Consider the following 144,179-nt stretch of genomic DNA (forward strand, 5'->3'; position numbering starts at 1 on the left):
TGCATTTCTGGGTGGCTGAAACGAGCAGCAGGTGTGGGCAGACAGATGGATCAGACTGCTCAGATGCACTGCAGGCCAACACCACCTTCTTTCCAAGCCAACCAGGGCTACCAGGGATTCATTACAGCTGAGCCTTGGCCAGTGGGTGTCACTAAAATTAAGCTGCAAGGGAAATTAGAAAAAAGAAAAAAAAAAAAAAAAAAGCCATGAGGGCAAGATAACCTGAATTTTAAAAGCATTCCAGACCTTACTTTTGGCCCCAAGCCTTGTTTTGAATCCTTCCTTTGGTCAAACAATGGCAATGAGATCAGAGCCAGGCATCCAGTGCCCGCTAATTACTGCGCGCGCTGACGCTCGCAGGGAATTGCTGGTAGGATGCCCGGATGGGATGGGAAATGGCTTTACTGAGGCATCCCTGGTGGTGGTGGCATGTTTCTTTATGGGTTTCCTACTGGCCTGTCCCTCCTGCAGTCAGCCAGGTGACTCACTGAGGTTCTGCCCCATGTTTACTGCAGCAAACCTCCCCACAGGGAGTTGCTCGCTGTGCGCAGCCTGATTTTCCCAAGAACACCTCAAAGGGCTAATTTTAAATGAACAAAAGCTTTGGAAGGCAGGGAGAAGGGAAGGGGGAGGAGGGTTTCTTGAGGGAGGAAAGAGATGGCAGAAATAGCCTCCTTCCTTTTTCCTCTCTCTTGTCCAAGATAAGGAAACATCACACGCCAGGGGCAATTTAAAAACAACTTAAAAGGCAGATAAATTTAGTCACAAGTATTTCACTGGGTGGACGGTCAAGATACAGAACAACTCTTCAGCCAGAAAGTTTTTAGGGAAAATTACCAGTGGTTAAGGCAAAGGGGCAAAAATCAAGGAAATGTGGTCAGCATTAAAACTATTGTAGGATGGGGTAATAAAACCCCAGTTCATCCACCCACAGAAAAGGGAAACTGGGCTGGGATGTTTCAGTATGATTTGATTAGAGGTGTCCTTCTGTAAAAAGGGTAGAATGGCCCATGATGAGCATAAATACCCAATTTTCACATTAAAGAGTTCGTGTTGCTGTTCTATCAGGATTCAGACTCTTTCAGAACTCTAAAAGGGTGAAAAAACTTATAATTTTAGGAGATAAAAAAGTGTTGAATGTACATCACAGGCACTACTGTGGTCTGATGATCCTTCCATGAAAAGCTGAAGGGACTTGCAGCTCTGAGGCAGAGAAATGCCACCAGAAAATGACACTGGCAACTGCTCAGCAGTTGGGGTTTTGCATGGAATCAAATGTGCTGGAGTCACGCTCCACAGATGAAACACAAGGATTATAATAAAGTCTCCTCCTTTTGTGTCTCCTTTCAACTCTTTGCTACTTTATTGACTGTCTTGTCAGTGGTCTTTGGTTTATGTGGAATCTGAGCCGACTTCTAAAGTTGGACAGGCCAGAAAAGATATTCTATTCATCATTGTGGTGAGCATGTCTCAACCGCAGGTCAGCACTACCTCAAGGACCTCTGCACAATGCTCCATTGCACTAGGCAAACATGACTTTAATCTCTTTGTACCATCTGGAAAAGAATATTTCTTTTATTTTTCCCTTTTGATATTCTTTTCTGTTGAGATTGCAAGTATTAAAAGGCAAGCCCTTTATCTGATTACAAAAGGATACACCAACACAAGCAGGACAAACAGTTCAGGACCTGTTCCTTGGCCCTGAAGGCAAGTGGTGTGATTCATCTTATGGACATATGGCTAAATTTTTGTCCATGTGAAAAAAAAAAAAGAGTGGCCTCACCCAGGCCTCTTCCTGGGAACAGGCTCTGACCCGTGGTAATATTTGAACCAACTCTGAGCATTTTCTGGGAAAGAGAAAAATGGCATGGAGTGAAAATATTTCGGGGAGTAGATCACTATGGAAGATTGCAAGCCCAGCCCTGGTCATTTTTACCAGCATAAACCCAGCTTAAGTGTGCAAAGCCCAAGACAAAAAGACACAAGGTTGCCTTGTCAAATCAGTAAGGTTGATTTGGAACTGTAGGTATTACTAGAAAAGAAAAAGAAAGAAAGAAAGAAAGAAAGAAAGAAAGAAAGAAAGAAAAAGAAAGAAAGAAAGAAAGAAAAAGAAAGAAAGAAAGAAAGAAAGAAAGAAAGAAAGAAAGAAAGAAAGAAAGAAAGAAAGAAAAAGAAAGAAAGAAAGAAAGAAAGAAAGAAAGAAAGAAAGAAAGAAAGAAAGAAAGAAAGAAAGAAAGAAAGAAAGAAAGAAAGAGAGAAACAGGATTTTTCCAATTCTGTTTTTGGTTTGGCTTCTGTTAACTCAAATCCCTGGTCATGAGCACCTCCCAGCAGGAAAATACCAACTCGAAGGCAGCAGGCAGCCCCTACAAAATCCAGCACATGCTCTGGTGCACTCCCAGCCATTCTTTACTTGGTTTTCCAGCCTTGGAAATATGTGTTTCCAGCAGAATATTTTACAGCAGTTCATGAGGTGGAAATGCCATTAAAGAGCGTGACTCTCTTGAGAGAGCAGTGCTGGTGTGCATTGCTTGGCTTGGCTGTGGTGCACTTCCAAACACACAGCAAGGAAAGAATCACCTCTCAGATAATCCTTCCCAAGTGCAGCGAGAAGGAACTGCTGGTGCCACAGAGCAGAAAAGATTTCCAAAGCCTGGATTCTAATTTCCTGATCTTTAAAAAGAAATTGCTCATCTGCAGCTAATCATGTTTGCGCCTTTCGCCGTCTCCAAGAGCAACATTTTCCAAGGTGCCTTTAATGAACTCAACAGCCTCCTAAAGACTCAGGAGAGACAGAGAGGCTGTCAGAGACAAATCCCTTTATTTGATTAGGCTTCACAGGATCTTGGTACATTCCTAACAGAAAAGAACACAACAAGGATTGATCCTCCTCCCACCCAAATCAGTTGGGCTTTCTCTCCGAGGCGGGACCAAATCCAGCACATATTAATTAGAAATGGGTTTTGATGAAATGTTGTTCTGTTGTGTGAGGAGTGGAACCAGGAAAGCAGATGGGGTTGCAGAAGAGACATAGCTGAAGGTGATTTCCAAAGGGAAAAGGACAAGGAGAGGCCAAGGTGGCAGGTTTGACCACGAAAGACAACAGGGAACAAGAAGGGGCAACCACACAACAAACCTCACTTCTTGTGGGACTTGGCCCCTTCTGTGGGACACAGTGGTGTAACCCCACCTACATTCCCAACTCTGGGCCAATAGATAAAGGCATTTCTTCCTAATGAACTGCTTCATGTGCCTTGGCAGAGAAGCACATAGCTGGGAGCAGTTGGGAAAGCGTTTTGTCAGAGGCTGTCTGGCTGAAGGTTTGCTTGTAGCACTCTTTGCTGCAGTTCTGAAATGTATCTGTTGGGATACATTTCTCATTTTCAATCTGTTCTGCTTTTGCTGCTTCGTTTTTCTTTAAGTATTATTTCTACTCTATCTAAAAGAGCATTTTCCCCCAAACCCAGATGGAATGCTCAGAATTGTTAATTTAGTCATTTTGTGAATTTAGTGGCAGATTCTTGCAATTACCTGCACATAACACGGTCTCATAAACACCTTTGACAGAAATCACAAGGCACATTCTGCACTTCTAGGCAGAGTCTGTGGTTTGTCTGTCAATTTATCTCCCACTTTTATGCTCTCTCTTTTTCTGGAAGCCAAATATTGCATAAAATTTGAGCACATAATTTGAGCCAGCTCAACATAAACTGAAATGTTGTCAAAGGTTTATTCACAAGTTATAGATTCAGCTCTAGAGAAAAACAGACTTTTCTTTCTGCTCTGTTCTTTTGATGATAATCTACTTTTGAACAAATGAAAACCCACTTCAGTTTTCATCTGCAGCTTTCCTGACATGTGAAAAATTGACTAATTCCGCGAAATAACATTTTCTTACATGTTTTCCTTCTTTGGTACAACTGAGATTTGGCCAGGACAGAACACCAACCTGCCAGGATTATGCGGAAGGCGTAGGATTCATGGTATTTCAGACCCAGTCAACACAATTAAGCCAGCTTTGTTCTATTTTAAATTCACAGAACACAGCAATCACCTCAAAAGTAACTTCCAGAAAGTTTTGATTTGTTTTGTTTTGTCCTTAAATGCAAGTTCTGGGCTGATTTCCAGGACATTTACGTTTCAAACTTGAATAATCAACTTCTGAGGGATCACCTGAGCTGAACCTGCAGGTCCTTGACAAGAAGTACCTGTTGGGAACAGACAGATCTTCTCTGCACACAGAGTTCTGTTCAGCTTCAGGCCTCCCTGTAATATCTTCTGTAACTGCCAAACCATATCTTTCCAGAAGTATCTAGTAAAATCTCTAGACCAAACCTGTTGGGTAAATGAAAAATGAAATAATCTATAAAGCCCTCCAGTGTTCCAACAGTGCTGGTCTATACAATGAAACAAACCTAAAAATCTCAGATGCCTACATAAAGAAATATGATCCATATTCTAATTTTGTTTTTCTATTTGATTGCAAACTGATTTAAATACCAGGTTAAATCTAGCTCAGTCTTTTCAGAGCTATGATAACCCCAAAGCAAATTGCATTCTCAGCTTGCTGACAGGAGTATTAAGGGTCAGAACTCTAAATTCCATCACATAGGTTGAGTGCCAAGTATTTTGGAAGGAGAAAAAAAAGAATCAAGTAATCTTCATATGCATCTTAACAGATGCAAATAATTTTAATAAAACTAAAGTGTTGCCTGGGACTCTGCACTCTGGAGCCTCATTCAAGTTTTATTCTGACATGTAAAATAAAACCTAATGAGAAGTTACCATTGATTTATGGGAAGAGAAAGGGAATTTTATTTTTTTTTTCATTTCCAAACTGTTGTGGAGCCAGTAATGGATAAGAATGATTTGTGTTGGATACCATGGTATAGTTTAGATTGTGGTTACTGAGTTTTGGTTATGACATAATATCAGCAGAGAGACATGGAAAATAATTAATTTTAAGGCTTCTTCTGGGCTTGCCGTACCCTTAGTTTCCACTACATTTTTTTGTATCTGGCATGAATTTCAACATTATTTACCAATTCCCATCTCAGTTGTTAGAAAAGAAAAATCTGGGAGATTGGGATTCAAAATATGGAAGCCAAACATTCAGCCCCTGCTATCTGTGAACAAGCTCTTGTTGTTTTTACATAATCACAGAAGAGTTTGGGTCAGAAGCAATCTGAAAGATGAACTTCTTTCAATCCCCCTTCCATGGGCAGGGACAACTTCCACTGTCCCAGGCTGCTCCAAGCTCCATCCAACCTGGCCTTGGACACTTCCAGGGATCCAGGGGCATCACAGCTGCTCTGGGTAATGTATTCCAGGGCCTCACCACCTTCACAGGGAAGAATTTATTCCTAATATCTAATTTAAACCTGCTCTCTGTCAGTTTGAAGCCATTTCCCCTTATCTTGTCACTCCAGGCTCTTTCCATCTTTCCTGTAGCTCCCTTCAGGCACTGCAAGGCCACAATGAGGTCACATTTTCTCTTTTTCAGGCTGGACAATCCCAATTTTCTCAACCTTTCCTCCCAGCAGAGCTGGTCCATCCCTCTGATCATCTTGGTGCCTCTTTCCAACACCTCCACATCCTCCCTGTGCTGGTCCCAGGACTGGAGCAGCTCTGCAGGTGGGGTCTCACCTGAGGGGACAAAAGGGGAGAATCATACCCAGGGTATGATTGGCTCAGCCTAATGATTCAGTCATTAGAGGGGAATGTGAATTCTGCATCATTTTTTGGAAATAACATAGCTCTGGACGTTATTGAAAGCTTAAGGCAGCTATAGCATAACTGAGATATCTCAAATAGAGGTTAAAATGGAAATGGGTTCAACCTGCTCTGCTGTTTCCAAGCACAAAGTCAGAAAGCAAAGGAGTTCTGCCATTATATCAACAGTCCCTAAAGCTCCCCTCACCTTGACAGCTCTGAAATTGTGAAAACCAATTAAAAATGGGATTAAGTTTTCAGAAATATCTTTTAAAAGCAGGAAGCTGGGATGTCTTGGAGGTTCCAGTATTGAAGTATTCCACATGCAATATGAATTCCTGCCTCTTCTCAGTCCTTTCTCTTACAGAATAAGCCTAAGGAGGGTGATTAAATACAGAGAAATTATTCTTTTGGCTCCTTGGCAAGAGAAGGCTCTGGGATCATCCACTCCACACCGCTTCCCTAAAAAGGAGATGAGGAGCATGCACTGTAAAAAGTGCTTCCCAGGAAATGTTGAGGGGGTGATTAGGCACTAATGATCCTCCTGGGGCAGGGAAAGGTCCCGTTTCCCCTGGCCCAGACTCGTTTTTCAGCTCATTTGCCTTGCTAGCAGCTCTGCTTTTTCTTATCCCACTTTTTGTTGAATCAGTGATTCGGTTGTTTCAGTTCCAAGTTTTCTTAATTTTTATTTTTTTTCCTGCTAACCTTGGTAAACAGTCCTTCAGTTGTCAGGTCCTGACTGATTATCTTCACCTGGCTAAAGACTCTGCATTTTTCCTTCTTTGGTAAAAACTTCATGGGTGTAGACATTTATTCCCTGATTAGGAATCCAAATTAACAGATAATAAACAAGATTTTGTGTAGCCAAATGGTTGTACTTTTTTTTTTTTTTTTTTATATTAAGTGAACAGAATATTTCTGTTTAAGTCAAGGCTACATTTTGTCTGGGAATAATTGCACACCCTGTTAATTAATCTGAAAAAGGCCATATGATTATTTTTGTGAGGAACCATCCATCACTGACTTAGCACTGAAAGTGCATCATGAGCATAAAACTCCAGCCCAATGGAATAACACACAGTCAGTTGGTTTAAGACTATTATATTTATTTATTTTGTGCTTTGGGAGCTACCAAATCAAGAACCTTTTCTCAATTATGGATTTTTATTTGATTCCAGATACCTCAAAGCCGATTTTTAGTGAAATTATCTTTGTTTTGAAATCAAATCATATCAATTTTAGTAGGAGTGGAGTTTCACTTTTAAATCCTTTTAATGGGATATATTATCTTTCACACTGAGTTTCCTTCAATCCAATGCTAAAACTTTTCTCCTCAAAGAAGTGATGAGTGGAGATCAGCCAGACTTATTAGGTGGGAATTAGGAATTAGGAGGGCAACAAGGCTGGAGAGGGGCTGGGAACACAAACCCTGTGAGGAACCCCTGAGGGAGCTGGGGGTGCTGAGCCTGGAGAAAAGGAGACTCAGGGCTGCCCCCATCACTCTCTGCAGCTCCTGAAAGGTGCCTGTGCTCAGCTGGGGCTGGGCTCTGTCTGCAGCAGCACTGACACACCCAGAGCACACAGCCTCGAGCGGCACCAAGGGAAATACAGGTTGGATAGCAGGAAAAAGTTTTTCACAGAAAGAGTGATAAAGTTCTGGAATGGCTGCCCGGGGAGGTGGTGGAGTCCCCATCCCTGGGTGTGTTTAACAAAGCCTGGATGTGGCACTGCGTGCCAGGGTTTGGTTGAGAGTTTGGGGCTGGGTTGGACTGGATGGCCTTGAAGATCTCTTCCAACCTGGTCATTCTGTGATTCTGTGAAATCTGTGAATGTCTAGGCCTGTAAGGGCCTGCTATGAATTACTCTAAACATCTTGTGCCAGTAGGGACAGAAGGCCCTTTAGACATGATACTGATGGATACTGAAATGTATCAAAGGCAAGACAGAAGTTCCCTGATTAATTCTGAGAGAATCCCAAAACGTTTTGGGTTGGAAGAGATCATGAAGATCATCCAGTTCCAATCCTCTACCATGGCAGGGACACCTTCCACTATCCCAGGTGTCTCCAAGCCCTGTCCAACCTGGCCTTGAACTGTTTCCCTTCTAATTTTACAGCATCCACTCAAAATCACAGGGAAATATTGCTTTTTATTTTGCAATGGGATCCTGCATGTTAGAGTACAAAGATGCCAGTTTTGTTCTCAAACTCTATGCTGTTAAGAAATAGAAATAATTGAAATAATTGAAATATTAAACTCAGTCAGTAAAGACTTCCCTGAATATCCTTAATCATATTAGGACAGAAGTTAACAAAAGACAACTGGATGAGGGCACTTGATTTGAATTTATTTGAAGTTTTGAAGTTAGTTTTTTTCTTCTCCCAGTTTCCCTTCTCCTTATTGCAACCATTATATTCTCATTATATTCTCATTATATTCTTTATTTAAATTTCAAATTAGAGAAGGGAAAACAGGACATTTTAAGTAGTCACTTTTACTTGAATAATAACTTGATGTCATTTACAACATGGGTGCTTTCAGAAGGATGTGCAGGCTAAATTGATGCTGCCAAATGCTGCTAATTTTGGATAAAGCAGCATTTTACACTCCAGCTCTGGAGGATGTTGGAGCATTCACCCTTCTCACTCCTAATTTACACAAAGGGCAACTTCACCATGGCTGAGTTTATTTGTTATAGCAGCAAACATCTTGGCACAGGCTGGCACTGGCACAAAAAGCAGAGAAATGTCACCAGAGGCCGTTTCCTACACACAGCACTGGGGTTGCTTAAAAATCCCCCCTGGAAAAGGGAGTGCTGAGTCCTGAGATCATAAAGGGCTCCTCGTGTGTAAATGACACCGACCCTGATGCTGAACCAAGCAGTTAAGGACTCTGCAAACTCAGAAAGAGCACACAGAAAATGCCTCTGAAGTTATGATTCATCATGTGTGCTGGGCTCTGCTTTTGTGTATTCCCAAGGCAACTCCAAAAGCTGGGTCAGGATGGGCCATCCGTTCATCTGGCCCTAAAAGTTGTGTCAGGTGATGAGCTCAAATAAACCTCTCAAGGATAAAACTAAAATGAACAGGTTTTACTCAAAAGGAAAGCAGCATTTCACAAAATTCTGATATTCAGGTACCAATCAGTGTCTGATATTCAGGTATCAATTCAGGTGCTCAGACTCCTGACACAGGTTGTCAGAGCAGCTCTTCAAACACATCCCCACAGCCCAAGAGAACTTTATGTTTGTCAGAGGGAATGGAAAGTAAAGCTCTTCCCCTCATTTTGCCCCATTTTTGGTGTAAAATGGAAAGCAGACCCATGCTGCAGTAAACAAAATGCAACTTTGCTTCAGCTGGAAGGGACACCTGGTTTTGAACATAGAAGTGATTACAAGAAATAGGTAAGCTATGATTTTGACTTAAACCCAGATAAAATCTCCTGGCTAATCATCACTTCCCTGAGCTGAATAGTTTTTTTCTCCAGTTCTCTGTTTTCACACTTAAAATTTGTGTAGGATTTGCAGACTTTAATAGGATAATAGGCAGAATTACCCCTGAGTTTTCCCAGGAAACCCTCATTGAGATAAGTTAATGATCTTGTTCATTAAAAAAAGTCCTTTATTTTTTTTAAATCCTTAGCAATAAACTGAAAAGCACAAACCACAGGTCATGCGTGAAGAGCAGGTAAGCACATCTAAGCATAAAATATTTCTGAAGATAAAGAACAGAAGAAGAGAGTGGATCTGATTTTCTGTAAGGCTCTGGCAGTGGTTTGCCTTTGGATTTTCATCACAGATCAAAGTTATCCATAATATAAATTCTCTTTGCTTCTGTCTAGATGTTGGATATTTTTTGATAATGAGAATATTTTTACACTAATTGCCATTAAAACTCACAGCAAAGCAGAAGCTGGTGTTAGAGTTTCAGTGGGATGCCATGGAGTTAAAAATCAGTAACAAAACTTGGTTCAGACACCTGGCATTTAATCTTGGATTTGTGATTGGATGTGATGTGATTGGGTTGGATGTGAGGCACAACACACTGGTTTGGCATTTCATAACTTTTCTCCTTTATAATGGAAAAGATGAGAGGAAATATTAAATCAGAAACCCACTGGCCATGGAATTACATAATCCCAGAACAGCTGGGTTGGAAGGGACCTTAAAGCCCATCCAGTTCCAACTTCTGCCATGGCAGGGACACTTTCCACCAGACCAGGTTGGTCCAAGCCCTGTCCAGCCTGGTCTGAAACACTTCCAGGTCTGTAGAAACATGGGAGAAAAAAAATCTGGATTGTTTGGCAAGCAAAAAGACAGAGATGATGTCAGGGAAGAGGAAATTTGAAGCTTCCCCCGACCAAGAGTGGTAGTGATGTGACTTTGATATGTGTCTGCAGTGGAATGAAGGAGAAAAGGAGATTTCCCTGAGTTGCTGAAGTCAGCACACAATGTCCTACAAGTCTTTTCAGGAAGAGAATCACAGAATCATGAGGTTGGAAGAGACCTCTAAGATCATCAAGTCCAACCTATGCCCTAACACCTCACCTAGACTATGGCACCCAGTGCCATGTCCAGTCTTTTCTTAAACACATCCAGAGATGGTGATTGTACCACCTTTCTGGGAAGAGCATTCTAGTACTTTATTATTTCATTTATTATTTATTTTTAATTTATTTTTGTTTATTTTATTTATTATTATATTTATTAGTGTTTGTTGATGGAGCAGCAAGTTCCCATCCCAGAGATTCAGAGCACAGGGAGTCCCCAGGGGATTGCAGCTGCCCATTAGTGCTGTTAAAACCTCACAAAAGCATTAACATGAAATTTATTTCCCTTTTTTAAAATAGTAAGCTTGAAATAGGTACCCAAAAGCTTGGTCTCTCCCTTGGGACTCACAGCATGACTGAAAGCCAATCACCACCTCTGACCCTTGGACCTGTCTGCGAGCAGAGGGTGTTGCTTCATTAAAAGGAGGTTACCTTCAGTCTTGGCACACCATTTTTTTCCAGTTGTTCAGTAACTGAGTATCTCAAAGCTTGCTTTCATTTCAGTCTCACTTATAGTTCCCATATTCTCAAAATCTTTTGCCAGACAATCATATTTTTAAGGCTTTCCTGTTTCATCTTCCCCAACAGTCAGGGAACACTCACAGCCTGCTCTCTCCAGTTCCTGGGCCACACCAGCCCTGTGAGCCACAGCCCCTTCTCCAGCTGCTGGCCCTGAGACCCCACACAAACCTGTGGGAGGCTCTTGACCAGGAAAACACCTGGAAATGGAGTTTAATATGGAGATAGAGCAGATTGAGCAAGAGCAGAGGGTGGCCAGCCCAGGTTTTTTGCATGTTCTTATCTGTTTTCCCACACTTGCTCCTCCCCAGGCCACATTGATTGGTCCTTCTCTAAATATCCTACAATAACTTTCACACACTCTCACAGCTCCTGTAAAATCATCTCACTGTGAGTTTTATGTAATCTTCAAATGCTCCTCCCTTGCATCCCTCCTTCCTGAGAGGGCAATAAACCCCACAGCTCTCAAACTAAGACGTTCTTTGGCCAAGCCAAGACACCTCAGTGGGGCTCAGCTGCTCACCAGCCCCAGTGTGACTGAGACAGAAAATCCCATTGGCACCAATCACATTATTGGGGTTTCCTCCGCCTAATTGTAGTTCCTCAGCTCCTTGATGAGCCTTTGGGTTTATGGTGATTAGCTGTTAATCACCAATGCTAATGGCTTAGGGAAACATTCTGCCTGGTTTATTGCTCTTTCTGGCCAGCCCTTCCATGGCACCAAGCATGACTTGCACAACTGCTAATAAAAAAAAAAAAAAAAAAATTAAAAATTCCCAAGGTCTGGGAAGCCCTGCCTCATGAACATCTTGTGCTTCAGCCACCCTGTATCAATCAGCAGCTTCTCCTTGACCACATCTGTGAAGATTTGAGATCCTATAAACCTCTTCCTGATAAACAGCTCCAGTGCCATTTGTTGGTGTGTGCCTTTCCCTGCAGCTCCCTCCCTCCAATTAAGCCACGAGTTTTATTTCTGAGTTTCCTTCTCATTCACCATGAGCCAAAGATGTGTGATGCTGACAGCTGTGCCCCATTCACATCCCTACTCAAAGCTGTGCGCCATTCACATCCCTACTCAAAGCTCCTTTTCCTGGGAAGACTCACCAAATCACAATTCATCTCAACTGGTGAAACGTTTTCTCCACCCCACTGTGAGATAGAAGGGCAGGAATGAGGAGATTGGTGAAAAACAGAAGCAACTGCTTTATCAGAGAAATATTCTAGATCTTTCATACAGGTTTTAAAGCAAATAAATCAATTTTGAAGCAGGGTCCACATGAAATATTTTTGCTTTTCCATAGCTAAGGGTATCCCTTCCAGACTCACCCCAGCAGCCACAGAACCACAGAAGGCAAAGAAGCTCCACCTGCCTGAGCTGCATATCAGAAAATTTAGCAGCACCCCAATATGCAGCCTTGAGAACCCCAATAAGAACAGATTTTCTATTTTCCTTTACTTCACCAGCCACTCCAGGACACATTTTTTCCATCCTCTTTGATGCTTTACTGGATCAGGGACTCTGCTCTGAAGGTGTGGCCATGGCACAAGTCAGAGGATTTACGCAGCCTCAAGACCTGGCCCTGCATTTTACCTTGGCCTTTCCATGGTTTAATTTAACCCAAGGCCAAGAATTGAAATATTAAAACAAACCAAAAAACAACAAAAAACCCCCAACAATTCATGCCTGGTTACATTTGTGCTTGTGACCTACGCCTGTCCGAACAGGAGTTGGACAGGACAAAGCACAATGTACTTCCTTGCTTTTATTGCTCTCATTCACTTCATGTCATGCCAAAGAAGGTTGATTTAGGAAGTTCTAGTAATTAACTGCTGATGTTTTTGACTGCTGTTCCCAAGGGACTCACAATGACTTGTAATTGTTGTTCTGTAGGAAATGCTTTCTGGAACGATTGTAGATAACATATATTCTCTCTATGGCTTTACTTTTACTTGATTATTTTTTTAAGCTAGGAGCATGATTTTTTTTTTTCCTTCAAGCAAAAGTCACCTGTTCCCTGCATCCTGGAAATCTCATAAATCAGCTTTCTCCTCGCAGGCCGTGCTTACATTTTGCTGTCCACAAAATCAAGAAGCTTTTTATTCCAATTACACATTAAACATAGAATATCTGACGTGGAAAGAAACAAGGACAGAGTAAAAATTAATGCTGTTTTTAAACTTCAAGTTACAAAGTGCCTTTCTTTGCTCTTGGCAGCTGAGAAAACTTGAAAGGAGGAGACACAGGAGCAATGTATATTTAGAGAGCACCAGTTGTTGCAATAATTTAAACCCAGGCTGGTGCTATTAGAGGTGGCTCTAACAGAATCATAGAATGGTTTGGATTTGAAAGGAACTTCAAAATTATTCCATTTCAACCCTCTGCCATGGGCAGGGACACCTTCCAGTATCCCAGGTGGCTCCAAGCCCTGTTCATCCTGGCCTTGGACCCTTCCAGGGATCCAGGGGCAGCCACAGCTGCTCTGGGCACCCTGTGCCAGGGCGTCCCCACCCTCACAGGGAACAATTTCTTCCTAATATCCTGTTGAAACCTGCCCTCTTTCAGGGTGAAGCCATTGTCCCTTGTCCTGTCACTCCACACCTTTGTAAATCCTCTCTCTCCATCTTTCTTGCAGGGTCCCTTCAGGTACTGGAAAGCTGCAATTAAGTCACTTCTCCAGGCTGAATAATCCCAATTCTTTTAGCCCTTCCTCATAGCTCTCAATACAGCCTCTCACTCATCATGACATTTCCCTATGTTTTCACTCGCTGTTCTGTTAAAAATAAGTTTGTGGGTGCCTTACTACTATTGCTTTATTGAATGTTTCTATAGATTCTACTCAAAATTAAAATAAATATAATAATTATAGTTCTAATTCCTCTTTCTGTGGCCCCTGCTACTCATGCACACAGACACATGGTGTGTTTTTTTGGAGTGTCCTATTCAGGGCCAGGAGCTGGACTTGATCCTTAAGAGTCCCTTTTAGCTCAGGATATTCTGTGACTCTGTGATTCTGTGATTTTATGCATTTCTCAAATGCATCTATTAAAAACCTGCTTTCTCTCTCAGATGCCTCAACAGTTGGGTATCCAGAGCTATATTTCATAGTGAAAAAAAACTTCCAAAACCCTAATTTTCAGATTTTCACTTATTATATTCCTCTTCTACCGACCAAGAACCAACCCCAACGAACCCAGAGCAGATTCTACTGCTCGTGCTTTGTTTGCCAGGTTTGCAAACTGGAATAACAATCTGAGAAATGCTGGATTGTTTCACAGGACTGACCTGAGCAAGGGAGACTCAGGAAGGATATGGTGATAGGAATTCAGCCCTGAGAAGGATGTCAGTCATAATAAAAGTGCTCTGCATTGAAGTGCTCGTAAAAGACCGACTTTCTTCACACGCCATGGCAGAGCACTCATTACTCATTTGTCAGCCTGCCTGGGAGTGACATTTACCAGCTGCAATCTGCCATTGTGATAGTTTTCCCCTTTTGCTTCCATTGACCAAATGTAAACAATTCTTGACAGCAGGTCTGAGATGGCATCAACAGCGTGCTGCAGCCACTTCAAAACAGGAATATGGCCATGTGTCACTGACAATAAAACATAAAGGCATGGACCATGGAGGTTTTCCTCAGCCAAGATGTTCCAGCATGCAAGGGAGTGATCTTCCATCAGACAGAGAAAAATGTGGAGCCCACTGAAGAGAGTATTTGGCTGATTTCAACAGAAATGGGTCAGATTGGAAGGGAGCACAGTGTGTCCAGCGTTCTGCTCCAGCAGAGGATTGTGTCCAGGCAGTTCTGGAATATCTCCAGATCTACACTTGGAATGAGCTTGGCCCTCAGCTGGTCTTTATCCTGACTTTAATGGTCAATAAGGCAAATGAAGCACAGGCCTAAAACTGCATCACAAATGAAAAACAATCTGAGTAACACAGAAGTTTGTGATTGGTGATGTCCTGTAGAGTAAAACAATTTGTTTCATCTTCCATGCTCAGTGCTTAAGGTGGATTTTTATTTCTTACTTGAGATACTAAAATTAATTTACTGTTGTACCTTCCACCCGCCACCCCATGATAATGCTTTTATAATGTTTGGGATTTAATACCAACCAAAACCCCACTAGTGTGACCCATGACACGTTCACAGCTCATCCACAACATGCTGCTCCCTGCCTGGGATCTTCAGCTTGGATTTGCACATCTCTGGGGAAACAGCCTTGCAGAAACCCATCCATCCTCAGGGGAACTGCCCCCACAGACCTGCACAGGTGGAGACCCTGCACTGCTCCCTTTCCCCAGCCACAAGGGACATTTTTCCACTCTCCCTGCAGCAATGATTCAGCTCAGGGTCTGGAGACCTTGGCTGCCATCCACACCACTCACCAAACCAAGTACAGCTCAGCAAAAGGTATGTTAGTGGAATGTAACTTTTAACCTCATATCCTTTGTGTATTTTACAGAGAGGAGCTGAACACTTTTATTCTTTTTTTGGTTACACATTCTTCACCAGTGTTCTGTCAATTAATAAATATTTGCTGAATTCCAGTGCACGGAGTATTTTTACAAATGCCCAGAATATTTCTTAGATTAATTCAGAAGGCCTTGCCAAAAGATAAGATGATGATAAGGAAGTAAGCAGAACACCCACACAAGGTACAGTTATCTTGGGTGTTTTATCAGGATTTAGGGTTGTGACACAGCCCCAGTGCTGTTCTACACGGAATCTGTGCTTACAAATTCTCACGTCCAGGACACCTTCCAGGTCCCACCTCTGACATGGCTCCTGGGTGCCCACATGGGTAACCTGATTTATCAGCAACTCCTTTTCCAAAAGCTGGCAAATTCCTGCTGCTCAGCCTGTGCTTTCTTCCACAGAGGTGATTCTCTCTCACAGGTGAAAGCTGTGAAGTGGAAGCCAGAGGTGCAGGAGGAGTCTCTGACCCATCACCTCCTTCACTTGTTCTGCCAAGCTCCATAAACACAACTTTCTTCTTTTTAAGCTTTATCATTCACACACAGTGGGATTCACTTGAATCAGTCATCCTGGACTCCTCCAATAATCAGTATAACCTGTAGAGATCCAGAGAGCAGCAGGCAGGGAAGAGAAAAATGCAATTCCTTCTGTAGCACCTAAACCTGACCAGGTGGCTGAACTCCACCAGTGCCTGTTTCTCACCAGTGGCTTTCAAGATATTCCTGGGTCACTGGTGTAGATGGAGATATCCACTCTGTAAACACCTGTGAGGAGATATTTTGATGATGATGATGATGATGATGATAATGATGATGATGACGACAACATTTCCAGGGTTGGGGCAGCCACAGCTCCTCTGGATAACCTGTGCCAGGGTCTCACCATCCTCACAGGGAAGAATTTCTTCCCAATGTCCCATCCATCCCTGCCCTCTGGCAGTGGGAAGCCATTCCCTGTGTCCTGCCATTCCATGCCCTTGTCCAAAATCCCTCCCCAGCTCTCTTGGAGCCCCTTTAGGCACTGGAAGGGGCTTTGAGGTCTCCCCTTCTCTTCTCCAGGCTGAACAACCCCAAATCTTTCAGCTTTTCCTCAAAGGAGAAGTGTTTTATTCCTCTAACCATCCTCATGGACCTGCTCTGGACTCGCTCCAGCTAAGCTGGAATTCGGTTTCAGAGCCATGTTAAAGTCACCTTGCAGATTTATCACCTCTGAGTATCTCTGCAGGACTCCATCTCAACTCAGGCTGTCCACAGCCAACCCTTTGTGCTCTTTTTTTTCACAAATTGCCCTTGAAAATCGAGGCACCCAGATCCAGGGGTTGCTATAGGACATTTTAATCCGTGTTGAATAAGGATGTAGAATGCATAGGATGTGCACAGTGCCATGGAAAACACAGAAACACCACCTGAAACTCACTGTGGGGCCAAGAGGCAGAGATCAGAGAAAGTGTTTTAATCTGAAGGTTTGGAAGAGTCTCAGGGCTATCATTGTATGGATATTTGAGTTGTGCCTTTAAACTGGAATTACCCATAATTCCTTCAGGAGAAAAAAAAAAAAAAAATTGAGGGAAAAAAACTCACAGCAGATGAAACAAAAAAATGTTGAATGATTTATCTTAGAAAAAACCCAACTTTCTCCTTGTAAAATCTGTGCTTGATTCCTTGCTGATATAGGCAGCAACTATTAGTGGGGGATGTCACAAAATCTAGTTGTTTTCCATTGTACCAACAATCCCTCCCCATCCTGTTTGAAATGACAAATAAAGTACCTGATTAAGCCCTTTTTCCTTTTCTAGTTTTATAAACAAGGCTGCTAAGGAGGAACTGCTTCCTTATTTCAGAGCTGGTGTTGAATTTATTATTTGATTGCCAATGAAAACAAATCAATGAAGAGTGTGAGTGTACACAGTGTCCTTCATAGAGTGACTTTTCCTTAGGAGGTGCAGCAGATGGGATCTTGCAGAGATGCAGGAGCAACCATTCCATTAAAAAAATCTGTTTCCAACATGATCTTTTTAATGGAAAAATAAAATAAAACTATGCACATTAAGGCTTTGATACTTGATTCTTAATTTTGCCATTTCTGAAAACACAAACTAAGCGGACAAATTATCACAGGACAAACTTTGGTGAGGGTTAGGTTTTTGTCATCTAAAACATAATTGTGCATACCCCACAAATTGACAATGTGAAATTCAGGGCAGTTCCCTTCATAGTAAAGGGACAGGAAAATAAAGCAGAGTTACCAAAAGAACTGAAATTCATATTTTTTAGTGAATTATGTTATTGCAATCATACCCCAAATAATTTAGGCCTTCTGAAAAATTACTATTTTACTGCTTCAAAAGATTGGTGCAAGTATTTTCAGGAAAAAAACAGTGGTCTGATGTCTTTGGTTTTTTTAATGCAGGTCCCATCCAGCACCAGAAAAAATCCTGTCTTCTCCTAGTACTTCATTTCAGCAACTGAATCCTCAGAGCCCCTAAATCACTTCTCCCTAATGGAAAACTTGGCTTATGGTGGTGTCATTCTTCCAAGTTCTTCAGCTTTCCTTGATTACTGAAGTGACCATTTCCTGCCATTTCAAATTAGCCCATTAGATACACTGCAGACACAAACAAATCAAAATCTGCCCCAGGAAAGTGAAAACTTGAGAGCAAGAGACTCAAATTGTAAATTTTAGTTTACCTGGGAGCCAAACCCACAGTGACTGCAGGGATTCATTCATGAGATCAGTCATCATATCTTAAACTTGTCCCAGATTTAACCAGAATAAGGATAGGCATGTAAAAAACAAACACTAGGTCTACAAAATTGTGATTTTTTTTTTTAACCTATAACCATTATTTTTTGCTCTTGCCATTATTTTCCCACTGAGCTGATGAGGCCCATGAAACATTCACAACTCAATCTCCCAGATTAATTTCCACTAGCAAATCAACTATTAAAAAATGAGGAGGAAACCTGGGTTTTTGCCTGACCATTGCTTTAAATGTTTGATTTGTATGAGACACTCTGTACAAGACAAAGCTAAATAAACATTTTGTAAAAACGTGGTAGATGTGACACCCTGCCAAAATAGTAACTCTGCTTCCATATTCATCACCATAATCCATGTTTGTTATTAGTTAAGGGGTCAATTTTCAGCACAGGGTGCACTTTTTTATTCCACAGAAGAAAAGGGAATGAAATGAAGACACCATGCAGACCTAAGTGCCAACATCAGTGGTGCCTTTTAAAGCTCAATTATCAAATGATCACTGCTTTGTTCAGCTCAGGAAGTCACATTATTTGGGAAATGAGAAAAAAAAAAAAAGAGAAACAAGGAAGAGAAAAATGTAATTTAAAAAATTGGATGCATGTTGTGCACAGGATGTGTTTTTATACGGATCTATGCAACATTTTGCATTGCCTCGTGTGATTGACACAAAAAGCCCTGTCATGTCTTAAGTCTGAAATAATTGCTGGTGCTTTACATTGAATAAAAACATGCAAACCTTGATGCAGGCAGCAACCAGGCAATGCTCTGGCATTACTTTTTGAGAGTATTTAGGTCTAAATGAGTGTTCTGGTTGCAGATTCCTTCCAAGGAACCATTCCTTCTTGCCTGGTAAGGACACTGAGGTGCCCTGCCCAGCTGGGGCTTGGGGAGGTGGTTCAGGTTCATTTTTTCCTACTTTGTAAGGGAGAGCCTGGGTGAATCTGGAGTTAATTCACTGTCAGGTGGGCAGTGGACTTTGCAAACAAATATACAAGGACACAATGACAGATAATAGGTAAGAAAAATCTGTTTTAACATAAAATATTCTCAATCAACCAGTGATGAATGAGCCTCAAAGTTCTTTGGAGTCTGTTTTAGAAAGAGAGTTCAGGGCCTCTCCTCATCTTTGTTTACCCTCCACAAGAACCCCAATACCATATTTTCCAAACACATTTTCTTTCTCATACCCTAAACATCTTTACATCTTCATGGGTGTGATGCACTGGAGACAATCCTCTTGGGATCCCTTTGTAGGAACAACTCTCATCCTAAAACAGAGCTCCTCCACACCCTGGAATCTCCCCTCCTCTGGACAGAGAACAGATGCCCTGAACACCTCAGCACTGCAGGCACCCAGATTTCAGTCAGATCAGATCTGCCTGTCCCACAGCAGCTCCTCCTGCCCCAGACCAGCCCTTATCTCTGCCTTATCTCCAACCTGACACAGTTTAAAGCTTTGAAATAAATGGTGTGGGTTTACTAGGCTGGAAAAAACAGTAAGGAATTTTTTTGGTTCCAAAAATCTTCCAACATTTGTCATCTCCACAGTATCTTCTGTGCAAATGCACCCCTCAAAATTTTATCTTATGGATGTCCTGTGAGGCAAGTGGGAAAGTCAAATTGTATTTTTTTCATGAAACAAAGTGTGCATTATAGAATAAAGAAATTTCCAAGAGGGGAAAAAAGGATTTACATCTGGGATCTGTGGCTGTTTAGGACTTGCCAGAAACACTGAAGCTCGAGCTGAGGTATCTTAAAGGCATTATTGAATCCACCTGCAGCTGACAGCACAAACACATCCCTAAGTACACAGGGATGGCAGGGGCAGCAGTCAGGAATGAGCATGGATCTGGTGCTGAATCTCTTTGGGAGATCTGGATCTCCTGAAGTTTTAAGTTCATCTGTCTGATCTAAACCAAACAGATTTTAGTACACTGAAATAAATAAAATTTAAATAACTTCAACCCTGAGATGCTTTACTGCATATAATGGCTTTAAACTGAAAGAGGGCAGGTTTAGGTTGGATATTAGGAAAAAATTTTTCCCTGGCACAGGTGCCCAGAGCAGCTGTGGCTGCCCCTGGATCCCTGGAAGTGTCCAAGGCCAGGCTGGACAGGGCAGGGCTTGGAACACCCTGGGATAATGGAAGGTGTCTCTGCCATGACAGGGGGGTGGAACAAGATGATTTCTAATTTCCCTTCCCACTCAAACCATTCTGTGACAGTTTGATGTGAATGGGAAGCAAAGGGAGAGGCAGATCTTCATCTAAAGGCCATCTCAACCTTTCCTTTTCCTTATGTTCATGTTGATTTTCAAATCTAACTCCAGTGCTAATTCCCTGAGATCTCCATTTGCACAGTCAGTTTGCACCTACACCCAGAGCAACAATGAATTTTTGCTGGAAATGGATTTTCCACCCATTTTTCAGGACCCAGAGGAGTTCCCACACTGACTAGGAAGAAGGTGCTACAATAAACATAAGGAAGTAAAAGTCCTTTATTGAACCTTCATGAAATATTCACTCTCAGGAGAGGAATACCTCCAGAAACACCATTTATCTGCCTTTTTCCCTGAGGCATTTTTTCCAACCTTCTGTACAGTAACTTGCCCCAATTTTGGTAAAGTGTTGCTAAAGCAGAATTAGTCAGATTACAAACTGTGGCTTCAGTACCTCAGTATCCATCTCCACAGCCCCTCATTCCAGCACATGCATTTTATTTAACCATGGAAACTGGTACTTATCACAGATAGGCACCATTTGAATTTCAAAACTAACAGATCTTCTGTTTTCTTGTAGTTATGAAGAAGCAAATCCCAGCTCTGATCTGCCACCTGGATGTGAATAAACCCTCATGTAGAAATAAGGGCATCAATGTAAAGATACTGATACAGCTGCCTCTTAGCAGAAAGAAAAATGAGCTATATCAGCATGAGGCACTGTTACACATCAGCTGCACCTAGGAACTATCAATGGGATTATTTTGGTAACACATGACGACAGTCCTTACTGCAAATTTGTGACACAACAAGAACTTGGTATAGGCCAGACTTTCCTCAAAAAAAGCCCAGATGGTCACCAGCCTATTTAGGCTTGCTAACACCAGGTAACTAGCTAAATATAAATTCCTTGGATGATGTTTTATAGTGGCACTGCAGCTTTTTCAAGGAAGAACAAGGCAGGACAGAGAAGGCTGTAAAGTGAGAGAAATCTGGGTTCAGCATCTCCCATCAGATGCTTCCAAACAATTGCAGGATACAGAGTGGATCCAGCAGGAGACCTCAGGGGGACGTTGATGACTTCAGAGCTTCATCTGTAACCTTGATTTGGTGGTGGGAACCCAGCCTGCCCTCAGGAGCTTTATGCTGAGGGCAGAGACAAGGAATTTACGTCAGTGTTGTTTATATTAACAGCAAAAATATCTGAAGCACGAGGTGACTGAGGTGAAACTCTGCCAGCCTGCAAACCTTGTCATTCTTCCTCATCTCCAACTGCCCTATTTCCTGCATTGGTGGGAATAGGAATGTGCTCATTCAGTCATTTCCTTTTGGTCTTCCCAAATAAAGTGCAGCTCAGATCAGTCACAAGATGGGTTCTGTGCCGTTCCAGTCGATGACAGCTCCTTGCCACCTAGAAATGAAATCATTTACATCCATCAGTTCATCGCCTGAAAAGCAAACCCACAGCCCTGAACCACCCAGGGAAGCTCAGACTGGGATGGGCTTGTTTGGGGTGACTGATCCTATCCCAAAGGGAACAGAGCAGAAATCAGGGAATTGTATCCTGGTTTTAGGTGCCAAGGTTGGAGGTCTCTGTCCTGACTCTTCCTCCAGCCTCTCTGGGCAACACAGCAGCTGATTCACAACAGAGACCTTCATGTTGGACACAATAATTAGGGAATGCCCAAGATGGCAACAAGAATTAACCCTAAATAAATATTAACCCAAAATTCTCACTCTCAGCTGTCAGTAGGCAATTTGCTTATTTTGTTATTTTTTGTTTAGCTCTAATTAGGAACTCTGTGCCTGAGATCCTGTGCCTGGATCCCTTCACTGAGCTCCTTTCTTTGCTCCTGAGCGTGGCTCCATGGCTCACTTTAATGGTGATGTTTTGCTTTTCCTGTGCTGAGGTTCTGCTTTTCTCTGCCCTTTTTCCTCCTTCAGCATGACCCTGAATATGAACACTGAGAACAGAATGATTCTGGAACCTTCCAGGTTTCTCATTCCTGGCTCTGCACTGGCTGCCCACCTCAGCAATGTGATGAATGCAAAGGAGACATCAATCCTGAATCTGCCACAAAATTTGTCTGCAAACCATGGCAAAAGACAGAGATCTGCTCCAAAACCTGGTGAAAGCAGGATGGTCACCTCCCTGAAGTGAGCCAGCTCACCCCTCATGGCACGGATTCACCCTTGGCCGTGGCTTTTCTCATCTGCAAGGTCATGCTCCACTTTTTCTAGGAAATAAACTGTTGCATTCTCAGTGCTGAGTATTTATATCAGTTCTGAAAATCTGTCTCAGCGTAGTAAGGCACTGGTGAGGGGGTGGAGGGAGCAGTGAGCTGCCAGTGCCACATTCCTTCTGTCACCGAGGACAGGATGTGTCAGCAAGGGTATGGCAGCTCAGTCCTTGAGCTGAGCAAGCCAATTAAGTGTAAAACAAAACCAAAAGCTGAATTCTTGCAGTCTTCAGGGCAATGTCTCAAAGGAAGTGACCATCTGAGGGCTGTTGTGAAATTTTTCCTTCTGCTTTTTTACTTTGCTGAGACAATTATAATTGAGAATTGCAGAATGATTGTCTCCATCCCAGGAAAACAGAGTAGGAATACACAGCAGATATGCCCCACATCCTAAATTAAAAGCAGAATTTTTTTCATTTGTTTATTCAACCTAAATCAAGCGTTTGCCAGAGGTGAGAGCTGTCCCTGTCAGACAGTTCAGAATGTCACCCTTAAACAACCAAATGGAAAAAACAACTGCCACCTTCTGTCCCCACTGGGTTTGTCAGGTTATGCCATCAAATCATCCCTTATCTTTGAGGACAATCTTCCCAAAGTGCAACTTTCTGTTTCACCAGGGTGATTAAAGCTTTGAGAGGGATCCACAGAGCCCAAAAAATGAGTCTGCACTGTGTCCTGTGGGATTGCTCACCTTGCGGACACCATTTCTGCTGTTGGTAAAGTTGTTAATCACAGTGCAGTGAGGAACTGGCTTTTATTAAAACTGGCTTTCCATAAAGAGCTTAAACAGAACATAATTTTTGAAGCAGGACTGAAGGTTATTTTCAGAACAAGCCTCATCTCCTGGGTTTATTTTCAAACAATTTTTTAGACCCAAAAAAAGCTTTTGGCTGTTTGCTTCTATGAGACAGTTCTAAAACATTTTTCCCCCTCTTGTATCTGCACAAGAAAAGGTGTTAAAGAGTGAGGAATCTCACTCACAGATGCTGAAATAGCATTTTATTTACAAACAGATACCAAACTTCCTGGACAATGCAGCTGATCACTTCCCCAAACTATCCTGCCACAGTGTAATTGCAATATGAGGCCTTTTCTAGCTGCTGATTCAATTATAATTTATCAGATCAGCAAAAGGAAAACTACATTTGACCCACCTGCCTCAAGTACAACCTCACCCAAGGTCATGCAGTTAACGGGAACTGAAGAGGAACAGGTCAGGCCCTGAACAATGCTCAGTCTGGAATAGCACTCAGTGAGCATCTCCTGTGCTGACAATTTGGTATTGTTTGGGAGCACATCAATAATTCAGGGTGAAATGCCCAGGATCTGCTCTTCTCTCATCCACCAAATCCCATTTGGGTGTTTACAGGTGAACTCATGGATCCCACAGCCCCACTACCACAGAGGGTTAACAAAAAATCCTCCTAAATTCAGGTTCTAAAAGCAGAGGAGAGTTTGGCCCCCCTCAGGCTGAGCTAACAGATGTTATTTCCTCCAGAGCTGAGGATCAGCACTGTGATATAAGAGTATTCCTCAGGGAACAGCAGGATGAGTTGTCTGCACGGCATCTCCAGAACAAGCCAGGGATGCACATTCCAGACATCCCTGGGCAGAATCCTCTGCTGCCACAGATGTCTGGGGCTCAGAGCCACAAGAAAAGCACTTTTACTTGTCCTTTTTCTGGGGACCTGCAGGTTACACTGGTACCTGGTGGTGACTGGTCATGCCAGAGCCAGCTGAAGGGTTCCCTGCTCTAAACTCAGAACTGAACTCTTCTGATGTTTCACACAACAGGGACTGAAAACAGGAGCCTCCTCCTCCTCCTGCAGAAGCAAAACAATCTTTCTTCTTCTTCTTCTTCTTCTTCTTCTTCTTCTTCTTCTTCTTCTTCTTCTTCTTCTTCTTCTTCTTCTTCTTCTTCTCCTTCTTCTTCTTCTGATTTACTATTATTATTATTATTATTATTATTATTATTATTATTATTATTATTATTATCTAAATGCAAAACCTGTCTATTACCAGTGCAGTTTTCCCTTTAGGAGAGGGTAAGAGAATGAAGAGCAGGCAGATGTGAGGCACAGAACTCAATGTGTTAAAGGATGGTGGTGCTCAGATATTGGGGTAAGCAACAGGCTTAATTAAATTAATTTAATTAATTAATTTAATTCATTGTCATGGACTAAACCAGAACTGAGGCATGTGAATAGAAGCAAAACTCTCAATTAACAATAAAACCAATTAATGATAGTTTATTGTCTCAGCTCTGCTTGTCCAGACCGTGGAATTCTCCACTCTGCCTGAGAAATGATCCTGCATTTTTTGAAGAGAGAAATCTTCATCATGAATTCTTCATCAAAAATAAATAACAGCTTTTTGCTTTATTAAAAATTAGTTTAGGGGAATTTTAAACATTTTTATCATAAAAAAACATTTTTTATGGCATAAATTGCTAAAAATTTGGTTATTTGGGTTGGTTCTTACTTTTCTTTATATGTTGTTCTGCAGTAGGAAGAAAAAGTTCTTTAAACAAAAAGGAAGAAATTTAACATGAAAAACCTCTTGCAGCAAGGCCACGCTTAAATAAATACCCTCAAAGCAAAGGGAAAACACTGAAAACAAGGAGCCAGCCTGCCCAGGGTAAATCAGACTGAGAATGCTACAAACAAAATAAATCGACACTGGAATTTGCTGGTAATTTACCTCTCAAGCAGATGAAAGCAGAGAACTTAAAATAAACAAACAGCAGCAGCACCACCACTGTATAACTCTGACACAATGCCAGGAATGGAAGATATCCTAAGACTTTAAGTAGTTGCATGCATTATTTTCCCTGTGGGGCTTTCTGAGGTTATGCATTATTTACTTTAGTTTGCAGTCCTGCTGATGTGTCACTGGAAATGAGGAATCAATAAAATCTGTATGTGCAGGAAGGCTGCACTGATGTCACTGCTGTCATCTTGCAGGATGCCTCTTCTACCTTTCAGTGATTTTCTGATCAACACACTGGCAGCCACTGTTCTTATTTATTTATTTTCTTCTGAGTTGTTTTTTTTTTGGGGTTTTTTTTTTGGGGGCGGTTTTTTTTTGTTTTTTTTTTTTTGCAGAGCAAATTGTAGCAAGGGCAGGAGGGAAACTGCAAGAGAAACCTGAAGCTGCCTGGCTGGCTGATTTAACAAATGTTATGGTCTCTGACAATGAGGCTTTCACTTCTTGCTCCAGAGATATTCAGATAGTAACTTCCAAAGCCTTGCTGGAATTGATATAAAGCTGAATTTTCTGCCCAGTTAAATTTCTCCATTTTGCTTCTTTCATGTCTCACCGAGCTGAAAATGTTCCCAATCACTTCAGTATGATTTGGATGAATTGCTTATATAGGCCTCAAAATGGCCATGAAAATCCCAACATGAGAGGAATTATCCTTGTCTGTAAGGAGAGAAAATGAGCTAAGGGCTGTCAGGAATGACTGCACAAAATTTGACACACTCTGTGCTCTCCACAGAAAACTGAGACTCTTCAATGGGCTTTCATGCATTGAAAATAACACCCAGGTCCTCCCTTTTGCTCTTCAGAAAAGACTGATGAAAATTGAATAAATTGTCTCCTTTTCTCACTATACCTCTGCAATCAAGCACTTTTGGGAATTAGATTTAGATTAGATTTAGATTTAGATTTAGATTAGATTTAGACTTAGACTCTTTAGATTTAGATTTAGATTTAGATTTAGATTTAGACTCTTTAGATTTAGATTTAGTTGCAACCTAGCTCTGCTCTCAGACTGAATTTGGCTCAGTCAGTTCTTGGTGATGGAAGTGAAGGTTCCTCTAAGAATGAACACTTTGGACAGTTCAGTGTTAATTACAATAGCACACAATTAAATGTGTAAAATATATTAATACAGCCTGGCCCATTCAGATCCTTTCTGATTTTTAAGCATTAATTTTTCAGCTTTACTTGCTGAAATTTTTTTTGAGATTCCTCACATATATTACTTGTGTCAACAACTGAATGTATCTGTATGAAAAACTGGAATTTCACTTACTTTGTCCTAATACAGTGCTCAAGTGGAGGAGTAAGATCATTTTCTTTATTTTCAGGGCACACCTGAGTTGTATCTGCAGAGACAAAACAGACATTGTTAGTGCCTGGAGAACATTTTCTTCCTACAGAACCCCACAGAAAAGACCTCTCAGATGGTTTGAGTCCAACCACCGCCCACTGTGCCTGATCCAGGTTAGATTGCTCATACAGAGATGGTTTCAAGGAAAACCACAGGTCATAAAATGAAATCATGTGCTGCAGGGCCATCATGAGGCCTTTATTTTGCAATTATTTTGTAATTACTGAGTAATTTTGTTACTCAAACGCTAAGGACAGTGGTGGTGCTACACTTGAACAGGAAACCCTGAGCTCAGTTTGAACTGGGGTAGGACCATTCCCCCCTGGAAAAAGAAGATTTTCCCTGAACTGCTAAGCAAGCAATGCACAGACAGGAGAAGATGCTGTGTGGAATACTGCTGGGGAAGATGAAACAGGAAAGCCTTATAAATATTATTGTCTGACAAAAGATTTTGAGAATATAGAAACTATAAGTGAGACTGAAATGAAAGGAAGCTTTGAGATACCTCAGTTACTGAACAACTGGAAAACAATGGTGTGGCCAGCTGAAGGTAATCCCCTTTTGATGAAACAACACCCTCTGCTTGCAGACAGGCCCAAGGGTCAGAGCAGACCCTGCCAGCTTGGCAGAAGGGGCCCAAAGAGGAGTTTTTAGGGTTTAAAATGTAACACAGAATGGTGATGTAATGATTCTTATAGGCTGTATGTAAATGCTATAGGATTTGTATCTTGTACTAGATTGGTTAGTGAGAATCAGAATATTCAACACAGAAGAAGATTTACGGTATTGTAACGGGAACCTCGCTCTCTTATCCTCTTATCCTCTTTTAGTCTCTCTCTCATCCTCTCTTTTACTCTCTCATCCCCTTTACCATGCTCTTGCCTTCTCTCTCTTTCCCACTCTACTTCTCTCAGGCCTGCTCTGAGCTGTGGCTGGCAGCTCCCTGCAGGGCCCTGTACTCAGGCCCTTGGAAATAAACCCCAAGTTCCATGACCAGAAGAAGATTTATTGTGTTGTAAAGGGAACCTCACCCTCTAATCCTCTTTACCCCTCTCTTTACCTCTCTCCCTCTTTCAGGCCTGCTCTGAGCTGTGGCTGGCAGCTCCCAGCAGGGCCCTGCACCCAGGCCCTTTGCAATAAACCCCAAATTCCAAGTCCTGGCTTCAGAGATCTCTCATCTCCATCCATCCCCACCATCCTAACCCCCAGTGGCTCCTACAGAACCCCAGGGAGCCTCCCCAGGCTGGGAGCATTCCCTGGGGATGGAGAGGCCATCACAGCACTCTGGGGAAAACAGAGAGGTCACTGTCTGAGCCACGGCATCTGTCAACAGTGAAAGTAGAGCTGAACTTCCCAGGGACAAAACATCCTGCCATCAGCTTGGATGTCAGTCTGCTCAGCTGTTTCCTGTTTTGGAATCAGACATTTAAACTGCAGCAGACCAAGGGATTTGTTTGTTTTTTTTTTTCTCTTTCTCCTTTTCTCTCTGTCGCCCAGCCAATGGAGCACGATGCCAAGGCAGGGTGCAGGACTTGGGTCTGCTTCAGTGAGACTGATGGAGACAGGATGGGAGGGGATTGTCCTGACCATTCACAGCTGCCAGTCTCAGATCTAGCTGGCTCTCTCATGTCACAGACAGGACCTGGCTCTCCCTTGTGTCTGATGGGTACAAACACATGCAGAAAACTCTGGAGGGAGACAGACAATATTTAAAAGTACATGAAGTACTGGTGGTTTTCCTTTAGATCTTCAGGAACTTAGAGGCACACAGGAATCTTTTAAGTTTAAAAGAGCCTTTTTTATCATAATTTTGAAGAGTTTGTAACACAGAATTTTAGAATAATAGAAGTTGAAGTCTCTAAGATCATCAAAACTAACCATACATCCAGCACCACCACCATGTTCACTATTAAACCATGTCCCCAAGTGCCACAACTACAGGTTTTTGAGCACTTCCAGGAATGGTGACTCCACCACTCCCCTGGGCAACCTGTTCCAGTGCTTGACAACCCCTTCTGTGAGGAAATTTTTCTCTAAACCTCTCCAGGTGCAACCTAAGCCACTGTCCTGACCATAGCCCTGATAGCAGGACAGGCACTTGGTGTGGCTGCTTTTCCCACTCATGGCCAACTCTGATGCAATTTTGTCATTTTTAGACTTGAACTCTTCCAATCAAACAGTTTGAATGGAGTGTTTCCATCCAAAGAAACAGGAAAAAAAGTATAAAGGTGTACCTAAGAGTCAAAGAAAAGGAATATATACATTCTACCCTTAATTAGTGAGAAACTGAGTACCAGCACTGTTACAGCTCTTCCTTGCCTATCCAAAATTTCTACTCCAATGGAAAGAATTTATATTATTATTGTTGTTATTATTATTATTATTATTATTATTACTATTACTATTACTATTGCTATTATTACTATTATTATTACTATTATTATTATTACTATTTTCCTCTCTTTATAATCGTATGTTGATGTCATTAACCTGATTTTATGAAGGAACTTTATGTTTCTTGTCTATATTTTGGCAAATGGTTAAATATGAGAAGCAGAGCAAATTCTCAATATAAAGTAGCAACTGCTGCTACTCCCAAAATATAATTCTACACTTCTTTTTTGCCTTTCTTGCCCAGTGCAATTTCTTTAGTATTTCCTGAAATGTGGCCTTGATGGTAATTTTACCTAATTATAATCAAGATTCCCACTTTAAGGAATTCAACTTTTTGCTCAAATAAATCAAAAATATCTCCTGCTGCTGGGAGATGTGCCTGGGGCAGCACCCAGCTCCTCATGCTGCATCTCCAGGTGATGCTGCCTAAACATCACCTCTTGCTGGGATTTCCACAAGGGAAATACCAACAATATTTAGCATTCTGCTATTTCCATCTGCTCCTGTGTGCTGGGTTTAGATGTTTGGCCAGTGTTACCTTTTTGGATGTAAAGTAATTACAGTTTTCCCCAGACCTTGCAAGGGATTACTGCATAGCCAGAACCAGGGCAGCGTTTTTGTGGAATGATGAAAGTATTTGCATTTTTACTGTCTTTTGCAGAATTTCACAGATAACAAAGGATTTACTGCACAGCTCTGGAAGGGGCTATGGCCACAACAAAGAGATATCTACAACTCCATCACATTTTGGCTTTGAGGAGAAACACAAAGGAATGCCATGACAGGTTGGACAGCAAAGGGAAAAATTTATATGAGCTCTGGGGAATTTCTCATCCAGGGATCTTTGGCAGCTCTTGATTTTGAGAACATTCAAATGAGAACATTTTGAGAAAGACACATTAGGGTACCTGTTTTGGACCAGATGTTATGTTGTACAACACAATAGAAAAAATGTGTCTCTAGTCCTGTGCTCAGCTGTGTCATCCATGTCACTTTTGTCTGGGATGTGGGAACCAGCTAGCAACCACAGTCCTGTGAAAATGGATCATATTTGGAGCTAATATATCATGTGACCCCTGCAGTAGAATGACAGGGATTTTCTTTAAAGTAAGAGGATAAATAACAGGCAGAAGGATGATTGAACTCACTACCAAATCTTGTGAGGGGCTCAAACCCCCAGCACTCCCAGCACAGAAACAACTTTGCCACATGGACTCAAGCAGAACATACAACACCCATGCTGTGCAAAAACCTGGATGTTGGTGCAAATAAGGAACAGAGACAACTTATTTCTAAAGAGCAGACTGCAGTAGAGTGGCTCCTTAAGATTGAGAAGGAATTTGGTTATCAAAGAATAACGGGCAAGATTGTATAAATGTACCAAAGGAAAGAAAGCAAAAGGTGAGTAGGATATTATTAGCAAACAGGGATTTAGTGGTGGGGAATGTATTGAAGTAGGTGCTTTCTAAGGATCAGAATACTCATCCAAATGCTTTCCAGTTGAAGAAGTATTTACTGTAAAAGCAGCTGTGTAATTTGGCATGGCTTCCTAGAAGAAGGAGTGTAACAAGTTGGAAAATCTTTTGCAGGCTTGCACTTCAAGGCAGGTAAGAGCTAAACTAAAAAAGCTAAACTTTTTTAGCAGAGTACTGGCATCTTCTTGCCTTGGAAGCAAGGATTTCATGTTTCCTCACCCTCTCTGCTCATTCTCTTACAAGCATTTAGGTTGAGGAACTGGACACCTGCACTTTCTGCTACAGTGAGATGATGTGAAGGAGAATGGGAGTAGAGAAATATATTTTGTAGTCCTGGGAGTATGAATAAGCCAGATATCACAACCTGTTCCTTGGGAATCAGTGCCACTGGAATTTTTGCCAGTGTGTATAAAGTAACACATGCTCAGTATTAACCCTTCCAAGAGCTTGTCCTCAAAACTTTCTTGCGAAATGCAATTAATCACAAAAACTAATGATGGAAATTAGGCAACAGCACACAAATTAACACACTGCCTGCACCCATTCACTATTTGTATTATTGGATCCTCCCTTCTGCCCCCCCAGAGGTGAAATGCAGATTCAGGGAGCTGATCATACCCACTGTCAGGCGAATCTCTTCGTCCTGGTTGGCCAAGCCATCGTAGTAATAGAGGTCAAACCTCCGTCCCGTTTTCCAGTCACTGAGCAAATCCTTCTCCAAACAGAAAAGCACACTGAAGTGGCTTTCACTGCAGACCAGCCAAATTGGGTACTTGGGGGTCTTCAAGTAACAGCCAACCTAGAAGGAAAATACAAAATAGCAGAACTTCACTGGGGTTGGGGGGAGAAACAATTCGTTGTGGAAAATATAAAATTTGGAAAATAATTTATTTATTCTAGGCTACAAACACTAATGAAGGCTCATTAGAGACTGTTGATGAAGCAGATCAGTACATCTCTGGTAAATCATGGAGCATATAAAGCAAATATTAGGCCTTGGGTTGTGGCAGGTAATGAAATGCAGTTGTAGTGCTCTTACAGCTCCAAGATCGGATCCCAGAAGAGCTGAACCAACAGGAAATATGTCATTTGCAACAGCTGTAAAACCACAGGAATACAACATGGGATCAATGGGAGGCTGTGCTGTCATTCAACACTGACTGGAAACCAGGTAAGACACTCACAGCATCTCAAGTGCCCTGAGACATCCCTGCCTGGGCAACTCAACTGAGCCCAAAATCTTGTGTTGAGCAAAGAAACCAATGTATTCCCTTCACTTTATCACCTCCTAGTTCATAGGAGGTAATACAAAATACAAAACACGTATTTTCAGCCCCAGAAGAAAGCAATAACAGAAACATTTGTTTTGCTTCATTATTCGTAAAAAATGAAATATGCTCATGGGAAAATAAAACTTGAACCACAGCCTTTTCTAAGCCTTTGTCCTTCTTTTGAAAATGTATTTATAAATAATCTGAATATTCTCTAAGAAAGTGCATAAAAACTTTCATATTCAGTCATAGATGTTTTTAACTAGAATACTCAAGAGATTTAATCTATAAGGGATGGAGGAGGGGGATACCAGCAGCACTGCAGCTGGGTTTTGTACCTTTGAGAAATTGCTTAGGGAAACTGAAATCTGAAATTAAACATTTTGCTTTCAGTGAAATCATTTTGTTTTCAGTCATTTTGCTTTTCACTGAAAAAGCCCTAGTGGAAACTGAGGAAATTTAACAGAAAAATTCTCATACATGATTTCTAGATATAGATTTGTGGATGCAGTTCCTGCAGTGCAGCCCTCAGTTCTTTACCCTGGGCACAGGGGCAAATGACAAAAGCCAAAAGGCAGAAGCCAACATTAATTCTGTTGTAATCAAAACTCTTACCAGCACCCCAAGTTTGTGTTTTCATCTTGATGGACATTTAGAATTTATATCTGAAGTGTTACGAGTGCAAATTCAGCTGCCTTCCACAATGAGAATTTCTTCTGATGTTAGATAACAAGTCTCCAGCTAATTAAGTAACTGTTCCCTGACTCATTACTTTGCTAATATCTATTTAAAACAGCCTTTTATACAACAGTTTTGCTTTTTATGTGAATTCTTGGCTTAGAAGTAAAGAATTTTTTGCAAGCTTCCAATAACACTCGTAACAGGAGTTATCAAGAAAGAAAATACGCAGTTTCAACAAAAGATGGCAAATTAGAGGGACACAGATGAAAAGATTCAGTCTCACAAACATGCATATTTTAATATGCAGATAAGTCAAAGCCAAAAAGAACAGCCAGTCTCCTCCTAAAAATGTGTTCTTCCTACATTTGTCTGCAAAAGCAACTTCCCAGCTTCATCAAACAACATTTGACAAAGATCAGAGAGATGCAGAACCTTCAAAGCCATGTCCACTCCAGCCCTTACTCACATGAACCATCCCCCTGAAGCCAGGACAAACTGTTCAGATGATTGAGGGCTGCAGGAACATTCTCCAAAAATGTGCAGTTTTCAATTACAATCTTTGCAGAAAGCAGCGAGGGCATGAACTTTGAGACAACTCAGAGAGTCTAAAAATATTGTAGCTCAAATCCTCCTCTCCCAGAAGAAGGGAGAAATCTTTGTTTTGGTCACATCAATTTAACCAGCTGAGGATTAGCTGCTGCCTTTGACACCGAGATGCAGAACATATTTTGTACAAAATACAATGTGGAACCATGCTGATGACAAGGTGAGGACAACCCTCACTGTGAGGATTCCTTTGGCTGCTTCTTCAATCATCAGCTGTCGTGTGGAGCAGAATCATTGAGATTTGGGTTGGAAAGGACCTCCAGGAGCATCAAGCCCAGCCTCTGACTGAACATCACCTCAACAACCACAGCAGAGCACTGAGTGCCACATCCATTGGGTTCTTCAATACTCCAAGGAATGAGGACTCCACCACCTCCCTGGGCAGCCCATCCCAACATCTGACCACACTTCCAGTGAAGGAATTCCTGATGATGTCCTGCCTGACCCTCCCCTGGTGCAGCCTGAGGCCGTTTCCTCTTGTCCTTGTCCCACTTGTTGCCTGGGAGAAGAGGCTGACCCTCACCTCCCCACACCTCCAATCCAAACCAAGGGGTTTGGATAGCAATAAGGTCATCCCTGAGCCTCCTTTTCTCCAGGCTCACCATCCCCAGCTTCCTCAGCAGCTCCTGACTCTCCAGACCCTTCCCATACACAGAATTATGGCCTCATTTCTCTGCTCCGGCTGGTGAGGTCTGAGCGCTTCCTCAGCTGCATGATCAGCCTGCTTGGTGGCATTAATACTGAATAAAACCTGGAATAAAACCTGGAAACAGGACAGGGAAGAACACTCAGGGTTCTGACTCCTCAAAAACCCCTCAAACTCAACAGTGTCTGTGCCATCCAACAAGAGCCTGGCAGAGAACAGAGCTGATTAAGATCCCTTCTTTCCAGTGTCTTCCCTACATATGTAGGGCCGAATTCCAAAGGCAAATAAGGCATATGTGACTTGTATCCTTTTAATGATATTTTTTTTTTAATAAGAGTTAAATGGCTGTATTTTTATCACTATTCAAGTATTGGTTTTCCAGCAGCCTCATTACTCATTTTCAGGCGAAAGGAAAATAAAAGGGGAATGCATGAGGTGTCCTTTCATGCTGCATTTCTTCAATTCTGGTCCCCTCTCTTACAAAGCCCTCAAGAATGATCATAAATTTCAGGAACACCCTTCTGATCTTTGGGAAACATCAACTTTTCAAAAGCAAGCACCTTCAAAGGGCTCACTCTCCATCTGATATCTCTGTGTATTCACACAATGGTGAAATTCAACCTACAGACAAGTATTTACTGCTGGAGAATTATCCAAACAGATCAGCCAGAGTGAGTGGATGTTACCTCAACATTCTGCCCTGATTTGTCCCTTGAACAAGGCCAACTTTTGCCATGTTTATTCCAAAAAAAATCCCAAAAAACCAACAAAACAAACAAGCAAATGTGATACTCAAACCAAGCAGGATAACTGGATATGGCCAATTTTTCTCCAGGAGTTTTATCACTTAATATAATTTCCCCACCTTGCTTGTGGGACTTTACTATTCATTTTCTAGTTATAATTAGTCATTCCTTGCTTTATGTTTCTTTCCCTGAATACAGCTGCTAGAGATGTTTATTTGAGAAGTAATCACAGCATGTCATGGTTCCACAGAGGGCTGGGTTCTGCCAGACTGAGGAATTTCTGGTAGGATTGACAGGCAAGAAGATAATTACACCAAGCTTTCAGAGTTACAGGCAACAGCCCATTGTTTGTTCTGTCAGGGTTTTATTCCCCACAGCTGCAGTGACCTTTTCTGAATGAATATTGAACAATGTTCCAGGGTGTTCAGAGTGAAGTGTCAGGGGTGTAAAATCTAAAATCAAACACCTTTTCAGCAGCCCTTGGGGGAGCAGTGACCCCATTGATGCAGGGCACCCCTGAAACACCAGCTCAGCCACAAAAATGCAGATAATTAAAGGACACTGTGAGGGTGAAGTTATTGCCATTGCCAAATACTTGATTTCAATCAGATTGAGAAAAATAAAATTATTGCTTATGAGATCTGATATTCAGAGTATGCAGTATGTGCCAGGTGAGACAGAAATTGAAGAGTTTATAGCCATATAAAATAATAGACATATAAAATACTAACAGCCATAAAAATAATTTTAGCCATATAAAATAATAGCAAATAGCAAACACTACTGCTACACTGGAGCCTTAGGTAATTTCTCTGCAGCTTTGGATCAATTTTCAATTTTTTTTTTTTTTTTTTTTTTTTTTTTTTTTTTGGTAGAAAAGGAAATCTTTCTGATAATGAACTGGGGGGAAAAAAAGGACATGACTGAAGAAGAATAGAAAGAGATGTGTGTTAAATCTTAGGATCGCCAAAGCAAAGAAGACACTCCTGGAAAGCACTGGCTTCTGATTAAAGTTCCCTTATAGTGCCATGGTCTAAAGCAGCAGATGTAGAAAGGAAAAGAGATATCAGAGGGCCAGGCAGACTCAAGATCTTTGCTTTATCCCTGTCCCACTCAGCTGCTCCTCTGCAATGCCTCAAAAAATGAAGAAATTTTGAGGGAGATTCAGACCCTCCCTCAGATTCCATCATTTTGCCATTTCCTCACTACACACAAAGTTTCTAGCCCACTTCAGGGAGTTACATCACTGCAATGACACAGGCAGGGCAGGATTCAGCCCACAGAACACTTCTGCATTTATTTCTAGGCCCTGTAATGCAAGTTAGCCCTTGGGCTTTGGCTGTAAAATCAAATAAATGAGACATGGGTATTGTCAGAAATTTAGACACTCCTATTTGATGCAGGCAATTGGATTAACTCCTACCTGAAGAATTTTCATCCTAAAAAGCACCTAAAATGTGATGGGATAAATCCAGATCCACATGCAGGTGTTTATAATCTAGAGACATGTGGGAAATGTCTGACTTCTCATTTTCTGCTTTACCTGTTTGCAAAGCACACAGAGCTCTTCTGAACATGTGGGCTTTGTTATCCTTATTGTCTTAAATAAAAACTCTGTGATTCTATTTCATTTGGAAGGATGTTGACAGGGAAGAAATGCCAATACCCCAGCAACAGTGATTGGCCTCTGGGAAAATAACTGGCCACAACTCAGAGGACAATAGGGCTTCATTAAAGAAAATTTCAGTTCCAGGCTAGAAAGGGAGATGTAAAAACAAGGAATGAAGAACAGATTTTCTCAAAGACTTTTTCAGCCTTGTTTCAGTCAAATTTGAATGTACTCCATGTTTCTGCTCACAAAAGTCTTACAGAAATAGCAGGTTGCTCTGCTGCACCTACAGGCACAACATTTACCCCTATTCCTGACAAATAACTGGAAAATTGGAGCCAACCATCAGTTTCCATTTTGCACTTGTGTGTTTTTGTGGTTGGTTTCTCAAAGGAGGTGGTTAAAACCCTCTTTCCAAACTTTCCCCTCCACAACCCCACCAATGGCCTGGCTTGAATCCAGCCCATCTGATGGGGAAAAAGGGATTTTTTAGGGGACACATTTCACTGGGAAGGAGGTTATAGGAGGGCAAAAACACAGGTGAGGTGCCAGGAGACAGAGCATGTGTGCTGAATTTCATCATTCAGGCCTTGTCATAGCACACAGTGGTTTCTTCAAAAGGACCAAAGATAATATTTCCCATCTGTGGAATTTTAATGAATAAATTCTGTTTCTTTCTGTTGCTTTGCTCTGTCTTTTTGAAAAGAAATAGGGAAAATGTGTGCAGCTTTTTTGTCTATGCCCTCCCCATTTTCAGAGAAGCAAAAACTAAAAAGCACCAGGTCCCTTGAAGTGCTGGGACAGCCAGGAATCAGAGTGGGTGAATTTGGGAGGTCAGACAACAGTTGGAGATTTAACTGACAGGGCAGGACAGCTCAAAACAGGACGGAATTGGTGAAAACAAATATAAATCAGAGAGAAGGCTCAAAAGTTATAAATAACTTTGAATATTTCAATTTCTTCACATACAACAGCACATAACTGAACCAGTTTCAAAAAGCATTTCAGAAGGATGGTGAAATTCATCAGCCAGCACCACACTGCCATTAAAATGAGAGATTCAGACCTGTACTCATCCCAGTTCAGCCAGGAGCTTACTTTGACTTTTATTCACCCATTACCCCTCTGTGTAAAGTGGAAATTACACTTGCCACTCTTGCAAAGCACAAATCTGCTAATAGGAAATGCCATGTAAATGTTATATACTATTGTTATTATTATCATTATTCATTTTAATTAGCACTGTGGTGTTTGTTAATTGGTTGTTAATATTATTAAAGACTTGGCAAGTTATTATTATTATTATTATTATTATTATTATTATTATTATTATTATGAAGAAGAAGAAGAAGAAGAAGAAGAAGAAGAAGAAGAAGATGAAGAAGAAGAAGCAGCAAAATTTATTACCTGAGAATGCACATTATTTTTCCATTTTCCCTGTTATTTAATGACCTGGTACCAACATGAGGAGGCTCTTCTTCCATCTCTTCCTACTTTTAACATCTCAAGACATTTTGAAAGAAAGAATTTCATCATTCTAAGTCTCTTCACCTGCAATTTTAATGTGGCATTAAGGCGAAAGGCTCTGACCCAAACACAGGGATTTTCACACCCAGGAGTGCTAAAATTGCTCCTGTGCCTCATCCCCTTCTCCAAGGTCTTGTCCCTGCTGAGAAACCACTCAGCTTCCCTGAGACTGAACTGCTGCAGCTCAGCAGACAGAGCAAACCCTCAGCAATTTTATGTGGAAATATTCCTATTGCTTGACATGCTCTAAATAAATCCCAGGAAACCTAAAAAAAAAATCTCAGTTTTTAAAGTTAAATGTGTAAGGCAACGTGGAGTTGATATTGCTTAGCACAAAGAAAAGAAACCCAAAGATCTTGGGTTTGGATGTAACTTGCCTACTGAAAAGTAGCAGAATTGCACTTTTAGCTTTTTTCCCCCCGTTAAAATCCAGAATCTCACTGTGAAACTAAACATTTGCACATGAAGCAGATGGAATGGATCCATCTGTCATTGTGAAACAATTTGCAGCAAGTAATTACACTGCAAAAACTCCACAGAGTTTGGTGATATGTCAGGACTGAGACTGATGACTGAACATGAACAATTGCAGACATATTACTCAGGGCACACGTTTTTCTCATCAGCAAAGATAACACAGGATCCACTGGAGGAGGTGAATGGATAGGCAACAGAGGGATTCTCCAGCTTGGAAAAAAGGGGATGGATCATTTTCTTTGGATTTGCCATTGTTGGAGTTTGAGGATTAATTCATTAATTGTGCCCTCACAATATCTGCAAGTCAGAAGTCACGCCAAGAGAGCTGTGGATTACACACAAATGCTCCAAATATTAGAAAAATTAGATAAAATAGTAGAAAAGTCTTCTTCCATGTGGATTCACTGCATCTAGCCTGGAATCTTGAATATCCTAAATGTGTTGGTAAGTTGGAACAAGTCTAGAGCAGGGAAATACAAACACGCCTTGGACAGGATGTGCTGATAAAAAAGGGAGACACTCTTACATCAGCTGCAAATGCCCAGCGGATGGGGATCAATTGTTCAGGGGGCAGCTTGGATTATGAGTGAAATTATAATTAGAGGAAACTAAGTAAATGAAGAGTCTGATTTATTAATAGTGTTTCCAAACACTCCAAACACTGAAAATCTCCAAATTCACAAGGACTTGCAAATCTTTATTTGCATTTATTCATGTTTTGGAGTAGAGATGGATGACAAAAACTGTAAGATCACAGTTATATGCACTAAAATTAATGAAAAAAAGCCCATCTGAACAAAAAGGCAGGAACTTTATGGATGAAGATTTTTAAACAAACCCTGCTATATAACAGGACACAAAAATATCCTGAGTTATCCCCTGAGAGATTGGCTGGATGTGACCTAAAGGGAGTTTTCTGACTCCAGCATCTATGATTCACCATATAGCACGCTCAGGATTTTCTTACTCCTGGAAACAAAAAACAAACCCAACCAAAACTGACGGTCCTTTTCCATGGCTGGCTTCAGTTACCAGCCCCAGAGCCACACTGTAATTGGATGCTGAGAGGAACAAGAGAGTCACTTTGAAAGACAAATTCTATTCTCAGTTCCACCCCTGCAAACTGCCACTGACATTTCTTTTTCCTGAACTGCTCTAAAGTTTATAACAGGAAGCAGAATCTGGCCCCTCACGCAGAAGCCACAGTGGAGACTCCCCAGTTTTGGGCCAAAATCCACCAGAATCTGACTTTTGTCCCAGTCCTAAGCAGACATTGCCTCTGAACTGAAATACAGAGAACACCCAGATGTTTTTAATAAAAACCAGGACAATTTGCAGCAGATGCCCAGCTAGTGTAGACTCTTAAAAATAAAAAAGGAAACTACGTCTACTGGAGTTTCTGTAACTGATTAAGTCACTGGCTTGGAAAAACAGATCCCTACTCATGAGTCCAGCTCCCATGTAAGAGCCCAGCAGTGGAAAGAGATCCCCTCTACCATATAATTTGCAGAATAAGTGGAAAATGGTGTTGGAATCTCTGGGTAACTTATTTTATTTTTAGAGGGCAGGTGGGTAAGAAATAGCTCTCACCTGCCCTGACCTCATTTACATTTTGCTCCTCCCCAGTCATTTTCCTCACTGGAGACTGGAAAAAATGCTGGAGTGGTGCATAACCATTTTTTGAGGGTTTAAATGTCACATTGTTTATAGAAAGAAAAAGAAGTGTGAACTAGACACAGAAGCTTATTTATTTTTAGTCCACTCTGTTCTGAATTATTCTGATTTGGGCACACTGATAAGATGCCTTGACTGAATTCAAGCCTTTTGTAGTCCTGTGAATAATGTAAATGATTATGTTAATTAAAAATAACAAAATTTCTAGTTTTCCAGTAGCAGGAGGATGCAGCTGACTTCAGCCACATGGGAAGAAGTTAAAATCAAGCTTTGTTTTGTCACACATTTATATCAGATCAGTAAAAACACATGCTTTGGTAATCACTTTCAAAATTTATAGGGGTGCTGCTGCTGCAAATGCAGGTGGGACTGCTACAAGTATCCAACAAACGCAAGAGAATTTCAAATAATATTCCTGGATCAAACACAAGATTGGCTGTTTGGGACAGAACATGTCTTAGGAAAGATGTCCATCCTGCCATGCTCCATCTCCTGCTGATGGAGAACTAGAGAAATCATTACACAAGCTTTTCCTGAGGTAAATTAATACCTATCACACCTTTGAAAGTTTTAATCAATCTTCTAATTTTCATGATGACTACAATTAAAATATGACTATGAAAAACAATTAAATGGAACAATCCCATTGCATTAACAGCTATTTTAATTGTCTTTAATTTTTTTACTGGTAATAGAACCACCACTACAGCACAGAAAAGACAAGCTGAACCAAGCTGGTAATTTCTTTGCTGGTTTACCTACTCCAAGCTGATTGTAAAAGAAACTGTTTTCTTTTTACTCACATTTTTAATGGAAAGCATACCTGACAAACATCATAGTGCTCAAACAGGGACAGCAAACCAATATCACTGCGACTCGTGATGCCTTTCAAAATGGTGATATTGCCATTCCCAGAGTCCAGCTCGATCACGTTGTTGAAAACATTGGACACAGCTTTGCCAGTCAAAAGCAAATTCACCAGTTCCTGTTTGGGACATGTTTGAAATAAAGAAAAAAAAAAAAACAAAAACCAAACAGTGTTTGATCAGCAGAAGACTGATTCAGGATTGATGTGAAGTTACATATGTACATGACCCAAATTTATGGATTTGCTTTAGGTTTATTGTTCAAAATTTATTATAAAAAGATTCCAGATATTTTGGTCAAAGTCCCCCAAAGTAAAATGAGGAAATTATAAAATCACGGAATATTCTGTGTTGGAAGAGACCCACAAGGATCATCCAGGCCAGATCCTGGCCCTGCACAGACACCCCAGCAATCCCACCCTGTTCCCGAGAGCTTTGTCTAAATCCTCCTGGAGCTCTGACAGCCTTGGGGCTGTGCCCATTCCCTGGGGAGCCTGGGCAGTGCCAGCACCCTCTGGGGAAAAAATCCTTTTCCAGCTTCCAGTCCAGTTGGACTTTTTTATCCAGAAAGATTGATAACTCAGGTTTAGCTTTTGTATTTTCAGGATTCTGTGCTGCTTTAGTGTGTGGATCTGGGCTTCACATCAGGGCATGGTGAGCTCTGTGCACAGGGCAGGGAGACAAAACAATTCCTGCTCCAGCTGGGCACCAAGGACAAATGATCCAAATCTCAGCCCAAGAGCACAAACACCGTGGGCTGGAGAGAGAAAAACAAGCAGGGTGGGACTGCCTGGGCTGAAGCTGGAATGGGACAATGAACTGCAAGGTGCAAATGGAGCAGAACTGATCCCAGGGAGAGACCCCGGGAGCGCTCGTGCATTTTGGGGCCATTTTGGTTCATCTTGGGTGCAGCCCTGGCTGGGCTCTTGTGCTGCCCAAGGTGCATCCATGGAGGCCTTTTAATAAATCCCTGCTTTATTCTTTAGCTCTGTCCAGCCTCTGTTCTAGGTCAGCCTGCACAAGGCATCAGGATGCTGTGAGAGACAGTATTGAAAGATTTGATGAAGTCCAAATATTAGAGGAGTTTTCAATTTTCATCCTTCTGGAGGCAAACTGCTGATAATTTATTTACTCTCACATCCAACTCTCAAACATCTCCTGCAAGTGTTCGGGTTTTTTTTTTTTTTTTTTTTTTTTTTAAATGAAAACATTTTGGTGTCCCCTCTTCTGTACAATGAAAAGTACAGCATGAATGGTATAAACTCAAAGCCTGTCAGTACTACATGACATTTCTGTATGTGCTTAGTGAGGTATTTTGTATGTTGGACAAGATTTGTTACATTATGATTCTTTCTCACTGATTATTTCTGGATGACATTAGATCTCCTTCAGTAAAACATTTACCCATATGGACTCTGATCACCAAGATATTGATATTTCCTAGAGATGATTGCTGATTATTTCTTCTCCAGTTGAAGCAGGGGAGTGTCAGAGGCTAAATACCTGTGAGAGGGTGGGTGGCATTTACACATGTGAGTGTGCCTGAAGTTCAAGAACAGGGATTTGGGATATTTTTCTCAGCTAACATCCCACCAGGGCCAGCTGGGGTGCACGGAAGCAGAGCTAACAGCAGACTGTGCTGCAGCAGTGAACCAGCTCACTACTAATAAATAACATATGGCTAAAACCAGGAGGGAAAATAACAAAGAGAAAGTTTCCAGAAAAAATACTGCAAATTACCATGCCCAAAGACATGAATAACTCTGGTATGGACAGTTTGGAACTGGTTTTAAAAATACTGCACACAATTACAGCTCTGTGTTTCTCCTGAAGGATTCCCCAGATTTTAGAGGCTTTTACTGATATTTTTAGCACTTTTATTCACCATCACTGGTGTTCTACCACCTTCTTGAGGAACCATTGTGTGGTCACAGTACAGAAGTCCTCTAGAAACAAGAGAGGAACATGAAGTTTGTCTGTGGCAGCCAGAAGGGCAATGGATGGGATCCTGGAATCACTGAGGAGCTGTAGGATCAGACGTGGAACCTCAGGCATGTTTCTGAGAGGGAATGGAGGGAACACAGCAATATCTCAGCACTGAAATAAACCAAGGAGTCCCAAAGAGGAAGATGAGAGGAGTGTGAGGACATGGACACATAGCTACAGGCACATTCAAGCCAAAAAAGCAGCCTGCAAAGCAGAACCTCTGAAAGCAAAGACAACAAAGTGCCAAAACGCGAGGAAAAACAATAAAGGCTGAAAGTGCTTGAGGATATGGGAATAAGGGGAAAAAAAAGAGAATTGGTGGAGATTTTATAGCATAAATCTCCACCAATTTATTTTCATAAATCATTTTTTCCCATGCCTGAAGGGGCTGCAAAAGACCTGGAGAGGGACTTTTCACAAGGGCATGGAGCAATGGGACAGGGGGGAATGGCCTTCAGCTGAAGGTTTAGCTGATATTAAGAAGAAATTCTTTACTGTGAGGGTGGTGAGGCCCTAGCACAGGTTGTCATGAGAGGATGTGGATTCCCAACCCTGGAGATATTTAAGAATGGGATGGATGGGGCTTGGAGCAAGCTGGGACAGTGGAAGGTTGGAAGAGTTGGAACAAGATGAGCTTTAAGGTCCCTTCCAACCCAAACCATTCTGTGATTCCATGACTTTATGTCTCAAAAATAAGAAATCCATCTCTTCCAGAGGTCAGTTCACAGCAGAGGCACAGGACATCCCCAGAACTGTAGTTTTTTTAGCTCACCTGGGTGCAGTAGCCGTGGCTGCCAATCAGGCGGTTTGTGAGCACGTCAAAGTCATTGCGCACCCTGCAGAGGAAAACACAAATTTAAAACCAATCAAATTTCAATACAATTGCTTCTTTTCATTCTTTTCATCTCTAAATCTTACTGAAAACTGTTTCTCAACCATAAATATAGCTCTGTATTTTCTGAGCCCTTTCAAGGTGATTTTTTACGTGGCAAAAAAAAGAAAATCTCAACTAAACCTGTGGGAAGCAGAAGTTTGGTAGAGCTTGGAGAAAACAACTGTAGAGGAGAAAAGAAGTCATTGTCACTAGTTAGAATTTTAGAAATTAGAATTACTGCACTGTCTGTGTGACAGAATCACAGAATGGGTGAGGTTGGAAGGGACCTCTGGAGGTCCCTTTGTCCACCCCACCTCTGGTACCTGAAGCAAATTTCCAAGGTCCATATCTGGATGGTTTCTGAATCTCTCTAAAGAGGCAGACTTCACAAAGTACCTGGGCAACACATTCCAGCAGTCAGATAAAATCTGTGAATTGCTATTCCTATCAGAACTACTTGTAATATATCCATGCAATCTATACACTACATTGTGCATGAAAAAAAGAAAGAAAAAAAAACCCAAAACCCTCTAGGTGTACACATTTATAATGGTGCTGTGTGGCCCATAGTTATATGTTGTGACACCAAAGAGAAAAATCTGTGAAACTGCATTGCCCATAATTAAGGAGTAATGTGTCCCCAACCTAAGTTCACTATCATAACTCCTGGAATTACTGAATTAGTGATTGGTTGATGGCCTAAACCATAGAGGTTGTAACTGTGATCATTTTTTATCCTGCAGATAAAATGGAATTGCAAACATTATTTTACACATGAATAAATGTTTAATCTAGGTTTGAGGAAGATCAATGTACTATGTTCTGGGAGAGTTGTGGCAATAAAACCCCCTGATTAATTCTATGGGTCATAAAAAAGCTATTTTCCTTCAGTATAAAATATGCTGATCTCAATTGTTTTGACTCCATCCTTATTTTGATATTGCTACTGAGGTAGAGAGAATACTTGAATAATGATCAATTAAAACTTAGTTATTCTATACACATCCTCATTCCCATTTGATTTGGCAAATCCATGCATACAAATATCCATGTTTCCTGACAACTGGCACAATTAATTTTGTTTTAAAATGAAAATATTTTGTTTCTGACAAAGCAGGAGCTAAATTGATGTGGTCAGGGTAAAGTTAGCTGGAAATTTACCCTTAACATTGATACATATGCTCCATTAAAAATGTATTTATTGAGTAAAAAGCCAGGATGAAGATGTTTCCTGTCTTCATCCCAAACTTTAGATAACTATTTTTCATAGGTCTTCTTTGGATGACAAAATCAGAATGTAACATATAATTTCGAGGTTTACAGCCCTAAAAGTATATAAAAAAAATTTTAAAAAGTCAGTCATGGAATCACAATTCCAAAACTTTAGATAATTATTTTCTCAGAGGATTTCTTTGGATGACAAAATCAGAATGTAACATAATTTCAAGGTTTACAGCCCTAAAAGTATTTAAAATAATTGAAAGAAAGTCACAGTCATGGAATCACAATTCCCAAAATTTAGATAATTATTTTCTCACAGGTTTTCTTTGGATGCCAAAATCAGAATGTAACATGATTTCGAGGTTTACAGCCCTGAAAGTATCTAAAGTAATTTAAAGAAAGTCAAAGCTGCGGAATCACAATTCTCAAACTTTAGGTAATTATCTTCTCATAGGACTTCTTTGAATGTAACATATAATTTCAGGGTTTACAGCCTTAAAATTATTTAAAATAATTATGAAAAATGTCATAGTCACGGAATCACAATTCCCAGTTTGAAAAATGCATTTTATCCCTTCTATAAAAACATATTTCACCCCTTTCAAAAACACTTATTTTAAAGACAATTCACAAGTCAGTGTCAGACATAACAAAGTGCCACTGACGTCTCTTGCCCGTGTGAAATCAAAGGAAAGGCTGGGGAAAGTGTGCCCGTGACACGGAAAACTCCCTCGTGCACCACTGCAAGGCATGGATGGGATGATAAAAATCTTTGGATTTTGGCCATTTTTCAGTTTTAGCAACGGTCTCATCTCGCCAGCGCCGCGGGCAGAGTGTCCAACATGCGTCAGTTGGGGACGAGGGGACGTACGGCACACACAATGGCAGGAAGCTCTAATTCCATCTGAAGGCACAAACAGTCTGGGAGTCTGGAGGTGGATCTCAGCTCCTGCAGGAGGAGGACAACATCTGCCTTTGCAATCAGCCCCGCTGCTGAGGAAACCGACGTCAGGCGCGCGGCCGCGGGATTTACACCTCGCTCAACGCGGGATTTACACCTCGCTCAACGCACTCGGGGCTCCTCTTCCCACCTGCCAAAGGCTCCCCAGCCTCTCTGCGGGTGTGTTTGGGGTGCTTCAGGTGCAAGTGCACCTCATGCTTTGTAAAAATATCAGATGGTCACAATCCTGTGGGTGCTTTTTGCTGGAGTGTGGAGATTTCATTTGGGACAGGCAAATCTGAAGAGTTTGTTCGTTCTGCTGTCCTGGCTATTAGATGTCAATGCAGACATAATCTATAAATCATTATCATCAATATGACTCCTCCAGCACGGAACTTTCCATTTATAATTTTTAAATCACTTTAGAACAGAAAGAAAACCCATTAATTTGAAGCCAGGAGCCTTTTAATAATCCCAATGATCATCACACAACGATTTAAGGCTTGACTCCCTGAATCCCTTTTTAATTTACAGCCCAACATGCTACGTGCTGCTGTAACAGGATAACAGATCAGTAAAAAGACACTAAAAATCAGCAGTGTTAATGTTAAATATTCCTTTCTTGTGCTGTATTATCACTATTTTCCAGTGTTGTGCTAGTTCATATCCCAGCTGAAGAGTGGGATAGGAGAATGCTGGCTGCTAGAGCAGAACAGTGGGGTTTGCCTCTCCTGGTAATACTATAAAATCTGTTAAAAAAAAAAAAATTATCCAGGCAGAAAGCAAGATAATGATTTTTAAAATCTCCTGAATAAAGATTTTAAATCAAGCATGTGATCCATGTGTAGTTTTCAGCAGCAGTCATTCCCTGTGCTGATACGAATCCAAAAGTTGACAATGAGACTTTGCTAAATTTCAGGTCACTTGTAAGATCTCCCAGCTTGGTTTTTAGTTTTAGTTGTAAGGTGTGTTATGTGCTTTATGCCTGCCTGAAACCAGAGAAGACAGAGTTTGGATTCTAAAATATGTACAGAATGCGGATGTGTTTTAACGTGCTCACAGAACTTAAATAACACGGCAAAACTCAGCTCCACATGGTTTATTCACTCTGAACTGTTCTTTTAAAAAATATTTGTATTAAAGCCTTTTTTTCTCCCCCCAAAAAGACTAATTGTGAGCCTTATCCTGAGGCTTAACTGTCCTTTCAGTCCTCATGCAAGCAAACATTTTTTCTCACAATATTATCACACAAAATTAACATCATTATTTGGTGAAACCAAATTATGTGTAAGGTGGCTTCAGAGTAAAATTTAATTCAGAGTAAAAACTTAATAGCAACTGGAGAAATCTCCTCATGACAGAAATCACCAAAATACAGCTGGTGTGAATTATACCTATATTTTCATGGTTTTTAATGCTGCTGGGTTTAAGGCAGGGATGACTGACAGTCTTTCCAGAAAATATCTTTATATATTAAAAATTAATTTCCTCTCCATGCTCCTGTTGGTGAATCTGTGTTTATCTTCAGCCTGGTTGTAACTGTTTATTTCAAGTTCTAATTATGTGTTTATAAAGGGTGATAAGTACTGAAGGTAGACAGATGTTCTGAGCCAAACCTTTAAATTCTCTGAATTGTCACAGCCCTACTGACATCATTTGTTGACTTCCAGGCAGTTAACAGGAATCTGCCTAGAAATCAATCCACCCTGGGATATAAAAACAGCAAAAAAATAAAGAATCTAAAAGCTAAAGACATATGGACAAAACCCACCATTTGATAGAAGAAACTGTAATGTCTTTAAAAACCTTAGCACTGATAGTGCATTGATAAAATACACTTTATTGATCTGCATGGACTCAATAAAGTTTTAAAAGTACATAAATACAAATCCAAAATATAAATTTTTTGAGCATTGGAATCTCCAATATAATGTAACCTGCAATCAGATGAACTTTTCCTTAGCAAAAACTAAGTGAAATAAATTTTTTCACATGCTTCACATACATTTATTCTCAATTTACTGCCCGGAAAATTCTTGACAAGTCTTCAATGGAGAATAATTAAATATTGAATACTAAAGTCCCATACAAACTGTAATAGGAATAATCCTAGGCTATCACAATGTGAGTCAGTTCATGCCACAGGTATGGCTTGGCTTGATAACAGAATAAAATAAAATAAAATAAAATAAAATAAAATAAAATAAAATAAATAGATATATAATAAATAAATAAAATATAAAATAACAAAATAATATAAAAGAAAAAAGAGTACATTTCAGTAAGTGCTGGCTGGTTTACAGTCCTGAACTCTGAGGCAAAGCTGCCACAGAAAATTGGTGACCTCACTTTGTTCATGGCAACAGACAGTCACATTAACAACCACACAATTACAAGTCTACTCCCAAAATAGATTTGGGGCTGGCAGGGAGAAAAAAACTCATCTTCAAGCATAAGGATTTCAAATAATTACAATGGGGATATGGAAAATGACAGGATGGGTGACTGCCTTATTGTGTAAATGTTCCAGAATATTTCTTTTTTTTTTTTTTTTTTTTAATACTGGCACATGGCAAAGGTTTCAAATTAATGTTCAAAGAAGAAGGAAAGAGCCTCTCTAACTCTCTAAAAAAATATAAAATATTGTTTGGGATTCAGACCAGGGGAAGTGGCTTCATTCTTTATTTATCACTTTTGCCACATACCTGCTAATTTCACAAAGTTCTTAAAATGGTCTGAGGTACTCAGGCAGGTTAATTCATCAGCTTTGCTGCTCCACAGTGTTGACAAATTATGGGAAGTATTTAATTTCACAGGGATAGAGCTGATGGGAAAAATTACTAATCTATTGGCATGTTCAACCCACTACTTAATTTTTTTTAAGAAATTATCTTTCTGACTGAATGCAATGTTCTCCTGAGTGCAACAGAACAAGCAAAGATATTAAATCTGTCCTTATCTCACCACATTGGCCCTTCAGCAAACAGTTGAATAATCTGAATGTGTGAAAGTAACTTGCTGAAATTTGGCCAAAATCTGACAATTTATTTGTTACTGCTACATTTTGCAGTAGAATCACACTTATTCTTCCACACCGCTGCAGTCTTTTAATCAATATCCTTCATTTCCCTAAAATCAAAATAATTAATTTCTGAAATGCCTTGATTTGCTAGAGGAAAGGAAAAAGGGAAAAAACAAGATTGGACAGATGAAAAAGCTGATTAATCACTGCAGGGCAGGGTTCATGTAACTGATTTTTATATCTAAAGATGAACATATAAACAGACAATCCCTCTGAATTCTTTAAATTTGTGTACATGGAGAGAAAATGATACATTCTGAAGGACATTTAGGTGACCTTGCTAAGGTAATTTGCAGAGTAGAGGAAGAAACTTCAGGAAAATTCCTTTTCTCCATCTGATGAACACACGTAAAAGCCACAACCTGGCCATGGCCATCAAATTTCTAAATACCAAGGACTGGAGGGATAAATCACAAATATTCCGGCACTGAAGACAGACTAAGTCTATATTTTTATTTTTATAGATTAAAAGCTGAGAAGTGAGAAATAAGGTTGATCCAGGAATAAAAACACCCTGTAGCCATTCTTTGAAGAAGACTCCTCAACTGGACAAACCAATTAAAAGTTCAATTTCTTTAAGTTAACTTACTACAGGTTTTAGCTCAACAGAATCTGAGCATTTAGATATTGCAGAGTCAGAGGAATTTCTGATGGTCAGAAGGAAGGAGAGTTAAAACCTGGAGCAGTTTTCCTGAGGGAAGAGGCTGCAGAGACCAGGATCATTTCACTACAGCAGGACACAACTGGTGGACTCCAAGGTGAGGAGATGATTAAGGAAAATTTCCTCACTAGTTTTCAAAACATGAATTCCACACCACTCCTTAAATGTCACTATAGGACACGAAATAAAACGATGAGCACACATTGTTCTTTTCCAGGTAAAAAGAGACTTTTTAATTTCTGACTCCAACATTTATAGATTTCCAAGAGTGACAGTGGATTGGAGGGTGACAGTGCCACCTCTTCAATGACACTGGACAAACCAACAGTCCATCAATTTTTTCTTCGTCCATAAAAGAATACAAAACAATAACTTACTTACATAAAGCATGTGAGAAAGTTCATTACAAGAATGTAAACATCAGAAAGTTTAGAAAATCTTAAAAAATTAGAACAACACTTAAACTTACTGAGCAATTCAAGGAAAAAAAAAAAAAAAAAAAAGGAAAAACTCTTTCACAAAACACATTTCTACAGTGGGGAGCTCGTTGCCACAAGGGTTGTGGAGGCCAAAAGGATTGAAGGGTTTAGAGAAATTGATGGAGGACAGGTTTCATCAAGGGCTAATAAACTCAGTGACCTGGGCAGCACTGGTGTCACTATAGGACACAAAAGAACACAAGCTCACACCGCTGTTCTGAAGGTGAAGAAAAAGGGAAGTTTATTTTTTGACTCCAACATTTATAGTTTTCTAAGAGTGACAGTGGAGTGGAGGGTGACAGTGCCACCTCTCCAATGACACTGGACAGACCGACAGTCCATCGAATTTTTCTTCTTCCATAAAAGAATGCAAAGCAATAAGTTATTTACAGAAAGTGTAAGAAAGTTCGTTACAAGAATATAAACATCAGAAAGTTTAGAAAATCTTAAAAAAATCAGAATGACACTTAAACTTACAGGGCAATTCAAGGGGAAAAAAAAAGGAAAAACTCTTTCACAAAACACATTTCTGCAGTGGGGAGCTCGTTTCCACAAGGGTTGTGGAGGCCAAAAGGATTGAAGGGTTTAGGGAAATTGATGGAGGACAGGTTTCATCAAGGGCTAATAAACTCAGTGACCTGGGCAGCACTGGCAGCTTGGGAAATCCTGAGATTGGAAACATGGAGAATATTCCAGCAGAATGATCCTTCACTGCATTTCTTAGTGAATTTCCTATCTTTTCCCTATCAAACACAGGCTGACAGGCTTGCAGAACCTTTCCTTGATCCTATAGGGGCAGTCCTATGGAAACAAGGGGCAGCTAAACCCACAAATCTCAGGTGTCACGGACATATTTTATGAAAAATACTTTTGCTAGGATTTTTCTCCTGAGAAGCTGGGAAACTTCTGCTTCTCCATGTTTTGCTGCTTTGGAATGTGATCTGGAGAACTGTTTACCCAGCATGTGAATTGTTTTTACTTGATGACAATGACAGCCACCTGTGTCGAGGCTGTGAGCAGTCACAGGATTTTCCTTTCCTTTCCTTTCCTTTCCTTTCCTTTCCTTTCCTTTCCTTTCCTTTCCTTTCCTTTCCTTTCCTTTCCTTTCCTTTCCTTTCCTGCCTTCTGATGAAATCCTTTATTCTATTATTTTAGTATAGTTTTAATATATCATTTTCTTGTAATACAATATATATAATAAAATAATAAATCAGCCTTCTGAAACATGGAGTCAAGATTCTCATCTCTTCCCTCCTCCTGGGATCCCTGTGAACACCACCACACTCAGGTTGTCCCCAGAAGAATATTCCATGTTTACATCAGCCCTGGTGTGGATTACAGCCACATCCACGCTGGGATAAAGCAGAATTGTGGAGAGGGAAAGAGAAGATGATGTTCTCTGCATCTGGCAGGTAAATCCCAGTCATCCCAGTTACTCTCTTTCACAGAAATTCACATTTCTTGGTTGTTTTCTCAGCTTTCCATACTTTTCTCAGAGGTAGCTCAGGAGCCTGGAATCTGCTCACACTCTGATGAGGTTCACTGATGAACTTTCTCTCTGAACTAACACTGATCTTTAAATTAAATCCCTTTCTCTGCCTTTTGTTTATTTACAACCACCACCATCCCAGTTTTTAGGAAACATTTATGTCCCACCTCAAAATTTGCTTTTTTTAAGGCCAGAAAACATAAAAATTTTCGTTCTTTTAGAATTCTTCTTTGACAAAACAGATTCCCTCTTCCCCTGCTCTGTGCTTTTCCAACACATCCCCCAGATTTAATGTGTGAGCCCAGCCTGCCATGGTGTTTCTCTAAGGACACATCAGTGCCTTGCACAATCCATTAACATTTCTTCACCTCCTAAAACCATTCTGATACACCCTCAGAGCAGATCCAAGGCTATTTTTTAATGCTGGCCCAGAGTCCCTGTGTGCTCTGCTGCTCCTCGTGCTGCCATTTACAGCTGATGAACCCCCAGCACAGGAGTGAGCAGGCTCTGTTTGCAAGACCTTGCACTTTCTGTAGTGAAAATAAATTCCTTTTTTATTGCCCTCATCAGGAGGCTGAGCCAACTCCTTTTTACAGCACAATTTGTTCTCTCTATTGACAGGGCCTTTCAGCTTTTCAGTCATCAGGTCACTCCATCAGCACACCACTCCCTTTTTCCATCTCAGTGTCCCACATGTTATTAAAAATAAAAAATAAAAAATTAGAGGGGAATATAGCTCCTCCAGAACTTTACATTAATATTTACACTAAAAATTTTGGTGTCAAATCAAATCAAATTTGGCCCCTTACCTTCCTGAAACACCCTTGGAACCCCAAGAATTAGAGCTCCTGGGTTCTGTGAAATTGGATTTTTTTTTAAATACACAGGAAGGAATCCGTCTAAAATTTTTAAGAATTTTCTTCCTATCACCCCTGTGTATAAGAATCAAACCTTTTGATGCAATTATACTTCTGGCAGCCTTTCTAAATCCAGTAATGCCTCCTTCCTGCATCTGCCATAAGGAATATTTTTAATTTATAAAGACCGAGCCTGAGCCTCTTAATGGCTGGAGTTTTTTAACTAAAAGATTCTTTCTAAGATAGGTATGTATGTGATAATTTTTGATAATAATTGTATTAATCATGATACCTTTCAATGTGGGCAGAAATTAATTAATAATTAAAAGAGTGGTTTTGGTGGAAAGGAAAAGGGGAAGATGTTGGGGTACACAAAGCAGAGAGTGCTTTGGACTTCATTAGCATGAGAGATTTGGTAACAGGATGCTTTGGCAAGAGCAATCAGAACTTTGAGAATTAAATCAAGATTGCAAGAAATCAAATCTGATGGATTTAGTGGGAAAAAAAGAAAATTACATCAGACTTCTGCAAGCAAGAGATGTTTAAAATGTATAAATTTGTTTATGTGATCTTTAACCCAATCATTGTATTAAATATCACCAGCCTTCCTAGAACAGTATATAAGCATTTGCAGTCCACAATAAAATCAGATTCTTTGACTATCACACCGAGTCCCCATCTCCCTCCTCATCACTGATATTATTGTAGGGAATAAAACATTTTTAATCCCAGACTGATCATTAACAAATTCCATCAGTCACCTTGCCCATGTTAACAACACTTTTTGAGTCCCTTCTCTTATCCCCTTTTGAATCCTTAAAAGATGTGTTATTTTCACATTAGTAAATGATTTTTCATTTGACATATCAAATAAAAATCTCTTATTAGATCCCCATTAACTAATTTTATCCTTTTTTTTTTTAGTTTAACTACCAATTCTCCATTTGCTCCTACAACTGCAAGTCAAGTTACTCAATATTTAAATAAGGCATGACAAAGGGAAGCTTTAGGATCAGGTCCATTCATAAAGTCTGGCAAAGCAAGAGAAAGCTTGAAAGTGCTAAATAAATTTAGCAATTAGTTGTAGGTACAAAGATCCCTGGTTTATTTTTTCCTTCCCTTTGTGTAGCCATCATCACTTTTTCAGGTTAAATTCCACCTGCCACAAACTTGATGCAGTTATTATGCATGAACCCCAACCAGCCATGCTGGCTTTGCACCGTGCTGCTCTCCTTACTGAAAAGCAGAATATTAATTTAGACTTGGAGCATTCTTTACATTATTCCTGATATCAGCCACCTCCACTCTACACAGAAACCTCACATCTTTTCCTGATATCTTGCTATCAATATGATAAGGAAATTACTTGTTGTTTCATTTCCTCACGTGTGACCTCATCTGAACCACATTTTTTCTCCAATTTCCAACACCAGGACTCAGGCCACTGATGACAAAGATTGTTGCTCACCACACTTTTTTCATTCCTTTGCACTATTTTAAGAAGTCAGAAAACTCCCCAGAGAATGAGATAATAACCTTCCCTTCCTTCAGCTCCTCAGCTTTTTGATTTATCCTGATCAGTTCCACAGGGAGCTGGATGTGTCAGGGGAAAATCTGCTTTTATTCCCACAAGTGACCTTCCTGCTGCACATCCACACCAAATCTGCTGCCACTCAGCCTCCAGTCCTCCACTTCTGTTCTGTGAACCCAGCTGGAATTCCTGAATTTCCTTACCAGGGGACAAGAGTCACATGTCTCAATTACCTGGGCAAACTCCACATTTTCACCAATTTATTATTTTTGGCACTGTTTCCCAGTTCCCCAGTCCTTCACCTATCAAGATAACAGAACCAGCATGAAAACATCTTTGTCTCCTTCATTCTGCCCTTTTTCTCTGAGTTGAGTCTCATTTACTCATTTTCTTTATTTGTTCCTTGTCCTCCAGAGCAGCAAACACCTCAAACCCAACACAACCTTTCCTCTTCTTTGCCTTTGTGGTCACATTTCCACTTGGGTCACATTCCTTATTTACAATGCTAAATAGCTTCCTTATATTCACATTTTATTTAGCAAATCCTACACATTTCTCTAGAGTGAGACCCTACTCTCCTTTCCTCTATTTTGTTTCCAATTCCCCTTTTCCCACCACCTTTTGTCCCCGGGTCCCCTCTCTCTCAAACATTAGAAACTGATATTTCACACATCAATCTATTCCTCTTTTGAAAGCACAAAGCTTCAAATCTTGGTCTCACATCCTCCCACAAATATTGCTAAGGCTGTCACTGATTATCTCTATATTCTTGCTTTTTTTTGAAAGAAAACCATTAAATTCTTTCAAGCAAACTCTCTTCTTTGTTACCCTTTAGCAGCTGCATTCATTATTCTGCATTTACTAAATTACTAATATTGCAAGCAGCTCTTGCCCAGTGAACATTTTGGCTACAAGGGCCTCTGCCCAATTCCCACAATGGCAGGGAAGATACTGAAAATTAGGAATTGCACACAACCCGTCGAGCAGGAGGCACAGAAGTTCACTCACCCTAACAAAAATAGGCTCAATTCTTCCCCACCAAGGTCTGGATCCCACAGAATCTCTTCTAATTGTTCCTCCCCTTGTTCCTGGTAAATCCAACCTGCTTTCCTCATGTTGCAAAATCACAAATGGCTCTTGGGGAGCTCTGAGATTCTCAAATATATATATATTTATTTTTCAGTTATGTCCAGCTCCTTGTTTTTTAGCACTGTAACATAATTGACAGCTGTTTCCCCTCAAACCCAGCAGCTCCCCTGTGTTTCCCAAACACCAAAAGCTGAAAAAAACCCACGATGACATCTATTTATATCACACAACTGCAAGCCCTGAGTGCAAAGTGCTCCCAGACACAACCTCCCCCTGCTGCTGCTCTCCCAGGCACTCTCAAGTTTACCTTTAAAAAGGTTTTCCCAGAAATTTGGCTCACGGGAAAATCCACTTCCACCAAGAGCTGAGAGTGCCCCACGTGACGGGAACCTCCATGAGAAGCTGGAATTGGAATTCTCCCCCTGGCCCAGCCAAAAGGATATTTCACAAAAAAACCCCCCTTTCTTCAGCATCAGGAGAGAAGGTGAATTTCAGGGGAACTCCAAATTAGAGATTGGCTCTGGCACAGGAAAAGGTGTCAGCAAAGGAAAGTGGATTGAGGGTGGGGGACCCTTTGTTCCACCCACGGCTCATGAGCCAGCAGAGCATCACTTTCCTTTTCAAATTCTGCACGACTGAGAGATTTAAAGTCCAGTAATGTGTCAGAATTGGGGTTATTTTACAGTAAATGATACAGAAAGGATATAGGAAAAAAAATGATTACTGCAGTAATGATCATTTCCTGCTACTAAAAATAATAAATAGGATAGAAATAAAATAGAATAAAAAACTTGTAGAATAAAACTTCTCTTGATGAGTAAAGGCAGAGAGAACTGTTAAAATTACAAAAAAAGAAAAAAGTAAAAATAGTTTGCCAATGGACCAGAATAGGAAGGATTGCTTGCAATAGATAAATGATTTCAGAAGAAAACACAAGATGATAAATAGATATATTTCACCATGGTAAAGGGCATAATAATGGGCAGCGTTTAACATGATTTGGTGCTTCTGCATGTTCTAATTTCAAAGATGGATTAGAAAGGCAAATTAAGGAGATTTAACTTCTCCAGTTAGGTAAAATAGTACCACAGGAATGAAGAGTAAGTGCACAGAATAACATAATTTTAATAATTTGATTCCCTCAAGTGAAAAACTGTTCATTAACAGATTTCAGAGAAAGAGGTGAATTGGTAATAACCAAGGACAGAATTATTAGGTGTGAGAAATTCTACACTGATAAGGAGCCATAATGTGATTTGATTTAATAACAACTGGCTTTTGAAATAAATAAATTAAATAAAGAAATGCACCTCCAAACAACCAAAATTCCAAAATAGCAAAATGGGAACAGCACAGATAACTTTGAAACAGGTCTGAACACCCTTTTCTGGAGCAGTAAGGGCTACAGAAATGCAGTTAATAGAGCTGTGGGATCACAGCAAGGAAGATGTTGACATGTATTTTCCAAGGTTTATGAGCAGCCAACCTTAATGAAGTCCACAGCCTCCTCCTGACTTGCAAAATCAGTCTCCTTTTTTATTTCTCCCACAGCTAAAGCCATTGTTTTACTTATTCTCACAGCAACACCTCAGAGAAAACAGGGGAAAGACACCCAGTGGCAAATCCTGACTGGAGAGTGACACATGACTGCTACCAGTAACTGATAAAATATCCCCAGGTCACAAAAGTGATGCAAACAGAGGAATTTTGATTTGTGAGCAGCACAATGAGCCTGTGTTTCAGATCAGGCTCTCTGCATTGTCACCATTGCCTGAAAATGGCAATACATTGGTTTCCCACCTGAGGAATTTTCGTGTTCCACGTGTTCTTTGCTCTCCTGGGTTCTAGCAATGATGATTTTATGCAGCAAGTTCTTGTGGAAGAGGTTTTATATCACAGACATCTTTTATGAAAAATCTTTTTTTTAAGATTTCTCCTCTTGAGAAGCTGAGAAGCTTCAAGAACAAAATGTAAACAATGGTTATCTGCTGCTGTGGAATGCAACAGGTGGATTTTTGATTGGCCCTGGATGTTTCTAATTAATGGCCAATCACAGCCCAGCTGGCTCGGACAGAGAGCTGAGCCACAAACCTTTGTTATCATTCTTTGCTATTCTATTCTATTCTATTCTATTCTATTCTATTCTATTCTATTCTATTCTATTCTATTCTATTCTTAGCCAGCCTTCTGATGAAATCCTTTCTTCTATTCTTTTAGTATAGTTTTAATACAATATATATAATAAAATAATAAATCAGCCTTCTGAAACATGGAGTCAGATCCTCATCTCTTCCCTCATCCAAGAACCCCTGTGAACACGGTCACAGTTTTAGAGTGACTTCAGTGAGCCAGAGACAAGCTGGATAAGAGGATCCATGTAAACCTCTGAAAGAATTTTCTACCAAGGTTGCTGACACAGAAACCAAGAAAGAAAGAAGGATAAATAAGAGAAACCTGCAACTGCCTATTCCATTGAGCACTTTGTCTTTCATGATCAAAGAATAAAGTATAAACTTATGAGTTTGGTAAGAATGTATAAAAAGCATGCATGCTAGAATAAGACCAGTTTGAAGCCTTCTGAAAATGGAGGGTGTTGCTTTGTATTGTCTTAACAATAAAAACAAGTTATTGCAGTGATTAGGAAATGTGAGGCTGTTCACAGGAGTTCTTGGATGAGGGAAGAGATGAGGATCTGACTCCATGTTTCAAAAAGCTTAATTTATTATTTTATGATATATATTACATTAAAACTATACTAAAAGAATAGAAGAAAAAGTTTCATCAAAAAGCTAGCTAAGAATAAAATAAGAAAAAAATTATAACAAAGGTTTGTGGCTCGGGCTCTCTGTCCGAGCCAGCTGGGCTGTGATTGGCCATTAATTACAAACATCCAACATGGGCCAATCACAGATGCACCTGTTGCATTCCACAGCAGCAGATAATCAATGTTTACATTTTGTTCCTGAGGCCTCTCAGCTTCTCAGAAGGAAAAATCCTAAGGAAAAGATTTTTCATGAAAGTTGTCCGCGACAAGGAAAAATCACAGAACGGGGTTGGTGAGGAGCTGGAATTTAATGAAAGCTGAGGATCCAGTGGGAGCATCCAAAGGAGCCTCATCCCACTGCAGGAATGGCTTTGCATGAGGGAGCACAGCAAGGAAGGGACCAAGGGCTGGGAGAGGATGAGGCAGCACCCAGCAGGGAAAGCTGGGTGGAAATTCAGTCATGGTGGAATCCTGGGTGCTGAGAATTTCAAACTTTCTGTGCTTAAAGACACAGACCCACAAGAGAACACTGCATTGACCTGAGGCTGTGGAGAAGGCGTCCAAAATGGATAACAGCACTAGGATTAAGGGTGTGTAGTTAGTTAGAAGTGTGTGATATCACAGAGTGGAAAACTTAAAATTTTGGGGTTTTAGAATATAGAAATAAATATGAAGCAAGATAGAATTTTTAAGGCAGAGGCAAATTGTTCTTCTTTACCTTCTTCTTCATAGGTTTCAGCAATGTTTTGTAATTGGACAGAAAAGTCCACTTTGCAGGCTATGAGGGATGATTTATTGAGTTAAAAAAGAAAATAATCTAAGTGTCATTTCTTAATTAGATAGTTTAGCCTTAAAAGACCTTATAGCAAAAGATAGTTAGCCATTTTGTGCTCAAAAACCCACACAGTCAGACTGTGGGGATCACTTGAGTTGTCACTAAAACCACTTCTGAATATTCATATTTACATAGAAAATAAATAAATCATTGAATCCTGGAATGTTTTGGGCCGGGAGGGACCTTAAAGCCCATCCAGTGCCACCCCTGCCATGGCAGGGACACCTTCCACAATCCCAGGGTGTTCCAGCCTGCCCTTGGACATTTCCAGGGATGGGGAATCCACAAATTTCCTGCACTCAGTGATGAGGCTCAGTGGGGGCTTGCAGCCCTAATTTTGAGCTCATTCTCTCTGCCACGCAAGGAAAATATCCTGTAGCTCTCATCAACGTGAAGATCCCAGCACACATCTTGCACACTCAGAAAGATTAATCCCTTGAGCTGCTATAATATGGCTTTTTTTTAGCATTTTTTTGCTGGTTGTTTAAAAAAAAAAAAAAACAAAATTAAAATATAAAAAAAACAGGTAACAATTGTTAGGAACCAGAATTCCTTCCTGTACCAGAAGCAACAACGCGTTCTCAGCAACTTCCTCAGGAATTCTCACTCCTCTCTGGCCATTTGTTATCAGCTCAGGCAGTGATGATCATTAGTGCCTGGAGCACGAAAAACTCATTACCCAAAATCTACAAAGCAGCACAAACTCCTGCATTTCCTGGCATGCGTCCCCCCTGAAATAAAAATGCTTCAGATTTGCCAGGGATCTCAGAAGAACTGCCCAGCAGACCTGGCCGAGAGCTGGAATTTCCATTTGCAGGGGAAGATCTGTAACAATGCAAAAATTATGGAGCTGGACCAAAAAAACAGCAAAAGCAGCAGGAAACAACACAAAAATGGGGGGACATGGGGGTAACATCAAGGCCAGGGGGTTTAGGGATGCTGGAGCTTGCACCTTCGATTAATTGCTCTAAATGTACTTAAATCTCTTGGCCTCCTCATCTCCCAGTACTGAAAGTTGTCTATGCTGTGGAAAAAATTAGAATTATGCTTGTTTTAACATCAAAGCCTGAGTGCTTCCCTGAGAGCACCCAAGATTTTGGACTTTGAGGGATGATGTATTCATCCTTTTCATGAGTGCCTGAATTTTTATTACTTCCAAGTTATTCCTTTTTGTTGGTGAAAAAAAAAAAAGATTTTTTTTTATCTGTTTAAATTAAAAGGAAACTTTGTTTTTGTTGTTTTTATCTTCCACTTTATTCCAGTACTAATGTGACTTTACTGGCCTGGGGAGACAGGACTACAAGCAAGATAAAATATGGAAGATCATGTATTTATATGAAGCCATTTAAGTGTTTTTATTCTGCTCTCAACTCTCAACACATGATTTATCTCTTGTCTATCACAGAAAATTGAACTGATATGTTCAGATAATTAAATTTCTAGTGGTAGTGCCAGAATTTCTCTCCTTTTTTTTATAACAGCCTATTTAAAGCCCATGACTAGGTGAGTACAGTTGTAAGAGTGTTTTTGTCATGTATAATGCTCTGCATTCTTAACATTTAATCTCCCATTTTGCACTGACCTGTCACTAAAAAGCAGATTTCATTCCATGACTTGATATTTACAGTGAAAAATTTCTTTATGAGTTGGTTATTTAGATTTTATCACTTTATAGGGGAGATAACCAAGCACTTCAGGAGATTATTTGTGTCATCCTAAGACAGATATTGAAAATAAGTCAAATTAATCATGGGGGTTTTTCTCTTTTTTTTGAGTTTAAAGGCCTAAATGCAAATATTTACACAGAAAGTAAATAAATCATAGAATCCTGGAATGGTTTGGGCTGGGAGGGACCTTAAAGCCCATCTAGTGCCACCCCTGCCATGGCAGGGACACCTTCCACTGTCCCAGGATGCTCCAACCTGGCCTTGGACACTTCCAGGGATGGGGAATCCACAACCTCTCTGGGTAATAAGGTTCATTAAGATAGATAATTACACTCAAAATAGGAACAATCTAACTGCTGTCAACTCCTCAACTAAAATTAAATAATCTTTTTTATTTTCAGTGCAATATGCACACAAAATTCCAGACAACTGAAACTTCCATGGAGTTTCCTGATGTAAAAATCTGCTGATTTTTCTGTAAAAAAAGAAAAAAACAAAACAAAAAACAAAAACCCAAAAGCTGGGGCAGAACAATCCCAGGGAGATCTATTACTGGCTGAAAATCCCATTATCTAAACCAACTCTTGTTTGTCTTCAGCTGTTCATCCAGAACTATGCCAGTTATGTAAATAATTGCTTACCATGCTGGTAACACTCTCTGAATGGTACATATTTCCTGAGGATATCAGCACTGAGTTATTTGTCTTGATATTTTTTAATATCCTGAGACGAGCAAGGTGACACAGGCAGCTAAATCGATTGCTGAAGATTACATCAACAAAATTCAGTTTGCATTTAAAAAAAATTGTGCAAAAGTCTAAACTGCAAAGGTCTAAACCCACTTTCCAATGTGTTAAAACCAGAAAAATTCCCATTTATTGTAAAAAAAAAAGGCACTAATGCGGCGTCTTACACAGTACAAGCTAGAGGAGAAACAGTACTTTAAAATGAAGTTTTGTGAAAAAATCATGGCAATTCCTCAAAACAGAACTGCACTTCATGAACTGCTCTGACACTCTGGATCAGATCTGTAAAAATGTTTAGATGGTTTAAAATGCAAACAGGCACCAAAAGGAATTGTCATGTTTACTTTAGACACAGCTCCCCCAAATAAAACCACAGATGATTGATTGGCCTTGTCATAATCCATCTGGTAGGAACTGGGAGGTGATGAGGGAGAATATATCCTTGCTCAAATGATTAAAGAATATTTATCACTTTATAGCAATCAAAGCAGTGCAGGCAGCAGCAATTATGAACCTAGAGATCATTACTTGTCCAAGTGACTTTACTCATCTGAACCTCTCTGTTGTAACCAGCTCACAAAAATGAGAATAAATGGCATGTGCCCTGAAATTATCAAATAATTTGTGTTAGAGCACAAAAGTGGAGTCGAGCCAAGGGCTGTAGTGTTACTATAAGCAAAAGAAAGGAAGAAATTACAATAAAACCAAAAAAACTCAATCTGCAAACCCTTGCTGGGATCCCAGCAGGTGAGCAACTGATTGTGGATCTCAAATTTGGACTAAGTTGCTGTTTTTTTGTCGAGACAATGCAGAGCTGTAAGAAATAAAAGCTTCCATAAATCAGCCTCCTGTAAGAAATAAAACTTCCATAAACCAGCCTCGTGCTGCTTTCAAGTGCAGCTGTCAATTGTTTATTGTAAACTGGCAGGGAGCAGCTTCCCCCTGCTGCTGGGGCTTTTCACAGCAGTGAAAATTTGATGTTATATTCTGACCCACTGACACTCACCGCACCACAGAAACACCTTCAGTCTGTTTAAAAACCCAGTTAAATGCTACTGTAGATAAAAATTAAATGCCACAGTGCCTGGGCAAGCCTCAGGGAGTTTTTAAAGAGGTTATGGTGACTTCCCGTGAGTTAGAGTCACAATATTCATGACAGCAATAAACAGATTTGTCATACATTCCTTACAGCTACCTAAAAATGAGCTGCCTCGCCCATTTTATTCTGGATTTTCCCTTTCATTATCAGTGACAGAGAGACTGGGAAGTCATGACAGGTTATTCCCCCTACCTAAGATACCTCAAGTGTGTGAAATAAATAACCTTTTAAACAAGACTTGCTTCAACTGTCAAGATAGAGAGAACAAAAAACAACGTCAGACATGACACCTAATGTTCAGATGGAGCAGATGTGGTGGAGTGACCACTACTATATATATATATATATATATATATATAATTTTTATATTTATTTATATACATATATACACATATACATCTACATATAGATATGTCTAATATATACTATATATAGAGATATATATAATTATATATTATATATCTATATATATAATATATAATAGATATATCCATATGTAGATATATAATTATGCATTATACATACAATTATACATATTAACATATTATATTACAATAAAATTATATATATTATATAATTATAATTATACACACACAAGTGTGTGTATACAACAAGAAAACCCAAGATTAGGTGAGCAAATCTGCACAACTCCCCCATATTTATCAGAGCAAACACCAGGACAGATTAAAAAGGCCAAAGATTGAAGCACACCATGGATTTTTCTCATTTTCCCTGCATTTGCAGTTTGTAAAACAAGGCTAGAGAGGCACTCACAGGTTGATGGATCTTGATAAGATGACAGACACAGTCAGGAGGATGCAGCCATAGGGACCAATTTCAAACTGAAAAAGAAAAGGTCTTATTTAGCTGGGGTTTTTTTTTGTTTGTTTGTTTCTCTAGGATTTTGGTGCTATTTTGTTTGTTGTGTATAAAATTATTTGTCCAATTCTCCAGAAATGCAAATGGAACTGAAGGAATTGCTGTGATTTATGCTAAAGCTGAATTTGTTGCCGTGTTTGTTAAAATGGAAAACATGTCCATAGAGTGGTAGAAACAATGTTCAGAGTGTGAAACTAAGACACAAAGGCTGGCAGCTGAACCATAATTTGATTAATTAATATATAATTAAACACAGTACCTGGTGAATATTCTGCTGTAGAAGTACAATCAGGTCCTCATATCTTGTGGCACTGTGAAGTATTAGCTGGGAAGAAATACAACAAGGAAAAAAGATGACTTAAAAAACAGCAGCTAATTTTTATAACCTGAAAGCTGAAATGAAGTAGCCAAAACTTTCAAACTGCCTGGAAAGATCTGAACTAACACAAAGAAATAAAGATCTAATGAAATTTACCTCTTACTGTTGTCATTTGGCATAGAATTACACCTCAAAACCTGATATATTCTGAATTTTTCAATTTCAAATTTCAACACATATTGAAGTTTCTCCATTTCAATTGATGATTTTTAAGTTTCTTGAACAGACATTTTGATTCCGTTGTAAGCATTGTCTATGCAATGAAAAACAACCCCTAGGACAGAGGAATTCTGCAGCTTTAGAAATCACAGGATGGGCAAGAGGCTCAGGGGTTTGTACCTATGTGGCGAGGCATTTACCACACTCAGAGAATATGAATATTCCTATTTGACATGAAATCTATGTTCAATTCCTATTTAAGATGAAATCCCCATGCTCAGGGGTTTGTACCTATGTGGTGAGGCATTTACCACACTCAAACAATATATGAGTATTCCTATTTAACACGAAATCCAGCAGATCCAGGCCCTCACTTCAATATTCTTTGCCTGTTTTTCCATCCCCAGATTTTTTGAGACATCCATTCCCTCATTTAGGAGGCCAAAAACATTTCCTGCAACCACTAAAGCCTGGCTGAAGGCAGCACTGCTTGCAAAGCCATCAGAGAGCCTCAGATGGAAACAAGGCATAACTGGAAAGTGTTCTGCCATTTGGAGCTTCTGGAGGGGGGGAAAAAGGCAAAGAATTCTGTGTAAGACAAGAAGAAAATAGAGCCTTTTCATGCTCATGGTCAATTGGAGGAGCCCGGGTTCATTTTTACTGTGTGTCATTAAAAGCAGGCAGAGTTTTTAGGTTTAGAAGGTAAATATATATATAAAAAAAAAGGATTTCAGAGAGCCCAACTGCTCACAGCCACTGAGACAACTCAGAGCCAGGCAGGCTGTGGGATTTCAGCTCTTATTGGATTTTGGATCATAACTAATCTGATTTTAAAACGTTAGGAGAGCAACAGAAATCAGATTCAGTGAACTGAAACAAGGAAAGCAAGAAAGAGGATCTGGAGCATGGGGGTCACACAGAGCCTTACAGTTTCCAGGATTCCATCTGCCTTGTATTTCCCTGTGGGAGTGAACTGCTGTCTTCCTGATGGCCTGAAAAGGGATATTCAGAAAAAACTCATGTTAAAAGGAAGAAAATGGCATTCAAGAGAAATCAGTATGTTATATGAGCTGAATGATGTGCCAAAGATTTGCATTATTATTATTTTTGCAAATAAGTTTATATTGCAAAGCAAACTTCTACCAGTGAAACAAACACTTTATCTGTGCTGTGCTCTCTCAGTCAAACATGAATTACAAGTTTCTCCATACAGAAAGAGAATAAATACAAGTTTAAGATGTTAGTGACAGTTTTTATTTGAAAAATATTTTTTGAAAGATATTTTTAGAGTAATGACATTCAAACAAGCAGAAGAACATATGTAAAATATCACAGAGGAAGCAGGCTTAAGATGTAAAATATGTGAAATATCATTTGAAATGTCTTTGAATTTGCTGCTTCTATTTCAGGTTTATGAAGGATTTCTGTGTCCCAAAGCCTCTCTGTTATTTTGTAGCTATTTTATGTCACATTCACATTTTATGAACAATCCCTTTGCCCAGGATTTTTCTCCTGGGAAGCTGAGAAGCCTCAGAGAAAAAGGAAAACAATTCTAATCTCATTTGCTTCTCCTGTGTTGTGCTCATGTAGAATGTGTTTGGAGATTGTTTACCCACAGGTGATTGTTCCATTGGATTCTGCTGTGAGTTGTTTTTACTCTTTGGCCAATCAGGGCCAAGCTGTGTCAGGACTCTGGAAAGAGTCAGGAGTTTTCATTATTATCTTCTTAGCCTTCTGTAAGTATCCTTTCTGTATTCTTTAGTATAGTTTAGTATAGCCTTCTGAGAACATGGAGTCAGATTCATCATTCCTTCCTGCCACAGAGGTCCCTGCAAATACAATCATTTTAGTTGATCTAATAAAGGAAATTAATTATGCCACAAAACCTGACTCACTTAAAAATGTCCTTTAGGTTCCAGAGCAGCCAAAGCTTGGGATATAAAAGTTGGATGTTTTGTGCATAAGCAGCCTCATTGCATTGCATAAATCAAGCAAAAGTAGCTGAATTCCTGCCATAATGGAATATCCTGCGATACAGGAGCACAATGCTGCATCTGGAAAAATAACTCTTAATAAGATGATTTCGGAGGATCCCTACAATCAATTAAATGCAATCCATCAATTAAATAAAAATCCAGGATCTTTCACAGCAACTTCAAAGTGTTTTGTCTATCCTGTCCCACCTACTGGGGCAGCAGAAATTACATTCTGCATTGCTCCTTAGGCTGCTTTAGGTGGCATAAATGCAGCTTACAAAGAATTTCTGTGGCATTTTTGGGGTCCCCTGGATGAAGGAGGAATTGAGAATCTGACTCCATGTTCTCAGAAAGATAATTTATTATTTTATGATATTATATTATATAAAAGAATGCTATACTAACTATACTAAAGAATACAGGAAGGATACAGACAGAAGGTTACCAAGAATGATAATAAAATCTCGTGACTGCTTCGAGTCCTGACACAGCTGGACAGTGATTGGTCATTAAGTTAAAACAATTCACATGAAGCCAATCAAACAACCACCTGCTGGATGAACAATCTCCAACCACATTCCAAAGCAGCAAAACACAGGAGAAGCAAATCAGACAATTATTGTTTTCATTTTTCTCTGAGTCTTCTCAGCTTCCCAGGAGAAGAAATCCTGGCAAAGGGATTTTTCAGAAAATATGACAGTGACACATTTCTATTGTAAATTATGTAGATTTGGGACAGATAGAGATACAAGGGCAGTGTACAGTGACTGAAAAGGCTTTTTCTACTCACAGTGCCACCAGGGCTTTCTCGTGGCCTCCCGCACGCCACAGAATGTCAGCGAGAGCCAGGGAGAGGCACTTGGTCCTGTGAGCTTCTGAGGGCTGGAGACAACTGCATTCAGGAAATAAAGGAGAGAGAAAGCAGCAAAATGTGAGGGAAAACAGATTCAGGGCAGGTTTGACCTTAAAAGAACAAAAGCATCTTTAGAGAGAGTTTTATAATGATTAATAACAAGGCTCTGGTCAGAAAATCATTATTTAGGTACTTCAGTTCTTATACAGCTGAGAAGGAGACAACCTGGATGGCCAAAAATGCTGTGAGCTGGAGAGGCAGCTGGTATTGTCACTGAGGAGATATTCCAGGGGTAAAGGTGGAGCTGAACCCCACTTTTCCCTGGGAATGAGAGACCACGAGAGCACCCACGGCACACCCTGTGCTGAGACTGCTCAGCACCTGCACGGGGAGAGGCCACTGATGTCACCATGGGCTTTTTGGAACCATTATCTGAGGAGGAACCTCATTTCAGGCATTTAAGAAGGTGCTTTGGACCTTGAAGATCATCAGACCCAGTGAAGGGAGCTCTAAGGAGAAAAATTCTCTTTAGATTGCTGCAGAACAAACTGGGCACACTGGGTGGGTTTCTTCTCAAGTCAGAAGGAAAACAGGCATTTATGGAGAGTTAAGAACATTAATTCAACAAATTCAAGTGTTAACAGCTCTGTGCTACTTTTTGGGGGATTTCTATGAGTTCAGGTTGCTCCTAATGAGGGTTATAAATAATTGTAAACTTGCCACGTCTCTGTGTTCTGTGACACTGCTCCTGTCACACAGGTGAATTTAAGTGATGAAATTCACAGTCTTCACTTCCAGGAGATCATTACTTAAGGTGGTGTCTGATTTATAAGGAATAATTAAAATAAAACTGGTTTTGTCATTAAAAGCAATGGATGAAAATCAGGAGAAGAGTAAATAAGGTATGATCAACAACAGGAACTGGTTAAGCACAGATCTGTTATCACACCCTGATCTTTTAAAAGAAAGAGTTCCTCTTCCACAGAACATATTTTTAATTGCTTGGACAAAAAAGCAGATAAATGCTTCAAGGAACAAAAATATATTGGCAAATAATGGACAAGAGAAGCTACTTCATCTTTAAATCTGTAATAAAGCTTTCAATATTCTCCAACAGGATTGTTTTATGTTTTAAATATGATTTTTAGTTTCTAAAGGCATTCATACTTAATTTTTTTCTGAAGATTTTATTCCTTAATCCTTTTAAAGAGATGTATACCACTATGTTTTTAACCACTACTAAACTTTCTCCAAAGTACAATCTGCAATAAATCCTACTTACTTTTTTTTTTTTAAATAAGGTGTGCCCCAAAATCAGGACCTAAAACATTTTAGGATCAGGAGGCTGAAAGTCCCAAAGTGGCAGATTTGAGAATAAACCCAATATCCATGAGACTGAAGAAGTGGCCAAAAATCCCATGCGCTTGGGAAGAACATAACTGGAGTTTTCTCCAGTGGCTCCAAGAATGGCAGGCTTTGAAATTCAGATTTTATCAGTTTTAGAGTGTTACCAGCATGGGAGATGAGGACAAAACCTGTTCCCACTGTTTGAGTAAAAGATCTAATAATTCAAAAGACTAAACAAGAAACACCAAACGTCAAAAGAATTAAACAGACTTTCAAGTTCAATGTCTGCCCTGAAAATAATGTTAATTTAGAGAATGTTTCCCTCTCTGAAGGATGTGAGATATGGGAAATAATTGGTGAGAGTTTTCAAGTGCAAAAAAATAATTCTAATCACAACTTTCTCTTATCTCTGCCTGTGTTCTAATACAGACACCCAGAAATTCATGGGAATCACAAGTAATTTCTGTGTCTCAGAGAGGCAGCAGAGGAAGAAGGAGACATGATAATTATTTCTTGGATGTTGAAGAAGCCTAAAATCAAACACTTCCTGTGAAGTGGTTGATAATTTGAAAATCCAGGTTAGAGTTAGAAAGGAATATTTATCCTCTCATTTGAAGCTCTGAGGCTTCCCTTTCCTTCTGCCTGCTGAAAGTTTCTGCCCATGGCAAAAACAGCGTAAGAAAAGTATGTTTATCTCGTAAATAAAAACTAAAAAATTTTAAAACCATGTGGATAATAAGAGGGGGAAAGCAGGAGAGGCAAATTCTGCCAAATAAACAGAATTTGTTGGAGAAGGCACGAGTTGGAACACACAGTTTAAAGAACTCGGCTTCCATCCACTTATTTGGGTGCCACATAATTTTATTTCATGTATGATCTCTGAACCATGCTGCAAGAGGGAAATTATCATCTCTGTTTTCACTAAGGATGACCTGACACACAAAGGGACCAAGGAGCAGCTGATCAAAGGCTGTCCTCAGAGCTGAAAGAAATTCTTGCTTTTCACAGCCAGAAATAATTCTTCTGTGGAGATTCCTGGTCATAAAACCTAAGTACGCGCTGAGTTTCCTGCAAGAAAGTTTCTGAGGTTTTTCTTTTATGTAAACAAGAACCTTGAAAAATCTGAATTAGAATCTTGAAGTTTTGCAGGATAATTTTTGTCACTTCCCATCCTGGATGCTGAAAACAAATAATGATGCTCTACAGGTACCTGTTTCTTTCAAAAATTGATGAAAAACAGCCCAAATAATGAATTTACATTAAGGGTAAGCCAGACAGCACTAAGGAATAGCAACACAGACCACAGCATTTTCCTACACAGTTCCAAGCAGAAAAATGGGTATTTAAGGCCAAAAAGTAATACCAGAGGAACATTTTTATATTGTAAGGTAATGAAGGATCTCAGCATGAAAGCTTCTCTTCAGACTAAATTGGAGTCAGGCTAATGAAGGTAACAAATAAAAGAAGGTGGTGGCAGCATATACCAGTAAAATAATTTTCCCTCTTAAACATTTTGTTCCTTTAAGGCACAGGGAGGCTTTGTAGAATTTGTCTTTTGTAAAGGACTGAAAGTCTTATTGAAAATAAGAGGCAAATACATGAAAACTGGTAACAAAGTCATTTTTGAGGCATTATTTTCCAGAATTTAATTCAGTAACTCATTTCCCTTTAGCAACGTGACAAGCACATCATTATTACAGCAGTCCAAGCAATTTCCTTGTCAGCAGCAACACCTAACAAAATTCCTTTCAAGCAAGTAGAAAATACGCAGAATATAAATTCAAATTCCATTAAGGAGTTTAAACAGGAATAATCAAAAGCAGTTACAGGAAAAAAAAAATCATTATAACTTTAATTTTTCAACCCTGCTGAGATTCTTAGTGTCGAACACTGGATGAACTCCATGGTCTTTCAAACCTTGATTACTTTTTTGTTTGAAATCCATTTTCCATGAGGACCTCGAGGCTAAATAATTTTCATTGGCCTCAATTCAAGCTGTTTGGTTTTTGTAGAGGTTCTTGGGTTAATCACAAGCAATTACACAAATAAGACACCAACTTGTACATTCCTACAGTTCCACGGGAAGCAAACACAACTAAATCAGAAGCTGCTTTCTTTCTCTCTCTCTCTCTCTCTCTGAAACAAAAATAAGTTCAGTAAGTTCAAACTCAAAAGGCTCCTGGGTGGCTGCAGCAGAGAAATAAAATTAATAATAAAAAATTATTATTATATATATGTATAAAAGTATTATTATATTATATATTATATATTATATATTATTATATATAATAGATTGTATATATATACATTTTATATACATATATGTGTGTATATATATATATATAAAAATATATGTAATTTTTTTTTTACTTCTGTAAGCAAAATTCCTGAAGTTTCAGTGCCTTACCGGGTATCTTTGTTCCTGTTGGTGTCTGCAAAGATCAGCTGCTGCAGGACACAGGCTTGGACAGCAGCCAGAACCCCACATGGGCCACCCTGGGGGAAAATGGGACATTCCATAAGCAAAAATATTGCTGGATGCTGGGGAAAACACCCCTGGGAGCTCCCACCCAGCCCAAAGCCATCCTTTCATCCCTCTCTCTCCAGCCATAACTTTACAGTGCTCTCTGTGGCTCTGGGGTTTTGTGCAAAACAAGAAAAATCAGGGTTTTTAAGTGTTTTTGTGGTTCCTGACTATTTTTCCTTAGAAGACCAAGACATCTATAATGGCAAAAGAAATGTGGGGTTTTATTGAAATCAGGGATATATGAAATAAAAGCCTCCTGATCCCCACTGAGCTGCAGTTTGATTTTCAGAGAGGAATCAAATCTGAGTGTTTTCCAAGGATTTAAAACAAGCCTTGTTCTTGTACCTCCCCTCAGCAACCTCAAGTTCCCACCTGCATCACCACACAAAAAATTCAGGGTTCAGTAAAGCCCTCTGCACCTCAGATCCTCCCTCTCTCCCTCTCACTGGGGAAGAGAAAGAAACCAAGAAAGTTCGAATCTTTTAAATTATCAGTTTCAGAGGAAATAAATCACAATACCAAGAAATGCCATATTAACTTTAAATTTTATGGATTTATAGCTGGTTTTGGGCCACATGCAGGACACAAGGCTGACATCACAGACACCACAATGCCACCCATCAAACTCCTCTCAAACCCTGCAGAAGAAAGGGAGAAAGGGGGAAGAAGGGAAAGGGCAGCCGGCCCTGCTGTTTACAAACAGCAATCTGATTAAAAGATCAGTTTAATTTTCTGATTGTCCCAAGTGCAGCACCCAGAGAAGGGGACCTGCATGTAAATGCAGTATGGAAATTAGAATAGTTTAAATATTGACACCTTCTCATATCTCATTTGTATGATACATACTCTGCCTCTCTAGGTTTATTTAAATAACTGATGAGTGAATAATCTGAAATATATCAAGGAAAACAGCAAGGCTTGTGTCAGTCTATCAGGGAGAACCTCCCAGTCAAAAAAGAAATTACAGGATTCATTCCAAATATCTTCTTAAAGCACCACAAAAGCTTAACATAAGAAAGAAGTGAACAGTTGTTCAGCTGAATTGAATTTTGAAGTGAGGAGGAAATATATTAATGAGCTGAAACTGGCACAATCTAAGCAAAACACCGTTCCTGCACTGGAATTCATGGTGGGGAATTTAATGGCTGGAAGTGATGAGATCCTTTCTGCAGGCTGGAAACGCCGAAGTAACATTTACTGTGGGCCAGTGACCACCACAGCCATGGCTCCTTTTGGAGCTTAAATGAAAATTTAATATCTTCTTTTTCCACTAGGCTTTGTGAGATAAAGCAGCTTTCTTCTGAGATCACCAGCCTAATGAAATGTTTAACTAGATGAGGTAAGTTAATTAAACATCTTAATGACATGTTTATTAGCCATTGTCCTTGCCTCAAAGCCTATCTTCCTCTCATTTCTGTAACATGGTTTATTGTGTTTGTGTTCCCCCCAGACAAAGGAAGGAATGATGAATCTGACTCCATGTTCTCAGAAGGCTGATTTATTACTTTATGATACTATATTATATTAAAGAATACCATACTATTCTAAAGAATACAGAAAGGATACTTACTGAATGCTAAAAAGATAATAATGAAAACTTGTGACTCTTTCCAGAGTCTTGACACAGCTTGGCCCTGACTGGCCAAAGAGTGAAAACAACTCACAGAAGAATCCAATGGAACAATCACCTGTGGGTAAACAATCTCCAAACACATTCCACATGTGAGCACAACACAGGAGAAGCAAATGAGATAAGAATTGTTTTCCTTTTTCTCTGAGGCTTTTCAGCTTCCCAGGAGAAAAATCCTGGGCAAAGGGATTTTTCAGAAAATGTGAATGTGACAATGGCCTAATTCTCTCAGGCCAGATAAAGATTTTCTGACTCATCACAGAGGCTTTAATGAGTGTTTTGGAAAGAGGAGCCTATAAGTGTTTACTGAATCCCTCAGATCCCTGCTCCTGAGGGGAGAGACCTTGTGTGGACACGCCAGGAGCAGTGCAGAGCCCCAGGGTTGGCACAAAGGCATCACAAAGCTGGGGAGGATCCGTTCCTCCAAGGGATCTGATGGATTTTTGTGGAGGAGGTTTTGCAGCAGCTTTTGTGAGCCAGAGAGAAGTTGGATGGGAGGATCCATGTTTACCACTGAAAGAGTTTCCTGCCAAAGTCATTGACATGGAAACCAGGAAAGAGAGAAGGATAAATAAGAGAAACCTGCATTCAGCACTTTGTTTGTCTCTTCTGACCAATGAGTAAAGTGTTAACTTACGAGTTTTTTGAGAATGTATAAGGAGCACACATGCAATAATAAAAAGGGTTTGAAGCCTTCTGAAAATGGAGTGCTGTGTTGTATTATCTCCATCTCAACCATGACCATCTCATCTAGGATAGATTTTGGGGCAGCTCCACGACCCTGTGGCACAAGGGTGGTCCCCGGGCTAAGCCTAATGAGGAACACAGAGCAGAGAGGAGTGACGCACTGTCTGGGAGCCTGGTGCTCAGGCAGGGCTGAAAGGGAGAGCTCAGAGGAGTCACTGGATCAGAGAGCACCAAAAATCTCTCTGGATTGGTGTAGTGGTTTTGGTTCACCAATTTGAGATTTCCTGGCCGATGCACCAATGAGTGTGGTGGGTTCAGTGCTGGCCAAGCACTCACTAGAATGTGCTAGAATGTACTTATATCCTGCTGTGAAGTAGGATTAGCAGAAAGGCAAAGCAGGCTCAAAACTTAAAAGAGTATAAAGAAAAATTTATGAACAATAACTAAAAGAAAGAGTAATAAGAATCAGAACAAAACTTTTAGGACACTTCTTCTCCACCTACAACTTCTTCTTACTGACTATGCAAAGAGACAAAACTTAAATTTTTCAGTCAGTTTACCACCTCTAAAATAGTCTTTCTTATGTTCACTTAGGGAGAGGAGTCTTTCTTGTTAATGTTCTGTGATGCAAAACAAGCACAACTGGGCACATGCTGGCCAGGCTGGCCCAAGTCAGGGCTGGGTGGTTTTACCAGCTGTGGTCACCATGGGGACCTGCTGGACATTCCAGATGTGTCCCCCTGCTGGATGCTGCTGCCAGGGAATTGATGAAAACCTCCTTGCAGGGATCCTGTGGCTGCAGGAGAGGGGAGCCCACCAGCAGTGCCAGTGTCCCAGGGTGCCTGCAAGGTGTTTGTTCCTTTTACTTCAGGAATGAACCTCATCACCTGACCCCAGTATCTTCAGGAAATAAAAATCTCCATGTGATTTTCCAGGTAACTCTTGCCACATCTCATTTTGAGCCAGATCAAGCTGCATCTTTAATTTGTTTGGCCCCACATATCCTTTTTCTCTTACACTCCACCATTGATTTTTTATTCTTTTACCACCACTAGCTTTCAGCTGCAGTGGTTCCTCCTCCTCCCTGTGAATAATTCCCCATCACACACACACAAACATTTGCACACTTTCTGCAGCTTTTTCACTTTTTCCTCCATCCATCTCAAGTCTCCCATCATGACTTGACAAGGCGACAGCATCCACTGGTAACCAGAGTTTAAATAAAGAGAAAAGTCTTTAGAAAACTAATTTTTTTCACTGCTGAAACACACAGCCTTTGTAAAGTCAGTGTAAAAATCCAAGATCACTGTTAGGAAGGAATTTACAGTACCTTTTTCTGCACAATGCCGTATTTTAGCTGTGGGATATTGCTAAATGTAAAACTCTGGATTTTCCATTCTTCACTGAAGCAACAAAGACTGGAGCCAAACAGAAGATTTTTTAATTCCTATAAAAGAAAGAAAAAAAAAAATTCTCATTTTAAAAACAAGCCCAAAACACTGTAATTTGTAGAAAAGAAAGGAGGAGTGTGGAAGGGTAATGACTAACTGTTCAACCATCCTCTCCTGGTTTATCCATACTGTAAATAGCAACGCCCCAATGAAAAGGAGCAGTATTTTCCTTTTCCTGCCATATTCCTTCCACTCATAATGCTGGGAGCTGCTCAGCACTGGAAAATATTTATGTCTAATGTCTGGGGCACAGTTTCCCATGAAAGCATCCCAGTACACTGCCTGAAATTCAACAGCTGGAAGAGCAACCAATGGTGACATGAGGGAGAAAAGGACCCTGTACAAGATAAATGTTAATTAAATAATTGATTTCTGTATTTCAGGTGGCACAAATCCAGAGCTTGGCCCTGAAAAACTGTAGACCAGGGCCAGCAATAGCCACAATGAATAAATGGCATTCATGCTAAAGCAGAGCTCAGGAATTAAAAAAAAATACTCAGGGCTGCTAGAGTTACTCCAAGCTCATTGATCTAGAAATTAAATTGGAAGTCACCCTCGTTTTTTGGTCTGTTTTTTTTTTTTCCTCTGTCTGAATGAAAAGTTAAAGTATTTAATAATTTCATCTCTGCTCAAAATAGGGGAGATAAGCAAGGCAGAAACAGTGAGAGGGGAATAATAAACCACTGTCAGTGAAAGGACTGCAGATTAAGCACATGAACAACTGACATGGGGCATTAAAGAAATAATACAAGCTTAATTAATTAAACCTACTATCTGTGCTTCTAGTGGGCTGATTGCATGATGGTATTTTTCGGAATTTAGGCATCCCTAAATTATTCTGTCACCTGGACAAGGAATATACTCAGGAATACAGCACATCTTAAAAAGTACAACACAGAGCAACCCACTGCAGCTTTGCCTAAGGAAACTCAAACAACAACCTCAAAAATCTGTTACAATTTACCATAATTACTCTTACTTTTGCAAGAGGAATATCAATTGCCTTTGATACTATTTGAAGCATATAGAGTGTTGAAAGATCTGGGGTCTTATTGACTTCTCCAGTTGTCTCTTCATCCTCAACATCAACTGAAAGAAAAAACCAAAAAAAATAAAGAGTTGGATGGAAAGAATTGTTTTCCCCAGCATACTCAGTGCTGGGGGCTCATCAACATGAAAATTAATATTTATTGTGTTTATAGAAAGAAAAATAGTTTTAGCCAAAATGGGCAGATAAAAAATCACGAGCCAGCCTTTGTCTGATCATTTCTTAATGATTTCTTTGTCTATTTAGAAGTTTATAGCAAATTAAATTGCTCTAAATCAATTAAGAGTTACAAAAGAAGCCACTCCTATGTATTTATTTGGCCACAGTTGCTCTGAACAATACAAAAGATGGCAAAAGCCAAACTGAAACTTGACATAACTTACCCAATTCTAGGGCTTCTTTCATCTGGTCTTCTTTACAGCCAGTGGATGTTGGAGACCTCCTACACGAAAATTAATCAAGAAATTAATGACAAAATGTTCATTTTAAATGAGAAAAGGTGTTTGAATAAACAATAAGAAATAGGGAGCATTCTCACACAAGGATATAACTTTTACATGTGTGTGTGCATATATATATATATATATATAAATCTCTCTCTCTCTCTCTCTCTCTCTCTATATATATATATATACACACACCATTCCATATATATATATATATATTTTTTATTTTCTATAAAAAATAAATATATGGTCTAACAAATAAATGGTCTTAGAGAAAAGCCTTTTTCAGTGGAAGAAAGCTGTGCTCCAGGAGTTTATCAGGAAAAGCAGCCAGCAAAGAGCAATACCCTGTGTTTGATTTGGGATTTCAGTCCTGTTCCAGCATCAATCTCATTTCATCTGTGTGATATGACAGATCAGATCATAAAATGAAATTTAAATCCCTGACAGGGATCAGGGTAAGATTCAAATTAGTCTTTAAACTACTTGAGATATGCAAATAATGAAAGTGGGAATAGGTCTTAGGCTGGCTCCTTTACCAGGGAATATTTTTAATCCATTAAAAGGGATCAATTGTTCGACTCCTCTTGTGATTTAATTGTATATTACACAATTAATAGCTTAAAATTCTTATGAATAACTTCTAAAAGGACTAAGTATTTAAATTTGGCTGGGAAGCCAGAGCTTAAATAAAACATTTGATTTTTGGAAACGAAATGAGTTTTATTCTTCCTGTTGAAATCACACCAAAATGAATACAGGATCAAGGAAAACTTTTAAATAACCATTTCTAAAACTGGCAAAAATTGATCTTTTTTCTCTTTTTTTTTTTCCCAAAAAGCAATACTGTATCACTGGCTTTTGCTTTGGAAAAAAAGGAATTGCACTGACAAACCTTTCAAAAATAGAATGGAATAGTTTCCTCAGCAACATTCTTTGTAGGCATGATATTACAGCAACAACTGCTGTCATGTCACATACTTTCCATGAGCTTAATTTCCTTTTCAGAGAATGAAATAATAAAACCAGAACACAGACATATCACACTCAGGATTTGCCCAGTTTAAAGGCATTTTGGCAGCTTTCTCACAGATAGTATTTAATACTATAAGAACAGAAACACTTCTCTTTTTTAGCTATAAATAAGTTAAAGGACAGAGGCAATGAAACGTGGGTGGCCCTGATTCAGGCCAGACAGAATGGAAATGAATCACCAACATTCTAGGAATTTCAGGTAAAAATAAATGGGATGCCCAGCAGCCCTGAGCCCCCACAGAGCATTACTGTATTTTTATGGGATACAGAATTGAATAGAGTTTATTGTGGTATATTTTACAACACAGTCAGGTCTCCTCTTGGTGTTTCCTGACATGAATTTCAGCTGAGATTCCCTTCCCCTAACTGCTTGCTACTACTTTCCTCTCTCCTGCTCAAGGAAAGGGTCTTAATGACAACAAATTCAGCAATGAAATACTTTTCAGCCAAGTCATGTCACTCAGGCATAACCAAAAGCCAGATTTTTGTTTTGCCCGAGATTGCAAACTATTCTTTCTTATTTTCTAGTGCTTCTTCCCAGTCAATCAATTTCTATCTAATTTTGCAAGAGTTTTTTAACACCTTCCAAGGCCAGGTTGGACAGGGCTTGCAGCAAGCTGGTCTAGTGGGAAGCGGATGGTCTTTAAGGTAGGAAGATCTTTAAGGTCCTTTCCAACAAAACCATTCTGTGATTCTGTGATTCTGTGATTTTGTGATTTTGTGATTCTGTGATTCTGTGATTTTGCTATTCTGTGATTCTGTGATTCTGCGATTCTCTGATTCTGAGATTCTGTGATTTTGCGATTCTGTGATTTTGTGATTCTGTGATTTTGTTATTCTGTGATTTTGTGATTCTGTGATTTTGTGATTCTCTGATTCTATGATTCTGTGATTCTGTGATTTTGTGATTCTCTGACTTTGTGATTCTCTGATTTTGCGATTCTGTGATTCTGTGATTCTCTGAATTTGTGATTCTCTGATTTTGTGATTCTGTGATTCCGTGATTTTGCGATTCTGACAATGCAGCACTAGAGTTTCCATTTATAAATGAAAATCCAGCCACCCATGGTACAATTCACATGTAGCTCACCTGGCACCAGTTTTTGCAGTGTTAATTCTCTCTGGAAAGTCTAAAAGATGTTGGTCCTACACCCATTCCAGGAAGAACCAAGCCTGGGATGCAAAGTGCTCGGAATTCTCAAGGCTGAGAATTCCCATCAAGCTGAGGAAAGCACTGACATCCAAGATTAATGCTGGGTGTTTTCTGCTTAAGTAGGGTATTTTTGCAGGTGGAGGTTCCCCTCCTTGAGGAGAACTTGTGTTTCTCAAAACAGCCAGGACATTTATTGCAATTTCCATTTCAGCACAGGGCTGCTGTTCCAGGAAAATTTATTGTAGGTGTAAAACCAATTGGTTGGAACACTTAGGGAAGGGGGAAGTCATCCATCATGGCAGGAAAATGGGACAGGAAGAAAATATGTTTCATTCTAAACATACTATACAGAACTTTCTCTAAATATTTGAACATTCCTCTCTGGCCTCCAAGCATTGTAGGAAAATGGATTTACAGAGAAAAGTGAACTCGCAGAGAGGGAGCTCCTTGGCACAATAATGGATGTGATTCCACCATTTCCTCTTTACACCAACACTCACAAGAGGTCAAATAAACAAAGAGGCTTAAAAATTACACATCAGTGGCTTTAAGGTGGTGGTAAAATCCATTTTCATTGCCAGATTACAACAGCTTTTCTACTGGATGTAGAATAGGCAGACATATCTGATCTTCTTGAAATAGTGAGTAAAATCTGCAGAGTAGAAAATAAAAAAATAGATTCTATTGCTGTTTGCAAAAGGGTAAAAAAGGCCATTCTATGTGGTGCAGCTTGTCACTGCTTTGGGAAACAATTATAAAATCAGAATTATTAAAAGAAATTGTAAAGATGCAAAGGACGTGATCACAATCAATGCCAGGCAATATTCTTCTACAGGAAAAAGGTCTTGTCATGAGAATTTCATATAAATTCTATCATGCTGGCAAAGCTGATTGACAAAGGTAACAGAGGCTCATGCACCTAATTTCCTCTAATTTCCTTTTCAGTGAAGACCTGCATCTGATTTGATTTGAACATTTGCAAAATGAAAAATTGACTGGTGAATAGATGACAGATAGATTTGTGAACACTGACAGATATAAAACAGGTGAATGAGAAACTTGGCATTGAAAGGGTAATTTCTAATACAAGTGGTCACTTCTGATAGAAATAGATTCCCTCACACATGAATTTGCATTTGTCCTGCTGAATTTTACTAGATGTGACAATGTGAAATCTTTGTTCGGAAAGATATAAAACATATATATAAAAAATATAAAAAAAGAGTTATTATAATCACAGGTTGAGCTACAAGATGGTTTTAAGTTGGGCTCACCTGAACACAAAGCTCGTCCATAGATTATGAATAAATATTTATCGCCAGCTACAAAATCAGAATTATAATAAAAATGGAGCTGCTTTGTTCCTACTGTTATCCACCAGAGATTTTGGAGTGTGAAATTCCCACTGGAATTTCCAAGGAGCTCAGTGTGAACTCACCGTTATGTTCAGCAGCTCTAAACTGCTGTCAGCAAAATTAACAAGAATCAGTAATTTTTTTAAAAAAAGGAGATAAAATTCCCCTAAATAAAAATACACAGCACCCACAAGACACTACATAAAGCACAGAAAATGGTTCCCAGGTTTTGGCACTCAACCAATTCACATCACTGGAGATGAATCCAACCTTCTGCTCTGTTCACCATCCACAAAGTACTCTCTGTTTGGTTTGGGCTTTCAACTCTTAGGTCATTTAATTTTTAATGATGTGGAATATTTGTGGTCTTCCATTTCCTGTCAGAAACCTCAGATTTTTAACAGTCCAAACCATTGTAACATTATAAATTATCTTCCTGAAAACTAATATCAACTGTTAAACTGGGAGATAAAAGCTTTCACTGAGGATGGGGTATTCTCTTATTTTATTATAAAAAAAAGGTGAATTCAAAAAACAGGTTATTGGTGAGCCCACAGAGATTTTACCTCCTGGTAAAGTAATCTGAGGGGTAAATAGGGGTAAAAAAAGTTCCTTGTACTACCTGCACACAAATGATTTTTTCAAGGAGCAAATAATTCCACAGAGTCATGGAATAATTTGAATTGGAACACACCTCCGTGATCCTCTAATGCAAATTCTCGACTGACTGACTGCATTTCAGAAATAGGCTGGACCTCTCCAGATTTACCTCCTTTCCAAAAATAAAGAAATGATACAGCAGCCATTTGTCATTTCCAGTAATTGCAAAGTGCCTCTTCCTATGGAGTGCTGGAAAAATACTAAAAGGGCAAATGGCAGACCCACAGATGTTACACCGTGGGTTTTGCTGCCATAAATCCATTGGCACCACACAAAAGTCACAATAGTTTATAAATTTATTTTAGGCCCTTTTTTCCGGTCCAAGCATTATGTTATAAAAGGCGTTACACAACTCCGGGCACTTGAAGGTTTTCACTCCTGATTTGGCAACCACAACCTCTCTTTTCATCCACGGTGAGTTAAATCCATATTCCCCATGGATGAGCCAGTTCTGTGTGACAGACATTCCTCTGCTGCCAGTTGGATGAGTCAAATCCAGGCTGACCCCTGGAGGAAGGGATCAGAGCCCCTCCAGGAGGGTTTGGTTCCTCTCTCCAGGAAGGTGTGGCTGCAGTGTTCTCACCATATTTCCTGCCTCCAAACCCACCTCAAAGCACTGGAGATGATGCAAAGTGGGGCTGAAGGACAATGCAGAGACCCCAGATAAAGGTGGAAGGAAATGTGGCACCCTAATTTACTCCTAGGCTGTTCTCACTGTGTATCCTGCCTCCAAAACCACTCCAGAGCATTGGAGATGATGCAAAGGTTTGAAGGACAACACAGAGACCCCCAAACAAAGGTGGAAGGAAACGCACCAACGTAATTTACTCCTGGGCTGCTCCAGCACTGCTCTCACCATGTTTTCTGCCTCCAAAACCACTCCAAAGCACTGGAGATGAGGCAAAGTGTGGCTTGAAGGACAATGCAGGGACCCCAGACAAAGGCAAAAGGAAATGCACCAATGTAATTTACTCCTGGGCTGCTCCAGCACTGTTCTCACCGTGTTTCCTGCCTCCAAACTCACCCCAGAGCACTGAAGATGATGCAGAGTGTGGCTGAAGAACAAAACAGAGACCCCAGACAGAGGTGGAAGGAAATGTGCCACCCTGATTTACTCCTGGGGTGCTCCAGCACTGTTCTCACCGTGTTTCCTGCCCCCAAACCCACCCCAGAGCACTGGAGATGATGCAAAGTGGGGCTGAAGAACAATGCAGAGACCCCAGACAAAGGTGGAAGGTAGTGTGACATCATAATTTACTCCTGGACTGCTCCACTACTGTTCTCACTGTTTCCTGCCTCCAAACCCACTCCAAAGCACTGGAGATGATGCTAAGTGTGGCTAAAGGATAACACAGAGACCCCAGACAAAGATGGAAGGAAATGCACCAACGTAATTTACACTTGGGCTGCTCCAGCAGTGTTCTCACCACGTTTTCTGCCTCTAAAACCATTCCAAAGCACTGGAGATGATGCAAAGTGTAGCTGAAGGACAATGCAGAGACCCCAGATAAAGGTGGAAGGAAATGTGACACCCCAATTTACTCCTGGGCTGTTCTCACTGTGTTTCCTGCCTCCAAACCCACTCTAAGCACTGGAGATGATGCAAAGTGTGGTTGAAGACCCCAGACAAAGGTGGAAGGAAATGTGCCACCCTAATTTACTCCTGTGTGGCATTCACATTCCCTGAAAAATCCCTTTGCCCAGGGTTTTTCTCCTGGGAAGCTGAAAAGCCTCAGAGAAAAGGAAAACAATTCTTATCTCATTTGCTTCTCCTGTGTTGTGCTCATGTGGAATGTGTTTGGAGATTGTTTACCCACAGGTGATTGTTCCATTGGATTCTTCTGTGAGTTGTTTTCACTCTTTGGCCAATCAGGGCCAAGCTGTGTCAGGACTCTGGAAAGTTTTCATTATTATCTTTTTAGCATTCAGTAAGTATCCTTTCTGTATTCTTTAGTATAGTTTAGTATAGCATTCTTTAATATAATCCAGTATCATAAAATAATGAATTAGCCTTTTGAGAGCATGGAGTCAGATTCATCATTTCTGCCATCATTGAGGCATTCCCAGCAAACACAATACTCCTGGGCTGCTCCAGCACTGTTCTCACCGTGTTTCCTCCCTCCAAAATCACTCCAAGCACTGGAGATGATGCAAAGTGTGGCTGAAGGACAACACAGGGTACCCCAGACAAAGGTGGAAGGAAATGCACCTACGTAATTTACTCCTGGGCTGCTCCAGCCAGACTCTGACTCAACTCCAATTTCTAGAAATGCCACCCCAGCCCATTGCATCCTCTTCCTCTGATAGTGGGAAAAACTGAATTGATTCCTCAGGCATTGCTCACACACACACACTGAGAATCCTGGAATAATCTGGGGCTTTCTGGCTGGTTTTAAATGAGATCACATCCAAAATGACCTGGCTGTGGGAGCTCATCATCATTCCACAGAATTGGTTATCCAGGTGGTGAGAACTTTTAGGAACTGCTCAACACCTCCCAGGATCAAAATTTCATTACTCACCAAATTGCCAGGTATTACTTTAGACAGTGCCAGCCCATCCCACACACTGATTTTGTGAGTAACAATGAAATATTGCAGCCCACCAGGCAAACCATAGAGAATATTCCTAGAAAACCTACTTTTACACCAAAATGCACAGTAGGAAAGACTGAAGCCAAGCAAATCTGCTGGGTAAATAATATACATTATATAAACAATATACATAACTCTTCTGGAACTATTTTTCCTTTCAGTTACGAATTCAATTTTATTTTAAAAAATAGCATTAAAACTGGAATGTAATTAGTATTCTTTATGAAATGAGACATTCACCTATTAACCTTCAACAGGCATTGAATTTTTCTGTTTTACTGAGTCAAGAAATTATCAGTGCAGTCCAGAAACCTCCTGGGTTGCCTATGCTCTGCTTTGTTGCTTACACTGACTGAGGGAACACCAAATCCTGCTCAGGACTTGCTCAAAAACTCACGGCCAATGTTCTCTGCCAATCTCCTAATGCAGATCAGCCCAGATTGTGGCTGGGGATGATGCAGGATAAAATGATAGCAGAGGATATTTACAGTTTTAGGCACTAAACCATCCATAATTGACAGGTATTGGCTCAGTCCTCACATGGAAAATAAGCTTTTTTATTCCTATTACTAACAGAGAGCATGAATATCAATCCTTTAAGGACCATAAGACTTTCAAAATAATATTTTGAAAGCATTATGGTCCTTATAATATTTATACAATAATATTTTGAAAGTGTCAGATATCTAAAAGAATAAAAAACCAAAACAGCTAAACAACCCTGAATATATTTTTAAAGGATTTAAGGAATTTGTTTAAAGATCTGTAATTTTTTTCCTCTAGGGATTTCTTATTTCTATAAATAAGTTTTCAGGGTCCTTTTTTGTGGAATATATGAAAGAGAAAAAGCAGAATTCTCACTAACACAATGGGTTCACCTGTACTGTGATTTTATAATGCTGAGGACCAGGCCAGGAGCAGAAGGTGGCAGTTCTTGCCCTGTTATCTGAGAGTCACAGAGTGACAATGCCAAAGACACCCCTAAATATGGGGGGGAAATATAAAACAAATCAGTAAAACTTAAGAAAAAAACAACAGCAAAAATTCAGAGCAGTAAAGGTAAAAATATTTAGCATACAGTACAAGCTTCAGACCAAAAATGCCTAAAGGAACATGAAAAATATTTAGAGTATTTTAACAGAGGTGAATATGTAGCAAGGAAAAGAAACAGCAGTCCAAAAAGTCAACTTCAGCTATGGACAACAGGGCAAAACACAACAAATGGAAGGTGAATGCAACAACAAAAAAAATCTTTATAAAAAGAACTGCTAGAAAGTGAATGAATGTATTATCAGGGGAGAGGTGTCACCTGAGTCACTAAAGACTGGAGCAGACAAAACCTGGAAAAAGTTTTTTTTCTCTCTCAGGAGAAGTACAAGGAGAAGAAAGAGGAGAGAATTTTTATTTTTATTTTCTGTTCCTGTTGGTTTTGTACATGTGGAATGTGTTAGGAAGACCATTTACCTGTAGGGATTTGGTAATTGGATTCTGGTGATGGTTGTTTATATTTAATTCACTCAAAGCTATGTCCTGACTGTCAGGAGACAGGCACGAGTTTTCTTTAGTATGTAATTTAGTATAGTATAGTGTGATATCTCTTTAATAGAGTATTAATGTAATATAATATAGTTTAATAAAGCTTCTGAATCAATGGAGGCAGATGCCAATCATTTCCTTTGTCTGGGGTCCTGATTTTACAATACAGCTTTAGCCCAGGCAGTCCCACCCTGCTTGTTTTTCTCTCTCCAGCCCACGGTGTTTGTGCTCTGGGGCTGAGATTTGGATCATTTGTCCTTGGTGCCCAGCTGGAGCAGGAATTGTTTTGTCTCCCTGCTCTGTGCACAGAGCTCACCATGCCCTGATATGGAGCTCAGACCCACACACTAAAGCAGCACAGAATCTGAAAACATAAAAGCTAAACCTGAGGCACCAGAAAAGGCACCTGAATCCAACTTGCACAGCCATAAAGCAGTGCCTGGAACACCCCTCTGCCCTGGCAGGATGCTGCAGCAGAGCAGCAGCACAGCCAGGCTGCAGCCAGCACTGGTGGCCAGGCACAATCAGGTAATTGAATCCAGGGGCTTGCTCACAATGGAAGGATGAGTGCAGAATCAATTATCCTCCCTGCTCCTGGAAATGCACACATCTCTGCCTCTGGACAATGGGATTCACTGCTGCATCCCTCTGCTCACTAATGGCAAAAGGAAATTTTCATTTTGACGTCACGATACTCCCAGTTCTTTGCGCCTTTCTGATTCTGAGCCATTCCCCTGGAGTTCCTAGGAAATATCCTTAACTTCAGGTCTTTTGTTGCCTTGCCCCAGTTTTACCCTTTTTTCTGATTTCAGTGCTCTGATTTTAATTTCATGCTGTTTTTCCTGGAACTGGGGAAGTTGGTTGGCTTTATGTGAAAACCAGAATTTCAAGCCATCACATGTTCTTCTTTGTAACTACCAGAAGAGAAATGGAGCTGTACTGACCAAACCTGCCCCTCTAACTCAGCAAAAGGTGGTTGCACCCCACTGCAGAACTGCCAGCTCAGATTTACTCATCCAAAAATTATTCAGCTGACAACTGGAGGGTTTCCACAGAACCACCCCACTTTGCACTGACAGACTTAATGGAAAATGAGGAAAACACTTCAGGGGCTGCAGGAGCAACAACTGCAGCATGCCTCTGTAGTCACCACAAAAGAAGTGTTTCTCAACAGTTCTGAAGTGGGCTTTTCTTGCCTTTCCCCAATTTTGTTTGCTCAAGCTGTGAAATGGGGAAATCTTGACCTTCTAACCCCATGTAACCTTCCCAAAAAAGTCATTATTCATCGTGGCTTTATTTCTGGAAAAGCAATAGAAAGTCTTTAACGCAAGGACAGTCATCAACTTCAACATCCATCTATATATTTACAATTTCTAAAGATCATGAATTCCATTCCACTCATTCTTTATTCTGTCTGCTGAGGTTAATGATAAATATTCCCCTCCAGTAGGGGATTCAGCACCAAGGAGAATCACAGGATGATTTAGAGGTCACCTCAAGGTATTAAAGGGAGCAGAGAACCTTTCCTTGCTGCCATTCCAGGCTCTACCCAGGATAAAAGACTCAGGAAAATCTTCATTAATTTGCTCCCTATGACCTGAGTTATGTTCCCTCAACATCACCTCTCCCACGTCCTTACAAATGTTAAGAAACCACAGACACAGCAATTTTTAGGTGGAATCTTGAACTGGGTACTTTTAAGTTTAGGTTTTTATTCCTTTCAAAATCTCTTAAAAAAAAAAAAAAGGTAGTGAATAACCCACATTTTATTTGGCCTTGCACACAAATAAGAGGAGCAGAGACTCAACAAAAAAGGGGGATACTCCTTTGAAGATGAACAATAAACAGCAGCATTAAAATAACCTGAAGAGGGTTTCAAATTCTCCACTGAAGTGGCACTGAGACATAAATGTCATTTTTAATTTGTTAAGTTAAATAAAACTGCTGAGAAGGAGCATGGAGGAATTACTGACATATTCCTGTATAAATGTGTGTGCACTGCTTGCACAACATCACCACATTAAAGCCTGGCTCCAAATAAGATGGAAACTCCCTTTTTTCCAAGGAATCACATGGAAAAGACAAGAGGCCATGGGTACAAATCACTCCTGGGGACATTCCAATTGGACACAAGAGGAAAATTTTTCAAGAGAACAATCAGCCATTGGAACCATCCCCCAGGGAAAAGTTTTGAATTCCCAAACCCTGGGCACTTTCAAGATTTGGCATAAAGGGTGTTGGGTCACCTTGTCTACACTGTGCCTTTGCCAAGGAAGGTTGGACCAGGGGATCCTTGAGGTCCCTTCCACCCTGGTGCTGTGGGATTCTGTGAATTGAGAAATTCAACTGGCTGCTGGCTGCTTACAGCTGAGGATAAATGAGGATTTGCTGCCACCTATATGTTGCTTTTCTCATAGATTAATGAAAAACAAAAATTCTAAAATAAAACCTACCTGTAGGATCTGGGTAGGTATGCAAACTGAACAGCATAATATATTTTTTTTATGAAATAACCCTTCATGACTTAGCAAAAAATACAATCATGGCAATAAAGAATCATCATTGACCCCTGTAATTTCTTTCATTAAAAAGTGTGAGTCAAAATTCTGTGCATCTGCATTTCCCTAGGATATTTTATGGCCAGGTATTCTTTTAAAGGTTGGCAGTAGTTTTACCTCCAATTTTTTCTCCTATGTTTGCACAGGATGCCTTCAGCCTGCATGCTGTTAAAGCACTTTTGGCATGGGAGAAAAGAGAATCAAAAAGTGAAGTAAATGGAAGGAAAAATAAGATTTATCTTTAGTTTTCTATGGCAAACAAAACCAGAATTGCAGATGCTGTGAAGGGACCAGCTGTGGTTAATCCTACAGAGGTTTTCAGCCGCTCATCTAAGTAGATTGGGATTTAGTAACAGAGAATGGAAGAGCATCCAGACAAATACCTGCAGTATTTACACTGCAATTTTTCACTGTATTACCACTGCAATCTAGTGGCAATTACCACTGTAATACACTGTATTACCACTGCAATTTTTCATTCTTTAAAATGCTCAATCACTTTCAACAAAACCTGCAGGATTTGGGTGAAGGGAAATAAAAGTTTTGCAAGAGCCAGGCCTTAATTGTGGGTGTTTATTTGCAGTGTCTATTCCTCCCTCTGACCTCCAGGAGTCCCAGCAGCCCTGCTGGGTTCTGTGGGTGCTTCCAGGAGCTCAGAGCTCAGCAGGGACCAAATGCTCTGCTGTGGTGTTGGGATGGTCCCCAGGATGAGGTGAGAAATGAGAATTTGACTCCAAGTTCTCAGAATAATATATTAATATAATATAATATAATATAATATAATATAATATATCATATCATAATATATAATATATAATGTAATATATTATATTATATATTATATAATGTACATAATACATATTATATATTATTATATCTATAATATATTATTATAATAAAATGTAATGTAATATAATTGTAGATATGATTTATTTTATATTATGTTATATTATATTATATTATATTATATTATATTATATTATATTATGAACTAAAACTATACTAAAGAAAGAGAAAGGATACAGCAGAAGGCTAAACAAGAATGATAATGTAAGCTCATGACTGACTCCTCAGAGTGAGACACAGCTGATGGTGATTGTTTATCCAAACATGTGAATTGTTTTTAATTAATGACCAATCTCCAGACCACATTCCAGAGGAACAAAACATGGAGAAGCTGAGGCTTCTCATCTTCCCAGGAGGAGAAATCCTGGCAAAGGGATTTTTCAGAAAATATCACAGTGACACTCTGCTGGCTGCGGATTTCACTGCCCGGTAGGAATGAAAAAGGAAAGGGCTCTGCTTAGGAAAGGGCTCCCTCTCCTGCTCCTGCTGAGACCAAAGCAGCTCTGTGAGGGAAGGAATTGCTCCCAATCCCTGCCTGCCTGCAGGGATGGAGCACAGACAGGATGGCAGCACATCCTGTGGGTCACCCGTCTTCCAGCCCAGCTTCTCCAAAGGTTGGGAAGTGTCAGTGACCAAACACATCAGAGCGAACCACAGAATTACAGAATTGTTTAGGCTGGAAAACATCTCTCAGATCATCGAGTCCAACCAGCATTGCCCTGCCCACCAGCAAACCCTGTCCCCAAGTGCCACATCCACACGACTTCCGAGCACTTCCAGGGGTGGTGACTCCATCACTGCCCTGGGCAGTCTGTTCCAATGCCTGACCATCATTTCAGTGTAGAAATCTTCCCTAATATCCAAACTAAATCTCCCCTGACACAACTTGAGGCCATTTCCTCTCCTCTCCCTGTTCCCTTGGAGCAGGGCCCGACCCTCCCTGGCTGCCCCCTCCTGTCAGGGTTGTGCAGATCCTAAAGGTCCCCTCTGATCCCCCTTTTCTCCAGGCTGAGCCCCTTTCCCAGCTCCCTCAGCCCCTCCTGGTGCTCCAGCCCCTTCCCCGGCTCTGTTCCCTTCTCTGGAGTCACTCCAGCCCCTCAAAGTCCTCCTTGTCATGAGGGGCCCAAAAGTGACTGCAGGATCTGAGCTGTGGCCTCAGCAGTGCTGAGCAGAGGGGACAATCCCTGCCCTGGCCCAGGCCAGGTGCCCTTGGCCTTCTTGGCCACCTGGGCACTCCTGGCTGAGTTCAGCCACTGTCACCAACACCCCCCAGGTCCCTTCCCACTTTTCCAACTTTTCCAGCCACTCTTTCCAAAGATGTGGTGCTGGCTGGGATTGCTGTGACCCCCTTGTAGGACCCAGCTGCCAACAAGGGAGGTTTGGATCAGACTTTTCACTGGTTTTTAGCAAAACTCTTTCCAGGGAATTCCACACAGGGAATGCCACCACACCTCTGAGGCTCATCCATAATGAACTGTTCATTCATTGATTAGCCAATATCAGCAATACACTCAATATTCTCAGCTTTGCTGGGGAGCTGCCAAAGGCCACTGAAACTCTGTTCTCTACCTCAATTAATGCTGAGTGTGAGGAAAAAATCATCCTGAGAGGGATGGGGTAGAACTACCTTATAGGACCAGCACTACCTTATAGGATCAGCACTACCTTATAGGATCAGCCAAGCTGTACGAAACCAGAGTTTTAAGACTTTAGACTGTGCTACTTTGGCCTGTTACACATTAATCTATTACAAATTAAATGAATGTGGAATGCTGGCCCTGTGGAATGCTCTTTTCAGCAAATTTTTGGTTCCAGATAAGAAGCAAGGGCCACTCCTCGCCCATCTGCAGCTCCAGCAGATGCCCAGTTTGATAATTACCACAGCCCCTAACTTATAAATGTACTTATACCTAATGTATAATTGCTTCCTTCTCAATAGGGTCTCCACATATGGTATCTCAATAAAAAATTAAACTAGAAAACAAAATAGCAATAATAATTTTAAGAAAACAATGTTAGTGTGTAAATTTAAAAAATGCTATGCCTCCCACTCTTACATTTTATCCAGAAAAAAAATTAAAAATATAAATTAAGAACATAAGATAGAGAAAAGCCAAAAAAAATATATTTGGAGTTCACTTCTAAAACTTTTATGTCATGAAATAGTGCAGAAAAACAATAAAAACTCTGTTTTAGCATAATATCCCCAGAAATACTCTCACCTGTGGCCTGACAACCAACTCTCAGCTTTCCTGAGGGATCTTTCCTTCTTTTCTCTCCCAGCCCCTGAATGCCTGTGAGGGACACTCACTTTAAGGCTTTTCTCACTGCTGTCTGCACCAGAGCGTGCAAGAGATTTCCTTTCCTTCTCTCTCTCAGACAGCAGCTTGGACAAAAAGTCCTCAGCATCTTTGGGGCTGTTCCTTGGTTTTTCAGAGGCAGAGCTGGTGTGTGAGCTTAGCACGGTCCTGGATGCAAATTCCAGGTGGGATTTTGTTGGAGATGCTTTGCTCTCCTGCAGATCAGGGCTTGGGACACTCAGGTCATGCTCTTCATGCTCCTCACCCCTGGGCTGGGCTGTGCTGCTGATGCTCGTGGGTCTTTTGGAAATCCTCCTTTTTTGGGGATCCTGGAAGAAAGTGCCATGAAAAGCACAGATTTCACCTTTATCTTTAAATTTCACCTTTATCTTTCAATAAACACAAAAAGCAAAGGAAAGCTCTAGCACTGATTTCTGAGCTGATCTATTCATTCATTTTTAGGAAGCAGGACCTATTAATCCATTTTTAGGAGCCAGCTTAGAGAGTAAATCAGATTTTTTTAAAAAATCAGTAAAAAAATAAGACAAATACTTTCACTTAAAATTTGACCAGTATTAAAGATGCTACCTACCATTAAAACATGTTTTCTGTGGTCTTCTCTGGAACAACAACAAATTACCTCCTGAGAGTTTAATTTTGGGGTTGTATCCAGCTCAGAAAATCAACACATAAAGGATATTTTACTGGTATCCACCCTATAGGTATCTAGTCTTTACTTCTAAATCAAAAATATTTACAAATATCCAACTAATTCATTAAATTTCCATATCCTCTTCAGTACTACCTAAATGTCATAGTTCAATACTTTAATTTCTCATTATCACAAGCTTAATTTTACATTGGAAAAGTCTCTGTAATTATAAAAAAGATGAATAAAGGAAAAAAAATAGGCAAGAAATTTTATGGTCTGATTTGATCAATTCAGAAACATATTTTCAACTGAAAGCAATTTTCAGTTCCAAACTGCTGCTGATTAAATGTGGGGTCTTGGAAACACCAGAGTAAAACAGATACTGTGAAGGAAACAAAGCAATTTTCATGGGAAAAATGGAAAACCAAATCTGTCAAGAAGTTTCAAGAACTGGAAAGAATTATAGACGAATTCAGTGACCTGAGACCACAGACATGCAGAGGGTGTAGTGGTTTTATCTGAAATTCTGAATGAAGCACAACAATTTCCCTAATTTACCCCTCTATTAAATCAGCCTGCAGATTTAATAATGCATTAACATGCAGAAGCCATTTGAACATTATTTGTAAGTGACTTTTTTAATCCCAGCAAGCTGGATATAAAACCCATGGGCAACTCAAACGTTTTGTAAATTGTTGGGAATCACCTCTGGTGGACTTGCCACTGGTCCAGCCATCATTCCTCTGGCAATGAGACCAGCCCTGGGCCTGGACTTCTCCTTCCCTGTGGATTTCAGCTCCTCAGAAATCACAGCTGCTTTTAAATCCTCTTGACTGTCTTTGAACTTCTTGTCCCAAGCACAGGGTAGGTTACTGCTGTGGGTTGTCCCTGTGTGGCATTTTTCACTTCTGTGCTGATGTTTTCTGGGCGCAGGGATTTTATCCAATGGGTTCTCAGCATCATGCCTAGAAGGAAACAGAGGAAAAGTTTAAAACAGCAAAGTTATGCACAAGTAAATTAATAAACCCAGCTAATTAGAGCATTGCTGTCAAATTAAGTTGCATTTTACCTTGAAATGATAATCAAATGCAGCCACTTTTCACCTAAACATCTGGATGTAGGATTCAGGGCATTATTTCATCATTATTATGCGTCACAATTGGTTATAATACGGGTAACACCATCCCATGATTACTTATTTTGATGTAAAAAGGGTTCAAACTGAGAGAGGGGAAATTTACATTTGGTATTGAGAAGAAATTCTTTCCTGTGAGGGTGGGGATGCTGTGGCACAGGGAGCCCAGAGAAGCTGTGGCTGCCCCTGGATCCCTGGCAGTGCCCGAGGCCAGGCTGGATGGGGTTTGGAGCAACCTGGGATATTGGAAGGTGTCCCTGCCCATCCAGGGGGTGGAATGAGATGAGTTTTTAGCTCCTTTCCAGCCCAATCCATTCTGTGATTGTATATCATAGCAGAAAGTACAATTTATTTGCTATATCAGACAGGTCCTAAGCTACACCCAGCATTTCCTGTTCCTTCTCCATCTGTTGAAAAATTTGTTAACACTTTTGCTCACATCCTCTGTTCTCCTACAACTTAGACTGACTCTACTGATTCCTCTCACTCTGTTCAGCTGTGGAACACTTATTTTAGTTAAAAAAAAAAAAAACACTTTTGCGATGGAAGTTATTTTACTGAGTAGGTCCCAGTTCCATGTCCATTAAAAAATTTATAAATTCTGTGTAACTCAAAACCACTCGCCTTTCTTAATACAAGGAAACAAGTCTCTGAATTTGTTATTCCCTCTGGGATGTTTTCCTCCATCCTAATTCACTGTAAAGCAAGTCCATAAGTTGAAACATCTTGTAGCACAAACATGTTCCTTTTAGTGTGTCTCATATGGTGAGGACATTCTGTGTGTGATGTGTGTGATGCCTTGTGAAAGATGACCTAGAACAAAGGCTGGACAGAGCTAAAGAATAAAGCAGGGATTTATTAAAAGGATCTCCTCCATGGATGCACCTTGGGCAGCACAAGAGCCCAGCCAGGGCTGCACCCAAGATGAACCAAAATGGCCCCAAAATGCACGAGCGCTCCCGGGGTCTCTCCCTTGGATCAGTTCTGCTCCATTTGCACCTTGCAGTTCATTGTCCCATTCCAGCTTTAGCCCAGGCAGTCCCACCCTGCTTGTTTTTCTCTCTCCAGCCCACGGTGTTTGTGCTCCTGGGCTGAGATTGGGATCGTTTGTCCTTGGTGCCCAGCTGGAGCAGGAATTGTTTTGTCTCCCTGCTCTGTGCACAGAGCTCACCATGCCCTGATATGGAGCTCAGACCCACACACTAAAGCAGCACAGAATCTGAAAATATAAAAGCTGAAACCTGAGGCATCATGTATGTAAACTGAAGGGTGTGACGGTGTTCACAGGGTCTTAGGAGGAGGGAAGAGATGAGGATCTGACTCCATGTTTCAGAAGGCTGATTTATTATTTTATTATATATATTGTATTAAAACTATACTAAAAGAATAGAAGAAAGGATTTCATCAGAAGGCTGGCTAAGAAAAGAAAAAGAAAGAATGATAACAAAGGTTTGTGGCTCGGCTCTCTGTCTAAGCCAGCTCACTGTGATTGGCCATTAATTAGAAACAACCACATGGGCCAATCACAGATGCACCTGCTGCATCCCACAGCAGCAGATAATCAATGTTTACATTTTGTTCCTGATGCCTTTTAGCTTCTCAGGAGGAAAAATCCTAAAGAAAAGATTTTTCATAAAAGATGTCTGTGACAGAAGGGAGCCTGATGTGCCCCTGGAATCATCAGGAAAAGCAAGGACTGCTACTCCCAACCCAGCTCCACACAACCCTCACTGCCAAGGGGTGCTGGCTCAGAGGCTGCTTTAAGTTACAGACACTCACAACAACCTCCCAGAGCAGAGTTAAAAGCAAATCAGACTCATTAATAATGAACCAATGCAGAGTCATGTCTGATTAAACTTTCCACCCTTGACTGCACTGTTAAAAGTTACACAGGTGGTTGAAATTAAAGCTGATTTCAGGCACTGCCTGGCTGACCTTGGCAATCCCTGGTTTTCCCTTGTCCAAAGGGAATGGCAAGGGTGGGAATGAGCCTCAGGGCAGAGGGCAGGGTTAGATGGGATATTGGGAAGAAATTCTTCATTGTGAGGATGGTGAGGCTGGCATAGGGGTCCCAGAGCAGCTGTGGCTGCCTCTGGATCCTTGAAGTGTCCAAGGCCAGGTTGGATGGGGCTTGGAGCAAGCTGGGATAGAGGAATAGGATGGAATGAGATTATCTTTAAAGTCCCCTCCAACATTAATACCACTTAGCACTGCTGTGTCCTCCCAGAGCAGTGTCAGGGACTCCCCTGTGGGAGACATCCATGAAAGGGAAAGAAAAAAGGACCAAAAAAAACAAAAAAAAGGAGAAAAAAAGGGAAAAAAGCCTTTGCTCTGCATCCTTTTCAAGTGTTACTTCTGAGTTCAACTTAAAACATCCTGGCTTTCTTCCCCTATAAGAAATGACTTCATGGGTTTTTTTCAGGCACTGATGCTCAGACTTGGCTGCTTTGAGCATGTTGCATTTAGGAGGAAGAACAAAACCTGATTAATTCCCTGAGGGTGGAGGCTGGGAGGCTGAATTACATTTCTGTGCCCATTTTAAAAGCTTTCTATGGAAGTACAGCACTGTTAATCCTCTTTGAGGCACCAATAAATGAAAAACTTGGTTACATGCTATTTTCAGGTATTCTGCAAGGTCTGAACCTGCACTATTTCAACAACACTGAATTTAAGACATTAAAACTTGCTTTTGCGTATGTAAGGCATGAATATATTAATAGTTTGAGCACAGGTGGTTTGTTTTACCTCCAAACCTGCTTCAATGTGAGTATTTCCAATGTAAAAGGCATGAAATCCCCTATTTCAATGTTCTTCAGTGACTGAGAGCTGCAATTGAGTTTATCAGTCTTCATAATTGGCAGGGAACATAAAATATCATTTTTGAAGGGTGGCTTGCACAGGAAATTTTAATAATTTAGAAAATTAAGTTTGTGTTATGAGGATAACTAACAAAACAAAGTTGAGCTCAAGATATAAACGATAAAAAATTTAAAACTCTTTCCCTTCATTAAGAAAAAACAAGTGAATACGCAGAGATAAGAGAAATAAATCAGTACCTGGAGGGCTGAGTTTTGCCCTCATCCAGAGCACTGGCGTTGCCATGGTCCTCATCCAGGGGGTCAGGGGGGTGGGATGCTGAGCTCTTACTCTGAGGAGCTGCCAGAGCAGAGCTGGATCCAGAGCTCCTGGAAGTGCCACGGTGCTCCAGGAAATAATTAGTAATAATTTCCAGCAGTGTCTTCAGTGGGTTCTCCTTTGCCTGGCCAAATAGAGAGATAAAATGTGGGAAATTAATTTGTAGGGAATTCTCCAAGCCTGACAGAAGGCTCACACAGTGTGTGCATCTGTGTGCAAACCTTGAGATGAGAAATGCTGGCTTAGAAATGCCATGGAATGGACAGACATTGCTGAAAGAGAAATGGAACCAGAAAGAAGTTTAAAAAATGGCCTTACAAATCAGACTGGATACTTTGGAGAAATAGAACAGGAAAGATGCATTGTAGTGAGACCCATGAGGGGTAATTTTAAATTATTGGCTTTGAGGCATTTTCAGCATGGTGTGGCAAAAGCTGATAGGCCAAGAAACAATTCATAATCTATTGTAATTAGGAAATAGTTGGGTTCTGATTGTGGTGGCATGAATTATAACATCTGTATTGTCTCACCCTTCACATGAGACTGAAAATGGAATAAAAGTTTTTAAAACATCTCTCAGTTGGCCCAGCTCTGGGTCAGAAAAGGGCTTAATCTGACAAGAAAGTTCTTGGTGGCTATTGAAATGCTGTGTTAGTCTGGCTGCAGGGCATGATTTTTACAATGTAAAGCTACTGAACATTTTAATTGTTTCCCAGAGTTACCTGAGGGTGCAACCCAGGAGTGACTGTACAAACAATCCAGGGAAATGGAAGATGGCACCTAGAGAATGTCAAGAGCTCAAAGGTGCTGCTGCGTTAAGTGAAGGAAGCAGGACACAAAAAAGCAACCTGTCACGGTGATTTCTGATTCCCATTTTAGCTAAATATTCCAAAGCGTGGAAACTGTGCTAGAATGCACCTTTTCTACACTGGGAGAGGGTTTTTTGAAGTGGCATTTATAGACTCTATATGAAGATACCAAAAGCGTTGTGGTGCCTCAGGTTATGAGTGAAGTATCCATATTGCATTTCCAAGGACAATAAATACTAGAAGTGTAATTTCCATCTGCTGTGCCATAAATAAATGGAAATGCAGATGCAAATGGGCATGCAAGGACACTTGCACGTGGTGCCAGGTGTTTCTCACCTTGTTCTGTTTGTACAGGGAGTGCAGGTGCAGCACATTCCTGAGCTCATTCCTGTTGTTGATGCTGAGTGCAGAGCGGGGAAGCTCCCGGTCCATGGTGCTGATGGTTTTCTTCAAACCCTGAGGAGGACAAGTGTCAGAGCCCAAAGCTTTTACTCTGGGTTTTTGGTGGGTGTGGCGTGAAACTTGTGGATGGCAGCAACCAGGAAATCCTCAGAACCTGTGCTGTAATGGTACAAAACTGAATTATAGCAGCCCATGGATGTGAAAATCATTGAGGTGGCTACGTGAGATGGAAATTGCTGAACAGAGAAAAACAAAAACCTCTATGCAGGTGACTTCAGCTGCTAAACAGCCTCCTAAGACTGATGGTCTGTATGAAATGCCCTGAGCTGAAGTTATTCCAGCCAGCCTGGAAATTATGGGAACCCAGAACATCCCTCTGGCTGTCCAGAATGGCCAAGACCCCTGCCAGGGGGCTCAGAGACCCTGGCACAGAGCCCAAAAACACCTGTGGGTTGGATTATGACCCATGGAGCAAATTACCAACCTTATATGAAGACCAGCAAGCCACAACAGTTAACGTAGAATGACAGTGAATTTTTCACAGGGTGGAAAAGTAGATTTTGGGGTTTTTAGAATGGGTGTTCAGGGGACAAGATGGAGGAATCACGGTGTGTCCAGCCTTTCTCCTTCTTCTTTTTGGCCTCCATCTTCTGCTGTGATGGTGGCACTTTTAGATTGGTTTAGAGTAGAAGCTCACTGTCTGACATAGGTGATAGGTATTGGAAAGTAATTGTAAACATTGTACACGGAGTTTTTAGTATAAAGACATAACACTGCCCAGGGCAGGCAGAGTGCCTGGAACTGTCCTGCTGGATGGACCTCGACTGGACAGGAGAAAATTTTTTATGGATAAGGAACAATAAACAACCTTGAGACTGAGACCTGAAGAGCTCTGACTCCTTCTTCAAGCACCAGGCTGGAAAAAAGAGACTTTTAACATTCTCAGGGTCACAGCGACCCAAAAGATCCCAAAAGGAAATCAGTCAGATCTCCATGGCATCAGCTGGTTTGGGGTCTTCAACTTTCACTCTGTGGTCAGCACCCATGGGAACATCAAAGATAAAACCCATGAGCATCTCACTTTCCGGGGAGAGACACTGATTTATTGTGAGTCAGATCCCAAAATAATTTAAGTGGTACAACACCAAGCTCCTATTTTGAGAGAGAAAGCCCTGCTTCCTTCTGTGGAGGGTTATTGTCACAACAAAGAATTTATTTTTCTGCTGACAGTGCATCTGGCTCGGATTTATGAAATTGAGGGCAAATTGTGGTATATAAAGGATCATCATCCCTGTAGGCTCTGATGTGCATGAAAGATCTGGGGGGAGCAGAAGCACAAAGGATTATCAGCGCCCCTTGTTTTGAAAATGTGAATTTGGAGACAGGATGCAAAACATGAGACTGAGGTTTGTGTAACACTTAATGGAACAGCAGCTGCTTAATTTCTGATATAATTCATAACTGACACAGGGGGTCCAACATCAGCAATATTTCCTAAGGATTGAACATAAATACAAAGTAATAGGTGCTGCTACATGGAAATGTGAAGGTGGTTTCCAGTCTGCTCAATCCCACACTCCCCACATGCCTGTGTAGTCCAAAATTTGCTTTATAGTATTACATTTGTGACAGGTACAATGGCTTCTTTCCTCCCCTTATCTCAATTCCTTTCCCAGCCACCAACAAATGGGGTTTCTGCTGAGTTTTTACTGAAAACTGGGGGGAATGCATGTTAGCAGTTTCTCTGAAACTGTGACCTTTTGCCTTTAAAAAAAATTAAAATACTATTAAGATTATATAAAATATAAATATATTTATATATTATTTACATCTATTTATATATTTATCTATAAATATATACATTTCTGTATAATAAATATGTATATTTCTATATAATAAATATATATATTTCTATATTATAAATATATATATTTATATTATGGCTATGATAGATATATATGATCTATTTATATATAGATATATTATATAAAATTATATAAAAATTATAATTAATATAATATGGTATAATATAATATAATATAATATAATATAATATAATATAATATAATATAAATATTCTATTTATTTATATATAAATATATTCTGTACTTATACCATATTATATTATAATATACTATATTATATTATATTATATTATATTAATAATTGTATTTCATATTTTATATTTTTAAATAAAATTATATAAAAATAATTTTAAATATTTTTTTTAAAATTAGGCTTTGTATGCCTCTTGCAAACAGAAGGACAACAGCAAAACAGTCAATTAACGAAGGAAAAAAAGAAAAGAAAATTTTTATTTTTTTTAAAACCCAAAAACCTGCAAACAACACGGAAAACCAAACTGAAAGTGCGTTTCTCGATTTAATTCCCAGTCTCGCAGGCGTGCGCGGGTAAGGATGGGTTTCCCCCGAGCAGGAGGAAGCAGCTCCACCGCCGGCAATGAAAGGGCACTGTGGGAGATGTAGTCCAGCCGCTCACCCCGGAGCCTCCCGCGTTCCCACCCGGCTGATTTCGGTCCGGATAAACCCCCGAGCATCCCTGAATTCCCCTTTTCCCCGAGCATCCCTGAATCCCCCGTTTTCCCGGAGCATCCCCGAATCCTCCTTCTCCCCTTTTCCGTCCCCAGCGGGGCTCACCCGGCAGGAAAAGCACACGAGTTTACCTTTCTACTGAGAAACTCTCTCACCAGTGATGCGGCCACTTCTTGCACCAAGGCGTTGTCCATGTTTTAAGGCGAAAAAGGCGGATTTTGGGTGCGGGACGGAGCCCGCGGGGAGGCGGCGCTGGGGACCGCGGCATGGGAAACGGGGAAACACGGAGCGCTCCTCCCACGGCACAGAGGGAGGGATGGAGGGAGGGAGGCGGAGGAATTGAGGATGGAGGGAAGTTGGGGAGAGCGGGGAAAAAAGAAAAAATCCTAAAAAAAACCCAAAAAAACCAAAAACCGAACCAATGAAATCAAAACCAAAACACAAACAACCCTCCCTCCCAAAAAACCCACGCATAAAAACCCGCAGAAAAACCACCAAAAAAAACCCCCACACCAAAAAAACCCGCAGAAAACAAGAACCCAACAAAAACCGACACCCCCAAAAAAATACAAAAAAGAAAAAAAAAAAAAAAACCCAAACAAAACACAAACAACCCTCCCTCCCTCCCTCCCAAAAAACCCACACATAAAAAACCACAAAAAAAACCCACAAAAAATCCAAACAAAAACCACAACAAAAAATCCAAAACCCCCCAAAAAGGCACACAGAAAAAAACAGAAACAACCCCCCCAAAACCACACCAAAAAACCACAAAAAACCTCAAAAACCCGAAAAAAACAAAAACAAAAAATACCACACCAAAGAACCACAACCCCCCCAAAAAACAAAAAAAAACCCAAAACCCCCTCAAAAAAATAACAAAAAAACCTCAAAAACCCAAGCCCCCTCCCAAAAAAAACCACCAAAAAACAAAACAAAAAAAAAAAAACCAAAAAACACACAAAAAAGACCAAAAAAGACAAAAAAAACCCAAAACACCCATGGAAAAACCCAAACACAAACAATAGCCTCCCAAAAAACACAGAAAAAAATTAAAAAAAAAAATCCCACACCAAAAAACTACAAAAAAAGAAAAAAAAATCCCCCAAAAAGCCAAAAATACAAAAAATACCCACACCCCAAAAAAAACACAAAAAACCCAAAAAAACCCACAAAAAACCAACAAAAACCCAAGCAAGACTTAAATCTGAAAAAAAATAATTAAATGATAAATTATGTTGTAAATGACAAATATATTTACTGGTTTTCGTATTTATGTGTTGAGTTTTGTTCTGCAAGTTATAATTGTGAAAAACAGAATTCACTGCTTAGGATTTTGAAATTATTTTTATTATTAAAAATAGTATTTTTAAATAATTATTATTAAGATATTATTTTAAATAATAATTAATAAAAATATTATTTTTTATATTAAATTATTTTATTATTATTATGAATACTTATACTACTAATAATAATAACATTAATAATAATAGCATTAATAATAACATTATTAATAACATTATTATTAACATTATTATTAGAGAATATTTTCAGTAATGGGGTGTTCCTGGCCAAGAGCCAAGGAACACACCTGGCTCTACAGACACTGTTATTTTAAGTTGTTACATCACTAACATCCTTACATATTCATGTGTTTCATGCATTATTCAAACATTCTTTGGAACTTTGTGATGTTTTGGGAACGCCTTTGTTCACTTCTTCGCACTCAGGTTTATCTGCATGACAACCTGGGTGTCAGGTCAATATATTTTATTTCTTGTGCCTCCATCCTGCTGTTTCACATCCTCTGATAAGATTTTAGTGTGTTCTTCTTAAATTTAACGTGGTATTCTCTAATTGTCCTCCGGTGCTCTGGTTTGTGTCAGGGTTATCACTTGGACAGGTTGGTCAGTGTTACACTGGTTTTAGTTGCACAAAAACCTTTTTTTATTTTTTATTCCTTATGTTTTGCTAAGGCCTATTACACAATAAATTCATAATTTCCACAATTCCATCATTTCCACAGATATTACATTTGTTACAGTACTGTTTCTATGAGCAATACAGTGCAGACTTAAGCTGATAGATTATATTATACTAACATCCATCTAAAAGGAATTATATTTGATACTATTTCTAAATACTTAAAATCACTAACAACATGCATAAGCTAATACATAAATGCAAAAACCAATATTATGTGGTCATTTTTCACAGAATTGATGACAAAAATCCTTATATAGTTAGGATTTTTTATTTGTATTTATTTATTATTTTATTTTTAATGATCAAAATAATAAAATATATATTATTTATTTTATGTATATATAAAATCATTGTTATTTGTATTATTTATTTATATAAAAAATAACTATTACAAATAATAATTTGTAATTGCTGCTTTTCATTATAGATACATATTATAATATTGGCTTTTTTGCAAATATTAAAACAGATTTTATGTGTCCCATTAAAGTAACTTTGTTATAATGATATAGTTTTTATTTTTGTTGATAATTAAGTTTAGATAGTAGTGAAATAGCTGATATGTGTTATAGACATATAATATTGTTTTTTCAAATATTATAATAAAATTATAATAATATAATTATAATAATTATTACAAATAATAATGTGTAATTACCGTTTTTCGTTATAGATACATATTATAATATTGACTTTTGGTAAATATTAAAATGGATTTTATTTGTGTAGTGTTAAAGTAACTTTGTTACAAACATATAGTTTTTATTTCTCTTACTTATTAAAGTTAGACAGTGAAATAGCTGATATAAGTATGTGTTATAGATATAATAATATTGGTTTTTTGCAAATATTATAATATAATTATAATAATTATTACAAATAATAATTTGTAATTACTGCTTTGCCTTATAGATACATATTATAATTTTGGCTTTTTTGCAAATATTAAAATGGATCTCATATGTGTTAAAGTAACTTTTTTATGAAGATATAGTTTTTATTTCTCTTGTTTATTAAAGTTGGACATAGTACTGAAGTAACTGATATAAGTATGCATTATAGATACATATTATAACATTGGCTTTTTGCAAATATTGTAATATAATTATAATAATATAAATATTATAATTATTACAAATAATAATGTGTAATTACTGCTTTTCGTTATAGATACATATTAAATTATTGGCTTTTTGTAAATATTAAAATGGATTTTATATGTGTAATGTTAAAGTAACTTTGTTACACAGTTTTCATTTCTGTTGTTTAACTTTTAACCATGTGTGTGCCTTTAGTAAAGTGGTGCTCTATGCGTAAAGCTGTATAAAACAAAAAAAAGAAAAGAAAAAAAATTGCAGCTGCTAAGTAAAGCTGAATTTCTCACACTGACAGTGTCTGGGGTGGGAGATTCATCAGCTGAGCCTTCCCTTTTAGGTTAAACCTGCATCAGGCAGTGATATAATGTGGTCAAGGCTGAGATTGTGGTGCCTCTTTTGGGCCAGGGGAGCTGATTAAAGTACCCTGTGCCCCTGGGGTTGAGATTCCACAGCCTGGCCACCCTCTTCCAAAATCTGGCCCCTCTTGTGTGGGTCATTTTCCCTGTCTGTTCCAAATTCCCCCTGCTGTGGCTCCTGGCTGTTCTGTCTCACCCCTTGAACTGAGCCCTCCAATGTCAGTGTTTTAGTCTGGGTTTTACTTCCCCCACATTCAATAGTTGCACACGGCCTGTAAAGCCTTCCCAAGTCTTTTATTTCACTTTTTTTTTCAATGAATCATGCACAGACGCCATCCAAATCCCTCTGGTGAACAGAGGATCAGGCAGAGTTTGAGGTTTTATAGTGGATGCTGCTCCAGCATCATGTCAGGCTCAGGTTCTCACTGCAGTGTACCTGACCTGGCTTGCTGTGTCCCTTCAGAGCTCCCCAAATAATTCCAGGTGTGTTGTTAAGCTCAATTCCTTTTCTTAGTTACATTTTGGAATATAGTAGGTGTTCCCAGTGTTGTTTCATTTATCTCAGGGCTGTAACCCACTTCCTACAGCCTCCAGCCCTGCAGGCTGCATCCCTGCCCTGGGAAGGACCTCCTGGAGGCCAAATTGTGCAGAGTTTCATCAGAACTGAGTCTGCTGCCAAGTTAAGCTGAGTCTGAGGTGTTCAGTTTTCTGCAGAGCTGCTGTGGTGGATTACAGGCTTGGTGTTAACCACCTTCATGACTTTTTGGAGATGAGATGAGGTTCTCTGAGATTCCCTTTCTCCAAGGCTTTCAGAATAATTTTTGGATGCATTGGATAGCAGCATCTGATGAGGTGTGATGCTCTTGAGGCACAGGGGTGCCTGCCCACCTCATCCCTGTGGTGCTAAGATTTGATTATTCTCCTCCATGTCAGTGACAGCAAGACAAATTTGGCAGCACGATGCTCTGTGTGATGCTGTTCACAGGGGGCTTAGGATGAGGGAAGAGATGAGGTACTGACTCCATGTTTCAGAAGGCTGATTTATTATTTTATGATATATATTATATTAAAACTATACTAAAAGAATAGAAGAAAGGATTTCATCAGAAGGCTAGCTAAGAATAGAATAAGAAAAAATGAATAACAAAGGCTTCTGTCTCAGACAGAGTCCGAGCCAGCTCACTGTGATTGGCCATTAATTAGAAACAACTCTATGAGACCAATCACAGATCCACCTGTTGCATTCCACAGCAGCAGATAATCATTGTTTACATTTTGTTCCTGAGGCCTCTCAGCTTCTCAGGAGAAAAAATCCTAAGGAGACGATTTTTTAGAAAATATCATGGCTACAGCTCTGTAATCCACAGACAATAAACCAGTTTACAATGGTTCCACTGAGCAAAAAATCACTTTTTTCCTAACTCACCAGCTGCATCCCACCTGCTCCACTTTCCCAGGTCCTGCAGAGGGATTCCTGAGGCATTTCCCACACATCCTTAATCTCTGTCTGTGCAGAGGGCTGAGCAGCCACACTCTGGGGATGTGGCACTGCTGTCTGTGCAGGTCTGATAATCAACAGGAACTGGGGCTGCCTTGTGAGTTTCTGGGTTTAACCAGTCCTGGAGCTCACAAATGTCCCTGTCTCTGCTCCAAGGTGGTGGCAGTCATTATTGGCCTGTGGCAGTCATTATGGCAGGCACATGGAGCTCACCTCCTGTCACTCACCTGCTGCAGGACAACCTGGTTGCTTCAGCATCACCAGCTGCTGATCATATGCAGTCGTGTCTTGGTTTGGAAAGACAGGAGTCTGCTAAGGAAGGCAGGAGCCTCCCCTGAAATGGAGAATGTAAACCCTCCCCACCCCTCCGAATTACTATAAATTTTAAATTAAGGGGCTCTCAGGCAAAAAATATGGGAGCAGGAAATAACAGTTCTTTAATAGGGAAAGAAAAATAAAAGGATAAAATAAACAATGCAGTACACTAGAACAACAGTGACAGAGTCAGAACCCAACCTGACACCCTGTGGGTCAGGGTGTTGGCGGCAGTCCCATTGGAATTGTGGCTGCAGCCCTCCTGCAGTGTCAGGGGTGGCTCTGTTGAGCAGGGATCCTGTAGAGAAGGATGTATTCTTCCTCTGAAGATCCAGTGGAAGGAGAGGCAGCTGCTGTTCCTCTGGGGAATCCAGTGGAGAAGCCGTGCTGGTGTCTCCAAACCTCTGGATTATATCTGGGTAGGAATGCTTGGCTCCTCCCTCTGGGCTCACATCTCCCAATGGGATGCTGTAGTTCTTATCAGCCATGCAGTGACATTCAGTAGCTGTTATCAGCAATGTCCCCTCCCAAGGGAGGAGTGATTGTGGTCACTCAAAGAGAGAGATAAGGCAAACTGCCCACTTGACGAAGATAATCTGCCATACAGATGGTAATAGAAAACATCTTGCATTGCAATCTGGAATAAGTCTAAAACATTCTTCTGGTTAGGGGCTAAGGGAGGTGCTTCCAGAAATTTGACAGTTCCAGCAATCCAGCAAATGGGAGGTCTGGAATGACTCCTTAAAGTTTTTTTTGAGCATTGTGGTATCTGTAAATACCATTATTTTCCAGAGTGGGTAACACTGAATGAGTGTAATGGCTCTGGCTTTTAAGATGCACCTGTAGTTGGCTGAAAACTTTTTGATAGAGAATTTAGAATACAATAAAGCCTGATACTAATGCAAAGTAATTAGAACAAAAGTAATTATGTATGGCTTGTGTAATTGTACACAGCTAGGTGCGTGCTGCAGTTTGTTCGCTCCTTTGTTCTCTGCTCTGTGCTTTGGAGAATATAATTGCACTTAAGCTTGATGTTTTATGCTCTGTTTAAGGTGATCTTTATTTGCCTAGTTAATGTTCCTGTGGGTTTTTGTTGAAATGCAGAACATTTCATTGTATGTAACAGCAGAAAGTGAAATGCATTAGAAGAAATTTAAATGTCAAATCCAGCAACTTTTTGTGAACAAAAGGCATTTTTGTAAACAGTGGGGTAGGAGAGAGGCTGATTTGTACAGGAAAGAAATTGGCTGGTATTTGTGGTGATGAACAAGAAAATTGGTTGATCATCCTGTGTTGGAACCCTGGCTGCTGACAATTTCAGATTTCTGTGCTGCCAGGCACTGACCCCCAAGAGAACACAGCATTGACCTGAGGCCGTGGAGAAGCTTCCAAAATGGAATGACAGAACTGGGATTGTGGGTGTGGAGTTTGGATAGAAGTGTGCGATATCACAGGGTGGGAAACTCAAAGTTTAAGGGGTTAGAATATAGTAAGATATATAAAGCAAGATGGAGGTTTTGGGGTGGAGGCTGGTCCTTCTTCATCACCTTCTTCGTGGGTTTGGGTGGTATTTTTGTGTAACCTTGTTGCCAAAACATTTTTATTTTGGTCCACACTTGTTTCTTTTTCTATTACCTGTCTCTTTTTTTCACCTCTTAGCTTGCTCAGAGGAGTTTGGGGGGAAATGAGTTAAAGGCATGAGAAAGAAGCAGATGGGTCAGACCTCTGAATATACCCAGGGGCACAGAATAGAGAGTAACTTACCTGGACAGTAGTTGGAAATAAAGCTTAATAAAGCACAGGACAGACTGCACTGACCTGGGGCACAAAGACAAACAGCCCTGGCTGCACACAGCCAGCCCCTTCTAACTCCTGACCTTTCTCTTTTCCTTGTGCTGGGGTACCAGAAATGTGACATTTCCCCATCACAGATCATGGGGATGTGACCTGATGTAATCTAAACCCCTCAGAGCCGAGGGGGTGAATAATTCCCCTCAGCATTTCTCCTCCATTCACAGGCCATGCTCCTTTTGGATGCTGCTAGGACTCATCACTTGCTGACTGCTTAGACTTCCACATCCTTTCCCACAGACTATTCCCAATCACCACCATTTCCTTCATGCAGAAATCTGTTCTGGCAGGACTCATTTCATCATTTCCCCACAAACTGAAGGGAAGATGATCACTTTGTGGGGCCCTGGGTAGAACCTTTGGCCTCTTTTTGAAGCAGCTGAAACATTTATCATTTATCAGTGGCTGAGGACCTCCTTGGATGCCCACAACTGTTCAAAGATCCTGGACATCAGACTTGCCTTGACCCCAGTCATGGGTGTGAGAGAAGCAGCACTTCTCTGAGCCCTTAAAATCTTCTACAAACATGGACTGTGTGTTCTCTGGCTTTTCTGACACCATCTCCATGAGCCTTGGCAGCATTTCTAAATTCCTCCGTTACACCCTGCAATCTATCATGGAGCTCTAGTCATTCAGGCCTCTTGTGTTGATGTTCTCATGGTGCACCTTGACTGATTGGACCAGAATCTGTGGTGAACCAGATTCTTTGCTTCTTAAAAAAAAATTTACTGTATGTAGCTATAATTTCACCCTCAATTTAAATTTCCTTCCTTTGTGTCACCTCCTATACAGGACTGATCTTTGAATGTCTGCATTTTATAGGTACAATTTTCTTTCCTCTATGATTCATGTTCTTTATTCACATGAAGAATTTTCTCCTGAGTTTTAAAGGTCCCTTCTAACCCAAACCATTCCATGATTCTATGATGCTCGTGTTCCCTGGAACTGGGAATGACCTTCCTCTGTCTAATTGTCACAGAAGTGGGTTCTCCTGTGGAACCTGGAAATGTTTGTGAGCTTTTGTGTGTTCTTTGTGTGTGTTCTTGGTCATTGAGGTCTTTGGAAGCAAGGATTGGGAGCTTTGATAGTCTTTGTGGGTCCCTTCCAACTCAGGGATTCTGTGATTCTCAGTGTATTGACAGTAAAGATGCTCCTGAGTGGATTTACAGAGGTTTTCTGGATGGCTTGGAAGCACCTTGACTGATTGGACCAGAATCTGTGGTGACCAGATTCTTTGCTGCTTAAAAAAAAAAAAAAATTACTATATGTAGCTATAATTTCACCCTCAATTTAAATTTCCTTCCTTTATATCACCTCATATACAGGATTGATCTTTGCATGTCTGCATTTTATAGATACAATTTTCGCTCCTCTGTGATTCATGTTCTTTATTCACATGAAGAATTTTCTCCTTGTTCTTTATTATTTAATGCAACAGCACCTGAAATGCTCCATTTCAAGCCTTAAATTAACCTTGGATGTGAGACATAGATTGGCAACATTGTACTAGTGAAGAATCTTTGTTAAATGATTGACAGAGTCTTTTAAAGTGATGCTTAAGCTCCTGGAGGCTGTGACACCCCCTCCAGTTTATAGAATTTGGGTTTGAGCAAAATGATGCATTTATCTTGAACTTGGCTCATTAGTGCTGGTATTGATTAGAAAAAAATTCCATTCCAGTTTTGCAATTGTACATTTTATTTAAAAACGTACAGTAGTTTGTGCTGACTGTGAACGGGGATACAGGAAATGCTGCTGATGCAGTGAAAAAAAAAAGAATTAAATGAGGGAAGGTGTTTTTGTGGTGAGTGACCTGCCCTTGGCAGCAGCTTGTCAGGTTCACATTGCAGAGAAGGAGAATCAGTTCTGGGGGTTTTTTGATACCTTTGGTTGGCTCCAATAGTTATAATTAATTTTAATTTAATTTTAATTTTTAATTTTTTCCCAATTTTTAAATTTAATTAAATTTCTTTTTAGTTAAAGTATGTCAGAGATGTGGGAATCTCCCTAGGTTCTGTGTGTCACAAGAGCCCAGTAAAGAAATTCACTGAGTGTTTTGGCTACATTTTCTTCATCAAGCATTCCTGGCGATTCCTTAGCTGGCCTCCTGCTTTAATGCTTTTCAAGAACTTCTCACCATGCAGTTGAGTCTCCACTTAAAATGCTGTTCAAATTGATTTCCATCTTCTTAATTTCTTGTTTAGCTTTGACCTGACATGTTTTATGCTTTTCTGCACTCTGCATGTGGGTAAGTTTTAAACTTCTTTAAATTCTGACCTTTTCCTTCAGCCTCCTGAACTCCCTGTTGAGCCAAGCAAAAATTTTCTTTCTTCTTTTTTTCCCCTTTGGTCCGTGTTTTATCTGGCCTTCTAACCCAGTATTCTGTGTAGTCTTTAGCATGTTTGTAGGTGTGACAGTTCCTGCTTCAGGAGCTGTTCTTCTCATTATTTTCCTGTCTAATAGGCTTATTTCTACACTGTTACATTTCTTCACATTTTTTTATCTTGTCCTTTTTTCCAGCTCTTTTCTACAGCAACCCAATTTTGTTGTGAGCACCACTAGAAAACTGCTTTTCCAGTGATTCCACTTGAACTGTGCAAGCACCACTTGAGTCTAAATCCAAAGCAGCATCTTTCCTGTGGATTCCTGTGTAGATTCTTTGAGAAGTTTTGGGTTTGCATCTCATCCTGAAGAGCTGCTGACCCAATTTGGGTTTAGGTGATTTAACTGCTCTCAGTCCAAAATTTGCCTTTTCTGTGCTCAGCATTTCCTGGTCACTGTCATTGACAGTGGGGATCCAGTTCCAGTGTTAAACTGAAATTAGATTATGGGATTCATTGCCTCAAGGGTTCTTCCACACTTTTCCTGTAACATTTTCATGCTGTTACACTGCAAACATATATAATTTTCTAGGAATTCAAGCAGAGCACAATTTGCCTGTTTGAGGCTGCTGCAGCCCCAACCCTGGGAGCCCGCTCTGCCTCTTCCCTCCAGAGAATTTGTCATTTCATTTCCAAAATTTTCCAAGTGTCATCTTGTTGCCTGTGTTTATCAGAGCTACCTTCATTTAAGCATTGGAAATCAAAGGTAGAAATGACTGGAGGAGTAAAACAACAATGGCAAGAAATTTCATAAAGCTTTTCAGGGATGAGATGCTTGAAAGCTGTTACACTGCTTTCCTGCTCAGGAGTGCTGCTGTGAATCAGTGCTGCAAAAATTAACCTGCCACAATGAGATGTGAAGAATGCACTCTTAAGGAAAAAAAAATAAAAAAATAAAAAACCTGCCACTCTCTAAACACTTCAATATCAAGGTAATTTGCTGCTGCTGTGCTGACTGAAACCAGCAGGATTTGAAATGTTTGACATGGATTTAGTTATCTTGTTGTGTATTGTTTAGTCAGTGTTGAATCAGAATGGATTGGGTAGAAGGGACCTTAAAGCCCATCCAGTGCCACCCCTGCCATGGGGACACCTTCCACTGTTCCAGGCTGCTCCGAGCCCTGTCCAGCCTGGCCTTGGGCACTGCCAGGGATCCAGGGGCATTCCCAACAAAACAGGACCCCTGATTAAGCCTCACTGTCTGGAGTGGCTGGAATTCCATTGCCCTGCTGACTGAAATCCCTCTCCAGACACTGAGCACCTTCTCTTGGATGTGATGGATTGAGGTTCCCTTCTCCCAGTCACTTTAGTTTCAAGCCATTATTATTATTTTTTTTTATTATTATTATTATTATTATTATTATTATTATTATTGTTAATGGCTCTGATATTTTAGACCCTATTATTAAAACAAATCAAAAGACCTGTTTTGATAACTGTCATGTTGGTTTGGATTCCTCCAATGTGCTTTGGTTAGTATTTCCTTAAGAACTTTTTGATGCTGGATTTAAAAGCTGTTTCATTCTGTAAAAAAAGAAAAGACATGGCATCAGGCTTTTTATTTTCCCCACCATTCTTCCCTCCCCATCAGTTAAGGAGGATTGGGAACAAAGGCCTTCAAAACCCTTCACTTTTACACTGCTAGCCTTGGCTGCATCTTTGTGCAGTTCTGAGTATTTCAAAATAACTAACAGCAAACAAGTAATCACAGAAGCGCCAGCCACAGTTTGAAATGCAGCATCCCCATCCTCTGTATAACTCAGAAACTGTGAGCTGTAGCACTGTTTCAATCTGAAACTTCATCCATCTTTTTGTCTCACTCCTCTGGTGAAGGAGGACTGGTTTAATGGAAATTTCAGCTTTCTATTACAGGAAAGTTATGAAACACAGCTAAAAATTAAATTTCCTAAAAGAAATGAAAGCCAACAATATGTACTTGCCCACCACTGAGTTTTATAATTGCATCCAAGGCCTTGAGAGGAAGCAGCTGTGCAATTTATAATATTGTTGTAGTATTCCAGGTAGGAATATGATGGATGCCTTGTTCTTCCTGAGCCCTGTTGTTGAGGAACTGCTGGAATCCTGAATCATTGTTAAATGTAGCATGTGTGTAATGACATGTGTGTCTTTTGGGTACAATGCTGTTATTAGTTTCCTAATTTCAGGTTGTCATATGTGAATATTGCATATTTAATAGTTAAAAGCTAATTTAGTCAAAATCTCTGGGATTTTGGATCTCAATTTGTGCTAATACAAGGTGTTAGAGAGCAGGAGGCAGAGATCATTGTCTCACCTTAACGCCTGGAAAATAGTTATGAACAAATGTTGGCCACGATTCTGTTGGAAGTGTGGAATCAATGCAGCTGCACAGTGGGGCTGTGCTTGGAGCATTCCCACAGCATCTGCTAGCAGCAGGATTTGCTGCTGTTTCTTTGTGCAGCCCTTCCATGGTAGCTGATAGCCTGATTTTCTTGTATTCTCCCTGTTTTTATTCCATCCTGTCTTATGGGTGACTGTCCTGATGTCTGCTGAGGGTCTCATGTGTGACAGTGTTCACAGGGGTCTCAGGCTGAGGGAAGAGACAAGGATTTGAATCAATGTTTTAGAAAGCTTAATTTATTATTTTATGATATATATTACATTAAAACTATTCTAAAAGAATAGAAGAAAATATTTCATCAGAAAGCTAGCTAAGAATAGAATAGTCAAGAATGATAACAAAGTCTCTGTGTCAGACTCTCTGTCTGAGCCAGCTGACTGTGATTGGCCATTAATTAAAAACAACTAACATGGGCCAATCACAGATGCACCTGTTGCATTCCACAGCAGCAGATAATCAATGTTTACATTTTGTCCTTGAAGCCTCTCAGCTTTTCAAGAAGAAAAATCCTAAAAAAAAGATTTTTCATCACAGATGTCTCTGATACTCATGGAAATCCAGCCATCCCTCACAGAGCTATTTATCCACTTTTCCACTGTTATTTTTATTCAGCAGTTTCTAATGTTGTGTCCAATAGTTTTTCATGGTCTGTTCATCTGGCTAAACCTCATCCCAGTGCCCCAACTTCTTACAGACCTCAGCAGAAGCACTCTGAGTTTGGTGGCTCTCATAATTTTCTTTTTTTATAACATTCTGCCCCACAAAGACCCACAGAAACTTTGTGGGAAGATTTCACTGCTACTGAATTATGTCCAGTGCCAGACAATGTGGCTGCAAAGAAAATCAAGAATGTATTTTGGTATTTAAATAGGAACTGGTGCTGTTGTCAGGAAAATAATTAACTGCAATCCAGCAGTGAACAATAACATCTTTTGGCACATAGACTGAGAAATAAACAAAATGCAGAATAAATTAGAGGGACAGAACACCCGCTCTGGCTGTCAAGTCAGATTTCAAATGTCCTTTTTCTCTTTTAAGGTTTTTTCCCTCAAGATACAAGATATGTTTAATACAAGAATGTGAATCAGAAGAATACAGGAGATGTTTTCTTTTTCTGTGCATATCATTGTCAGCAGAATAAGATGTTTCCTTGTCCCCATCATGCTTTTGTTGGTTTTGATGGGATCTCTCGAGTCCCCACTTTTGACTAGTCTTGCTCTTACATCTCCTCTGTAAATCTTTATTCTTCTTACAGGTCCAGTTGTTCTGACTGAGATAAAAATAAGAGATTTTGATCTGAGATTTAGATTCCTTTTTTTTTTTTTTTTTTTTTTTTGCCTTTCAAAGGAGTTTTTAAGAAGAAATTTAGATGAAACAACCACCTACCTTAGTCACAGGTCATGCATGAATTGAGACTTTCTTATAAATCTTTCAGACTTTTAGCTGTTACTTTTCTTCCCCTTCCTTTCTTCTCTCTCGTGTCTTAAGCTACAGAGTAAAATCCTCATTAACAATTTGCTAAAGATTGTCCATGATAAATGCTGCTGTTCTTGAAGCCTGCAAAATAAACAGTAATTTACTGATTTGATATTAATTAATTGACAACAAAATGTGCATCAAAAAACACTGTTAAGAATGAACCAAAAGCCTTTACTTCTCGAAATTATGCCCTCAAATTTCTGAGTCCATCTCAAGCTTTTCCTCCTCCTGTGGGTTTTGAATTCAGATATGAATTATTATCATTATGCCAAGTTGTTCAGTTTGGTTTATACACAGTAACACCGAGGCATTGGCACACTGAGTGTTTTTCTTCCTGGTACCCATCCTGTTGTCCCTTTTCTAAGGGAAAGAACAAATTTCCTGCATCTTTGGAGCAGTTTTGTCTCAGGTAAATGCCAGTGTTCCCCCACCATCCCTGCAGGGTGGCTGTTCAGTGCTCTGCATGCTGCAAGAATTCTTTTCTTCCCCTAAAATAGTCCAACCATTTTCTGGCTATTAAGGAATTCACCTGCTGTGGTGAATTGCCTTTTTTTTTCTCTCACCAATGAGCAAACTGCAGAATATTTTACATCTGCCCCTAAAAAGCTGTAGTTTTCAAGTTCTTGACCTTTCATCTTTTCCTTTTCTCTCCAAATTTGCAGCCCAGTGCACACTTCTGTTGGAATTGAAGTCTTTGCTGTCCCACTTCGCCTGGTACTTTCTGTCCTCTCCCTGAAGAAGGTCACTTTGCCAATTTACAGGGGACAGGCTGTGTAAAAACCATGGGTCTATTTTTTATTTTTATTTTTTTCCCTCCAGGCTGGTCTGTGTGATCATGGAGTCCCAGAATGACAGAATGGGCTGGGTTGGGATGAGTTAGTTTGGTTGGGTTGGATTGGGTAGGGTTGGGTTGGGTTTGATTGGGTTCGGTTGGGTTGAGTTGAGTTGGGTTGGGTCAGATTGGGCTGGGATGAGTTGGGTGGGGTTGGGATGAGTTGGGTTGATTGGGTTGGGATGAGTTGGGTTGGGTTGGGTTGGGTAGGGTTGGGTTGGGTTAGGCTGGGTTAAGTTAAGTTGGATTGGGTTGGGTTGGGTCAGGTTAGGTTGGGTGGAGTTCGATTGGGTTGGATTGGGTTGAATTGGGTTGGGTCAGATTGGGTTGGGTTGAATTGGGTTGGTTGGGTTGGGTTGGATTGGGTTGGGTTGGGATGAGTTGGGTGTGATTGGGTTGGGGTGAGTTGGCTTGGCTTGGCTTGGAATAAACTTTAAAGATCATCCAGTCCCACCCCTGCCAGGGGCAGGGACACCTTCCACTGTCCCAGGTTGCTCCAAGCCCTGTCCAACCTGGTCTTGGACACTCCCAGGGATCCAGGGGCAGCCACAGCTTCTCTGGGCACCTCTGCCAGGGCCTCACCACCCTCACAGGGAACAATTTCTCCCTAATATCTCATTTAACCCTGCCCTCCTTCAGCTTAAAATCATTCCCCCTTTTTAAGGAGAATTACTTTCTCCCTACATGCCCTGGCATTGACCGTTCTGCCTAAAATATGTTATTGTATTAGGAATTAAAATTTAAAAGGCACAAAGAGGACGAAAAATTAGAAAGACAGCTGCATGTAGGCTGTATTTATGTAAATTGACTCATTTCTAAAAACCAGGTCATGAATTAATTGAGAATATATTTTGTATAAATTCCACATGAAATGCTTCAGATTTTTAGCTGTTGCTTTCCCCTCCCCCTTTTCTTTTGTCTTGTGTCTTAGAGTAAAATCCCCACTAACAATTTGCTAATGATTGTCCATGGTAAATACTGCTGTCCTTGGAGCCTACAAAATTAACCATAAATCAGTGATTTGATATTAATTAATTAATTGATACCAAAATGTGCATCAAAACACTAGAGTATGTCCATTTTTTAGTAAAATAGGAGAGCCAGATGAGGAAGCTTTTGTTATATACTAATGGAAAGAAATCAGAGCTTAGGCAAGGAATTTTTTGGCTTTTATACAGACAAGATGCACAGCTAAAATGACTTATGAAATCACCAAGTAAAATATGAAGGATTTTTTAGCTCCTCACTGCAGTCTGATATTAAGACACTAGGGAGAGCTCCTGATTCATGATTTCATTTTCCAGAGCTTTTTTGGAGAGCTGAGACTCCTCATGTTCTCCTAACTATAAATAAAAGAGAAACTTTCAACAGAATATTGCCTTTTACTCCATATCACAACAAATTTGTGGTTAGTTAAAGTTGAAATGTAATTTAATACAATAATTAAACAATTTTTTCAGTAGTGAATTAACAAAACGCTGATTTTGCAGGTCTTCATCTGCTGCTTATCCAATTACTTTTTTTCTTACCAGTAACAGTTGCAGGTGTTGAGAACCCACTTAACACAACTTTTTAATTTTATTTCACTCTGTGAACAGCGCAGGAGTTTTACTGCAATATTAGAATTTTGATCATGCATTTTTGGAATATCTTCCCTGTCGCAGTGGTCCCAACTATTCTAAATTTCCTTTGTGGTATTTGGGAGCGTTTGGGTAAATGAACCACAAGCAGTAGCAGCATTTCCGTTCCTTGATTGGATGAGCAGCTCTGGCATGAACCACATTCTTGTGTGTGTACAGATCCTCTCTGGAGCCTCAAATATGCACCCCTGAGAAATCCAAACTAATTTCTTATGAGTGCTTCTGCTAAAAAAAGGAATGCCTGGATGTTTGCTGAGAGCCAAGCTAAAGTCTCTCTGTCCCAGGCTCCTGCAGGAATCCCAGCCATCCTTTACACAGTATTTTTAATGATTTCCAGCCCAGCAGCTTACAAACAAATTTACAAACTTGTTTGGGTTTGGTACCCAGGCTGTGTGATTTCAGTTTATTGAGAGCTGCAGGACTACAGAATAATTGATGATGGTTAATGTTTGGATTGAGAAATAAGGTTGAAGTCAGATGTAAATGTGCAGGCCTTGTGTATGTGATCATGTGTATGTAGATGTTTTTAAGAAAAAACATTTTGTGGTTGTTGTCCTGGCCATTTTTTCAGCCCTCAGCATTGCCACCATCAAAAACAAGGCAATTTTACTCTATATTTGCACCCCAACCCTGGAGAATGGCAAGTTCCCACAGGGTCTTCTAAAATATGTTTGACTCAGATATATATTAACTGACCCAGACCTTACTGCAGATTTGAAGTTCAACTTTTGGACTTAAATCCATGTTTTGGAGTACCAAGAGGGTAAAATCTTGGGGTTTAGACTAGATTTACCCAGGTCTGGTCTAGTGGATGTCCCTGCTCTGGACAGTGGAATTGTAACTAGGTAATTTTTAATGTCCCTTCCAACCTAAACCATTCTGTGATTCTGTGTTTCTATGGTACTGGATATTTCAAAAGAAGGAGCAAGAAAATCTGCAGTGCACATGCCTGGCTAAACATTGCTTCTGAATTTTTAATGGCATCCAAAACTCCTCATTTCCATTGGATGCTCTCTTCTTAACAACAGTTCTGGTGGTGAGGACCTCCATCCATGCCTTAAAAACAAAGACTCCGAGAATTTGAGTAAGAAATGAGTTTAATGAGACCCATGAAGGGCACATTATTCGAGCTGGAGTAGAATTTACATCTCATCCCCATCTCTCCTGAACCAGCCTGGGTCAGGCAGGTTTTGCTGCACAGGTGAGCCTCAAGAAGAGGTACCTGGTTGGGATGTTACCATGCCACCAGTCACTTTCCCCACATTTTAAGTGGGACAAATCCTCATGGAGCTGAAGTTCTCAGTGACAGAAGCTTCCCAGGAGCTGGGAGCACAGGAGATGGAGAACAACACTGCTCACGAGCTCACAAAGAGGTCCCAGTGGCCTCTTTGTCTTCTCCTATTGTTTGTGGGTGTTCTCAAAGTTTATTCCTTTACTGAGGCACGTTTCCCTCCTAATGTTTATGCATGAGCAAATTTCTATTTACTCCAGCATGACTATAAGGTCGCAGTTGTTGCTAGCATGAGTGTCACTTGTTTTGATTGCTCTGTTTCCCGGGGTGTTTATTTCCCTCTAACAATGCTCTTCCTTTTTTTTGAACAACTGCTCTCATTAGTGTGATGTTGTTTAATGATAATGTCTAATTGTTAGAGCCTCTGCTTCCCCCTTCCAGATGCGTGGGGAGGTTTTGTTTGTGGTACAGGACTGTTCAGTGAAAACATTCAGGGGAGTGGTTTTGGATTGGGAAATGGAGCAGGGCTTGATTGCAACAGGAACATTCAATTGAAATTGATACAGTGAAACTGCAGGGGAAAGTAAAAATTATTTTTGATGGAGATTCTGGAGAAGAAGCAAGGCCAAATGTTTCCCCTACAGTTAACCTACAATTAAAATGTTAATTGGCTAATAAGAGCATTAATCCTCTATGATATCAAACTTGTGTTGTCTCCAATGTCAGTTTTGTTCTTCCCCTCTGTAACAGACTGTCCCTGGACCTTGAATCTCTTTCAAAATTCAGAGGTATTTAAAATTTGGATTTAAAATGTATTGTGCCTGAGGGCTGTTCCTACTTCACATGTTCATCTCATTTGAATGGAGACCTTAAGGTCTGCCCAGCCATCAAAGGTATTGGAATTTGCTCTTCTGGAGAAACATTAAAATTTTTCACTGGGGGGAATGGAAAGGTAAAATTCCAATGGAAATTGTGTCCTGCCTTCCCAGCAGCCCTAGCAAACATTTCTCATCCTGTTTCCCTTCCTACTGAAGGCATGCCTTCCGTATTAGGAGCCTGTTCTAAATTACAAACGTCCAGAAGGAAGCTTCGAAACATTTGTGGCTCTACGATATTCCTGTGCTGTCTTTAGGATCATCACTCAAGCTTTATCAAAAATATCTACGGTCTTATGTTCATGGTTTTTTTTGAGGGAAGCTAATTATAGATACTCAAACTAGCTGAAGTGGAGGAGGTTTTTTCCTTTTTTTTCTTTTTTTTTTCCTTTTTTTTTTTTTTTTTTTTGGTGGAGGCACCAAGCCAAGCTCCTCATACAAGGCTGCACAGTTTGTCGCCTGTGTAGGCTTGGGGAGCAGATGGAGGGAGGTATAGGGACTCTCTCAAGTAGAGCTGGCTGGGAATCTGTGCATCTGCCTTGTGAAAAATAGGGATGCTTTGGAATATGTGTGGCTGCCAGTGTGGAGCTGCAGGGCTGGTGCTGCCCTGATGGATGGGTGAAAAGGCCGATTCCTGCAGCAGCAGCAGCTTTGCTGTCAAAGACAAGCTCTCAGTGGTGTCAGGTGCTGGTTTTGCAGCAAGATTTGAGCCCAGGAGTTGTTGGGGGAGGAATAAGGAGAAGGGTGATTGAATGTGCAAGTTGCTCTAAAATGTTTGTAGTTATTTTCCCTTATTTTCCAGTTATTTTAAAGCATGGTACTAAAGCCTAAAATTTCACAGGGGCATGTAGGGACAAGACAAGGGGGAATGGCTTTAAGCTGAAGGAGTGCAGGGTTAGATGATGATATTATGAAGAGATATTAGGAAGATATTAGAAAGAAATATTAGGAAGATATTAGGAATAGCTATCAGAAAGAAATTCTTCCCTGTCAGGGAGGTGAAGCCCTGGCATGGGTTGCCCAGAGAAGCTGTGGCTGTCCCTGGATCCCTGGATGTGTCCAAGAGCAGGTTGGAGCATCTGGGATAGTGGAACAAGATCATCTTTCAGGTTCCTTCTGACCCAAAAAATTCTGTGATTCTCTAAAAATGTCACTGGAGACCTGCTCTGCACATGGCTTTGATAAATTCTGGTTCAATGTCAACTTCAGATGCTGAAGGATTTCCACAGACCCTGCAGGACAGACCCTGTTCTTGTGGTTTCAGCTTGACACAGTGAAGGGTCTTGCTTGGATCAGCCTTGCCTCTACTTCACAAGGCTGTAAGAAGTTCAGAATTACAGAATTGCAGAATTAATTACAGAATTACAGAATTGCAGAGCTGTGTCTCTACTTGTTAGAATGACAAAGCCTTTTAGGCTGGAAGAGATCTCTGGAGCTCCCTGGCCCAGCCTTGGTTTCCAGCAAGATACACTTCCCAGTCAGATCATGTGGCCTGAGGATTTTATTGGCTGAGTGCTGAAAATCCTCAAGGACAGGGATTCCACAGCCATTCCAGGCACCTGTCCCAGTGCTGCCCCAGCCTCACATTGAAAAAAGCTGCTGCTTATTCCTCCCCAAATTCCCCTTGGTGCAGTTTGTCTCCATTGCCTCTTGTCCTTTCAGTCTGGTTTTGTCTTCCCCATAACCTTTGTCTAGACAGCTGAAGGCAGGAATTTGATTCCTTGCAATAATCTTTCTAATTTGGTGCAATTGGGACAGGAAAGGAGGGTGATTGCAGCCAAAGGATCACTCACTTCAAGTTGGCCACATATTCATGGATGTTTCCCTGCTGACCCAGCTCACCCCATGGAACAGATTTCATCAGCCCATCCCTGTTCCTCAGGTTAATTCCTCTAAGCAACACACCCCAGAGAGCAGAATTTTCCTGCCTTTTTTATTTTAACTGCTCTAAATTAGATAATTACTTAAAGCCCTGACAGATTTGCAAGATTAATTGCCTGATTTTTATGATGCAACACTACCAAAACCAAAGATTTCTTGATTTAAATCAGGTCTTGAAAAGGAAAGTCTCGCTGGAAGTGTTTGAATAATGTCTGAAAAATACAGTTTAGCTGTGCTACAGTTCCCTGAAGTTCAGATGGGCACTGGGGAAGAATCAGTTCATATTTTGGCCCAGCCAGCTCCTGGGAAGCAGCACAGGGAACTGGAGATGCTTGGAACATAAAACCCTTCAGGATACAGAGAAGTGCAGGGCAAGGGGGAGGACACAAGTAAGGAGATCCACAATAATGATTTAAAGACCTTGATGAGCCCTTTATCAGCAGGCTGAGTTCAATTTCCAACCAACTTCTTGGGTTGTTTTTCTATTTTTCTCTCCACTTCCAGTCATTCAAAACAACAACTTCTTCCAGCAGTTTCAACCCTGGGTTGAATTTGATCCACTCTGTCCTCTTTCATTTTGACTGGCAGCATTTTTGGGCTCTATAAACAGTAGGTCACTCTAGAATAAGTGCATTTATTGGAAAACAAAATAGTAAAGCACAAAATTATAGGAAATTTGTCGCTTGCCATTGTTACATTCTGCTCAAGCATTTTTCTGACTCTCCTCCCAACTGTAAAATGTCAAAATGGCTGCTGTAAATCAAACAGCAGGGTTTTGGCTTCTCTGTCCCTGCCTGATGTGCAAGTCAGGGGTCCCAGTTACTCCCTACATGTGGCATTTTGTTCCCCTTGCAATGAAATCAGCCCCCAGCTAAATTTCTCACTGTCTTTGGTATTTCTTTGAACACACCAAAAGGGATCCTGGAGCCAGGTGGGTTCATCAGAGCTATAATTTTATTGTGTTCAATCAGTTCAGAATCTCTTTTCCATGGGCATGCTGGGAGAACTAATAATGGGATGTTCTGCATGTCCATGAGATCTGAACAAAAACGAAATCAAGAGGGCTTTTATTCCAAGAGACCCTGAAAGCAAGATCTAAGAACTGTGCAGGTATGGTGGGGTTTGAGGGTCCCCAGGATGAGGGAAGAGATGAGACTCTTGACTCCATGTTTCAGAAGGCTGATTTATTATTTTATTATATATATTATATATTTTATTATATATATTATATTAAGATAAAATTATATATTAAAACTATACTAAAGAAAGAGAAAGGAAACATCAGAAGGCTAGAAAAGAAAGAAATTATAATAAAATCTTGTGACTGCTCACAGGCTCAACACAGCTGGACCTGTGATTGGTGATTAATTAAAAACAACCACATGAGGCCAATCAAAGATGCACCTGTTGGTAAACCAGCTCCAGACCATCAGATAATTATAAACCATTAGATAATTATAAACCATCAGATAATTATTATTTGCATTCCTTTTCTGAGGCTTCTCAGCTCCTCAGGAGAAAAATCCTAGTGAAAGGATTTTCATAAAATACGTCAGTGACATGCAGGTGCTGCATTCTCCCTGCAAAGTGAATCCAGTGGTTTGAGGCCATCACAAAATTCCTCAGGTGACTCTGGGAGCTGGGTGGGTTTCTTCCTGCAACAGGAATCATCTGGCTTGGAACAAGGTGCTGAATTTCTGGGTGGCTGAGCTGGGTTGCCTTGCCAGTGCAGGAGGAAGGTGGGATCTGGTGAGGGATTTGTGCCATCTCTTTCAGGGTAGGACCTCAAAAATTTGGGATCAGGCACCACCTGGAGGTGCCATTCTCCCCATGTCCTGGAAATGAAAGCCTGGAAGAATAGTTGGGATCCAATGAGATGGACTGTGCTAAGTGAGCAGCTGGAGCTTACTGTCCTGCTCAAAAGGAGTGAAAATCAATGAAATCAAACCTTCTTGGCTCACATTTGAGTTTCCTTACCCGTCTTTGGTCAGAGTAAACAATTAAACAACTATAGAGGATATTCCACTGAAAGCTAAAGGAATCCCAGAATGGTTTGGGTTGGAAAGACCATGAAGAGCATCTCCTTCCTCCCTCTGCCATGGGCAGGGACACCTTCCACTAGACCACACCTGGATGGAGCTAGTCTAAAAAAACATCAAGATTTTATCCCCTGGGCCCTCCAAATCATGGATTTACCTCCAAAAGTTGAACTCCAAATGGCTCTTTCTGCTTTCTGAGCATAAAGACCCAGATGCAAATATTTCCAGCGTAAGTAGAATAAATTATAGAATCCTGGAATGGTTTGAGTTCCAAGGGACTGGAAAGATCAAATTCCAACCCCTTGCCATGAGCAGGGACACCTTCCAGTATCCCACGTTGCTCTAAGCCCCATCCAACCTGGCCTTGGACACTTCCAGGGATCCAGGGGCAGCCACAGCTTCTCTGGAGACTCTAAAGGAAGACCCTAAGTCTGTTGAAAAAGTAAGGATCACAGAATAAACTGAATTGGAAGGGATCCATCGAGTCCAACTCCTGTCCCTGACAGACACCCCAACAATCCCAGCCTGTTCCTGAGAGCATTTCCCAAACACTCCTTGAACTCTCTCAGGCTGTGCCCACTTTGATACAAGGTGCTGATATTTATTTTTTTTTTACTTTTAGATACTGACATTGCAGCTCTTTTATTGCCATTTCCTGTGGTGGCTCCTCTGCTGAGCCAGAGTTTTTTTCAGTACCAACCATCCCACTGCAAATTGCTATGGCAATAGAAATCAAGCACAAAAACAGTCCTGCCCAAACATGTAAAGATTTATTTACCCACATTATTGGACTGCATACTTTCTCAGGAATATTTTTGGGGTATCAGACTCAGAACAGAACGAACTGAAAAATTGTGTTTAGTATGAAATATATGGATGGCAAAATGACAGGTCCTAGATGCCCACTTATCCCAGGAGGATTGACTTGCAGAAAATAGGTATTGAACATATTTCATAAAACAAGAATCCTTCCTGTTACAACAGGGCCACTCAATCCCTGATGGTCTTATTTACTTTTTTGTGGAAAAAAAATCACTCCAGAGTCTGCAATACTAATGAGGGACAAATCTGCCCTGTTAACCAACTTGGCTCTCTGATTTCTCTGATCTGTTATTGACCATGCTGGGTAATTCCCAGGCCTTCCAGCAGAGGCAAAAATCAGCTCCTTTGGGAGTGAAGGCTGAGTTTGGTTCATTCCAGGATTTCTGTGATCAGCAGAGACAGGTCTCTGTATTGTGTGTCCTCCAATTTACATCTCAGAATTATTCCAGGAAAAAAGCTACTCTGGCCATATGTGCCAAGGGCTGTCAAGCGCTTGAGAGAATTATGATTGTTTTAGTGGAAAAGTAACAATTTCTCGTGGAAAGCTGTGCCCAGGGAGGTTTAGATGGAACAGGAGGAAGCATTTCTCTACTGAGAGGGTTTTCAGCTGCCCATTCACCAGGAGCTTCTCTGAGAGCCTGGGGTTGCTCTCTGGTGTGCCTGCATTTAGCACAGAAGAAGGATTAGGATTAAAGGGAAAAGATCCAGTAAAACCCACCAAAAACACCTCTTGGTGTTTTCAGACTTCTTAAAGGCCAAATGTTTAAACAGAAGAGTTGCCTTTTGGAAATTCTGTGCCATTGCTAAAGTAATAATCCTTCAGAACACGCTGCTGTATGTTAGTTGTTCTTCCCCAGCCCCACTTTAAAAGTTATAAATCACCCTATATTGTGAGTGCCACTGCTGAGACACAGACAAAGACTTCTCCTTCCTTAAATCATACCAGAGTTACCTTTCAGATGTTTTCAGTGCATTCATTTATGTGAAAATAAAGAGAGCTGAATTAAGTGTGGCAGAGATCTTTCTTTCCAATTAAATCAGCCATGTAATTTATCACTGAATTTTATTCACAAACTCATATTTCAACAAGTGATTTTTCATATCATCTTTTAATTAAAACTGATTTACATCCCTGTGGAGGCTCTTAAAATGAACTACCATTATCATAAGTCCATAATCAATCACTTGTAGAGTGTTAACAGACCAGTAACTGCAGATATTTTTCCCCCAACTATTTATTAAGAAGCATTTGTTAAATTTCCTTATTTACAAGCATCTCTCTGTTTTGGCAATCAATCTCAGAATCAAACTGAGTCTAAACATTTGTAGTTTACATCAGTGATGGTGCCCTCTGTGTTTACAGGGAAATGAATTTATACCATACTGAAGCACACTTTGGAACCAAGAGTGGAATAATTTTATGACTCAATTTTCTGCTATGAATATATCTTCTGGGAGGAGCAGAGGAAGCTCTCCATGAAGATTTGAGTGTGGCATTCACATTCTCTGAAAAAATCCCTTCGGCCAGGATTTTTCTCCTGGGAAGTTGGGAAGCCTCAGAGAAAAGGAAAACAATTCTTATCTCATTTGCTTCTCCTGTGTTGTGCTCATGTGGAATGTGTTTGGACATTGTTTACCCACAGGTGATTGTTTCATTGGATTCTGCTGTGAGTTATTTTCACTCTTTGGCCAATCAGTACCAAGCTGTGTCAGGGCTCTGGAAAGAGTCATAAGTTTTCATTATTATCTTTTTAGCATTCTGTAAGTTTTCCTTTCTGTATTCTTTAGTACAGTTTAGTACAGCGTTCTTTAATACAATACAGTATTATAAAGTAATAAATTAGCCTTTTGATAACATAGAGTCAGATGCATCATTCTCTCCCCTCATCGGTGGACCAGCATTTGCTGTACTTGAGGATGTGAAAAGTGGGAGAAGCAGCTGGTTTTCATGTAAAATACAAAATAAGAGTGTCTGCACTTGCCTGGATGAATATGCAAAAAGAGGGAAAGGTGAAGCTGCTGAACAGCCAAAATGGTGGAGAGTGTAAGAAACTATTAAGAAGCTGTGGTGTCTTTTGTAATTTCTATTTCCTAGGTCACAAATCAGGTGTCAGGTGGGGTTGCTCCCTAAAACATGAAAATATGTCATTTTGATATTTGTAATATCACCAAGCTGGTGAAAGGTTTAGCCATAGAATCTTCAAGTGTGGTCAAATTCTGGTTGTATCTCCTCTAACCTCACTACTGCCAAGGCTCTTGGTAAGATTATTGTATCTTCTTTGTAAGCAAGATGCAGCCAGGTGCCACCTTCTCCTTCACTGTGCTCCAAAACTAAAATATTTCTGGCTCAGACTCATTTTTAGGATGCTTTACGCATCACACTGGCATTGCCTGAATTTCTTTCCATTGCCTTTTTTTCATCACCACAATAAATTGACAGCAAAGCGAAGATGGAGGAATGAGTCTGATTCCAGGAGAAAAGCTGATCTGGCCTTGTGTGCCAGGGGCTGTCAAGTGCTTGAGAGAATTATGATTCCTTTAGTGAAAAAGTAACAATTTCTCATGGAAAGCTGTGCCAGGGGAGGCTTAGATGGAACAGGAGGAAGAATTTCTTTACTGAGAGGGTTGTCAAACAGTGGATCAGGCTTCCTGGAGAGGTTGTTGGTATTCCAAGACTGTCAGGGTTTAAGAAGCATTTGGCCAATGACCTTAGCATGAGTTTTGGTCAGGCAGTGGGATTAGATTATAATTGTAAATCACTTTCGTCTGAAATTATTCTATTCTGTTCTATTCTATTCTGTTTTGTTCTATTCTGTTCTATTCTATTCTACTCTAATTTATACAACAATATCTTTAATATAATTTGAGAAAGGTAATGTTTTCTTAATCACACAATGGTTTGGGTTGGAAAAGACCTTAAATTCACCCAGTTCCACCCCCCCTCTCATAGCAGGAACACCTTCCACTATCCCAGGGTGCTCCAAGCCCCTTCCAGCCTGGCCTTGGACACTTCCAGGGATTGGGCAGCCACAGCTTCTATGTGCCAGGGCCTCTCCACCCTGACAGGGAAGAATTTCTTCTCAAAATCTAAACCTACCTACTTCAGTTTAAAGCCATTTTTCCATGCTGTTTTTAAAAGTCCTTCTCCATCTGTCTTGTTAATGTTTTTTGTGATGTTGGCTTTTCTTTCCATTTCCTATCTGTTAATCATTGATATCCTTATTAGGATGACATGATTTGGAAGATGATGCAGGAAAGAGACCTGAAATCTTTAGCATTCCTCCAGGTTCTGTGAAAATCTGTGAGAAGTGCTGTCCCCAGTGGGGGGTGCAGAAGACCAGCTCCATTTCCAGCATCAGGAGATTGATCCTGTGTGGGAAAGGAACCCACAGAGGCCCTGACAGCAGAGCTCTGCCAGGGCTGAGAGAGGCTCAAAGCTGAGCCTTGCTTGGAACAGGACAACATGGATGAAAGGTGTAAAAATCACAATCAATATTTTTATTTATTTTTTTTTAAATAACCTTGTAAACTACTTCTGTTTATCCTTCCGGATGAAGTCAACACAGCATGTTGAGAGTGGGCAGGAACCTCCTCTTCTCATCTCAAAACACCAAAAAAAAACACCCCATAAAAATGAAGAAAGCATCTACCCAGGAGCTGATACTTGCATTTTCTCAGCTGTAGTAGAAGTGTGCCAAAAAGATGCTGTGCAGCCTAATTGAGGGCAATTCATTTAAAGTGAGTAAAGACTCCTGCTCCTCCAGTCAGCTGGGTGTGCTTGGAAACCAGAAACCAGAGCCTGTGTTTGCAGCCTGCCTTGGCTGCTTTCATCATTTAATGAATGAAATAATGCAGTCAAGGGCTGTGATTGTGAGCTGCTGAGTGATGCCTTGCCAAGCATTCTGTAATAGTGATTAAGACACAAAAGGTGGCAAAAATGTGTATAATTACATCATGTGCAACATGGCTTAATTGTTCTCTGCAAGAGCGAGAGGAAATTCCCCCTGTGAAGTGTTATTTCCTTGCATTGGAGATCCACTCTGATTGTCTTCTTAGTAGCATATTCTGATCCCTTCAAGAAGGGATGTCAGAGAACAGTGACTCCTCCTGGGAAAATCACATTTCTGAGAAGCATTTCTGTGCCCTGATACACCCATAAAACAATCAGTGGCATTTGTCCTGAAGCCTGTGGGATGAAACATCCATTTTCCAATATTTTAATAAGGTCAGTCATTAGTAGGTCTTGCTTGTCTTGCGGGTGAAAACACCACAATCTTGTTTTCCCTCCTGAACCGTTCCCTTCCATGATTTATTTCCTGTCACTGCCTTGTGTTGATCTTGGCAGCTTGAAAGCCAACAGCAGCTTTGTTTTGCTGCTGCAAGTCCTGTAGTTGCTCTTGTCACTAAAAGTCAGTGAGTAGTTGGTTTATTACCCACATAACACAATAAAAGAATTGCTAATAGAGACTCCCAGGAGTTAAACACTTATGGCCACAGGCAGGAATCAGAGGAAGGTGCTTTATAACTTGTAGCTGCTTCCTGAGTTGCTGTGCAGAACATGGATGTCTAATTCCTGGGTGAGATCTGATCCTGTGGATTTCTTTTTTGTTAAGGTTGGGATTAAATGTGTGAGACTGTTGTATTTGTGAGGTTCCCAGATGAAGAAAGGAATGATGGATCTGATTCCATGTTCTTAGAAGGTTAATTTATTATTTTATGCTACTATTTTGTATTAAAGAATGCTATACTGAACTATGCTAAAGAATTTAGGAAAGATATTTACAGAAGGCTGAAAAGATAATAATGAAAAATCCTGACTCTTTCCAGTCCCAACACAGCTTGACCATGATTGGTCATTAAGTTAAAACAATTCACATGAAACCAATGAAACAATCACCTGTTGGTAAACAATCTCCAAACACATGCCAAAGAAGCAAAACACAGGAGAAGCAAATCAGATAATTATTGTTTTCCTTTTTCTCTGAGGCTTCTCAGCTTCCCAGGAGCAAAATCCCTAGCGAAGGGATTTTTCCAGAATATATGATTGCCACATGAGACAGTATTTCTTGTCTGGATTTAGATATTTATTTGTTTTTCTTTATATTACAGTCTCACAAACTGTGAGTCTACAGTACTTCACACTAATAAATTTAAAATGGAGTTGTGTTTCTTTCTTTACATTTTAAGGATAAACTAATTAAGAAATAACACAAATCACTTTTTCTTGTAATTAACTATTCATGACTCGTAATGTGGATTTTTTAATTTAATTACACAATACTACTTAAACTCATGAAGAAGAAGGTGAAGAAGGACGACTAGCTTCTGCTTTAAAACTTTTATCTTGTGTTTTATATCTTACTATATTCTAAACTCTTAAACTCTGAGTTTCCCACCCTGTGATATCACACACTTCTATTCAAACTCCACACCCACAATCCCAGTTCTATCATTCCATTTTGGAAGCTTCTCCACAGCCTCAGGTCAGTGCTGTGTTCTCTTAGGGGTCAGTGCCTGGCAGCACAGAAATCTGAAATTCTCAGCAGCCAGGGTTCCAACATGATCCCATTGAATGCAGGAGAGAGGAATTCTTGACTTTTAAAGCCCTTTGCAGAGCAGCAGTCGTTTACAAATGGGATGATGTGATTCCATGTGAAGTTGTGTGTCACTGTGATATTTTCTGAAAAATCTTCTTTGCCCAGGATTTTTCTCCTGAGAAGATGAGAAGCCTCAGAAAAGAAATGCAAACAATAATTATCTGATTGCTTTGGAATGTGGTCTGGAGGTTGCTCACCAACAGGTGCATCTTTGATTGGTTCCATGTGAATTGTTTTTAATTAATGATCAATCACAGTCCAGCTGTGTTGAGACTCTGGTCTGTCATGGGTTTTAATTATAATTTTTTTCTAGCCTTCTGATGTATCCTTTTTTTCTTTCTTTAGTATAGTTTTAGTTTATAATGATATGATATGATATGATATAATATAATATAATATAATATAATATAATATAATATAATATAATATTCTGAGAACATGGAGTCAAATTCTCATCTCTCCCCTCATCCTGGGGATCTCACAACACCACAATTGTGTGTGAAGTGCAGCAGCAGTTTCCTGAGTGCTGCTTCTCCCAGGCAATCTGACCTCAGCTGGGAGCACAGGGAGAGCAAGAGGATGCTCAGGACTGTAATTCCATCTTTCTTTGCTCCAGCCCATTTGCCAGCTCAGGGTGTTCTGGTTTAACCCTGGCTGTATCAGAAGCAGAGCTTGCAGTGTTTGATTTGATGGTCGCTGCTCCAGCAGGATTTAACTGGAACTTGGAACCACAAGTGATTGACTCAGATGAGAGAATTGTTTTTAATTAGCTGTAATTGAATTTGGGAAGGATTACATCAGTGGTCTGAGATGATTAATCGCTCAGAGCAGCTAATTTTTCTGCTCTCCTGACTCCGTTATCAGAATTTGCTTTCTCTCTACTACTTTTTTATAATAATTGGGACTGGGACAATGGAGAATTTCCAATCTGTGCCCTGGTGAGAAGCTGCAGGAGCTGCCTGACACGAAAACCAGTGTGAGTCTCAGGAACTGTGTTCTCATTCTTGATGTGTGGTTATTTGGTGTGAAAACTGCCCAGACTGGGATTGCCTGACCCATGCAGCTGAGCACAGAGAGCACAAGGGGAGCTGGACGAGGTGGAAAGTGAGTCAATTGAAAATAAAAAATAAAAATAAGGATAAACCAGCCTCTGATGCACTAACTGAAACACAAAATATCTATCCTTGAGATCTGCACTTCTTTATCACCCTCTCAAACTGTGGCATGGCACAGTGGACTAGCAATTGTGAGATTTGGGTTCCCTGGTGGAACAGTTCTCAAGGCTGCATGAAAACACCATTCTGTGGATAACCCTCCCTTGCCCTTGTGATAACTTCTCAGTGAGAACAAAGAGGGAAAGGCAGGTGCAGAAAGAGAAATCTATTAAATTAAGTTTCTGCAGCTTGCTGGAGCAGAATGGAATGGACACTGCACCATTCATTCCCTGGAGCCTGGGCAGGATGCAGGAGGATCAGCCCTGCTGAGGAGCTGCAGGAATCACAGGCTACCCCAGCACAGCCTGTTGGCCTCTTTCTCCCTCTGTTTGCCATCCTGCCCTGGCATGGGGATTTTTGAGCTCTTCCACCCTGCTGTGCTCTCAGCCAGGCACCACCTGGGAAAGGAAATGTGGGTGCCTCCATTTCCCCAAACCCATCAGTTTTCTGCACTCTCCAGTCTCCGGGAGCCTGGGCAGGCTTCACAAAAGAGCTGTTCCCCTCCAGTGGCAGCATGAGGTTGTTTTTCACACTAACAGGAGTGTGAATGCACCCATGTGCAAGTGTAAGACAAGAATTAATCACCTGAGCTGGCATCTGTGTGCTCAAAATAACCCATCTCCATCTGCCCTTGTCCCTGGTGGCTGTGGGGCCTGGAACAATTGTCCCTCTGGGTTATTTCCTTGGGGATGTGCCTGCCAGGAGGGAATTGTCCCTCTGGGTTATGTCCTTTGGGATGTGCTGTCAGGAGGGAATTGTCCCTCTGGGTTATTCCCTTTGGGATGTATCTGCCAGTGCCAGGAGGGAATTGTCCCTCTGGGTTATGCCCTTTGGGAATTCTTGGGTGGGCTGTGACAAGCTGGACAAGGTGCCAAGGCTGAGCTGCACCCCTGAGGAGGGTGGGTGGTCTCTGGGGTGGGTGGTTGTGCCCCACAGTGCCCTGGCAGAGGTGTTTGGGGGGCTGTGATGCCCTGAAGGGGGTACCTGAAACAGAGACTAGACAAGATTAGGAGAATAAAAGTGAATAAAAGTGAATAAAAGTGAACCTTCAATAAGTTCACCTTGGGCAATCCCAAGAGGGGCTACACCCAGGATGGACAATGGTCACAATTTTTCCGCACAATTATAAGTTTGGTATATTTACATAATTGGAAGGGTTAATCCTCCAATTACAGCTTCAGGTAATGAAGTCATTTACTGTTGGAATCTGAAATGCAGAGAACTCTCAGAATTTTGTAAGTCAAAACTTAGAATTAAACCAAGGATTTGATCTGAGACCTTGGAAAAGGCTTCCAAACTGAGGTGCTAGAAGTGAGAATGTGGATTTATAATTTAAAGCAGAGACACGTTAAGCTAAGAAGAGGAAAGTTTAGAGTTTTAGAGTTTAGGATATAGAAAAAAATAAAAGTAGTTTTAAAGGTAAACAAAGAGTTTAGAATACAATACTGTAAGTTTGTGTGTTATAACATGACTGGCTAAGAAAGCTTACATTGTAGCATAAGTCCAAACCACAATGGGTCAAAACCACAAATATCCTTGTTGGCAGTGTTTTATTGGTGAATAAATCCTTTAAAGGTCTTGTAACTAAGGGTCTTGTGCCCTTCTGAACCATGGGGTAAAGATGTGACTAAATTCACCCTTCCTGTCTATGTAGAAGATAGGAAAAAATAAATGACATTATCAAAACCAACTCAGAGGTCCTGTCTCTAATTCATTCAAAACTCTTTCAAAAACCCCCATAATTCACTCCAAGTTTTCTCCCCAAAATTCACAGCCGTTTACATCTCTCAGGACCTGAAACAGTCCTTGAGTTTCAGGCCCAGAGAGAAATTGTTTTATCTGAATAAAACAAGAGAAGAGCAGCTGATAGGCTGTGGAGTTTTAGAGCTATACCCTAAAGCAGTACAGGATTTGAAAAATACAAAAAAAACCCCAAAAAAAACAAAAAAAAAAAAAAAAAAAAAAAAAAAAAAAAAAAACAAAAATCCTAAGTCATCAGCTGTAGTGCCCTCCTGCTCTTCCTCCTTTAAAAAGACCATTGTGCATCCCAGTCTCCCAACAAACAGTAGTGTCACCATATTTTCTGAAAAATCCCTTAACCAAGATTTCTTCTCCTGGGAAGCTGAGAAGCCTCAGAGAAAAATGAAAACAATAATTATCTGATCTGCTTCTCATGCGTTTTGCTGCTTTGGAATGTGGTTTGGAGATTGTTTATCCAACATGTGAATTGTTTTTACTTAACCACCAATCACAGTCCAGCTGTGCCAAGGCTCTGGAGAGTCATGAGTTTTTCATTAGTATCTTGTTAAGCCTTCTGTCTGTATCATTTCTCTATTCTTTAGTATAGTTTTAGTATAGCATAATATAATATAATATAATATAATATAATATAATATAATATAATATAAATATAGTAATAAATTAGCCTTCTAAGAACACGGAGTCAGATTCATCATTTCCTTCCTGCCACGGGGGACCCCGAAAATCCCACACAGCACCGCCTCAACCCATCCACAGGGAAAGGGCCTGGCAGTGGGAATGCTGCTGTGGAGTGTGGAAAGCCTCGCTCAGAATGTCATGTTTTCATTCCATTATTGGCACTGGAGTTTTGAACAGCAAATCAACCACTTGGATGCTCTCCCATCACCGTGCAATAATTTTGCTGCTTTGTCTCGATGGATCTCGTTTTGTTTTCAAGAACTGCACTGAAAGCAGCGACTTGGAGTGGAACCATTTCATCCTCTCAATTATTTCTTTTGTGTGAGGCATGACTGCCATCAGTTTTGTCATAAATGTAAAAAGCTTGTACCTGGGAACTCAGGAATTAGGGAAATCACGGTTTTTTAATGTTTTGAAACATCGGGCTTCATCACCCTTGCTGCAATTTTCTTTGGCTGCGATGTTTTTCTTTCAATGCTTTTTATGCCCAACATTGTTTGAGAGGGAGGAATTACTTTTTTTAAAAAATTGAGGGCTTTTTTGGGGTTAGCTCTGTGAAAAATGCATATTTTATGATTGGCTCTTCACAAATATTAAAATAAATACGATATATGTTATGTTAGAAAGTTATGCTGTATTAATGTCTTTTAGGTAGTGTGGTGAATATAGTTTTTAGGCCATAGGTTTTTCTTTCAATGCTATTTATGCTCAGCATTTTGAGAGGGACGAATTATTTTTTTAAAAACTGAGGGGTTTTGGGTTTAGGTTCTGTGAAAAATGCATATTATATGATTGGCTCTTCAGAAATATTAAAATGAATACAATATATGTTATGCTAAAAAGTTATGCTGTATTAATCTCTTAAAAGTAGTGTGGTGAATATAGTTTTTAGGCCATAGGTTTTTCTTTCAATGCTATTTATGCTCAACATTGTTTTGAGAGGGAGGAATGACTTTTTTTTAAAAAAATTGAGGATTTTTTGGTGTTAGGCTCTGTAAAAAATGCATATCACATGATTGGCTCTTCACAAATATTAAAATGAATGCCATATGTGTTATGTTGGAAAATTATGCTGTATTAAACTCTTTTAAGTAGTGTGGTAAATACAGTTTTTCGGCCATAGCATAATATTAAAATAGAAACTATGTGATGTAAGATACCTTTTGTAACTAGATTAAGGAATGGATAAGAAAATGAAGAAATTCTTCACATAGAGATAACAGCAACAAGACACCAAGATTTCAAAAGAAGAATTATTGCCTCCTTATAGGGAAAACCCAGATTTTGTGGGTTGATTGATTTACAAGATGAGGGGGGAAAGTTGACAATAAACAGAAGAATCCCTAGTTTGAAAGGAATATTTGCATCATGTATGAGACATATGAATATACAACAGGCTACTGCTTTTAAGGGTTAACCCTTTGTTAGCAAAATGTGTTTCTGTGGCAGAATGTCCATCACCCAGACGTCTGTAATTCTTTGCTTTTTATTGTCCTTTATTATCCTAACTCTGATGGTCCAAATTCTTATTGCTCTAATTTTCATTCCTATTTTTATAACTATTTCATTACTATTAAACTTTTAAAATTTTAAAACAAGTGATTGGCATTTTTCACAGGCTCCTTAACATATCTCATTTCTTCAATCCCTTCAACTGTTTCATCCCCAAGTCTGACATTTCTGTTTGAGCAATGTGTGTTTTCTGAATATTTTATATCTTGGTTTGAGTGTTATTATCATGGCCACATAATAAATAGGAACTACTTGTGGTATCACTTTAAAGCAATCCTGTTTATGGTGGGATGTGGTCAAGTGAGATGGTAATTTGGCCAAACAGGGTTTTCTTGATGCCACATGAGCCCTCATTCTGCTCTAGGGCTGCTGTGTCACTTTTGAGTAGATGTGGAAAATGAATGCCTGGTTTGCATTGAGGTATTTTTCTGAATATAGGTGCTCAAACCATTCTGATGAGGGAGAAATAATCAGATTTTCAGTACAGTTCTGAGGAAATTGGTTGCTATAACTCAAAATTCAGCATACAATTTTGCTGCTGTGAGATGAGATAGCTCTCAGGTTGCATTAAAAGAAAAAAAAAAAAAGGGGGGGAGGAGGGGGGAACGCAGTAGTTTTTGCAAGTATGAATTGGTGGCCAATTTCTGATTGAATTTGGAAGATCAAATTCCAGGCTGTGTGGAGAACAATGACTGCAAAGAGGAGAGGAAATCACCAGCACTAATTCAATTGCAGCTCCCATTTAAGGGTGGGATTAGCACCAAATCAGTTACAAACCCTTCCTCTGCTATTCCAGGGCTCTTAAAAACTCAGAGGGTCACAGGGTGGGTGCAAAGCTGATTTTTCCTGCAGAGAACTTTGGGATGAGGCTGTGGCTGGAGTGGGAAGCAGCACTGGGGTGATGATGGGGAGCAGTCTGTGTGTTGTGGCTGCTGTCAGACACTTCCACCTATTATATGGAGGCTTCAGGCTGTAAAAGAGGGAATTTTCTGTCTGACTTGAGCAAAAAATAGAGTAAAAAATGCTTTACCAGGTTGGTGGCAAGGACAAACAGCCTGTAGCTGTGCTCTGAAGAGACCAAAGATGTCTGGACTGTCCTCAACTTGAAAGATTTTTTTAAAAGCCTTTTAATCATTTTGCCCCTTCAGTCTCCCAGTATAAAACAAGAATAAGTGTCCCTGTCTTGCTGTCCTTCACTCTTTTCTTTTGGCGCCATCTCCAAAGGATGCTACAGCAACCCCAACAGCAAAGCCCCATCTCAGCAGGACCTCTGATGCTGACATAATTAGGAGAATTAATGGATATTTTCATCCTTCCCTGTAAGTGTTTAATTTTGCAGCACACTTTGGAAGGGACCTTCAGCCAGCAGTGGTTGCTATTTATTTGTATATTTTTAAATATTTCAGTTGTTGCCAACTTTTTTGCTTCAAAAGAGGTTTTGCCAGGTAACTCAGGGCAGCAGTGCTGGGTGTAAAACTGACCAGCATGGGTGGAAAATCTTCAAGCTGAATGAGCATGGAAATGATGAGGCTTTTGCTTTCAGGGAAAATGTGCTATTTATTGCCCAGAAATTTCTAAGTAGCTCTAAGAGCAGCTGTTGAAGCACTTATTGAAGGGCCAGTGTTACCTCTTGGTGCTGAAAAATCAGTCCTACCACAAACGGTACTGGACAAAGAAATGATGCAAATTCCAGGTATCATCCTCTCAGCAAGGCAGGTTAAATAGCTGCTAAATACCTAGAAAATGGAAAAAGAATCAGTGCAATGGCTTTGTCTCCAGCAGATGTGTATAATTCTGCCTTAGTGTCAATATACTTGTGATAATGAGCTTCTCTGAATCTCATTTCTATCCTCTCCTAAGTAGCAACCTAAATATGTCTTTTTAAAATTGCTTATTCTTGGGGAGTGAGTGCATTCATGGCTCTAACAACGTGTGGGGTCAGTATAATTTCTTGTCCTTGTTTTAAAATTACTCAGAAAAATGGAATATTGGCTCCACTTTTCTATAAGGACAGGCTGAGAGAGTTGGGGGGATTCAGCCTGAGGAAGAGAAGGGTCCAGGGAGACCTTGGAGCTCTTTTCAGTGACTCAAGGGGCTACAGGAGAGCTGGAGAAGGACTTGGGACAAGGGCATGGAGTGATGGGGGAATGGATTTACACTAAGGGGAGAGGTTTAGATGAGGTGTTAGGAAGAAATTCCTCAGTGTGAACGTGGTGGGACCCTGGCACAGGGTGCCCAGAGAAGCTGTGGCTGCCCCTGGATCCCTGGAAGTGTCAAAGACCAGGTCAGATGGGGCTTGGAGCAACGTGGGACAGTGGAAGGTGTCCCTGTCCATGGCAGGAGGTGGAACAAATGAGTCTTTAACCTTCCAGCCCAAACTGTTCTGAGGGGAAGCAGTCAATAACTCAAGGACTGGCTCTGTCAGTGTTTCCAGGGAAATGCCCTGGTACTGACACAAACAAGAGAGCCCTGGGCCACCTGGGCCACTCTTCCAAGAGCAGCTGGCAGCAGGGACAAAATTAACAACTTTTAAGTAGAAGTTAAGCTTTTTCATGGTTCAGACTCACCATAATCTGTGGTGGTGTTCACAGGGGTCCCAGGACAAGGGAAGAGATGAGAATCTTTACTCCATGTTTCAGAAGGCTGATTTATTATTTTATGACGTATATTATATTAAAAGAAAATTATATATTCAAGCTTACTAAAAGAATAGAAGAAAGGATTTCATCAGAAGGCTTGAAAGGAGTAGAAAGGAATGGAATAAAACTTGTGACTGACCAGAGTGTCCGAGCCAGCTGACTGTGATTGGCCATTAATTAAAAACAACCACATGAGACCAATCACAGATCCACCTGTTGCATTCCGCAGCAGCAGATAATAATTGTTTTTCTTTTCCTCTGAGGCCTCTCAGCTTCTTAGGAGAAAAAATCCTAACGAAAGGATTTTTCATAAAATATATCTGTGGCAATAATCCTTCCCAGCAATCCCATTTTACAGTGGTTTTGGATCATGGTGGGTCGAAATCCAGATGTTCACCCAGCCTTACCCTGGTTAGATGCACAAATTCAAGGTCATGTTCCCCTCCAGGTGGTTCCTCACGGTGGGACACGCGTCAGATGCAGGACTCCAGCTGTCTGCTCTGCATTATTCTTTTACTTTGCACATGTTTCTCATCCATTTCTGGTTTAAAAAAAAAAATACTGCGCACTTATGGCTGAAAGGCACATGGGAAGTTGGAGTTCATGAACTTAAGCTGATACTAAAAGTGGGATGGAAACTTGAGAATCAAGGTGATGATGGGGAAGTTGCTGGAGTGAAATTTGGGAAACTGAGCTAATTCTTGATCTGTTGCTGCCAGGAATGAGTGTAGAGGAACCCCTAACTCTGCATTTTGTGGTTTTTCATAGCAATAAAAATAGCCTTATTTTATTTTAGCTGGAGTCTGTCTTATCTAATGGATTTCTCAATTGATAAAGTTGGAGCCTTGACACATCTGCGGTCATCATTTGGAAAGTCATGAAACCCTTTGGGTTGGAAGTGACCCTTAGAGTGTCTGTTCCCAAAATCTTGCCCAGAGCAGTGCTGGCTTCTATCCCAGACCAGGCTGCTCAAGGTTTCAGTGCAGTCCTGAAAGTCTCCAGTGATGGATTGCTGGTTGAACATTGTGGTTGGACATTGGAACATGTTGGCTGAAGAGGTTGTGGAGCCTCTGTGTTTGGAAATATTCAAAACCCATCTGGACATGGTCCTGGGCAACCTGTTAAAAAAAAATAGGGGGTTGGGCTAGAAGGTCTTGAGAAATCCCTTCTGATCCCAACCAATCCATGATTCTGTGGGGTTTCACAGCCTCTCAGTGGCTCTGTTCCCATGCTCCACCACTGTCATGGCAAAACCAGTTTTCATTTTTCAGCTGGGAGTTTGCCTCCCCTCCCCCTGTAGCTGCTGTTTCGTGTCCATCTGCTGTGCCCTGCTCTGCAGTCTGGCTCCTCATCTTTATTTTCCCTGACTTGAGAGTTAAAGGAAGTCATTTAGATCCCCCTTGGCCTTCTCCAGGCTGAAAAAACTCTTCCAGACTCTCCTCATGCATCACATCCCACAGGTTGGTAAACCCCAAACCACCTTCATGTCCCTCACTCAAATTTCTCAACATCTTCCTTGTGCAGGAGGAACGTTCCAGAAGTTGTGTGCCATGTGGAAAGGAATAATAACTTTGCACTGCCTTCCCAAAGCAGGCAGCATTTTACCTGAGCATCATTTGCTGTCCCTGTACCTGTAAAATCCTGAGATGTCAGTGTGGTGTTTGTGAGAGTCCCCAGGATGAGGTGAGAGATGAGAATTTGACTCCATGTTCTCAGAAGGCTCATATGTATATATATATATATATATATATTCTATTCTATTCTGAATGCTACACTAAAACTATACTAATGAAAGAGAAAGGATACATCAGATGGCTAGAAAAGAATGAATAATAAAAACTGACTGACTCCTCAGTGTCTGACACAGCTGATGGTGATTGGTCATTAATTAAAAACAATTCACATGGCACTAATCAAACATTCACCTGTTGGTAAACAATGTCCAAGCCACACTCCAAAGCAGCAAACACAGGAGCAGCAATCAGATAATTCTTGTTTTCATTCCTCTCTGAGGCTTCTCAACTTCCCAGGAGAAAATCCTGGGCCAAGAGGATTTTTCAGAAAATATCATGGTGACATGTGAGTTCAAAGGTGGCTGAAGTGAGGTGAAATCAATCTCCATCTCCAAAGGAATAATTGATGCTGGGCTGGGTCCAGCTTCTCCTCCATCACTCTGGCATCTCTCTGGGTGTGCAGGGTTTACCTAACACACATGGGCAGCCCAAGGCAAAATCCTGTGACAGCTGGTAGAAAATCCAATATATCCGGAAAATCAGGATGTAATGTTGGCATGAGGAATCAGAGATAGAAGGAAATTGCTTCCAGCTACAGGCAAGGTCATTTGTAAAACATCTGGAGAAGAAGGAAGAGTAATTTATTTCATTATCTCATTATTGTATTATTATTATCATTACTACAACAACTTGTAGTAGAAATGATAACAACAACAACATGTTGTTGTTATCATTTCTACTATTATTGTTATTTATTTGGCTGTATCACAATGTTCATTTCTACTGTGCACACCTGAACCACTCATCCTTTTTTAACTACACCTCCCAGTGGCTCCCACAGCCCACTTTGCCTGGGGTCAATCTCCTTTCTGGGTTAAGCTTTCTTGTCCTGTGAGACAGAGGGAAGAGCTGCAGAAGGGAAATGGATAGATTTGAGAAGGCCAAGCTTGCCCAGCAAAGTAAACTTTTTATATTGCTTCTGGTATTTCAGGAAGGAAAATGTTTGGAAACAAATCAGATTTTTCCAGCTGAAAACAATATCAGCTGAGCTCATGGAGGAGTAGGTTGATAAGCACAGACTTCCTCTGGCAACTGCTGACCAGTGTCTTGACTAAACATGGAATTTGTGGAGTGATCAAACCAACCTGGAGAATAAATCAGGATGCTAAAACCCAGTGGATCTTGGTACACTTTCATTAGCCAGGGTGGATCTGGTTCCTACCCCCATACCATGGGCTTTAATGCCATTAATCATAATTCAAAGCACTGAGGAGAAGATCTACAATTTCAAAATTCATTGAATTTGTTGAATTTTGAAATGTGAGTAATTCCTGCAATATTGCATAATTTGCTATATGCAGGGGAAATGGGGACCTCATGAAAATCACATTTTTAAGCCTGTTTTCTGTATGTGTGCCCTCAAGACCAGGCTTCCTTTAGGGTATCCATGTAGGAGATGTTAGATTGGCCCTCTGGGCCAATACATCAGAATAAAATTGCAAAAGATAACCGAGAAAACAACCCCCTGAATTACAGACAGTCTGGAGCTGTGGGCAAGCAGGTTCTGACAGGGCAGCTTGTGTGGTTCAGGCTCTTGGGGTCACACAAGGATTTTCTAACACATAAGGGCCTGCTGGGGTCAGTCGCCCATTTCCAACATTAATGTGGAGTCCAACATTATCTGACGGACTAAAGATCATTTATTCTCCCCCCACATCTCCACTGCATACTGACACAAGTCCCTGCCACCCATCCCTGGGTCTGCCACTTCCACACAACAGTTTTAGACCTAGAACTTGTGGGGAAAAGATCATAAAGATACCTGCTGGAAGGGAGAGCTTAACTCCCAAGTAACTTCAATATTCTTGACTTTTCACCTCTTTCTTCTTCAAGAGTGAAAAAATTCAGTCCCACCCCTGTGGTCACCGATTGTTGAGGGGTTGTTGAGGTCCCCAGGATGAGGTGAGAGATGAGAATTTGTCTCCAAGCTCTCAGAAGGCTGATTATTATGTTATGTTTGTGGCGAGGTGTATTTGGCCTTCTAGAGCAGAGAAGGTCAGAGTCCGGCTAGCTGAGGTTAAGGCCGACACCTAGCTGCATAACCTGCCCTCGGCATCGTAAGGCCTCGGGCTGTGCTGGTTGCGGACTGGATCGCTGCTAAATGACGAGAAGGAAGGAGCTGGACACTCACTGGGGGCGAAATAGCTTTATTGGAAAACCCATGAGGCCAGCCAGGGAGGGACCCCCTGACGTACCAGCGAATGACCCAGAAAAAAAGGTGCCTCAGGGTTATAAAGGGAAGGAGTGGACCCAGGAGGGGTTTACAGAAGACCAATAGGGGGAGAAGAGGGGATGAGCTTAACACAAATGACATAGCAGAGAGCCCAATAGGTACCAGGTATGGGAGGGGCCCCGGGACCACAGCCAACCACAAGCCCCAAAGAGGAGAAGCTTCTGGAATACTAGGTGGAGTGGGGGGGGTGATTGACTGGCCCAGGGAGGAGGAAAAGCATACATATAAGGGAAAAAGGGAAGGAGGAATTATATAACCTAACAGATTGACAATAGAACTGGCAGGGCTGTGGTGGGAAAACTGAGGAGGGCAGAACCATTTTACACAAAATAGGGGGGAGCAGATACATAAAATGGGGGAGGAATTAAATGAACTTAACGAACACACTACAACAATGTTATGTTATGTTATGTTATGTTATGTTATGTTATGTTATGTTTACAATAAAGAACGAGAAAAGGATACATCAGAAGGCTAGACAAGAATGATAATAAAAACCCGTGACAGACTCAGAGTCCAACACAGCTGGTTGTGATTGATCATTAATTAAAAACAATTCACATGGAACCAATCACAGATGCACTTGTTGGTAAGCAACCCCCAAACCACATTCCAAGCAATCAGATAATTATTGTTTACATTTCTTTTCTGAGGCTTCTCAGGAGAAAAATCCTGGTGAAGGGGTTTTTCATAAAATATCACAATGACACACCCTCACCCCAGATTCCAGTGGGGATTCATTCCTGCTGACTGCTGAGATGAAAACAGGCTGCCATGGATTTGGCTGGAGCTGGGTTTGTCTGTCATTAAGTCTAAATCTGCCCAGAGGCATCTGTGGCACTTCAATGACAGAGCTTGATCCTGTCACAGTTTCCTTATTCAGAGATTGGCCCTCAAAGTAAGGCTGACTGATCAGGAACAAGTTTAAGTACTTATCCATTAGAAAGAGGAATTAAAACTGAATGTTTAGGTGTTCTCAGACATCTGTGAAATTATACAAAGCCAGAAAATTCTTCAGTCCTTGACGCAGAAATAATAAAAGATTAAGGAACACTTAGAACAGACGTGGTGAATTGCACGGATACATTAACATGAAATATACAGGAGCTGATCTTCATCTGGCAAACCTACATATGGCTCCACTGGGTTTTGGGGAGCTGCTTCCATCATGTAAGATCCAAATCAGGTTTGATAGATGCTGGAGTTCAGGTTTTGTGTGGTGGTCTTCACAGGGGTCCCAGGATGAGGGAAGAGATGAGAATCTTGACTCCATGTTTCAGAAGGTTGATTTATTATTTTATGATATATATTATATTAAAAGAAAATGACATATTAACCTATACTAAAAGAATAGAAGAAAGGATTCACCAGAAGGCTAGCAAGGAATAGAAAGGAATTGAATTATAATAAAATCTTGTGACTGACCAGACAGTCTGGACAGCTGGACTGCAATTGGCCATTAATTAAAAACAACCACATGAGACCAATCACAGATGCACCTGTTGCATTCCACAGCAGCAGATAATCAATGTTTACATTTTGTTTCTGAGGCCTCTCAGCTTCTCAGGAGAAAAAAATCCTAGCAAAAGGATTTTCCATAAAATATGTCCGTGACAGTTTTGTACCTAGAAGGTGTCTGAGGGGCCACACTGGGTGATGGTTAAAACAATAAATTCAACCCCACAGTCACCCTTTGTGGTCGTGGCTCTTCCAGGAGCAAGGTGGGAGATGCTGCACAAATCAATGGTGCTGCAGTTTCTGACCTGTGTAAATCAAAAGATGGTGCCCTTTGCTTAAGGGCTGCCTTTGAGGTCTGATAAAAAGACAGCTTATAAAAGTTAAATGACATTTTCATTTCTTTCTCATAGCATGTGAACACCTAAAAATCTTCAACATGTGAATATCACATGGACTTTGAACACTTGCTGTGCTTATACAAAAGACAGGAAAAGACTGAACAACTTTGGGGACTAGAGATCTTGGCATTAAGAAAACTCCAAAAGATTTAAAATCCATAACTTTACCAGACTCTCTTTTTACAACAGACTTGTGAATTTTGTGCAGTTCTGTACTTCCAGTGAAATTTGAGATGACATTGAAGAGATCAGATTGTTTCATTGTTATTTGGGTTTTTTTTTTTACTCATTTATGGAACCTATTGTTGCTCTGACAATAATCAAAATCCACCATGACATTTCTAAATACACTTCAGCAAAACAATCCTGAAAACAATATGTTCCTGGTGCTGATTAAAGCCAAGCTCAGGTAATCCCAATTAACCCCATCACCAGAACCTGCAGAGCACTGCCTTGTGGCAACCAGGTCCCATATTTTTTCTTTCCAGCAGCCTCAATTCAGCTGCCAGGAGTAACCTCCGTTCCCATCTATCAGAGGTGAAACAGCAGCCCTCTGCCCTTGGCTTTTTGGCTCTTCAGCTGAGCGTGGCATCGAGCCAAGCCTAACAAACTGAAAGATTTGAGCCAGGAAATAAACACAAAATAGAGCCTGCTGTTGGTACAGGGGGAAGAGGTGCTCAGCCATCCCAGCCACATGTGACTCTGCTGGGGACAGCCCCTGAGCAGGAGCAGGTTTGGGGGAGTGGACGGTGCCTGTGAGCTTTGAGGAATAGCCACCAAGTGTCTCCTGTGCCAAGCTGCTCCCATCACCATCCAATGTGTCATTTTTGGATGGAGAGCTGCTGTCATGGTTTGGAAAGACAGGAGTCTGCTAAGGAAGGCAGGAGCCTCCCCTGAAATGGAAAATGTAAACCCCGCCCACCCCTCCCAATTGCTCTAAATTTTAAATTAAGGGGCTTTCAGGCAAAAATATGGAAGTAGGAAATAACAGTTCTTTAATAGGGAAAAGAAAAAAAAAGGATAAAATAAACAATGCAGTACACTAGAACAACCCTGACAGAGTCAGAACCCAACCTGACACCCTGTGGGTCAGGGTGTTGGTGGCAGTCCCATTGGAATTGTGGCTGCAGCCCTCCTGCAGTGTCAGGGGTGGCTCTGCTGGAGCAGGGATGGATCACATGTTCAGTTTGGGGTGATTGGAATGAGATGGTCTTTAAGGTCATCCCCAACCCAAACCATTCTGGGGTTCTATGAAGCTTTAAGCCAGCTGTTAATCTGAATTTCTGAAATGCACAAAGATCTCCCCTTTTCCAAGACTTGCTGCTTCCAGGACCACCTTTGAGAGGAGGTCACTGGTCTGGGCTGGGTTGAAGAACCTGGGCTGGGTTGAAGAACCAGCAGTTTGCCCAGAAATCAAAATCCAGACCAGGGTACAGTGTGTTCTTACCCGCAGGGACTGGCATCAAGGGCAAGATTACAACTTTTAAAGGCCATTTCTTTCAGTTTAATATTTCACTGCACTCCAGCTAATACAAATTATTTAAAGGGTCTGTTCCTTTTACTGAGAGCTTTTTTGCCTTCTTCCTGCTCTGTATAATCATGCAGTCTGACATTTATTTATATGACTGCTTGCTGGAGAGGTACAGAAAGCAGGAGCAAAGGCTGTGTAAGCCCTGGAGCAAGGGCAAGGTGTCTGCAGGGCATGGCTCAGAGCTTGCCTAATCCTCACAGCTTTAAGGCTCTTTATCCAGATTTTACAGATGTCAGGAACTGAAATTATACCATGAAGCACCTTGGCTGAGAATCCTGGTCCAGTGTTTGGGTTTAGCTGAGGATTTGTCTTCTCCTCCTGGTGGATGTGGCTGTGCCAGCTGTGTCTAGACTGGGGAGGGGTGAGAGGATGACTTTCAGTTCTGCCTCTTTCTGTAGGATCAAATGCATTTCTTAATGTTTGATAGAGAGGATTGTAGGGCCTCAATGAGTCTTTCCTGGATTCCCATCCTTGTTGTGACTCCAGCAATGTGTGTGCTCTTTGCCTCCCTTTAGAGTCACTGAAAGGTTTCCTGCTGATTTTTTCATTAGCCAGAGGCCTCATTAAAAACTGCAGTTTGAATCAAGAATTTTAGAAACAATATGTTGGGAAGGATGAAAGTTTGACAAGGAAGTCTCACAGATATGTGTGCTTGGCAGAAAGATTTTTGAATGCAGAATCTGAAGAAGGAATAAAGATGGAATCAAGTTTTGATAGAGAAGAATTGCTGAGCCAGTCTTACTGGCTAACAAAGGAGGCAAAGGGTGTGTTAGTTAGAAGAGGTTTTTATGGCTTAGAGCAAAGGATAAACCCACCACAAACAAGAAGATGTTTTTACCAAGCAGAAAGAGAGCACAGGCAAACAGGTCAGCAAATGTGGCAAGTAGAAAAAAGGTCTCAGAATTTTCCACTGCAAGAAAACTGAAAAACAACTTCTAGCTTAAACTGTAATGCACTAACTTTTAGTGACTGCAGAATAGTAACATGAATATGGTAATTATAGTAGTTATGATAGGCTATAGGTAAAAGTTAAAGTATAGATTGGTTCTACTGTATGAAGATGCTCAGCAAAGGAAAATATAGAATGCATTGTAACCAAAATTAAATGGTCTTCAGTCCTGCCTACAGCTGGAGCTGACAGTTGTGGGCACAGCTCTGTCACCCACGACACTGGACTACTGTGACATCTTGGATACAATAAACTGGATTTGGAAGAGCTGCCTGGAGTCCTGCATCCCTCATTACAGCTCTTACAACTATATGTTATAAAAAAAAAAAAAAATTTCCCTCTTTCATTTTCCCTAAGCCTTGACTTGGAGCCACTCTTGGTTTTCACCTGGGTTTTGGGGGATAGCAGCTCCTGAGGATGCTCAGTCCTTGTGATGCTCTGAGAGCTGGAGCTCTGCTCTGGGCACAGGCTGAGAGAGTTGGGAATGTTCAGCCTGGAGAAGGGAAGGCTCCTGGGAGAGATTATTGTGGCCTTCCAGTACCTAAAAAGGGCTCATAAAAAAGGAGGAGAGCAGCTTTTTACAGAGGCAGATAATGATAGGATGAGGGGGAACAGCTTTAAACTAAAAGAGGAGAGATTTAGGTGGACTTTAGGAAGAAGTTCTTTACCCAGAGGATGGTGAGGCCCTGGCACAGTTTCCCTGTGGCTGTGCCATCCCTGGAAATGTCCAGGGCCAGGTTGGACAGGGCTTGGAGCCACCTGGGATAGTGAACCAACCCCCATGGAAGGGATGTGAAACTGGACGAACTTTCAGGTCCCTTTCAACCCAAACTATTCTGTGACAATCTTGGCATTAATGGCCATGAAATAGCAGAGTCCAGGACCCTCATAGAGCACACTAGAAACCCTGGATTTAAGGAGAGTGAAATTCAATTATAGTAGTATAACTCTTTTTTTGTACTGTCTCTAGCTCTGGATTTTATCTACAGAGCTGAAATTTTTCTGTTAAAAAAAAAAATTAAAAAAATACCAAAAACCAATCAAGAAAGGAGGTCACAAACACTTAATTTCCCAAGATGTGTTTCTGCTCTCATGAGAGGGAGTGTGTAAATCCTGGGCTGTGAGCAGAGCTCCCTAAAGCTGTGAGACAAAACTGTTCACAGTGAGAGAAGAGGGCTAACTCATCCATAAATTCAAGTGGTAAGCACCAGCTATTTCTTGAAACCTCTTCTGTGGCTGTGAGTTCACACATTTGTGCTTCTTTGAGCTTGCAGTGTTAGTGTGAAGTGAGTGGCCGTGGGGATTAATGCAAAGACAAGCAGGGACTTTTATAGAGAAAAGGTTCCTTCCAAATGCAGTTACTTGTGGTATTCTGAGGGTATCCTGTTCTGGTTGCTATGGTGATGAGCAGAATATAGAATTATATAGGTAAATAAACAAAATTAGGTTTGTGTTAAGGTACTTAAGTGGAGCTGGAACCATCTTTTATTCAACTATTCATTATTTATTCAATCAGCAGCTCCAGTGCAGTTCAGCTGGACAGAGCCCCTGTGTCAGAGCATCTCTGAGAGTGGATTAAGCCCAAACAATTGGAAATGTTACATTTTTGGGGGATTCAATGGGATGTGTCACAGGATTTTTTGAGAACTCAGCAAGGATCTAATTTTAGAAGTTTAAGTATCAAATAATCTGGTTAACTACATGCCAGTTTATTGGATTTCCAGCCCTGGGCAAAATTTTGGAAAAGCTGATATGAGACTTGAT

The 144,179-nt window shown here is 40.4% G+C and overlaps 1 protein-coding gene across 4 annotated transcripts; it reads right to left on the bottom strand.

Annotated features, from left to right (window-relative positions):
• Positions 1-20,477: 20,477 nt before the first annotated feature.
• On the bottom strand, positions 20,478-98,242 carry MINDY4 (MINDY lysine 48 deubiquitinase 4). 4 transcript variants are annotated; one of them, XM_054273670.1, is made up of 18 exons: positions 98,142-98,242; positions 95,369-95,488; positions 94,145-94,347; positions 90,660-90,918; positions 89,224-89,630; positions 75,202-75,260; positions 74,735-74,859; positions 73,650-73,766; positions 69,883-69,971; positions 66,066-66,167; positions 64,228-64,291; positions 63,021-63,086; positions 62,657-62,724; positions 43,321-43,384; positions 40,520-40,681; positions 31,078-31,258; positions 26,513-26,585; positions 20,478-21,644 (listed from the first exon to the last, which is right to left on the bottom strand). In XM_054273670.1, exons 1-18 carry the CDS (start codon positions 98,178-98,180, stop codon positions 21,596-21,598), a joined length of 2,247 nt encoding a protein of 748 aa, XP_054129645.1. In that variant the 5' UTR covers positions 98,181-98,242; the 3' UTR covers positions 20,478-21,595. The 4 variants fall into 4 exon arrangements, with proteins under 4 accessions (XP_054129645.1, XP_054129644.1, XP_054129643.1 ...); XM_054273669.1 differs by having other exon boundaries at positions 74,750-74,859; positions 98,118-98,242; XM_054273668.1 differs by having other exon boundaries at positions 98,118-98,242.
• Between the last annotated feature and the right edge of the window lie 45,937 nt (positions 98,243-144,179).

The sequence above is a fragment of the Melozone crissalis genome, unplaced genomic scaffold (assembly GCF_028551555.1).
Source record: "Melozone crissalis strain CALT ecotype California unplaced genomic scaffold, PUWL_Pcris_2 ptg000016l_1, whole genome shotgun sequence".
Classification (NCBI taxonomy): domain Eukaryota; kingdom Metazoa; phylum Chordata; class Aves; order Passeriformes; family Passerellidae; genus Melozone; species Melozone crissalis.

Excerpts from the sequence above, each read along its gene's own strand:
- MINDY4 (XM_054273668.1), bottom strand. The coding sequence starts at position 98,180 with ATGGACAACGCCTTGGTGCAAGAAGTGGCCGCATCACTGGTGAGAGAG. Across the intron at positions 75,261-89,223 it reads AGTTGGTTGTCAGGCCACAG|GAGGTCTCCAACATCCACTG; the intron begins GTGAGAGTATTT and ends ATTTTCGTGTAG. Across the intron at positions 62,725-63,020 it reads TACAGCAGAATATTCACCAG|TTTGAAATTGGTCCCTATGG; the intron begins GTACTGTGTTTA and ends TTTCTTTTTCAG.